The 141,931-nt window shown below is 42.5% G+C and overlaps 10 protein-coding genes across 19 annotated transcripts; 7 read left to right on the forward strand and 3 right to left on the reverse strand.

Moving 5' to 3' along the window:
• The first annotated feature begins 10,838 nt into the window (after positions 1-10,838).
• On the forward strand, positions 10,839-28,671 carry LOC105044376 (actin-related protein 5). 3 transcript variants are annotated; one of them, XM_073257120.1, is made up of 13 exons: positions 10,839-11,137; positions 11,254-11,324; positions 11,879-12,003; positions 13,267-13,311; positions 15,084-15,186; positions 15,342-15,451; positions 17,192-17,301; positions 17,404-17,494; positions 22,316-22,747; positions 22,997-23,124; positions 23,926-24,268; positions 26,708-26,848; positions 27,883-28,671. In XM_073257120.1, exons 1-13 carry the CDS (start codon positions 10,872-10,874, stop codon positions 28,387-28,389), a joined length of 2,472 nt encoding a protein of 823 aa, XP_073113221.1. In that variant the 5' UTR covers positions 10,839-10,871; the 3' UTR covers positions 28,390-28,671. The 3 variants fall into 3 exon arrangements, with proteins under 3 accessions (XP_073113221.1, XP_073113222.1, XP_010920542.2); XM_073257121.1 differs by having other exon boundaries at positions 27,099-28,087; XM_010922240.4 differs by lacking the exon at positions 26,708-26,848.
• Positions 28,672-30,903: 2,232 nt separating this feature from the next.
• LOC105044378 (uncharacterized) lies at positions 30,904-33,765 on the forward strand. The gene is made up of 3 exons (XM_010922242.2): positions 30,904-31,274; positions 31,388-31,531; positions 32,893-33,765. Exons 1-3 carry the CDS (start codon positions 31,012-31,014, stop codon positions 33,464-33,466), a joined length of 981 nt encoding a protein of 326 aa, XP_010920544.1. The 5' UTR covers positions 30,904-31,011; the 3' UTR covers positions 33,467-33,765.
• Positions 33,766-37,735: 3,970 nt separating this feature from the next.
• On the reverse strand, positions 37,736-39,222 carry LOC105044379 (uncharacterized). Its single transcript, XM_010922243.4, has one exon. It carries the CDS (start codon positions 39,046-39,048, stop codon positions 37,876-37,878), a length of 1,173 nt encoding a protein of 390 aa, XP_010920545.1. The 5' UTR covers positions 39,049-39,222; the 3' UTR covers positions 37,736-37,875.
• A 1,628-nt stretch (positions 39,223-40,850) lies between these two features.
• Positions 40,851-45,790, forward strand: LOC105044380 (protein FIZZY-RELATED 3). 2 transcript variants are annotated; one of them, XM_010922245.4, is made up of 10 exons: positions 40,865-41,524; positions 41,829-41,951; positions 42,142-42,246; positions 43,017-43,196; positions 43,589-43,651; positions 43,751-43,945; positions 44,022-44,123; positions 44,937-44,999; positions 45,211-45,279; positions 45,396-45,790. In XM_010922245.4, the coding sequence occupies exons 1-10, from the start codon at positions 41,021-41,023 to the stop codon at positions 45,447-45,449; spliced, it is 1,458 nt and encodes a 485-aa protein (XP_010920547.1). In that variant the 5' UTR covers positions 40,865-41,020; the 3' UTR covers positions 45,450-45,790. The 2 variants fall into 2 exon arrangements, 1 of the variants encoding a protein (XP_010920547.1); XR_002164719.3 differs by lacking the exons at positions 45,211-45,279; positions 45,396-45,790 and having other exon boundaries at positions 40,851-41,524; positions 43,589-43,659.
• A 5,714-nt stretch (positions 45,791-51,504) lies between these two features.
• On the forward strand, positions 51,505-61,968 carry LOC105044381 (ATP-dependent zinc metalloprotease FTSH 8, mitochondrial). Its single transcript, XM_010922246.3, has 8 exons — positions 51,505-51,752; positions 51,843-52,074; positions 52,174-52,248; positions 55,687-55,820; positions 56,080-56,565; positions 56,788-57,555; positions 60,066-60,293; positions 61,299-61,968. The coding sequence occupies exons 1-8, from the start codon at positions 51,693-51,695 to the stop codon at positions 61,773-61,775; spliced, it is 2,460 nt and encodes an 819-aa protein (XP_010920548.1). The 5' UTR covers positions 51,505-51,692; the 3' UTR covers positions 61,776-61,968.
• Positions 61,969-66,708: 4,740 nt separating this feature from the next.
• On the forward strand, positions 66,709-69,164 carry LOC105044382 (uncharacterized protein C24B11.05). 2 transcript variants are annotated; one of them, XM_010922249.3, is made up of 9 exons: positions 66,709-66,842; positions 67,337-67,412; positions 67,502-67,567; positions 67,645-67,742; positions 67,833-67,870; positions 67,969-68,056; positions 68,150-68,431; positions 68,599-68,664; positions 68,789-69,164. In XM_010922249.3, the coding sequence occupies exons 2-9, from the start codon at positions 67,352-67,354 to the stop codon at positions 68,942-68,944; spliced, it is 855 nt and encodes a 284-aa protein (XP_010920551.1). In that variant the 5' UTR covers positions 66,709-66,842; positions 67,337-67,351; the 3' UTR covers positions 68,945-69,164. The 2 variants fall into 2 exon arrangements, with proteins under 2 accessions (XP_010920551.1, XP_029120221.1); XM_029264388.2 differs by lacking the exon at positions 66,709-66,842 and adding an exon at positions 66,996-67,155.
• Positions 69,165-77,035: 7,871 nt separating this feature from the next.
• LOC105044383 (uncharacterized protein At5g02240) lies at positions 77,036-86,273 on the forward strand. The gene is made up of 7 exons (XM_010922250.4): positions 77,036-77,290; positions 82,989-83,260; positions 83,348-83,384; positions 83,580-83,677; positions 84,907-84,968; positions 85,595-85,718; positions 85,966-86,273. Exons 1-7 carry the CDS (start codon positions 77,083-77,085, stop codon positions 86,083-86,085), a joined length of 921 nt encoding a protein of 306 aa, XP_010920552.1. The 5' UTR covers positions 77,036-77,082; the 3' UTR covers positions 86,086-86,273.
• Positions 86,274-90,029: 3,756 nt separating this feature from the next.
• Positions 90,030-94,259, forward strand: LOC105044384 (uncharacterized). The gene is made up of 6 exons (XM_029264389.2): positions 90,030-90,297; positions 90,385-90,482; positions 91,162-91,243; positions 91,346-91,431; positions 93,814-94,070; positions 94,193-94,259. Exons 1-6 carry the CDS (start codon positions 90,256-90,258, stop codon positions 94,219-94,221), a joined length of 594 nt encoding a protein of 197 aa, XP_029120222.1. The 5' UTR covers positions 90,030-90,255; the 3' UTR covers positions 94,222-94,259.
• Positions 94,260-97,101: 2,842 nt separating this feature from the next.
• LOC105044385 (scarecrow-like protein 9) lies at positions 97,102-100,733 on the reverse strand. Of its 6 annotated transcripts, none has more exons than XM_073257123.1 (3): positions 100,587-100,726; positions 100,210-100,324; positions 97,102-100,110 (listed from the first exon to the last, which is right to left on the reverse strand). In XM_073257123.1, exon 3 carries the CDS (start codon positions 99,987-99,989, stop codon positions 97,719-97,721), a length of 2,271 nt encoding a protein of 756 aa, XP_073113224.1. In that variant the 5' UTR covers positions 99,990-100,110; positions 100,210-100,324; positions 100,587-100,726; the 3' UTR covers positions 97,102-97,718. The 6 variants fall into 6 exon arrangements, 5 of the variants coding, with proteins under 5 accessions (XP_073113224.1, XP_073113225.1, XP_073113227.1 ...); XM_073257124.1 differs by having other exon boundaries at positions 100,603-100,699; XR_012141292.1 differs by having other exon boundaries at positions 97,102-97,537; positions 97,614-100,690.
• Positions 100,734-136,685: 35,952 nt separating this feature from the next.
• On the reverse strand, positions 136,686-137,550 carry LOC140857730 (uncharacterized). Its single transcript, XM_073256923.1, has 3 exons — positions 137,462-137,550; positions 137,285-137,368; positions 136,686-137,135 (listed from the first exon to the last, which is right to left on the reverse strand). The coding sequence occupies exons 1-3, from the start codon at positions 137,471-137,473 to the stop codon at positions 136,767-136,769; spliced, it is 465 nt and encodes a 154-aa protein (XP_073113024.1). The 5' UTR covers positions 137,474-137,550; the 3' UTR covers positions 136,686-136,766.
• Between the last annotated feature and the right edge of the window lie 4,381 nt (positions 137,551-141,931).

A 141,931-nucleotide genomic window follows, 5' to 3' on the forward strand; every position in this document is an offset into this window, starting at 1 on the left:
GTTTGATTTGGATCTAATTTGTTTGCAGAATGAAATTCAGGTCTGAAATTAATTTCCATGATCTAAATTTTTTTTATATATATATATGATATGTGATTATTTATTTAGATATGAAATTAATTTCTATGACTTGAATTTATTCATATATGTGATATATGAAGCATGCATAGATCTGAATTATTGTTCATGTGTGATATATGAAAGATAATTAGATCTGTAATTTAGTCTTTATATATGTGATATATTAAATTAAAATATCTTAGTAGTTTAGTACTCAGATTGAGTTAATCACCATGGCCGTTCGATCATAAGAGAAAGCAGGGATTAAAGTCTCTCTTTTATCTATTGGACGGATTTTCTTATGGCGTTTAGGGGTGCCGCTATGATCACATCTCATGAAGAAGAATAGTAAACAGAAAATTATATAAGATACTTGTTATGGATCTGATTATGTATGTGTTTTTATTAGTTTTAAATCAGAAAATGATATATGTGATATATAGTTTTTGCCAAATGATCTGAAATTTAATTTCTGCAAAACTCTAGATCCAAAACTCTAGGATCTGTTTGCATGAAATCCTAAAATTGTGGTCGGCATGCCTGTCGAGTCAACTCGAATTTAGTTCGAGTCAACTCGAGTCCCTAACAAGTCGACTTGAGACCATGATGAGTCAGCTTATTTGCATATGAGTCGACTTAATCCTACAGGCCGAGCACTATAATTTCTGTTTGTCACAAATGAGTTGACTCGAGTTCTAGGATGAGTCGAATTGAGTCTGTAGATAGCAAAATTATATGTGATACAAAATAAAGTAGTTTAGATTAGAAATTGTTTTGACATCTAAACTAAACCCATGTTCATAATGTACTTAATTGAGAATCAAGATTTGAAATTAAAAGATCTAAAATTATGAATTTAAGATTTAAATTTTATTACATAAAATATGAAATTTTGGATATAGATTGAACAATTTAGGTCTAGTGACTTGACTACAATTATGGTCATTGAATAAATCAGACTAGTACCTTTGTCTATTTGAGTAGTTGATCGAACCTGATCAATTGTTGATCAAGATTAGGTCAAAGGGGCTCAAAATCGAATTTAATTAGACTGATCTATTCGATTCTGATTAATCAATTGGTGTCTAAGATAACTTCGACAACTAGATCGATGATTTTTAATTAAGAATATGCTTACCTGGCCATTTTAATGGTGTCTAAGACAAGCATCAGTATATCCTCTCATCAATCTCACTTATTTGATCAACTTGATCGATTATGAATTGAATAAGATTGCTTGGTCATTCATATTCACCCATGCTGACTAGGTTTGTCGGACAAAAGATTGTGTTGACCTGAACTTGATCAGCCAGACATCAGATATGCTGACTTGGAAGAGATCTGAACCTAAATCTCCTCATTAAATATTAAATCTAACGGTCTTCTACCATTGTAGAGTGTGGGTGTCTTTTTGATATTGATCATTCTCAGCTGGTCACAGTAGTTCGATTGCATTAGAAAAGCACAATCACTCTATTAGCATTAGATGCTTTGGGATAAAGATGGGGTTGGACCCAATAACTATCAGGTCAGAGATCCAATGATTGCTTTGTTGGGAATAGTGTTCCAAAGCCAATCGTCAGCCTGTTGACGGTTGTGCTTCTTTTTGTATTAGTACATGAATTATAAATAAATAAAAGTTATTTTGATATTTTTTCATCACAAATATTTCATCTTCTAATGAACTCCTGTGTTGTGGTGAAGTCCTTAGAACTATTTAGACTCGACAAAGGAGGATTTGTCGCTTAGTCCTTAAACATGTTCGCGACCAAATGATACGTTGTTATCAAGGACGACAACGTTTATCGAGCATAGGTCGTTGTGTGCCATATGGGTTGGTTGTCCTCATAATCAAAGAGTGTGGAGACACTGGTATGGCATACAGGTGAGATGTAATGGTACATCTGCACTGAACGTGACCAACTTCGGAGCTATTTCTGCTGTCAAAATTTGCTCCGATGGGATATGGATATAAATGTCCCTCCGATCTGAGACCGCCACGGTGACTTGCAAGTAACTCACTGCACTTAGGCACTGGACTACCTGAATTTTTAATTCAGTGACGGAAGGTTGCTGGGTGTAGTCAAGTACTTGACTTGTCGGTGCGTGTGTCAAGATGGGATTGACCACTCCAGTTTAAGAGCTGTGTACAGTCGTGTTTCAATTTAGCAAAACCTTGGCCAGGGTAGTCCTAGTGAGGAGTCACAGGACTAATTGAGTTGAGCACGATTCGGATGATATCATCAGGGTTGACAGTTTAACCCTGAGTCATCCTAAACACAGGGGTCAAAAGGGATGAATTATACGGTAACCATATTCACGTAGGTTCTGAATATTGCGATTGCGATTATTCGATCTATCCGGTCGTCGGGTACCATTGCTAGATGGTCACTTCGATTAGTACAGAAATTGATTCCTGTGCTGCCGGCTTAGGTTCGAACCTGCGGGGTCACACACATTAGAGGTTCCTTTCGATCTGATGGCTGATTATGAGTTTTATCTATCTGGGACTCTATGATTGAGAATTAAGATTTTCTAATCATGAGTTCCACACATTTTGGGTACCGGGGTCAAAATTTTGAATTTCAAATTTTGAATTTGAAATTTGAACTCTTTGATCAGGGTTTCATATCGATGGTCTCTGATGCCTGATTGCCCATCGGATTTGGACTCAATATTTATGAAAGATTTAATTAGTGATTTAATCACTAATTAACTCAATTTGATTGAGTAATTATTTTTGGATCAAGTCCAATTGAATTGGATTCAGTTTGGATTGACCCGATTAGGTTAAATGTTGACCTAATCGCTAAGGTGGTTTAGTCCCTGATTTGATCAGGGGTTAGGTTTAGTTAATTTCTGATTTGATTAGGATTTTATTGAGCCTAATTAAGCCTAATTATATTGGATTTAATCTGGTCTAATTGTGCTCAACTTATTTTAAACTAGGTTGGCTCAATTTGAATCAAACCATCTTGTTTTAAATTCCCTGCGACATCCAACTTTCTTGCACCCATTTGAATTCACGAGAAGAAACTTCTCGTGAAATTTTTCTCACGCAAAACCTTTTCCCACGTCCTCATTTGTGCGCCATATGGATGGATAAAATAATTAGTTAGCCATTCAAATTCAAAGCATGTTTGAATTTGAATGGATAACTTATCACTTGCCCTTTCATCCTTATCCATTTTTTGCGCCACATTACTTACACGAGAAAAGGTTTCTCGTGAAACTTTTTCTATGCACAAAGAGCCACACCCCTTCTCTTCTCACGCACAAAAGGATAGGGATAAGTTGATTTTCGTTTGAATTCAAATTTGATTTGAATTCAAATATGTAACATCTTGTCTTTATCCTCTCACGCGGATAAGACACGTTCGACGTTGTTTTAAAAAGAGGAGAAAGATGGGACGTGCGTAAAAATTTTAGGAGAGAAACTTTGGGGCTTGAGGAAGGCTTCTGCGTAAGGTGAAGGTCCAAAACCTTCCGAGAGAAAAAGAAAGAAAAGAGAGAAAATTGGGCGCAGGATTTTTGGTGTGTACCCTAGGGTTTCTACCTAGGGTTCAGGAAGTGAGATTGGTGTGCCACGAGTGTCGTGAGTCCACCAAATTTTAGGGAGAGATCCATCAGCCTCTCTAGCAATTGTGCAGATGATTTGGAGCATCCGAGAAGTCAGCACACATCGATCGAAGGAGTTCGATCAACATCTGCCATCAAAAGGGTAAAATCACGAACTAGCATTTGTGAGGAGCTGATCAGACGGGAGCTTCATGTGGATGATCCGCAGAGGACAGATATTTGTTTGGTTGTGACGTGATGATCAGAGCCTCCCGACGGTGATCAGATTGCGGTGATCGACTACCCGCAAAAGGTGATGTGTTCTGAACACAGTACTGTAAAATGTTTAATGATTCAAATTTGAATTTCAAATTTAAATGCATGCTGTTGTATCATATTTAGATCCTAGTGTAGGGTTAATTAGTATTAATTAATGAGATTAATTAATAATTTCACTGTAAAATAGTAATTTTGAAAAAGTTTTAAAATTATCATTTTGCCCCTGCACTAAATTTTCGCTATATGCTTTGCATCCGCTGGTGAATGGTGGGTCGGACTTAACTAAGAAATATAGTCAATAACTGTTAGGTGAGCTCACATAACTTAGAGACCAAATATCTGCAATATGTTTAGAGATGCATCTGGATAAAGAGTTATCCATGCATTGGTGTATGTGTTATCAATAACTATTAGATGAGGTATCGTACATCGATAGGACCGCAACATCTACTAGAAGCAGAATTATCACGTATAGATTTCCGTTTCTCCATCCGAAGAGTGTGAGAGACTCAAAAAATTTGTAGAAGCTTTTATTTATTTTTAAAATCTCTGGAATAAATATTTATAAGTACAAACATCTATAGAATCTTTATTCTCTGTGGTTTATTATTTTAGTTTCTAACTCTCTAGCTCGAATCCTAGATATCAACTGATTAACTGAAAGTAATTATATATTCTGACTCAGAAAGCTAAGAATCGTTCTTAGTTTTTGAAAATTAAACTATGTTCTTGACCAAGTTATCCTTATGTCATCAGCTTGTCCAATCTATAGTCAATGAGCTATACTTGACAAATGACTGGACAATAACAATAAGGTTAGGTGCTGTAAATTGGAGTTCATGCTTGATGAACTTCAATACGTGTATAAGGACACATAGACTGCCAACGACATGTTGACTCATCTGCAACAGTTATGAGATGATCAAAATCGTACAACGCATGAGATGCACGATGGATAGTTTGTCCATGATCACTGTTTGATAAAGATCAAGGACATCGAGGAGCTTGAGAAGCTTGACATGATTATGCACAAGAAATTGCTAGTAGATTTGATCCTGCAATCCCTTTCTGATTCATATAGGTAGTTTATAAAACTATTATATGAATAAATATTATAGCACCTTATTCTGAATTGATCAATATGCTGATAACTAAGGGATCTTGAAAAGTTCAAAGGTACATACCTAAAAAATCTAAAGAAACAAGGATACGCCTTTGGAAGGTATGTTGAATTGCTCAAATCAGATCTTTTGATTTTCTCTTCTTTCAGTTGAATATTAGTCTCTAGTGCATGTTTATGTACTTCAATAAAGGATTTAAGAGAAGGTAGAGGGCTGAGGGAAGGTGAAGTAATCCTTGGAGTCGGTAATGGGGCAAGAGTTGCACTATGGCCGTGAGTACTTAACCTCTACGACTGTTTGGATTTAGTTCTCTATCATTTGTATAGTAATGCATTTGGAAACTTATTTGAGTGAATGCCCTTGGGTCTGAGAGATCCAGAGATCAGACAAACCTGAAGTATATATATATGGTACTTAAAGCTAGGTCATTTAGGAGAAGAAATGATTTATTGACTGAGAAAATATAGGACTTTGGGCTCATTGATTGTTAAGTAATATCTAGTTAGTGAATCATCTCTTTAAGGATGAATGACCAAGCTGTCCTTTGTAGGATAAGGAGATAGGACTGCTGAGATACTTATCCTGATGTACATTTGATGTGTGCGGCCTATTTGATGAGCCAGACAAGGAAGGTTATCTCTACTTTATTATTTTTATCAATAATCAATCATAGTATGGTAAGTGTATGAGATACAAATCTGAATCCTTTAGAAAATTTAAAAGATTCAGATGTGAAGTAGAAAAATTAAAAAAAATTTTAAAGGTATTTCGATCAGATCGATGATGCGATACCAAATAGAAAATTTCTCAATTTTTTCAAAAAAAATGATATAGTTTCACGATGGAACCTTCCTTGTATACCTCAGCTCAATAAGGTATCTGAAAGGAGAAATGACACTATATAAGATATAGTCCAGTCTATTATGAATTTCACTGATTTAATCTTTATTTCTTTAAGGACATGCTTTACTTTCTCAATTAGGTTTCTTCTAAATCTATTCCTACCACACCGTATAAGATATGATATGGTGGATAAGTTAGAGACTAGGTCTATCAGAGCTCGTTACATGGGGTATCCTAAAGAGTTAGGGATACTACTTTCTCTTTTCAATAGTTCACAATGTGATTGTGAGCTATCATGATCTCTTTTTGGAAAATAATTTATCCAAAATAAAGATAGTGGGAGGACAAGCTTGAAGAGAGTCTTTAAAGAGCAACAAGTTATAGGATCTGTAAAACCTATTCATGATGAGTCAGTTCATGTAGTATTTCTTCCACCTCGTAGGTCTTATAGGATCTCTCATCCTTCTGAAAGGTAGTTAGTATTCTTACAGAAGATCCAGAGAAAGTGTTTCTTATGGAAGATAGGGAATATAGAGATGATCCCAAAAATCTATAACGAGGCAACGTTGGATATCGATCCTGAGAATTAGAAGTGTAGATAGTTCTTCTAAATGGATATCTTGTGAAGATATTTATTTGGAGCGGCCTATAAATTTTACTTCTAATGATGGAGATCGCACTGCAAAAATTCGTTTATGGATTTATGTAAGCATTTTGGAGTTGGAATACTCATTTCGATGATGTGATCAAATTATTTAATTTCATCAAAAATGAGAAAGAATCATATGTTTATATGAAAATCAGTGGGAGTATCCCATGCTGACATCGGTTAATATATAGTTGCATATAGAATTTTTATCAAAGATCCAGAACAAGCATCTTGTATTCTGGGAATAATAATTTATAGAGATAGATCTAAAAGAATATTTGGACTTTCATAGAAAAGCACATAGAAGATGTACTAAAAGGGTTCAGCATAGAATGTCTAAGAGGCATCTGCTACCCTCTTGGGTATAAGTGTATGCCATGCTATGTACTCGATTTGATATATCTTTTGCTGTGGAAGTCACGAGCAGATAACAATCGAATCCAGACTGAGAGCAGTGAATTACTGTGAAAACATCCCTAAGTACTTGAGAAACACTGAGAGTTTATCCTTGATCTTTGGTGATGGATCAAAGCAGAAAATTGGAGGATACACTGATACTGATGGTAGAATATTTACATCAGGATATATTCTTGAGTAATATTTGATTCGATATGTTGGAAGGATTCCAAGCAATTGATCAATGAAAGCTAAATATGCTATAGATGTGTAGGATGCATTCTGGTTCTTATGTTAATTACGAAACTGTATGTCACGCCGTCAGATATCATGACACTATATTGTAAAGATAATGGCCCCATAGTCCTAGCTAAGGAGTCTAAGTTTCATAAAAAATTTAAGTACATAGAGTAGCGGTATACGTGATTACCTCGAGTAGAAATATATAGAGGTGCAGAGAGTAGACTCCACATAAGATGTAGTTAGGTTCAAATCACTTAACCAGCCAAAGATCGAAGTCTATCTTGACTCGAAGAGGCTTAGATATATAGCAAATTGACTTTAGTACAAGTAAGAGATTGTTAGATGTATGTCCTAGAAGCTAATCTTGGCTGACACATACCATATCTCTATGATATATTTTTGTACTTGACAGACAATTTTTATTACCAATCATGTTGTATATATCCATGATTTATCTTAAAAATTAACAAAGATAATTTTGTATATTCTCAAAGTATTAAAAATTTGAGATATATATTATTAGTAGTTAATTTCTAAATGCTTTTGATCGTAAGATCATCTGGAGGATAGTGATTGATCTTATTAGATCGATGCATGGATCACCTTTCTTCCGGACAGATGAGTCTCGAGTCTGCAGTATAAGAACACTGGGGTGAGAGTGCAGGTGATTGTTAGAAAATAACTTACACTGAGCGTGACCAATACGAGAAGCCACTTGGATGTCTACTCACTCGTCAGTAATTTTTTTGATGCTGCATTGGTGTGCATGATTTTTTGACCTGCGGTGTGTTAGCTATTCGCAGCGAGACTATTTAGTTTGACTGCATGTTTTCTTGATCTCTAGCCATTTGGATCTTTACTGTGTATGTTGGCTATAGTAGGTTTATGTTCGTTGTTTGAGTATGATACACTTAGATAAAATCTATCGATCTTAATAGAAAAGGAGCAGTCCTATGTGATTTATGAGACTGAGTTCAGAAAGTCTCTGGTCAGAGCAAGTGTGAATATTGAAAAAGAGTTTCTATAGAATTTACAAATAAACTCGAGTCGAGTCAATCTGCCATATGACTAACGATAGGATTTGATGAGTTTTCTATGACCTTTGTCTAGTCGAAACTCACGATAGAAGACTGTATCATACAGTACTGCATTTAGAGATTCATTTTTCTATTTTACTGGATTGCCATTATATACTACTAGATATCACTAGTGGATTGTGAGAACTTATTAGGATCATTTTCGGATCAACGATCCTTGTTGGAATAAGTTAGAATTATTCCAGCCCATCGAAAGAAGTTTCGATAATACTGTGATGGAGATCACGATATGTCTCACTATCAGTCAGAATAGAATCTGAGGACTCACATACGAAAGAAGCTTGACTCGATTAATGATTTAGATTATATTCAAATTATCAATTGGATTGATGGTTTGAATTTGAAAACTGCTAATTTGTAAGTATTACAGATGTAGCAACTGCTAATTATTAGTAGAGGGTCTTCATTGTAAGTATTACAATTTAATTGGAATTGATTAAATTATAGATCAAATCTTAATTAATTTAAATTAAATTAAATTAAATATAATTAAATTTAATAATCTAAATTAGATTTAGATTTCAATCCTGATTGGATCAGGTTTGACAGCTTTTCGAATTTAATTCGATCCGGACTCAAATTGGACTCAATTTGAACCCGCATTGAATCCAATTGAACCTAACCACCTGAGCTTAGGTTCCCTAGGCTTCTCTCTCCAATTTAGCCAAACAAAAGAAGGAAGGGCGATGGAAAACTCATGCAATTCTTTTAGGCATGCGTAGGAGGATGAAAAAATTTATTGCGCCCACTTTCTTGGTTTGTTAAGACTTTAACTTGATAAAATTTTTTCCTAACTGATTTTAAATTTAATTGGTGATTAGTTAGGATTGGTTTTATTTGGTTGTGGCATGAGATAAGAGGGATTTCTGTGATAAAATAAAAAAAAGGGAGTTGGGGCATGTGGTGTTTTTAAGTTCCTTTTCTTTCTTGCCACAAGCCTATGTTCCACGCCCTCTTCCCTCCTTGCTCCCTTCCTGCCACGCTCCATATCTCCCTCTTATAGATCAGATTTGAGAGAAAAAGGAGGTTTTAGAGGGAGAAAAAAAGGTCAAAAAAGATTTTTGTTCTTTTTTGGTGATTAGGATCAATCCTCAGAAATCTGCCAATGACTGCTTCAAGTAATATAAAAAAAATGGCCCAGATCCAAGCCTAGGAACAAAGCTGCAAAGATGCTAGCACATCGGTGACTTCGGAGTTCTGATCGAGATCATCTTTATATGGATACCAACAGAAGTCGGGCATTTGCATGGCTCAGATATGAATTCTGAACATCCATAGGATCCAATTCGAGAAAGAAAAAGAAAAAACATTCAGGTATAATTTTTCTTTCCTATTTTATGATTTCAGATGTATGTCTTAAATTTTTTTATGCATGTTAGATGATCCTAGATGTGATTTAGTTTTTGAATCTACATGCTTAGGTGTAAAAATTATTTTTATATTTGCTTCTGCTGCGATTAGGGTAATCGAAAATTTTTTTGCATGCGAATCATCCTAAAAACCAACATAATTGTGATTGTAAAATCACTAATATATCTCCATATTTCCTTGTCACCAAAACACAACTCTTCTTATAATCCAGTAGATAAGGATATTAATAGAATTTTATGTCTAAATTTATTTTAAGTCACAATTATACGTTCACAGATCGGAGATGAATAGTTGGATTACATTGGAATCAAAATTTAAATTTTATAGTTTAATTAAATAATTTAAAACTTTTGCGATGCAAATATAAGAAATTTTGCTATGGTTCTTCTTTATAATAATTTATTATAAAGAGTATTTAAGATATTACATTTTATATTATAAATTTTATTATTTATTTTAATTTTTTATTATTATTATTTTTTTTCTTCCTCTCTCTGCCAACTGCTTCTCTGCATCCACCCCCACCCTCCGACGCCATCCGCAGTTCCTTTGCACCCCCTACCCCCTCGCTCGTGGCTCTTCCACTCCTATCATCTCTCCTATCGATGCCTGCAGCTCCTTCGCCTTCGTCTGACGCCCATGGCTTCTGTGCCCCCTAGGCGCCCGCGAATTCTCTGTCCTTGGCCTCCCCACCCTTGCCTCGCATGCCACGGTTCCCTCACCACCCCTGGCGTCGATGGCTTCTACGCCTCACCCCACCACCCCTCTCTCCGACACCTTCGGCTTCTACCTACCCTGCCCCACCCCCCTCTTTGATACCTGTGGGTTTTGCCCACCCCCCGAAGCACCCACGGATCCTCCGCCCTTAGCCTCCCCCCTTGGTCACGTATGCTCGTGCTTCCCCCACCACCTCCTGGTGTCGATGGCCTCGGCACCCTCTTCAAACGAAAAAGAAGAATTGTAGGCATTAAATGTGCAAAGTGGTGCACTCCATGTCGGATTTTTTATACCGCCCGTGATGCCCAAAGAATTTCCCTTATTGAGTAACTCTTTCGGCCAAATTGGGCATGGATCTAGCAAATCTAGACCCATCATGGCTAACTCAATCCAAGTCCAAATCCACCATGGATCCAGGGGGAAAACATCCGAGTCCAAGCCCAGCTCTATCCTGGATGAGAAAAACCTAACTCGGACCTAAGAATCAACGGATAAGATCCGGGCTTTCGATTTGCTGTTTGCACGGCAAGCCCCACCATGGGCTCTGTCCTCCTTCCCAGCACCTACGGGTTCCCAAAACAAATACCCAGTCCCTCTCTTTATTCCATCACCAGGCAAGAGGAAAGCATCGTCGTCGTCGGAGAGAAACCCAAAGTCTCGCCTATTTCTCCATCCCGCCCTCCAAAACAGAGGGGACGAGCGATGCCTTCGATTTGGCGGCCCTCGCGGCAGGCTGACTATGATTGCTTTTCTTCTGCTACGCCAATCGTTATCGACAATGGTGGTTCCGCTTTCCGAATAGGGTAATATTCAAAACCCTAAACCCTAACCAACCGTTCTTCGTTCTTGATTTTTTTGTTGTTGTGTTTTTTTTCTTCTTCTTCTGTATCGACGCCCCTTTCTCTTTCTCGTATTCTAGGTGGGCGGGGGAGTTGGATCCTCGCGTCACCTTCCGAAACGTTGTCCAGAGGCCTCGCCACAAGACTACAGGTACGGCATTCCCCTCTCCACTCAACCTCGCACTAACCACAGACACTAGGATTTCGTCTTTGTGCTGTTTTACTGAAATCCAACCTGGACACTCTGAGTTTTTTGAATGGTTTCTTGCAAAAAAAAAAAAAAATCTTTTTTTTTTTCTCCCAATCCTCTGATAACCACCAAGGAATTATATATGCCGACGCTGTTGCATCTGCTGCATCCTAAATTGCATGATTTTTCAATGAGAGAAGTTTTTCTTCTCTCTTTTTTTTTTTTAATTTTTATTTTCCTGAGAGAGAGACAGGGAGGCTCATCCGTGCTATAATTACCCGAGTCTTTTTTTTTTTTTTAATAAATTTCTTTCTTGTTCTTGTTCTTATTTTTAAGATTTCCCGTCGTGAGCAAGGGCTGCTTGTTTTGTTATTATCATTACCGTGAACACTGGGATAGGTTTTGTTGATACGATCTTTCTTCTTGTAAAGAGTACTGTTTTTCCTTTAGAATTTCCAAAGCATTAAACTCTTGATTTCTTATCAATCTAAATCTGGAGATTTTCTATAATGCAGGGGAAACTGTTACTATTGTTGGCGATCATGATCCTGCATTGATGAAGTACTTTGACTACACGCGTACATCCCATCGTTCAGCCTTTGACAGCAACGTTGTCTATCAGTTTGAAATAATGGAATATGTTAGATTACTCACCATGCTAACTAACTTTAGGTGGAAATAGTCATTAGAATTTGATACAAGAATTGATCTCATAGAATGTTACAGCTAGTTGCTTGTTTATTTATTTATTTGTTTACTCAAGGAATCACCAATTAGTGATACTATTTATCTTGTTTTTAAATTGCTTGGTCTGATTTGATACTCTGAACTTGCTCTCATTTTCAGGCATATTTCTCCTCAGCCCCTCTAAACTGCTGGGTGCTTGGGAAACTCAAGACCAAGGGACCAATGCATTTGATGCATGTTGTCTGCATAAAAATATAAATGAAGAAACATGACTATATATATGAGAAGTGAGAACAGCTGACTGTATGATCTAGGAATGTAAATTAATAAGAATTTTCTATTTTGTGATATGCAAACATGCATACTTCCATGAAGATGTGTGATGTGTAAATTTTTTGATGTAACATGGACCATGGTCCATGTAATTATGCACTGGAAATACTTGATATATAGGCCCACCAACGTAAATTGCAGTCTATGAACTGGAGTTTAAACCATAAATATTCTCCTATATATAACCAAAAACTCCCATGTTGGAGAGTGAAATGTTCATAAGTTGCCTACCCTCACTTAATGCCACAAGAGAGAAGGGAATTTATAAGCACGCCCTCTCCTTCCATAGATGTAGTCATGTTCAAGCTCCTACTCTGTCTAGATCATTTCCCGAGACTACACAGAGTGGGAATGGAACAACAGAAAGGAAAATATCTTTGTTTAGATAATATGAAAATATCGTAAGGTTAGTGGTAACAAAACTTATAACATCACCGTAGCTGCCGACCACATTGTGATTGTCTAACATGCTTTTAATCTTCAGTCACATCATAGATTTCACATAACAGCTGCTTATTATATTTTTCCTTGGTAAAAAATCAGGAGCACTCTACAATTGGCCAGAAATCTTTATTAAATTCCTTTCTTTTATACTTCCTTTGCCTGCACAAATCTATATGACTCACACTTCCATCGAAAATGTCCAGTTCTAGTATTTCTAAACCATTTTATATACTATCTATTGTTCTACCCCACAGCATCACTCATGCTTCATTGGAGTCTGCAGACTGACCTTTTGCTGATCCTTCCTCTATGTTTATCTCATGTTCATTCTCATGTTTTCATTTTATTAATTTATCAAAATATTGTCTTCATGCTTTTTTCTTATTTTTTCCCTTTTTTTTTGTGATTTTCTTACATGCATTCCCTTTTTTTGATATAGGTGCTTGATTATGGTTTCGAGCGATTGGGTGCCAATGATTTGCAGGTACATTTGTGTAATATTCATGGTTTGTCATAGGAAATGATTAAAAAGACGATCATGCTCGTGTGTTTTATTATCTGAATTTCCTTGTTATCTGTCAGTCTTCAATGTTGGTACTAGCCAACTTTTCAGTTTTAGAGAGTTATGCATATTTGTTTGGTCTTAGGATACATGATATATGACATGCTATAACCATTGTGATGTATGAAATTACTATTAGCATTAATACCCATATAGTCTTTTTTTCATCCATTGCTATAGTAAAAGCCATAATTATCTTACTACTTTACACCATTGCAAACTCAGATTTTCTCTGATCTTTCCAGACCTCTGAAATAGATGCTCCACCTTTCCCAACACCATACCATCACCACCTCCATTATGACCATTCCTGCAGTTTAGATTGCATGAACAAATCACTTTTTATACTTATTGCTTTATTTTCCAAAGATTCTGCCTCACATTATTCATATAACTTCTTTATGGATTTTTTACTAATTTATTTTGTCAACATCCTTTCTCCTTTGTGGCCACGTTCATCGAGATCCTTCCTACAGAAATATCTGATTCATATTTCTTAAATTTGCTATCTTCTTACTTATGTCCCATCTTCGTCTATCTATATTTTCTTACCTTAGCAAATCCATCTTGCCACCTATAACCCCTCCCAAACCACACAAAAAAAAAAGAAGAAAACATGTATTGTCAGCCTATATCAAAAGCTAGTACAGAGGTTCAAGAACAAATTTAGATACTCTTGGTTTCAGGTTCTAGACGGCAAGCTTTGGTGCAATGGTAAGGTTGCTCCATTGTGACCAGTCTATCAAGGGTTTGAACACAGAAACAACCTCTTCACATGTGAGGGTAAGATTGTATACATCTGATCCTCCCTAGAACCTGCAGTAGGAGGATCCTTGTGCACTTGGCTGCAGTAGGAGGATTCTTTCTCTTGATCTGTGCAGTCAATGAAACATGCAACAGAGGTGGTGTTATTATGTTTGTAAAATTTGAGTTGGCCATTACAGACATATCAATAAGTCTTGTTCTAAACTATTAAACACCGCCCTAGGTGCCGCCCATGCGTCTTTCAATGCCTACACCCATTGGATTCTGTCTCCTCTGGTCCCTCTGTCTCCTTATATCACAATTGCTCCCCTTTGCCCTCCCTACATCCTTTGAAGCCTTTGAACCCTCCCATCGTTGGTCCTTCACTATTTTGGCTGCTTCTCCTCCTCCTCCAATCCCTCTCTCTCTCTCTCTCTCTCTCTCTCTCGTTCCCTATTCTTCCTCAGTTATGATCGCCGAACTTGGGAGGCCTGATTATAGATTGATTCATGCAGGTGACTCCCCCCTTCTCTCTCACCCCCCTTTCCCTCTCCTTCTTCCTCTCCCTTCCTCTCCTTCTTCCTGTGTTGTTAGTCCTTAGAATGGCGCAGTACGGACCTATACCATGCTGAACTGATCGCTGGCTGGTATCCTCTCCAATATTGGTTCGGCATACCTTGGTGCATAATTTTTTAAGATTTTTTGGCCCTCAATATAGATTTTGTATCATTAACTTTTGGGTATTTTATATGCATAATGTCTAAATTCTTCTTTATTGAATATACATCAAAGAATGCTTCATATTCCAAACCAATATTTCAGTAAGATACAAATTTGACAAAAATAGTTTGCTTTTTTTTTTTTTCCTTCAGTGAGATAGAAATTTAACAATAGTACTTCTCTTTTTTTTTTCTGTTATACTCACTTATGTCATCCTTGGGCCAGGGCAGGTGGATCATCCTATTTTGATGACAGAATGTGTATGCAATCCAATCTCCTCTCGCAGTAAAATGGCGGAACTCCTTTTTGAGACTTATGGTGTACCATCTATAGGTAGAAATATCTGCTAGAATTTTCTTAGAGTCTATTCTACTCTCTAAGGATCATTCTATTTTTTAGTCTCTTTATAATGACTTATTATTTCTTGCTTAATGTGATGTTTGCTATGCTCTCATGCCATTGCTTATGTTTGAACCATGGGATTGCAGCCTTTGGTATTGATTCCGCATTCAGCTATAAGTTCAACCAACAGCATGGAATTTGCACTGAAGATGGTCTTGCTGTTTGTGCAGGAGTGACAACAAGCCATGTTATCCCGGTAAGATACTGGCATTGTGAAGTGCTTCTTTGACCCAAAAAAAGCATACTAACTATCGGTTGCATGTTAGCCTGCTTTCACCTATATGCTAATATCAGTGATAATGAGTATTACTATATATGAATAAAATGATTTAGACACCTAAAAAAGATTGGAATTTTTTTGACTCATAAATCAATGGATTTTTTTTTAATTACATTTTGGGTATTTTTTTTAAAATCAAACAATTGGAACCCATCACCTTTTCATTAAGAGCATGATGCAAACAGTGTAAAGACGAAAGATAAAGCAAGAAGATGATGAAAGTTTCTCCCATTATTTCGAAGGACTTGGTTCTCGCTAGTTGAATTTGTTGAAAGGTGATTGATTGGACAACAGATCATGTAGTAAGATTTTCTCCTTGTATATTGGTTTATTAGGGTTTTTATAATATCTTTGTTAGAAACTTCTTGAGCTTTTCCCACCTATGTGCTTTGTTATAGAATATTTATCCTTTTCCATGAGCAAACTTCAGATGATTTCGACTTGATATTAAGTTTTCATTGAATACAACACTTTTATGCGAGCCTAAATGTTGGAGAGAATAACAAAAATAGCTTGGTATATGGTTGTATAAGCTAAAGAACATGCTATCTGAGCAACGGAGCAAATGCTTGCTCAAAAATCTTGTCAGTTAAATTAAGCATCATAGCTGCTGTGGGTATAGGACTCTGAACTTATGCACTATAGCTATTACCATCATTCCTATGGTCATCTATATGGAATTTATTCTTGGATATCGACCATCTTGTTTATGGTCTCTAAGATGTGAATCTTTACTGTAATTTACGTTTCTAAGGACAACACTCACCCCCCCTTCCCCCGGAAAACTCTCTCTCTCTCTCTCTCTCTCTCTCTCTCTCTCACTCACACACACACACACACACACACACACACACACACAGAGAGAGAGAGAGAGAGAGAGAGAGAAAAAGGCAAAAACTGGTAGGCAGAATGAATAATGCGAAGAGTTTACTCTTCATTTTATTGCCTTGTTCTCTTTAACCTTTTCACTTTTTAGGAGTTTGATTTTCCTTTGGAGAAAAATCAACTATTATATGATACTTAATTATATAGTGGTTTTTCCATAACAATTCTTTTTTCACAGAACCAATTAAAATTTATCAAATGAATATATAAATAGAGATCTTATAACTTCACACACTTTTTTAAAAAGGAAAAGTAATAAAAAATATTAAAGTATTGACATCAAAAGAATGAAGCCAAGCAAGACGACTCTAATCTCTGGTTCAAAAAAGAGAAGGGGTTTTATTCAATTTGCTCTATAAGACATTAATCAATTTAATATTGGATGACAATGTATTCTTTAATATATGACTTCAAGGATGACATTAGTTTTGCCCCCTTTTTTTTTTGCAGATAATACGCATTTTTGCTCTACATGGTTGTTTTTTTACTCTTGCTGGTTTTGTTATATTGTATGTAGTATGAGAATAATTGCTCTATACTTTATCTTGGATTTGTCATATGTTAAATTGTTACATCATGCATAAAAAATAATATATGCCTTAAGGTGTTCTCATGTATAATTAATCAGAATGCTTTTAGCATGTAATGGCTCATGCATGAAACAACTTTTTGGATACATGTGTGCATGCATGCATGCATGCGTACATGCGTCTTATACTCAACTGAATTTTCTCTTTATGAGTTGGAGCCTCACCATATATGGTCTTTTAGTTTGTTAAAGGGGAGCCTGTTCTGGAAGCATGCTGCAGAACAAATATTGGTGGGTATCATGTTACTGACTATCTGAAGCAGCTTCTTTCCCTCAAGTACCCCTATCACATGTATGTGTGTATCTTGCTGCACTTTAGATCTAATTTAATTGACAGTGAACTGTTCCTTTCTGGGTTTGCTTGCAATTTTTATGTGTAAATGTGCTACCACAGGTCCAGCATTACATGGGAAAAGGCCGAGGAACTAAAGATGGAACACTGTTATGTAGCTTTGGATTATGCATCAGAACTGCAATTATTTCAGGTCAGAAACTCGCTGTTTTCTTCTTTGCTTTCATGCTTATTTTTCAAAAACCTTTTTTTTTTATTTTGGTAGACTAAATTTAAGCTTAAAGGGAACAGAGTATTCCCTACCGTGCTATGCTGGGAGAATACTATACTCTTGTATGACAGAAGGTCTGGGCATAGCTGGTCCCTTCTCCTGACAGTGCCATCACACTATTATTGTATTCCTCTGATTTGGACTCTCCCTTTTCCTCACTAATCTCCATTATTGCTGGGTGCAAATAGTTATTATACATATAAAGTCTTCTAGGACCTTTAGAAGTAGATAATAGGGCTGAACAAGTTAGCTGATATTTGGAAGACTTAATTTGATGCAATATGCCCATTTGAGCATGCAAGTACTCATTTTGGAGCAAGTTCATGGCTTTTTTTTTTCTTTTTGATTGTTTTATGCTCAAATAGTGTTCTAGAATCTGTACACAAGATTGATATAGAGTTTGGATTGCACTGTGATATTTTCTGATGATTTTTGGTCATTTTTGTATTGTTTTAGGTGGTAAATTTTCTGACATATTGTCCAGATAGCTTGTGTTGCATAATTGTTACATTATAGACTTGATTGGTTTGCGGGAAGAGGAGGGGGGAAGTGTGGTCAATGGAAAAATGGAAAAATACCTTATGTTTGACTGTAGTTTTCAGAGGAGAGAGATGGAAAACTAGTTTTCCTGTGAGAATCACATTTCATGAGTCTAACTCCCACCAGTTGGAATTGGGGTATTTTTTCTTCTGAAAGTGCCCTTAAGCTTTTAGATAGAATGGGGTAAAGTCTTTCCCTTTATTAAGGGCATAACAAGTATTTTACACAAGTTTCCCAAGAACCAAATGTAAGCCATTCTAAAATGTGTCACTTTCCCGTAGTTATCCTAACATACAAGAACCACTTTCTCAAGCATTATATACCTAGGCTCCAGCTTTTCAGGAAAAACATCCCAATGAGGAAAATTCTTTCTGTGAACCAAATGAGTCCTATGTGGAGCGGTGATTATACATCCATGGGGCTATCTTTACATGTAGTAGGTTAAAAGAACCTGGAACGATGCCCATCATTTCATAAATCACATGGGGGGCAGGAAACAAGGGGACTGGTGAGGCATATGGTTGTCTGGTGATTTTCAGCTAAAAGCTCCATACCTCTGTAATTTTTATCAAAATTATATGTTCGTGTGTGCTATTTAGCTCTTTTGCTTTAATGCTTTGAGATGTGCTGTCCTACCTACACCAAAAGTTATTACCTTCGCAGTTCATCCAGAGTCTTTTCACGGTCCAGGAAAATTTTGGAGGGCTGTTCCTAAGTTTCATGACTGCAACAAGTAGATCCTCACCAGCTGACCAACCATATAAAAAGATTCATGGCAAGCACCTTTCTTGCTTAAATCTGTCTTGAATAGGAGTGAATACCAATTTGTAGAGGATTGAGATCATGATAAGGTGCTCATAAAATATGTGATTTTGGATCTGCTTCAATTCATGGATGATCCAAAGAGGTCCTGTTCAAATCACCTGCAGTCCATGTACCGCACAATGACATTGCTTTCAGATCATTACTGGTTCAATCACCTGCTGTTAATCTTTAAAGAAACAATAAGTGGTTAAATTAGATCTTTCTATGAGTAGATAACATCCAAACTTGAAATCTGCTCAGTCCTCTTATGAAGCCTTATTAACTTTTGTGTTGCACTATGTAGTCAACCCCATCTTTGATGAGAGTAGGCTTGGGGGGTGGTGGTGGTGATATGTGTATATTTTATATGTGTTTGTGCGCAAGTGTGTATAATATGAGCCATTGAATGGGTAAGTCACCAATCTTTTAAAAGGATCATGAATGTATTTTATTTGCAAGGTTACGGATTGGTGTGTATTATACAGGAGGTTTCTATTAAACTCAGGTTCTAAAAACACAATGATGAAGGAGTTTAGGGTTTTTATGTGTATACCCTTATAAATATCTGAAGTTGAGTGTATACCCTTGCTTCACTATTTATATGTATATGCTTGTAATATTTCTTTTTGCATCTATACCCTTATAAATATCTAAAATTACATGTCTACCCTCATAAATTCACTATTTACATGTACACCCTTATAAATTATTTCTTTTTGCATGTATGCCCTCACTTATCTGCTAGTATTGTGTATACCCCTATAGGTTATTTTTTTCTACATCTTCACTTAATTAAGTTAAAGGTATGCAAAAAGAAATACTTTATAAAGGTATACATGCAAAAAGAAATAATTTATAGCGGTATATGTGTAAACAGTAAACTTGCAAGGGTACAAATGAAAATTCAGATATTTATAAAAGTACATATGTGAAAAGAAATAATTATAAGAGTATTCATGTAAATAGTAAATCTACAAGAGTATATACATAATTTAAGATCTTTAGAAGGGTATACATACAAAAAAAAAAAAATCCCATAATTTATGAATGATTTTGCTTATCTAAGTACTTGAGCAGCTTGTTGTCATTTGGACATGGTCATTCTACCATATGTTCTCAATGTTCACCAAGTGAAAATTTTGATTCATTCAGTTTGAGAAGAGTATTTAGAGACATTAATCATAAATAGGCTTGTTCTGTTTGCATACATTCACCATTTTGTTGTTTGTTGTATAGACATGCCATGGCTCGCTGTTACTGTTTGGTCAGGAATTTGCATTTTTTTTCTCCCTTTTTTTTTGTGTGTGTGTGTGGGTGGGGGGTGTGCAATTGTTAGCAGTTGACCATTAAGGTGCAACCATACAAAAGATGCCAATATTAAGTGATAACAATAATAGTAATTGTAATGCATGGTTCAATTCAACAATTAACATCTATTATTCATGTTCTAGTTATTAAATTTAGCTTCTAAACTTAGAAGTTTTGAATACCATCTAAAAACTAATGTACCTAAAAGTTGGTCTAGTGTATGTATAGTTAGCATGTACTATTCAAGTTGTTGTCAGTGGACACAGTGACATCATCATTTGAAGCCTGAAATGTTTTTAAGATCCAATAGAAAGCATTTCTTGTAGACTAGGAAAAAGGAAATAGTCACACAGATTACAAAAAGAATGCAAAAAAATCACGTCAATCACATATGTAGGCTCCCTGGGATTGTCAGTTTACCTTGTAACAATTTGGAGTCCTAGATATAACAGAAGATCCACAAAAGGGGATAAAAAAATCTTGGCCAGACAAAGATCGATGGAGGTTGCTATCCTTCTCTTTCTTCTTCAAATATTCATTAGAGGTTTCTTTTGAAAATGTGTGATTGAGATTTAGAGAATCATAGCACCACTTTTTTTCTCGTGAAAAATTGGACAAAATCCGGCTTGAATTGTATCACCAGTGGTTGGGGATTAGAATGTGATATGTGGTGGGGCCTACCTCAATGAGTAAGAAATAACTATGATGTGCTGAGACTAGAGAGAACCATAGGGAGCAAGATTTCAAATATCAATGTTGGACCTTTTAACCGTTTTTTTGCCAGTGATATGGTACAGTACCAGCTGCTGGCACATGGTATGGGACTACTTTCTGTACGGCACATTGTGTATCAACCTTGGAAACCTTTTGGAAAGTCCACGGTACTGTTCGTACCATGCTATTCCAGTTGTATTGGAAACCTTGATGGGCAGTGAGTTTGGATAAAAGAGGCTATACCTAAGAAGAGTTCCAAATGGTGGTTGCATCTAACAAGAACTGTCATCAAAGCCTCAAAGAGAAGTGCGTTCAAGAAGTTTCCATTTCTATTATGATGACTCAAATCCTTCTAATTTCCAGATTTTCAGGGGCAGTTGTCCTTCCCTCCTTCCCCACCCTTCATTTGGTACTGATTCTCACCTAGGAAGCACTGTGCATACATCACATGTACACCACACCTCTTCAATATTTCTTATTGCTTGTGTGTTTTGTTGTGGGCCTACTTGTCCTTAACATGGGAGGAAAATAAATTGGCTGTTTTTAGGTGTTCCTGAGATCATGTCTCATTTCCTATTTGTCGCAGTAATTGCTCATCTTGCTAAGTCAATCACAATGCATCCATTTAGCTACTAGAAAAGGCATCCAATTCTTTATTAACTTCTAATTGTACTTGTACCTAGCAAAATTCGTTCAACTTTCTATGCACTTGCTTCCAAGCATCCACCATCTCTTAACATTATTTTGCATGTGTCTAGTTGTTCCACTAGGGTCTTATTTAGATGGTTTTATGTACAACAAACGTTAGAGATGGTTCCAAACAGGACACTTGCACTTGTGTAAAATACTTAAAATGATAGGAATGCTGATAATGCACTTTAGACACAGTATTGCTTTCAGAAAACTTGTTGCTTGAGAGTTCACTAAGATGGCCATAATGGAATTTGGTACCTACAGAGTTTGAATTCAAGGTGGTTCCTTTGCAATGATAGAATAATGTCAGGTTAGTCAGGAATATGCTACTTGATGATGTCAATGATTTGCTGAGGGTTTGCATAACAAGTGGACGTCATATCTTCCATCAAGAAAAGGTTGGTGACCAGGCTTTTAGTGGGGCCTGCATGATGTATAAACTAAAGTTTGGAGAAGCTACTTCTTGAACTTCTTAGCCTGCCAGAATGGACAGGTCACTTTGCCACTTCTGGTTGGTTAGCCGTTTACATTAAATTGCAGAAATAGAGCGTCCAGAGTATTGAATAGTGGAAAATACTTTCTAGTGCTAGGATAGGTGGGAGAAGGCTTCTGCATACCATTTGATCCATATTGCAGCTAATTGGACTCTTACTATTTATCTGATAAAGTCTACTTCTGGTGCAGAAAGGGAAGAAAGAAGCTGAAGAAAAGACCAGGAGTTGGCAGCTACCATGGGTTCCTCCCCCACAAGAAGAGGCACCATCTGAAGAAGAACTTGCGAGAAAGGCAGCCCTAAAGGAAAAACAAGGCCAAAGATTGCGAGATATGGCTGCAGCAAAGAGATCGATTAGAATATCAGAGATGGAAAATGAATTACATGGTTTGAAAGATCTTCTGCAGCAGCTTGGTCAGGTGGAGGAAACTGAAATTTCATCTATTCTATCCAAAACAGGGTATGACTCCAGGCAAGAAATTGAGTCTGCTATTCAAAAAATAACACAATCCTTAAGGAAAGCAAAGGGTGAGCCCAATGAAACTGAGGAGAGAATAGATGCTTCATTAGCAGAAAAATATCCACTTACCAATGTCCCTGATGACATGTTGACACCAGAGCAGGTGTGGCAAGCTCCATATCCAATACTTTTTTATGAATATCTTTTTAAATAAACTATATCTGGCCCAAAGTACTGCTGTTATAAACTATTTTTTCTAGATTGCGGGCAAAAATTTTTCTGTACTGATAAATTTGGATAGTTATTTGTCATCCCTGATAGCTGTTCTGCTGTTAGCAACTCTTGGAGAATAGATCACTGCTTGCTTTTCAATTTTAATAAAATGCTGACATTGAACCTTTTTATGTGGCAGCTAAAAGAAAAAAGGAAACAGACATTTCTCAAGACCACATCTGAGGGCCGATTGCGTGCTAAACAGAAACGCTTTGAAGAGGAATCAATGCGAGAGAAACAAAACCAACAAGAAGAAGAAAAACGCTTGTATGCTATCTTGTTTCTTAACAATTCTGAAATTTCTGCATGGGGGTCCTTTGATTTTTCTAAGAATCTTTTTTTTTGGGAAGAAAATAAAGTGATCGATCTGTATGTTCGTGTTAAATCTTTTGCAATAAATACATGAATATCCTTTTCCAATTGCTGCTTCTATCTTTTCTGTTATTGTACCTGGCTTGGTTTATCCAGGTGCCCCAATATATTTGAGAATTCAGCGACCATGCCATCGCCAGCTCAAACAAACACAGGAATATATAAACATACAAGGAAAATATATCAAAATACATTGACTTCTAGAGACTTGAGAAATTAGTGATACTTTTTAGAAATCCTGCACCTCTTGTCCTATTCTATGAAAGAAGAAAACAGCATGATATGTTGATGCTTTGTTAGATTGGTCCCTGTATGTAGGTTAGTATTGTTTGGCACTTGAAATATTCAAGTCTTAAATGCCTTTTTTATTTTTAAAACATTTAGGAGTCTTAATTGCCATTTTGCTGACATAACCGTGCTACTCTAACCTTGGGGTACCAAACAGTGTGGTGCTTGTAATGTCATGTCCAATGCTGAAAAATGTTCACGCTTTGGAAATCATGTAGGCTTAAGAGTCCCACTAAAGCCCTTGATATTTTTATTTTTTCTTTTTTCTTTTTATTTTTAAGAAAATAGAGTTTTCTAGCTTAAGTATCATTACAAATATCAACTTATAATTAGTTCAGCTAAACTATGTTTTTTCTTGATTCCTAGTCATGTTTAAGTTTTTTGTAATATACCGTTATTCAAATGCAGAGAGAACCCAGAGCTGTACCTGGAAAAATTACATGCTAGATACAGGGAACTTTCTGAGAAAGTTGAGCAGAGGAAACGCTTGAAGACAAATGGTGCCCGCACGAATGGTAATCAGAATTTGTCAGGTGGTGTTGGCCGTGGCGAGCGTTTAAATGCAGCTCAGAAAGAAAGGATGCGCCTCTTGACAACTGCGGCATTTGATCGGGGAAAAGGTGAAGACACTTTTGGAGCTAGAGATGAAGATTGGCAACTCTATAAACTGATGAGCAAAGACAATGATGATGAAGACAATGGACAAGAGGAGGATGAAGCAGAACTAGCACGTGTTACTGCTAGGCTTCAGGTTAGTTTCCTGCTACTGCTGGTGTTTGTATTGACAACTGGCTAGTATTGTTCTTCTCTCTCTCTTCCCCTCATGAAGAAGACTCGTGTTATGGGTAGCCCTCTGCAACTTGTGCCTTTGACAAGCATTTTGCAGCTATCTTCAACTGGAAATATGCAATATTATGTTGTCAATCGCACAGCTTAAATCAGTGATTCATTTTTTAGTTTTATTTTACTTTATGCTTTTAAGATGGGAGCCAAATTGTTGATTAGTTACCTGGATGACAGACGCTCTTAATTTTTTTAATATTTTAATATTTTTGAGGAAAAATCCTCATGATTGAACCAAATTGTTATACGATTAATTGGTTATCTTTATGACTATGTTAAAACTACTTATCATCTCTGCAACTATGTCTATCTGGAGCTTTTCATTTGCTTGAATTTTGAATATATTTGGAACTGCACAGTCACTTATCTTTTGGGTGATAATGATAATTAAAAGAAAAAAAACAATGTAATTTGTAAACCTTTTATCCAGAATTAGGTAAGTGGAGGCCTCTGATAGCATACTTGGATTCACTTTTTCCCCTTTATTCATGGATTATATACTTATTTTTTTCCTTTCATTGTTTCTTTTTTTTGTTCAACATTTAGTTGAGCGATGAGAAGGGTTTCTCATCATGATGTAGGTACGGTTGTTAAAAATTTGGGCTCAACAACACTAGTACAACTTGAACTCATAAAATGCATATCACAGATTTGCTTTTGCCTCCAAACAGTGCTTAAAATTCAAGCTGGAATTTACTGCAATCAGAGATAGATGCAAAAATGAATTCTCATAGATTTAAGGGTTTTTGTTTTTTTTTTTTTTTTTGAGTTAAATTAAGATGTACTTGGAAGAGCTAGTTTGTGACTTTCCTTAAAAATGGGTTTTACATTAGTTGGCTTTTCGTAAGTTGTAACAAAGGTCAGGTTTCGGCCCTTGTAGAAGATCTAATTGAGCACGATTACTTAGAAAAGCCTTAGTTTAGTTATTGGTTATCTTCCCAGAGTTTTGAAGTGATGTATCATGTATGGTTATTTATGCATAGGCTTTATAAGTCAAGTTTTTTTCATAAGACAGTCCATTTATTGGTTAAATGTGATCTAGTAATCAACCCCCTCCCTCCCTCCCTCCCTCTATTTTCCCCTTCTTGTCCTCCTCTGTACCACCTTATTGATTCCTGTTCATCCTGTTCCCTTTGTAGTTGATTTTTCTTTTAGCATTCTTCACCTTTATCTTTCACCTTTGTCATTCATTCACCCTGTTCCCTTTGTAGTTGATTTTGCTTTTAGCATTCTTCATCTTTATCTTTCACCTTCGTCATTCGTCACCATTATTGGTGTTGTCGGTAAGAATCAGGCATGTTGCTCCATTTCTATTTCTTAAACTTCAATTCCATCATTTCGCAACTGTGAGATATGTGTATGCAAAGCTTCTTAGCATTTGCAACCAAATTTGTGTTAGATATTATCCGCTCAGAATTTAAGTTTGGTATCTGCAAACAGAATGTCAAGGTCAATTTGCCTTCATGATCAACTTAATTATTAATTTACTCAGCTGGGGTAGTAAGTTCTGGCTAATTTACCTGAATGCCACTTTCAAAATGAACATTTTTCTTTAACACACAATGATTAATTTTTTAAAATTTGTCGTTCATGGTCCTTCGTTGTTAGGTTGAGAACCAGACATAAGTTATGTTACTCCATTTTGTCGTTAAAATTTGATAGTGCTAAATGCAGATTTTAAAACTATTTGGGAATGGGTTGAATTTGCAGCCTGCGCCCGATAAGTTCTGGTCAGTGTGGGGGAAGGGGATGTTGCAAAAGAGGAGGCAAAAATAAAGAACCATAGATGGAGGTCCCCAAAACGGATCTCAACAATACATCATTGGAGAATGATGCAGGGCCTATGAAGTGGATTCCAACACACAAGGCTTCCTACCTATCTCTGTATAGCATTTATCAAGGAATTAGGTGCCAATGGTGCAGTGTGCCAGCCGGCATGTGCAATGGTGGGCTAGTACTGGTGCACAGCATAGCACAGCACAGCACAGCACAAGCCTTGCAGGTGTGTGACCAGCTAGCCCACTGGCAACTGCTTTTAGAACCGTCGCCTTCAGTAATGTTGGTCTTTACCTACTAAAAACTGTACAATTGCACTGCAAGGTCTTTCTTCGTAAATATTTATATATTTTCCTATTTAGGGGCACAAAGCTGATCCATGCTGCAAAGCACAAAATCACATTGGTTATCTGCTCACCATGTCTCTGTTCCTCATCATCGATGTCGTTCACACTACTGAATTCTATTGTATGCTTTCTTTTTATTGGTAGTTGAAGACTTGTTAAGGCCTTTTTACATGAAGCACCCTTCTCTGTCTGCACTAACAAACTCAGATATTTCATGTGAGAAGTCAGAGATCCAGAGGACAGTGCCATGCTCGTTTGCAGCCGGCATGGCTAGCCAGTCACTGATTTGGTTAGCCTCACTGTACACGAGAGATCTTACAAGCTTCATGGTTTGGATCATACTCCAACATCCAAAAGATTGGCTGGTAGGATTCATTTGTTTTAAGGCATTGTGTTCGCTGATGATTTCCTTTGAGGGAATCTGTATGCTTTCTTTAGTAATCATTTTTAATGAAGAAACTATGTTGCAAAAAAATTATAAAAAGCTCTTTTTCAAAAAAAAAAAATTCTCAAAAATAATGGTTTCTGTTAGTCTACACACATTGTCTGATTGAGAGGTAGTTCCTCATGGGATTTCTGTTGATCTAGTATATGTTTTGAGTATGGTGGCTGCAGGATATATTCCTATACCTATTGCATAAGTTAGACTTTTTTGAAATATCAGCTTGGATTGAACCTACGGAATGAGGTATGTGTTCTATAATTTGGGTTCTCTAATCTGACTTGATTACATTTCTTGTCTATATAATATCAAGTTATTGGTAAGGTTAATATCAGCGCACTTGTTAGTCTTTTTATTTTTTTCTTTTCAGCTAGACCAGTTCACGTCCAGTTTTGCTAGGCTGGGATCCAACTTGTTAAGATAATGAATTCAGTTTTAGTACTCAGGCTAGTATCTGTTGCACGCTGCGTTACTTGGCTGATATGTAGATCTGGCTAATAGTCAGGTCACCGGACATATGTTATCAAGATGTTTTAGTTGTTACCGTCCACCTACAGTACCATCTCTTGTGGCCTTGCACAAATAATTCTTATATTCTTCTAGATATTGTTACATATGGGTTCCTGTGACATGAATATTTTTCCTGTATGTGAAAAATCTGTTGGGCTATTATTTTGAACCATATACTGATGCACGAACTTAATTATTAATTTATGATATTTGATATCCGGACAAGCTCTTTGGTACAAGTTACAAATCTTGACACATGAACTTAATTATTAATTAATGACATTTGAAATTCAGACAAGCTCTTTGGTACAAATTACAAATCCTAAACAGAAGTTCAGGTTTAGCCGGCATTGCATAAGCAAGGATTCGCTCAAAGTAGTCTGGATTGGTCCTGATGAATGATTGGTATCACCTTTAGATGTGATCTGTTTGTCAATCCTTTTGCAGGATATTGACCCAACTTTTGTTGCTAAATCTGACATGGTGCCGCTTCAAGGGACCCCTGAACTCCCCCGGTTCCGTCCTCTCACTGCAGAAGATTTCCAAATTGTTATTGGTGTTGAACGTTTCCGATGCCCTGAAATCCTATTCCAGCCCAACATGGTCGGAGTCGATCAAGCTGGCCTTGATGAGATGGTTGGAGTCTCACTCCGGAGGCTGTCTACGGTGGATGATGCTGTTAAGGACCGCATCAGTAATTCAATACTTGTTACTGGTGGCAGTTCTCTCTTCCCTGGTTTGGTGCCTCGCTTGGAGGCTGGGATCATGCAAATTCGCCCGTATCTCTCCCCTTTAAAGGTTGTAAGAGCATCAGATCCAATATTAGATGCATGGAGAGGTGCAGCAACCTACGCAGCTTCTTCACACTTTGCAACACAAACGTTCAGCATGCAAGATTATTATGAGAAAGGTGAAGCCTGGCTTCGGCAGTACCACATCCAATACACTCTGTAATGGTCTTAGCGCTAATGCATGAAAGAAATGAGGCTATGATGGATAATTTTCAGGAAGCCCTTGTGCTCCTTAATTGCAGTTATTTGATAACCTGCCTGGCCTTTAGCCCTTCTAGTTGAAGTGGTGGATCTCTCACATGTGTTTCGATGACAAGCATGAGTTGATATATCTCCATTAACTTTCTTAAGATATTGCTGTTAGGTGGTTTCTACATGTCTAACATTAATCATATTCCTTTTTTTTTCTTAATAAAATAAATACTAATATGTATTCACGTGACAATCTGTGGCTATACCCAGGTCAGCATGCTCATGGGTGTTTGTCATTATTAGACTTCTATATTTAATTATATATAAATCCTTCTCCAGGATTTCTTATAACTAATCAGATGTATGGCATGATAATGAATCCAGGATGGACTCGGTGACAGTTTTTATGAACTTTTAAGGGGTCTGTTAGTTTTGAATTTTGCTGTAAAACCTTTGAAGCAGTGATAGCCAAACTTAAACATTCAAAGAATTTGTTTTTTTTTTTTTTGATTTTAGTCGGTCAGCTGGTGGCTGGGTTAGACTGACAAGTTTGGAGAGCAGACTCAGTTCAATTGGGCTGGTAACCCAACTCCAATTGTTGGGCCGACTGGCTGGAACCGGGCCTGTGGTTATTATTTCGGGATCACGAGAGCCTTCAAGAAAATCTCTAGGCGGTAAATAGCTACATTTTATTTTGTAGATAACGTGGCACAAGATAAATACGTTTGATTAGTGAGGCCTCTGGCCAGGGCATCTTACCCACTGCCAACACAAAAGGCCGCGAGTGGTGCACGCGTACGTGGTCCCCGCATGGATTAATTATGGAAGCCCTGCGAGGACGTGGAGTGGAAGCATAGGGGTCCCATCAGGCCCCTTGTGAAGAAGTCAAAGCTCGAGGTTCTGACTTATTTTTACCTCTCGGTTTCAGGTTTGACTAGGAGTAAACATCTTTTTACCACCTCTTAATGGTGCATCCTCTCTCTCTACATCTCGCCAGAAGGGTTAGGTACCGTTCATCCTATGGGGTCCGTCGGGGGAAGACATATCCAACTGCTTCACACGTTGCATGTGACACGAGCGGACAAAATCCAAGCAGCGACCACTTAATGTAATCGTCATGATGGGCCCCACCGGCCGTTGACTTTCCTCTCCCTGTCGTCCCCGTAATCCCATGTTCCGGTTTCACGGTTCCGCAACGTGGGCGCTGACTCCGTGGCTATACGCCCTACACTCCTCGTCCTCTCGCCCAGCACAACGAGCTGGCTCACCCATCCCCACCCTCCCGCTGCCGGTCAACGTCTTGTCTCCTTCTGCCTCGGCTTTAATTTCTTTTGTTCCTTTCACTCAGAACATTCCAACGTCACATCTTCCTCCGCTCTCCAAAGTCAACCCACGTAAAAAAAAAAAAAAAAAAAACTTATGGGACACTCTAATCTTCCCTCGCTCGCATGCAATTGCCCTCATTGGTTGGATATGGTGGATGTCAGAGCGATATTTTATATGATTAGGATGCTTGGTGACCATACTTGGAACATGTGGTGACCAAACTGCCCGTAACTGAGAGCGGGAGAGAGGGCTCGAGAAGGACAAAATTGTGAGCCAGCCAATTTTGACTGAGCTTGGGGTCTGAATAAGGCGATAGGTTCAGGTACATGTGGAAATGCGTTTGAAATTGTAGCCTAAGTTGGAGGGAGTTAATTTCAAGCCCAAATTTTGAATAAGCGTTGATTATTTATGGTTGATTCTACTCGATCGGATTTATATTCTTAATAAAAAGAGGGAGAAAAAAGAAAATCTAACTTGAGTGGGTTCAGAATCAAGGGTTCATGAGCAACTTGGGTCGATTGTTTGCTCCATGGAGAGTCACGGAATTAGAGATGAGCACATGTCGGTCATTTATGGTGCTGTTGATAAGAACTCCTGTCCCCATGCCCTCATATATTTGGGATGCAAGTCTTATGGTTTCTCGTTGGGGGTATTTTAGGGGAATCAATTCTTGCAGTCACAAGGGAAGGAGGCAGGTTAGGTAGGAGGACTTAATTATTTGGGGGCATTTGCTGTGGTGTGGTGGTTGTGGATTGATAGGAAAGCTATAGTGTCTCAACTGCGCGCATATAATCTTGCAATTCTGCCCCCCCCCAACTCTCTCGATCCAATTAACCATTTTCCTTCGCTTCGACAGCCCTGTTTTGTACTTGAGAACAATATTTTGACGAGAGAACATCCATGAACGTTAGTTGGATAGTCCATCCATCATCCTTTAGTGGTTGACCTTTGCATTAATTGAAAAAGGCAATTGCGGTTCAGGTGGTTTTGGTTAACAATAAGATAACGTCTTTAATCTTAACAATAGAGGAAAATAGACGGAAGTATTGTAGCAGCGGTTCGCCACTAACGCATGGGCATTTTGGTCATGGAAGATGGTAAATTCTGTGTGGCTTGATGCTTTAAAAGGCTCAGCATCTGCATGAACGCAATGCACGGTTGAAGCCTCCTAGTTTGTCCCGATCCCTTCTCCAGTCTATTCTTCCTTCCTACATCCTATAATCCTCCTATCCTTTCCTTTAATCAGTCCTGCTACACTTCAAATCCAATGGAAGAAGTAGATGAGTACTCGGAGGCCAATTGGCTTGATGCTTCTTGTGAGGAGCTTGTGAGGGAGCTCCTTGATGATACCACGCCTTTCTTCGTCTCGCCCAAGGTCACAGAACCTGAACCAGACACAAGCCGTGAATCCATGATCAACAATCTTATCTCAACAGTCTACTCGGGTCCAACGATTGGGGACGTCGAGAGTGCACTATCTGTAACCTTTCAGAGTGGTGAATCCGATGGTCACGGCGGTTCCCGACCCATGTATGTTTCATGAAGCCTTTCTTCTTCATTTAAACTCAATTTTGTTTGTCTTGGCAACTCCTAGGCCTTTGGATTGTGTTTAACTGGCCATGCATTTGCTCCTCTTCTTGCAGTATTTCATTACCGGAGAAGGGATTGGGTAAGATGGAGAGTAAGTATACGCTAAGGATCAAGACCTGCGGGAATGGGCTTGCTGACGATGGCTACAAGTGGAGGAAGTATGGGCAGAAATCCATCAAGAACAGTCCTAATCCGAGGTCCAATCTTGAGTCTCATAAGAGCTTACTCTTTAAAATGCTGATAACTTGTTAGTTGTTACCTAAAATTCATATGACTATGCTTGTCTTCAAGGGATGCTATGTTTTACTGCATTCGGCCATACTTTCTTGCTGCCGCCGCCGCCTTCTTCTCTCCCCCTCTTGCCCTGTAATTCTCCTCAAATATTTTTTCCAATCCAATGATGTCACTACGTTGAGGTCCCTGAACATATATAATAACACCTCTTTTTCTTCCTTTTCCCTAGTTGTGCCAATAGAAAGGAGAAAACAAAAAAGAAAAAAGGTAAAACAAAAACATTATATAATTTTTGAAAAACAAGAACGTTATATAGTTACTACTTGCAACGTTGAGCATATGAAGGCTGTGGGATGACCGTTACTCTTTCATGTAATTTCCAGTTTTTTCTAATTTGCATGGAAGTGTAATTATTTATTTATTTATTTTTATTATTATTATTTTTTAAAAATGTAAGCTCACTTGGGTCTCTGGATTTTGAGCTCCCACGTCCACCATTCGAGTCACCGACAAATCCTCCACCAGAGAACAGGATAGACGTGCCCCAACCACCTGAACGTACCAAATTTCTATAACCATAGAATGGCTACCCTTACATTTAACAATTTTCAGCAGTCTGGAGACACCAAAAAGAAAACTATAAGCTTCTGTCGCTTTTTCTGCACCCAGAATTCTCTCTCTCTCTCTCTCCCTCTGTTTTTTTTTTTTTTAAACCAGAATTCCGCACACAGAAATCTCTCTTAGACAAGGAGATCACTTACAGTTTGTACTTAATTTCCATAAATGAGAAAAAATGTGTATCGGAAGGTGCAATATGAGTGGAAACAACCCTTTCCACATTGGATGTTTTATCTCCAGAAATCCTCCTATTTTGGGGGTAAACTCATAAATAAGCCACAGCCCACCTACACCCTGGAATTGGATGCCTGCCTATTCTGAATTCATGCCTTTTGCTTTCCATTCCAAAAGGCATATCTCGCTCTACTTTTGATCCTTCCACACCAGCTTAAGTGGAAATCAAGCGCGTTAGTCTCGCATCTTCTGTTCAGTGGACCTGCTTCCATATGTGACAAATATAAACCTGCATGACAAATATAAACCCGCACGAAGTAAAAACTCACCAGACTTTACTTAAAGCCACCTAATTTAAACCTTTAGCCACACCACATGCTGCCATTTTGTTTCCCTCGTGGAGTTTACATCCACAAGCAAGTCGACATCCAAGCCTTGCAAAAATGTTATCAAAATCCCTGAAATTCTGCATCACTGCCATGATCTGAAAATTTTCTTTTTCTTCGCTTGTTTTCCTCATGTTTGCTGCCAGGAGCTACTACAGGTGCACCAACCCAAGATGCAATGCCAAGAAGCAGGTGGAAAGGTCAACAGATGATCCAGAAACGCTCATTGTCACCTATGAAGGCCTCCACCTCCATTACACTTACTCACATTTCTTCTTATCCCGGCCCCATGATTACTCAACTACCAACCTTCATGTGTCTAAGAAACCGAGGATCCAATCCATGAGCATGCAGACACATGTAGCTGATTACCCACTTACAGAGAGCACAGTGTGGAGCCCATCGGTCATGGAACAGCAGCAGTTGCAGCCTGGGGTCAGCGGAGACCAAAGCCCAGAAGGAGATGTTCTGGAGGTTGTTGTGCAGAGTCCAGTCAGAGAGGACATTTCGCAGCAGGGGTTTCTTGAAGATCTCATGCAGAGCCCACAAGGGCTGTTAGAAGATGTGGTGCCGTTGTTGGTGAGAAAGCCATCCCATTCAACCACCTCTTCATATGACCCACACTCCTTATCACCAGCATCTTCTCCTTCCTATTCTTCCCTTTCTTGGACACCCAGCTTTTCTTATCTTGATGTGGGAATACTCTCAGGCATCATCTGAATGGAAACTGGCACTCAAAAGGACAAAGATAGTAGCATCTGCATGGTAGTTTGGTAGCTAGGACGATAAATGATACACTTTATCCGAAATTGCATGGGTAAAATGAAGTTACTCCACTCCTCTTTTACACCATGTAATACCTGGGTGACTGGATATGAGAGTATGATAAGGGAGTACTGCATATAAAATGTACAATATGTTATCAAGAATAATATGTACAATATAAATATTGGTATTTTGTTGCTGCAGGGATCTCTATTTATATTTCCCTTTTTAATGCATCATAACCTTTTATATTATACCAGAAGGATTTCCTCGGTATAAAATGCTTCAGTAATTGATGATCGGTACCCAAAGTTCTTGGTTGTTTCCTTTTTTCTTCTCAGTTTCCTTCTTGGTGAGCAAGGCCAAGTTCAAGAAACAACAGTGGAGGAAAAAAAAATCAGATAAGTTGCAAAGTTTAGAAGTTTTAGATGATGGAAATCAGAAATTTTAATAAAGATCGAACTCAATATATGGAATTCATGACCCTCTCAACAAGCACATTATTATAAAATGCATGAAGACTGAAAAGGGAGAAAATTTCAGATTATTCAGAGTACATGAACATAACATGTAGACGCTAACCAGACTTAGATCGCTCATGCTTATAACCTGAACCAGGATCGAACTCATCCAGCTGGTTACAGAATCAAACCTTGAAGTCTTACCATTAGGTTATAAGGTGGGTCTACGAAAAATGTTCCAAACCGACAATAAGTGAATATAATGCATCAGATAATGTTGCAAAGAAGACCCAAGTCAAAGGGGGAAAATGAAACACCAAACCAACTTTTATCCACCAATGCAGACATGGAACTGAACCCACCCTAACCTGACAACGTAATGTAAGTTTCATTTCAAAGTTTATACCATGAACCAGTTCAGTCAGTTTGCAACCCAACTTTATGAATGTAAGACTATCACCACAAGGTAGAAATTAAAGAGTTATGGGCAAAGCCAATCATATGATGTCAAAGGCAACAAGATTGCATGATGACTCATGTATGGTAATGCAAAGAAATTTTTTGTTGGCCTTGGTCACAAAGCAGATACCCAATCAAGTTCACTTTTAGCTCAAGAAGAACAAGTCTGACAAATCTCACTAGATCTAATAATAACGATATCAATACCAGACACTTAATTGGAAAATGCATAACTGAGTTGCAAACCCACATACTATTGGTCCCAATTAAAATGAGATGGATAAATGTTGATACAAGGACTTTTCCAGTGTACGCTTGCAAAGAAAAAAGTCTAGGCACACAGTACATAAATCATTGGTTGATCAAAAGTCTTGTGAAGATTTGAAAGCAAATACCGGTACTGTTATCTGTAATCCAATTAGTGGAGCCTCATAGAGCTACATTAAAATGCATACTTTTGTAAAATCACCATTAAATAACCTTAAGCAGGAGATTGAGGATATTAAAGTGGTGCATTCGGTACTAAGTTTTCAAAGTTTCTTTTGCCATGGATGGACTGAACCAAAGAAAGGCATAGCAGGTCCCATAAGAATTTATATTCATGGTTGGTTGTTAGGTGATGCTTTCCATTAGTCAATTTAGGAAGGCGGTTGTTAGATATACCTGTTCTTAAAATGTTTCTCATGTAAATTATCCTATCATTTTTGAACAAAGGTGCTACAGTTAATAGACCACGTCAGGATGGTTATATTGCAAAGAGGTATTGTCAAAAGTGCGCTTCAATGTCCTGAAGGAAACTAGCCAAAAAAGAACATGTATCAGAAGTACCATGTATGAAGATATTCAGTTTTTGACACCTAATCTAATATAGGACTATCAAGCACTACCTGCACTGACACTAGGCCTAGCCTCCGATCCCACTTGCACACATATCTTAACCAGCAAGCCTTGTTTTATCCATATCGGCCTATGGATCATAATATGATCCATCAAAAAAGATTAGTCTTTGTGGTTGACTAGATCTTATGCTAACCCTCTCAGATGGCATGATTCTATGACTTCTACACACTAAATATGAAACATGTATAACAGAGATTCAATGATTCAAACATAAATTAAGACAAAAAGGCCTTACAGAGAAATATGACTGCACTAAATCTTTATCACTGGTAATGGTATCATCAACCCACTAAAACACGCCAAAATAGTTGCTTGCCACATCTACTAACATCTCATGGGGAGTGGATTCCTTGATTAACACTTTCAGACATGCACAAATATGCGTGTGCATGCACCCACGCAGAGAGAGAGAGAGAGAGACTGTTTCATGATTTAGGCTGATATATATTAAATCTAAAGCGACAACAACCAGGCACAAAATACTGATTTCTACTTTGCCAAATTAACTTTCCTTCCTAACAACACACTCCATTGGGATTGAAGACAGGTTAGATAATATTCGTCCTAGGATCCATTTCATTGTCTGAATCTAACAGGATATGGTTACAAATTTCAGCATTTGACTAATATCTTATCGGTATTCATTATCTGTCAAAGAAAAGTGGATACAGATAAGGATAGACAACTGTCTGACCCATATCCAAATGTTCGATTATGTTTGTAATCCTATTTAGCCTTATATGGTTCATATGAACCTGAAAGAGAAATGAATGACAACATTAATAGGTCTTTGACTTACCTTCCATAGAGTGGAATCTTTCATTTGGTCATTCATAAAATTTAACCACTTGATTTATATACATACGTATATCCATACTATCGAATGGACTTGCAAGCATATACATTTATAACAAACATAGGTATGAATTTTAGTGTTTGATTCATACCCATATATTCCAAATATGCCAAATAAAAACAGATACTGATATCTGATCTATATCCAATATGTTTGCAGCCCCACACTCACCTACCATGATAAAAATATCACTATCTATCAGTGGTATCATAAAGCATTAACGTAATACAAATTATGATAACCACTCTAGTTGATTATTGCATATATCAACCTCTTCTATGGAACAAGGACAGACCAATTATAGCACCACCTATCATTTAACCATTTCAGATCATCTTGTCCTGACATGTCCAAATTAGAGCTACCAAATATATCTATAGACATAGATTCCACAAACCAAAATGACTTTTGCTCCCTTTAGAAGAAACCATTTGCACAAAAATGTAGTGATCAAGAAGAGGGTCTCATTGGCAGGCTCATGCAAAAGTTATAGCTTACTTCAAACTTCAAGGTTCTTTTATTACCTTTTGTTTCTGAAGTGGAGAAGAGAAGTTAGCATTTTAGAGCAGAGGAATGGATAGAAACATGGATGAATTTTATTCCATATAATCCAATATTTTTTCTGTTTTATAATGTAAATTGATACATGCACTTCAGCTTATGGTTGGTGTATTTTTCTCTTTCCTTTCTTAAATAGGAAAAAGGAAGAAAGTTGACCCAAGAGGCGATAGCTGTTTTTCCCTGAATACAGTTTCTTTTTTTTTTTATTATTTTTTTATTTTTAATAGAGGCAACTGCCTGATGAGTGTTAAGTTAGTTTTGGAGAGTTTGAATTACGATATAGAAAAGATCTTTGTGTTCATACTCTAGAATATATAATCTCAATATGAGAATGTTAGTGGAAATCTAGAACTTCTTTTTACAATAGTCTCCTTCTCTCTTTATGTTTGCTCGATCAGTCTCCATGCTTAAAGGTTGAAATCATCATTCCTTCCTCCTAAACTAGAATGATAGATTTTGTGCTTCTATCCCATCCACTTATCAAAATGAAGAAAAGGTGCACTTAGGCATATGACAAGATCCCGGGGCACCTTATCTTGCTATCCCAACTGGACTACTTTGACATCGCCCAAATCACTTGATATCAACTTTTCGTGCTACAATTTATTTTCCATGACATTTTCTAGCATCAACATGATAGTAGCTATCTTGACAATATTGAAAAAGGTTCTTTTTTCTAACATTATTATGAAATGTTATTAAATGGAGTTTGCTTGAGGATCTAAAGCAAAATGCTCTTGCTGGGAACCAACAGCGAAGACAAATCATAAAGCCAACTACAACCCACAAATGGATAAAAAAGGTGAGTGGATTATATTTCTTCCTTTGATTGCATTTACCCTTTTTGTTATGTTCAATACATTTAAAAATCATGGAAGTTTCAAAAGGTGGAATGATAGAAGGTAGCATGATCATGAATTCCTGATAAAATTATAACTTGCAGCTATACTATTATAATTCGCCAAAGAAATAAGATGTAGCACACAATGAGCATAAAAACATTATGATGCACATTCTTTGACATCAAACAAACAACCTTACACATGTTTTCAGGTTCATCTTTCTGGGAGCAAGATTTCCCGCTAAGAAGAAAAAGGGTAAACATGCTAAACCCACACACTGGTCAATCAATACAAAAGAGGAATCAGCCTGTATCTGACCTTCTTCATGTACTCCGTGTACGTCTCCCCAAAGGTCTCCACCATCAGAGCCTCCTCCAACTCTGCCTTCTGCCCGTAATATAACAAACACACTGCAACAAGATACGCCAAGCTGAGTGGCGCTCGCAGTGTGATGCAATGCAGAGCAAACAGCAGCATCGTGGAAGCATAGATGGGATGCCGCACCCAGCGGTACGGCCCGAACTGCACCACCGCCGTCGGCACCACCACCTTCTCCGAGTACTTGGCGAGATAAAGAACCGAGTGGTAACGCATAAAGAGCGTCATGGCAACCAAAAGCCATGTCACCGCGTTGGGCCACCCGCCCAAAATCAGGTGCAATTCGGGCCCTTCATACGCTGCCAGCCAGTGCCCGATGAATACGAAGACCGCGAAACCAATCTGAGCGGCACGAGGGAGACCGACATCCCACTTGGAGTCGTGAGGGCGCGGGTAGAGGTCGCCGTAGAGGCGCTTGCGCACAGAGGACTCGAAGAAAAAGAAGTAGTGATAGATGAAGAAGATGGCGATGGGCCAGCCCTCCAGGAAACCGTTGAAGTGGGCCGGCGGGACAAGGGTGAGCCAGGCGACGGTGGAGGTGACGATGGCGACCTGCTCGACGAGGGTGGAGCAGCCAAGGGAGTGGCGGCGGAATGAGTAGAGGCCATAGGCGGCAAGGAGGATGGCGAGGAGCCAAGGCCAGAAGACCCAGGCGATGCTGAAGTAGGTCCAGAAGAAAGGGTCGAGGAGGAGGGAGGCGGTCTTCTTGGCAGCAGCAAGGGCGAGGGCAAGGACGGCAGACCACTTGCAGACGGTAAGAGGGGTGATGCCGGAGAGATCTATAGCACGGAAGCGGAGGAAGAAGAAGGGTTTAGGTAGGGTTCGGGGTTCAGGTGAGGATTGGAACTGGGATTGGGAGGAAGCTGAGATGGAGGTCAGGTGTTTGTGGTTGGGCCTGAGAGAGAGATTGGTGGAATTTTTGATTGGAAAGAAAAGGTGGGTGGAGTTGGGGTGGAGAAGGAGGGCGCGGGAAGGGAGCGCGAAGGAGGAGAATTGGGAGGCAGGAGGTCTGAGTCGAGTTCGTGGGAGAGTTGGAAGGGGCAGCGCCGGTGAGTGGAGGAAGCGGGTGGCGGTTCCCATTTGCTTGTCTTGTATGAGAACCGTTTGAACCGTTGAACGAGTGCCTCCTTTGGCAGCGGATGGCTTATGCGGGCAACGCGTGCAGCACACGTGCGACTGATGAGGTGCCTCCTGGGGTCTACCGATAGTAGATGGTGAGTGATCTCTACGGCTAAGGGACGCTGACACGATATCTGGTTCCAACTAATAAAACTCAGGCAGATGTTAGACACAATGTGATATATTATCGAACTTTAGTTCAGACGGTATGACGTTTGGATGGTACCGTCTCTTATCACTTGGACAATTGATAGGGGTTCCAGTTAGAATTGCCCTCAAAAGATCGAATATGAATAGGATTGAAAAGATGAGATTAGCTCCTTTTAATCTTAAAAAATACAATAATATAAGAGTTGATATCATCTAAATGGATATTTTAGGTTGATCATATTTGATTGGTCAAAGGAAATCAAGTATTAAAGGAGGCGTGGACTGAAAAAAAAAAAAAATACTAAAGCAGCTGACCCGACTTGATAGGACTTGTGAATCCTTCTATTTGTCAACAGAAGTTTAACACATTATTTTACGAGTTTCAAGATATACCCCGCTTGCTTAATGATGTTGGGTAGCAGTATCATGCCAATCACACGAGTCAAACAAGATTACAAAAGAAAAGAGGAAGAACAGGCACATTACCCCTTTTAGGAAGCGAATTATTGTCTCATTGTGACGGTCTCATGATATCATCGTATCACTTAATTGGTTCCTTTGGTAATAGCAAAGAAATCGTAATAATGATTTTACACTAGTTTTTAACCGCATGCATGGGATTATAGCGCTGATGAGGCTTAGGACTTAAAATCCAGGGAAAACAGTGTTCAACAAGAGTATAGGACCTTTCGATTCTCTGCTTGATTTCTACATCATAACACTGCTGAATTCTTTCAAACATGCAATCATAAATTTCAGTTCTATAAGCAATAAATGTTGATGTTATTTGGTGCTTTGTTCAAGCAGAAGCAAAGCATTCAAATTTTCAAACATCATAGAGCGTTTCATAGCAGTATCATATATCTTCACTCTTTCAAAGACCTCATATATTTCTATGTGCAAAGAAAAATAAAAACCATATTAATTACTGGGTTGCTTTGCAATAAGAAACATTTGTTTGCATATTCGAACAGATAAAATCCACTTCTACTTTTAGTATATATCATATATTATAATAAAATTTTATTTGAAATTGCTATTGGTAGTGGAGCTTTGAAGCTTTTAAAAATAAAATTTTTGAGAAATAAAATTTTTCAAAATAGAGTTTTTACAAAAAAAATTATTTACTGTTTGATAACCGTATTAATAAAATATTTTGAAAATTTTTTTTCGATATTAACTAGAAAATATTTTTGAAAAAAACTTCAAAATACAGTTTTTTTTTCAAGTAAATTTTTTCAATTTTTTGATAAAATCAAAATAATTTATCAATATTTTTATCAAACATCATTGTATTATTTTTAAATATTTTTTAAAAAATAAAAAAAATTTTTAGTACCCTAAAAATTTAGTCAAATAGAATCTATCTCTACCTTGAGGAAACCAGCTAGCTCCAACCCCTTTTTTTTTTTTTTTTCTCGAAAAAGGTTAGAGGATCTTGCAACAAAAAAAAAAAAAAAAAAGGTTTTAGAGTATCCTGCTGGTACAGGTAGGAGTGGATTTTAAATAAAACTAAGCGACGATATACACCTTTCCACGATCGGCTATTCAAACCTGCCTGGTCTAACGGCTACTTAGACACGCTGGCAGTGGGTACCGCTGCTCCTCCCTATTCCCAAGTTCTATCACCAAGACTCACCTTCAAAACTTAGGCTGGAGTGACGACCGTTGCAATACTGTGGCCGCCAAAACCTTCCAAAAGGAGGCGAATCTTTTCCTCTCAAACACCAGATTGCTCTGCCTCCCAGGCCATTCCCCTCGAAATCCATCTCTCTTCCTGCCAATGGAGGAATTCCGTGCAGAGATTTGTGAAGTGGGGAAGAGAGAAGCCCCAAAAATGGATTCCAGTAGATCTCGTTTGAATCTTCCAGCCGGTATGGAAACTTCTCTCCATCTCGACCTGATTCCTACCCGATTTCCAGCAAACCCGAAGACGCCATCACCATCGAAGACGACATACAGCGACCGGTTCATACCTTGCAGATCATCCTCGAGGCTCCAGAACTTTGCATTGGCCGAGAAATCGTCGCTGGCGAAGGAAGGAGGGAACGAGGCCTATATAAGGTTGCTGAGGGCTGAGTTCTTCGGGCCTGATTCGGTCCCATCTTCGCCTGGGGGGCAGGGATCACCAATCAGTCCAAATAAGAATCTGTTCCGCTTCAAGACGGATCACTCGGCCTCAAGTTCACCGTTCTCAGGAGTAGCCTCCGGCCAGGATGGGGGCATTCTAGGTGAGGTGTCGACACCCCCAAGAGTACCTAGGAAAGTACCGAAGACCCCCCACAAGGTAACTGCAAACTCCAGACCTTTCTATTTTTCTATCAGAGATGTCGATATTTCATTTTCCTTTATAAAACAAAAGGAATATATCAGGTGCACAAGGAAAGAGATCTCTTACACAGTTGAAGTCCCCAAGAAAGAGAGAAAAAAAAATTAGGAAGCTGAGCTTAGGTCTAAGTCAGATATGTTCAGCAACCAAAACATGTAAAGCTCCAAGGAAACAAAGAACAAGAGACTAGAATCACCCAAGAAGATGCAAAACTTTCGATGCTAGCAAAATGAATGTTTACTGATGGCTTGATGCATTGCAGGTTCTGGATGCTCCATCACTTCAAGATGATTTTTACCTGAATCTAGTCGATTGGTCTTCTCAAAATGTTTTAGCCGTTGGACTGGGAACTTGTGTTTACCTATGGTCTGCATCCACGAGCAAGGTTTTGACTTCCTGCTGTCCTTTCTAAAATCTTATGGTTTTGCTTGATGAACTGGAACCCTTTTTGTCAATCTAAAAAAAAGGAGAATTTTATTCAAATTTAAATGTCAATCTTCTTAAGTTGTGCGTTTATCTTCACTTTTAATTGTCCTCGTCTGAAGCAATCATCTGGCTTGGTCTGCTTGGCTTAGGTAACAAAACTGTGTAACTTGGGTCCTAGGGACAGTGTATGTGCAGTTCAGTGGACTCGTGAAGGCTCCTACCTTGCAGTTGGAACAAGTCTTGGAGATGTCCAGGTATGTTAGATGGTTCTCGTAGGACTATAAGACTAAGAAGATTCAATTACAAGCTTGACATCCTTAATACAACAAGAAAGGTGGGGGGAGAGGGATTATGTAGCAGAAATTACTAATTGGTTCAGTACAAGAGTATAGTAGATACAAGTTTGATGAAAGATAAAGATCCACAGATGCATCAGACCTAGTCGTCGATTCTAAGACTAGCTAAGTTTAGATCTCATTCGAACATATCCATGATACATAACCATCCATGTCCATAGAAAAATGCTCCTGCTTAGTTTTGTAGATGATCTTCTTGTGGAAAAAATTGAGATCATTCGGGAAAAGGAATAAAAATCTCTACGAAAGGAACAAAGAAATTGAAGATAGAAAACTAGCTTCACCAATTTGAGTTAGTAGAAGATCATGAAGTTTCAGTTAGCATTACCTATTCCTAAGCTTTCAAGTGCAAATTTCAGATGCCAAACTTCCATGACTGTCATAAAGAACTTCCTGCAGGTGGATGAGTAGTAGGAGATCCTGTTTGCTGAGGTGACCAACCTTCATTTAGTCTTATCTTCTGGCAAATAGATCAATAATATGTATTTAACTGCAAATGGTGAGCCAGAGCTTCAAATAATGTGCTTGAATGGAAGACATCTGAAATAATGTAGACTGTCTTGAGTAATTCGGGAATTCAATTCCCAAACTATATAATTTAAAACTTAATTGGACATATGTTCTCAATCAAAATTGCACTGGGGTCATGGTTTAAAGATGTATGACAGATTTGGGATGCCACAAGCTGTAAAAGGATCCGGAACATGGGTGGCCATCAGACGAGAACTGGAGTCTTGGCCTGGAGTTCCTGCATTTTATCTTCAGGAAGTCGAGACAAAAATATTCTTCAACATGATCTTCGTGTTGCAAATCATTTCATTAGCAAGCTTGCAGGCCACAGATCTGAGGTAGGTCCTCGAGACGTGTTTGATAATACAGGCAAGCAATTGTGCATGAGTCCATACTTTTCATACATCTTTCTCATAATACAGGCATGCAAGTGCTTGTGCATAAGTCCATACTTTTCATACGTCTTTCTTATAATCTGTATATATACATTTCAGTTGAATTAAGCTACAATTTGTTAACATGTTGGCAGCAGATGCTCAAATCTGTGTAGCAATATAGAATCCAGCTTGCCATCTTTTATTGATCCCTCAATAAGACAAAATATGGCTTGTATACAGTATGAGAACTGCAAGTGGGCACATGGAGAAAGGGAAAAACAAATTTGCATCTCAAATTTTTTAGTCATTTTCCTTTCCCTTCTTCTTAAAGAAACTAACATATGATATGCCAGGTCTGTGGCCTAAAATGGTCCCATGACGACCGCGAACTTGCATCTGGTGGAAACGACAACCAGGTCTGCAAGTTAGTAACATTTCCTTGTTTCATACCAATATTTTTATATTTATTAAATCTATTAGTATTTACCCTGCTTTCTGAAAAAAATGCAAACCAGTTGTTTGTGTGGAACCAGCGATCCCAGCATCCAGTCTTTAAGCTTACAGAGCATACAGCTGCAGTTAAAGCTATTGCTTGGTCACCACATCAGCATGGCCTTCTTGCATCAGGAGGCGGGACAGCTGACCAGTGCATCCGCTTTTGGAACACTAAAAATGGCAATATGCTCAATTGTGTTGATACAGGAAGTCAGGTGCTGATCCAGGTCTAGGTTTTGTTATGCAGAATTTATATATGCCGATACCAGCTCTCACTGTTCGTTTCTGCAGGTCTGCAATCTTTTATGGTGTAAAAATGTAAATGAAATAGTCAGCACTCATGGCTATTCTCAGAACCAAATTATGGTGTGGAAGTATCCATCTATGGGGAAGGTATGATTCACTTCTTGGTAGCAATTTATTTTGTCCATTTCGTATTAATAGCTACTTCTAATTTAATATTTTGTGGATGTAAAGGTCCATAAATTTCTCTTAGATTTCACAACCAAATTATGTGAAGCGAACATCCACCTATGGAGGTTGATGCTTAGATAATAGGAAGTCAATTAGTAAGACTTGCATATGTGCTTTGCTTCTGTTGCCATCAATGACTTAAGCATGATGACTAGGCATACTGACTCTATATCATCGCTCATCAGAAACCTTTGGAGTGAAATACGGTTTAGAAGCAAGCAGATAACCTGAACAAGCTTTTTGATTCTCCATAATGGACAACAGATGGAGTTTCTCTTTGAGATGCTGAAAAACACTTCCACAATTATCTAAGCAGACCAATTTTCATTGACCTATAAACTCTAAGCTCTGACAAGTATTTTCAGCATCTAGTTATGTATATTATGCTTTGTAACATTCCCCAAGATAATTCCATCCTGGAGGATTTGACCCTGAAACAGGAAATATGGTGAAAAAGAGATTCATAAGCATGACTGGGTACATATAAGCCTTGTTATTATGCCGTGACGCATGTTGTGGAAATTGATATTGGCATCGTATGGTCATCTTTTATTGAATGAAAATGTAGTATTTAAATAGATATTCAGAAATCTTTAGTATTTTCCAGAATAGACATAAAATTGGGGAAGGCTTGAGGCTTTTGTCTATTCAACAATTTTATGGAATATTTATGCCGAGTATTTTGGACTTGGCTTTATCAATTTTCTCATTGAACTATTTATGATTAACCAGGTAGCAACTTTAACTGGTCATACTCTTCGAGTACTTTACCTTGCCATTTCACCTGATGGACAGGTACATATTCTTTATACTCTAACTTTGTGTCTGATGATTCCATAGCTAACTGTATCTTCCACCTCCATCTCTTCCCCTCTCCATAAAAATATGGCAAGCTTTGGATAGAAAACCTCAACATCATGTAAATGTTGTGCATGTCCACTAATATATGCCTCATACAGTCATGTTTTAGTGCAAGACACTGAGATTTTAATTATTCTTCTTGCAGACTATAGTGACCGGAGCAGGAGACGAGACATTGAGATTTTGGAATGTCTTTCCTTCCATGAAAACACCAGTATGCATACCTATTACAAATAGCAATATTCGTTTCTCTAAAAAAAAAAAAAAAATCAGTACCTGTTCTTGTCAACATGGTTTCACTTATTCAAATTGTAATTCATCCTTTTGCAGGCTCCTCTTCGTGATGGTGTAGTTTGGTCCTCAGGACGAACTCATATTCGGTGACAAAGTGGCAAGATGATCATCCTTCGTGCAGAATAAACTGATTGCTTCAATTGTTCTGTAAATTTTCTGGCAAGAAATTAGAATGTTGGGCACCTCGTAATAAGCGTATTCTTTTTCTTTTTACGTACATCCTTTTCTGCAAGCCTGCACCTTGTAATAGACACCCAAATCCCTCTGTCAAGTTCGGTCAAGATGGTTGCGTTGTAACACTACCGAAGTCTATCACTATTATTGCTAGGATTTCAGGTTGTTTATCTATCTCTTAAGTGTTTCCAGGTCAGTTTGAGCGCATATTGAAATGTATCTTCCGACACTGTGAAATTCCACTTCATCTTTTGTACCTTTAACCCACGTCTCTCTCTGGCACATGCCGAGAAATACATGCTGTTGCGGCCAATCGTCTCATCGTCCGATCGTCGGGAGACGTGCACCTGCAAAACGAGAAGTCCACACTGATCGGAGGCGGCTCCGGCGGGGACCCTCCGACGGTCAAGTCAGAGAGGTGACTGGGCAACAGTGAAATGAAGACAGAGAACTCGATCGAGGGAGAGAGAGAGAGAGAAGCGAGCCTGTGATTTTGGAGTCGAAAAGTGAGGGGGAGCGGATCCCTTGCACTGTTGCCTTCCCCGATTTATATAGTGGAGCACGGTGTGGCGCCGTCATTAATGGCGCAGACAAGTGAGGAATTGTCAACTCACTGTAGACTGTCAGAGTCGCCGTGAAAGTGTCATGTCGCCGTGGGGCTGTCAAATCATCAGGGTTGACAATGCCCTCCGCGGGACAATGCCCCTAGGCGGCAGTGCCGCATGCGGCTTTCAGGGTTGACAGGCTCCGGCGGCTGTACGGCGATCAGAGGAGTCGACCGACCCTAGGTCGGTGGCCAGCTGAGTGGCGTTGGGCCCCTCCGTTGGTCGGCGAGCCTTACGTGAGTCGGCCAACAGACCTCCGGGTTTAGTCGGTCGGGAAAGGTGCGGCCGACATATCCTCAGTCGGTCGGTGGGTCGGCCAGTCGGTCGGTCGGCCAGTCGGCCGATCGGTCGGCCGGAGTCGTCCGTCGGGGTCGTCCGTCGGAGTCGGCGGTCGGAGTCGATCGGTCGGTCGGCCGGTCGGTCGGAGTCGGTCGGTCGGCCAGTCGGTCGGTCGGTCGGTCGGCCAGTCGGTCGGAGTCGGCGGTCGGGGTCGTCAGTCGGTATATCCCAACAGTTGCCCCCCCCCCACTCCTGAGCCCGATGTCTGTTGGCTCGCGTGAACACGTGGGCGACGGCTTCGGACGAAAGGAGTGGTTTTCCGTCTTTTCTTGCCCCGACTCTGGCGATCACATCAACGAACGATCCAATATCGGTCATCCCGACTGTAGATCGAGCATGCACGTCGGGTCGGAGGTCGGCCAACCTCCGAACGTTGCTCGTCGACATGATCATTCCGCAGAATCTGATAGTCGAGTAGCGTCCGACGTATTCGGATAGGATAATGATGGCAAGTCGAATATCCATTGTCCGGCCCTTGGTCGGACGTATGCGTCGGGATGTATGATAAACGGTGGCAAGCCGAATATCCTTCGATCGGTCGTGACCAGATCAGTATGTCGTGAATACGACAGCGGTCGTCTTGGCGTTTTGCCTTTCTTAGTCGAAGCTAAGTCGGCAAGTTAGCCAGCCGCATTAGTCGAAGCCCTTTGCCTTCAGAGGTGGGGGCCGTCGTAGATATTCCGCTCCTTCGATCTCCGTCGTAGAATCCGATATGTCCTCGACGATCGAGACGTAGATTGTGCAATTGGTTCGACGATTCGTCGATCAGGCCGACGACGGAGTCATAGATTCGGCGATCGGCAATCGAGCCATGTTGGTCGGGGCCTTTCGCCTTCAAAGGCTGAGGCCGTCGATTTCGATGATCGGTGATCGAGCCGTTGATTCGGCGATCGACGATCGGCCATGTTGGTCGGGGCCTTTGGCCTTCAGAGGCCGAGGCCGTCGGTTCGACGATCGGTGATCGAGCCGTTGATTCGACGATCGACGATCGAGCCGTTGATTCGACGATCGATGATCGAGCCGTTTATTCGGCGATCGACGATCGGCCGTGTTGGTCAGGGCCTTTTGCCTTTAGAGGCCGAGGCCGTCGGTTTGACGATCGATGATCGAGTCATGTTGGTCGGTGCCTTTTGCCTTCAAAGGCTGGGGCCGTCGATTTCGGCGATCGGTGATCGAGCCGTTGATTCGGCGATCGATGATCGAGCCGTTTATTCGGCGGTCGACGATCGACCGTGTTGGTCGGGGCCTTTTGCCTTCAGAGGCCGAGGCCGTCGGTTCGGCGATCGGTGATCGAGCCGTTGATTCGGCGATCGACGATCGACCGTGTTGGTCGGGGCCTTTTGCCTTCAGAGGCCGAGACCGTCGGTTCGGCGATCGGTGATCGAGCCGTTGATTCGGCGATCGACGATCGACCGTGTTGGTCGGGGCCTTTTGCCTTCAGAGGCCGAGGCTGTCGGTTTGACGATCGATGATCGAGTCATGTTGGTCGGTGCCTTTTGCCTTCAAAGGCTGAGGCCGTCGATTTCGACGATCGATGATCGAGCCGTTGATTCGGCGATCGATGATCGAGCTGTTTATTCGGCGGTCGATGATCGGCCGTGTTGGTCGGGACCTTTTGCCTTCAGAGGTCGAGGCCGTCGGTTCGACGATCGGTGATCGAGCCGTTGATTCGGCGATCGACGATCGACCGTGTTGGTCGGGACCTTTTGCCTTCAGAGGCCGAGGCCGTCGGTTCAGCGATCGGTGATCGAGCCGTTGATTCGGCGATCGACGATCGATCGTGTTGGTCGGGGCCTTTTGCCTTCAGAGGCCGAGGCCGTCGGTTCGGCGATCGGTGATCGAGTCATGTTGGTCGATGCCTTTTGCCTTCAAAGGCTGGGGCCGTCGATTTCGGCGATCGGTGATCTAGCCGTTGATTCGGCGATCGATGATCGAGCCGTTTATTCGGCGGTCGACGATCGGCCGTGTTGGTCGGAGCCTTTTGCCTTCAGAGGCCGAGGCCGTCGGTTCGGCGATCGGTGATCGAGCCGTTGATTCGGCGATCGACCGTGTTGGTCGGGGCCTTTTGCCTTCAGAGGCCGAGGCCGTCGTAGATTCTCCGCTCCTTCGATCTCTATCAGGATCTGCGCACGAGGAGCAGAGAGAGGGGTGTAGGAGTCATACCTGCGATGCGTCGGTCTTGGACTCCATTGTCGGGGCAAGACCCATCTATCGGTGGAGGGCCTGCTGGGTTCAGCATGGGCCCGACCTTTCTTCCATTTTTTCTTTCGGCCCGTGCCTTAAGTCAGGCGCCGGTCGGAAGCTCCTTCGTCCGCGCGCATGTACTTGTACGCGCGCTCCAGCAGTTCGGCGTATGTTCGGGGGAGGGTTTTGTCCAGGGAGTAGGTGAACCGGGATGTCCTTAGCCCCCATTTCATGGCCGAGATGGCCATGTCTCCATTGAGGTCTCGGACCTCAAGCGTGACCGCGTTGAATCGCGTGACGAAGTGTCGTAGAGTCTCATTTTCTCTCTGCTTGAGGGAGAAAAGACTGTCCGAGGTTCGTGGCGGCTTCCGACTGGTGCTGAAATGGACCACGAAGGAATGCTCGAGCTGTCCGAAGGAGTGGATACTTCCCGATCGAAGACCGGAGTACCAGGCCCTGGCAGCTTTGCGGAGCGTGGCGGGGAAGCCGATGCAAAAGAGAGCGTCGGTTGCCCCCTGAATCGTCATGAGAGCTTTGTAGCTTTTCAGATGGTCGATTGGGTCGGTGGAGCCGTCGTAAGACTCCACGTGCGGCATCTTGAACCGACTGGGGATCGGTTCGTCGAGGATGAGTCGGGAGAGAGGTTGGGCGGTCTGGAAGTCGACGTCGTTTGAAGACTTCCGCCCGTCCACCTGCAGCTGCGCGAGCCGATGGTCGATTTTTTCGAACCTGCGTTCGTAGTCGTCTGTCCGTTGGTGCTGGGAGACCCCAAGAGTGGAGTCTCCGAAAGATTCCGAGAGGGAGGCCGACGACGTGCGCGGTCGCTTCTCCTTCCTTGCCCGCTCCAGCAGGGAAGGAGAGAGCTGCTGGGACCGTCGGTCAGCACGCCAGGGCCGCTCCTCCTCTTCTCCGTGGGAGCGCTGTTGAGGGCGCTCGCGCGGAGGCGACAGAGATCGGCGCGGTCGCCGGCGGCTGCTCCTGGAGGGCATCGGACGGGCCGCCGGTTGTTGCTGGAGGCTCTTGACTGCGTCCGTCAGCACGGTCATCTGCCGTACGATGGCCGCGATCTGCGCCTCCGTGGTCACCGTGGGGTGTGGAGAGCTGGGCTCCGCCGCCGGCAGTGGCGGGGAGGCCTCTTCCCGGCGGGAAGAGCGCCTTGCCGATCCAGTGATCCTCGATCGTTGGGCTCTTGTCTTTGTCATTCTGCCCCCTACCTGGCGCGCCAATCTGTTGCGGCCAATCGCCTCGTCGTCCGATCGTCGGGGGACGTGCACCTGCAAAACGAGAAGTCCACACTGACCGGAGGCGGCTCCGACGGGGACCCTCCGACGGTCAAGTCAGAGAGGTGACTGGGCAATAGTGAAATGAAGACAGAGAGCTCGATCGAGGGAGAGAGGGAGAGAGGAGCGAGCCTGTGGTTTTGGAGTCGAGAAGTGGGGGGGAGCGGATCCCTTGCACTGTTGCCTTCCCCGATTTATATAGTGGAGCACGGTATGGCGCCGTCATTAATGGTGCAGATAAGTGAGGAATTGTCAACTCACTGTAAACTGTCAGAGTCGCCGTGAAAGTGTCATGTCGTCGTGGGGCTGTCAAATCATCAGGGTTGACAATGCCCTCCGTGGGACAATGCCCCTAGGCGGCAGTGCCGCATGCGGCTGTCAGGGCTGACAGGCTCTGGCGGGTGTACGGCGATCAGAGGAGTCGACCGATCCTAGGTCGGTGGCCAGCTGAGTGGCGTCGGGCCCCTCCGTTGGTCGGCGAGCCTTACGTGAGTCGGCCAACAGACCTCCGGGTTTAGTCGGTCGGGAAAGGTGCGGCCGACATATCCTCAGTTGGTCGGTGGGTCGGCCAGTCGGCCGGTCGGTCGGCCAGTCGGCCGGTCGGTCGGCCAGTCGGCCGGTCGGTCGGTCGGAGTCGTCTGTCGGGGTCGTCCGTCGGAGTCGGCGGTCGGAGTCGATCAGTCGGTCGGCCAGTCGGTCGGTCGGTCGGCCGGTCGGCCAGTCGGTCGGAGTCGGTCGGTCGGTCGGCCAGTCGGTCGGTCGGTCAATCGGCCGGTCGGTCGGTCGGTCGGCCGGTCAGTCGGAGTCGGCGGTCGGGGTCGTCGGTCGGTATATCCCAACACATGCCAATATTCTGAGATCCGCAAGGAGCTTTTCAGGGTTCAATGACACTGAAAGCAGATACTTAGTGGAGGAAGATATGGCATGCAGGAGATTTTGGTCTGATGTTATCCTGTGATGGCTTGCAGACATCTCTATGCTGTTATAGACATCTTTTTCCTTCTTAAAAGAAAACATTACCGAGCCTAATGCTACAAAACATGATCAGATACATCAGAAATGGGAGTGTTATCCTGTGAGCATAAAACACGGCAAGTGCAAGAGGTGACAAAGCTTACACCCCGGACAAAGCCGCTAAGCCCACGGAAACTTGGTTCCCCAAGCAAAACCCTTGTTTAAGTTTTAGAAGGTTTAAAACCTTTTCCCCCCGAGTCCTTTTGGTTTGCCAGCCGACGTTGTGGTCGTCGGACCATCTCCCGGCCACCAACGAGCCGTTTCGAAGAATCATAATACAGCCTGCAACGCTCTTCGGACAACTAGTCTCACCATGCCCTTGAGACATCGACACGTAGCAGATTTGGAGATATATTGGTGGGGCCCTCTTTCCCGTACAATAATATCCTTCCGATGCGCATCGAGGGGGCCCGTCCCCTTAAGCAGGACTTAAAAACTTGGTTAGGATCACCGTCGCTAATTATCCAAACGATGAACCCAGCCGTGAATTAGGACCGTGGAGGCGCCTCGTCGAATAGTCCGCTCCAGTTTGGTATCTTCGCTCAGCGGCGTAACCTTGTTGGGCGAAACCCCAAAACTCCCCTCTTCCTTCGATCCCCACCACCTCAATCTTTTGCCCTCTCATTCCCCGCTAATCCGATTGGAAACCCTCGTTCTAGGGTTCTCTGGGAGCCTCTTCTCCGCCAGGCCCCCCTCCCCCGTTCCTCCCTGGTTCATGCTCTAGTTCACGGAAAAGAATGATCTTTTCTAGGCTTGGCCAATCTCTCTCGCGATCCTCGCGTTCCCTATACGAAGCCGTGAGTTTTTCTCTCATACCTCTCTTCCATCTCTCTCTTTCGATCTTCTTTCGTTTTGCGTAGTTTTTATGTTTTCGATTCTATATTTAGGGCGCTTTTTTGGGCGGTTCTGTTGTGAGGTCTGGCTGTTCGAAGGAAGCCGTTCTGCAATCACCGAGTTTTCGTGGTGGCAGTGGAGGTTTAGGGTTTCTGAGGAGTTATTTGACTTCCATCGGAGCGAATAAGGCTATTGGTGCCAAGAAGTACCAGGCAGATTGGAGATTCCTCCTCGCAAATCCTAGTTTTAGACGGCTCTTTTCCAGTGAATCACCGGACAAGAAGAGTAAGCAAGGATTTAAGGTTTCAATCGTTGGAATGATTCACTGTTTTCCCCCTCTGGTAGATTTGTTCACTTCGAATGTTCTGTTTCTTTAATTGCCAGATTATGAGAACTACCACCCGAAGGATAGGAAGGAAATTCCGAAAGGAAATGAGAACAACAAATCGGACTCGAAAGGTATGCGTTATTACTAAAAGAAAAAGAAAGAGTTTTAATCCACAATATGTTTCAAAACCGTTCAAATTTTATAATAGAATGTGGTATTTGACCACGCAAATAATGGAACCGTAAATATATATATATATATATATATATCTTCAGTCTTCTGAGTGTTGTGTGGTTCTTAAATGGTATTTACATCAATTTGAGTCAGATGAGTCGATCTGTGGATAATATTCTTTACAAATGTTTGAATCTTTAGTTTTTTAGATATTTTTGTCAATGTCGAAGATATGTTGGTTGCTCCACTAACAAACTTATTCCTCAGGTATTTAGGCCCTCGCTGTCTTTTGTCTTGCTTGAAAACAATTATTTTAGTCAGTCTCATGAACCAAGTCTTTTGCTGAAGTTGAGCAAAGGGGTGCGCCTGACAGCCCTGGCTTGACAATTCACAAGGCAATGACCAGTCGGGGGGCAAACTGGATCATTATGTATTGTTTTTCCATATTTTACTTTAGTCATTGATGTTAGAGAAGATAAGGATGTATCTTAGTCTTGCTCTACTAAGTATATGGTAATTTGCCTACATTTTAGAGAAGACATAACATTGGTATTGAAAGCTTGGAAAAGAAATACTGAATCGTGGTTTCAGAGTATCATATTTTGTTGCCTCCTTGTTAGAGGGATTGCTTTACCTGAATTCGAAATGAAACCAACCAAAATTGATAAGCTTCAAGCTCAAACTTGGATAGTTAAAGTAAAGTGCCTTTGTGGACTCCTGGCAAGGTTTCAAGTCTTGTGGGATGGGGATGTCTTGGCTTCTCCATAGGATGGGGGTGTCTTGGCTTTCCCATAGGATGGGATACCCCAGTGTCCCGTCCTATCTTGGTCAAGCTTCCCGGCAGGAACCCCCTCTCTCTCTCTCTCTCTCTCTCTCTCTCTCTCCACTTCTTTCTGTTATTGTTTCTTTCTTCTTTCTTTCCTTTCTTCCTTCCTTTCTTTCTTTCTTTTTATTCTTACTTCTTTTCTATCTTCATTCTTTGCCTTCTTCCTTTTTCCTTCATTTCTTTCATTTTCTTCCCCTGCTCTTTCTTTATTTCATTTTCTTCCACCATACTTTTTTTTCTTTTATTTTTCTTCTTCTTTCCTTCTTTGTTTTTCATTTTCTCCTTCTTCCTTTCTTTTTTTTTTACTCTTTTTTCTTTTCCATGTGGATGGACATATGAGTCTCTCCTCTATGTTGGTCTCATTTTCTCACAAGAATAGGATGGGATTGCCATGATGCCCATTGCGCCGAAATGTAAAACATTGGTTCTTAGTGCATTATAATCTTCATTATGTGTTGCCTTATGTTTGAGATATATTTAGGATAAATAGATGATGAATTTGCTATTTGTTTATATATATTAGCTACCAATTGAAAGGACCTATTTGAACGTGAAATGTTATTTGTTGCAATCTAGGACCTCACATAAAGAGGCTAGCCAAAAAGCTTTATTTGGGTTTCTTGACCTTGTGAAAGTACTTAAGATCTACCTAATGCATAGTCGATTTGGGACTAAACATGCAATCATAAGGGCTCTCACATGCTCCTCTCGTTTATTTCATGGCATCTTCGCTAGGCTAATGGTCTAATCCAATTAAATCCAATCACAAATACCACGATCTACCTGTATTCAATTTTAAAAGTATTCATATTGCAGTATCTTTTAGTCCACATGAGCTATAAACTGGGCCACTCTCATACCATTTGTAACAGCCTAAGCTCTTATTCAAACAGATTAGCTGGAAGGTATTATTTAGATTTTTTGGTCCTGTATAGGTACTTAAGATCTACCTAGTGCATAATCAATATGAGACTAAACACACGTCCGTACAAGTTCTCGCATTATCTAATTTAGACAATATGTAAAAATCTATGTGGCTGTGTGTTGAGTCTCATATCAGCTATACAATGGATAGATTTTGGATATTTATACAAGATCAAGAATCCTAAGTAATACATTTTGATGAGTCTTTTGGGTAAGATCCTGGATTGTGACATGGTATTAGAGCAAATGCAGACTATGGTCTATGTAGACTAGGAGACATTGCAACATGGGCCCTTTGAGACTGATAATGGGCTGACGATGGTATCTATGATTGAATTTAATTGGATTTGGACTCTTAGCCTACTGAAAATGCCAAGGCTTAAACAGGGAGAGTATATGAGGACCCATGCAGACATATATTTAGTTCTATATCGGTTATACATTGGATAGATCTTAGGTACTTATACAGGGTCAAAGAATCCAAATAGTACCTTCCAGCTAGCCATTTTTGGTGAGGTCCTATGTTATTACAGTGCTTGCCCAAGAAGGATTTAATCTAAAATTTTAATTAGAACTCTGAATCAAGTAGAGGATGGAAGGCCAAAACACTTTCTACTATGAGTCAGTCTTGCGCTGTGTAGAGATATGCAACTTAGTTCAAAAGAATATAATCAAATGGGTTAGATCAGACTAGCGAAACCTATATTGGATGGAACTTGAAACTGGATCCATATCCATTTTCTAGTTCATTTCCATATGATCAAGTTTGGGCTAAAAACCGGCTAATTATTTGAGTAAAATGTGGATCCTTCTTGACCTCTTATTGACTAAACATATTTTGCATTGTTTAGATCCCCCACCTTTTTGACCTTAGAATTTTTAAGCATATATATGTTGAGAATAAATTCAAACATACAGGAACTTATGGAGCTTCAATTTTATCAAGCTGATGTCTTCACCAAGTATCAAAATAAGCAATTTGTACATTCCAATGTCGAGATGAATGGGGATATTATAGGGAAATGAATAGCATCTATTGGATTGGAAAATTTCTCCTTTGATTTGTGTTCAAATACTATGGTCTATTTAAGAACACCATTAATCTTGATACTACATCTACAGATGTTCTCTTAAGATGATTTCTATTATTTACATGTGGATGGAACTTGATCCACAGAATCCTCATTACTGTGATTTATGTTATGTACAAGAAAAAAACGTGTAATTCTTCCAAAAGTTGGACTTGTCTGCGTATGCGCATGTGCGTGCAAATGTGTTTGTTAGAGATAGAGAGAAAGAGAGATTTTAGTTTGTTGGTGAAATTTCTCAGTAATAGTAAATTTTGATTCCACCATTGATCAGTAAACAGAAGTATTAACATAGTTGTCATCCATTCGTTAGCAGTTCTCCACCTTAATGAAATGCCTGCAATACTTATGCTGAGCTATCGTTGCCATCATTTAGTAACATGATATGTTAAAATACTTGTATAATGCGAAAGGAATTTCAGTTACAGGGTATTTCAATGAGGTTAGATTTATGTGATATTTCATACTTTTTGCACCATTTATGTATTGTGTTTTTGCTTGATGTTCTGAGTGCAATATTTGCTGCCTTTTTTTTTTTTTTTTTTGCTTTTCTTTAGAGAATTCAAATACAGAAGATCAGGCGAATTTTCAGGAGAATTTTATGAAGCAGTTGCAGAGTTACCTTGCTCCTATACTGTTTATGGGACTATTGCTTTCTTCCTTTTCCTTTGGCTCTTTTGACCAAAAAGAGGTTAGTTATGCATTTATAACCAATTAACTGCATTTACATCATATCTGTTTGTTGTCACTTCTAAATCATAAGTTTCCTTGATATTTTTATTGAATCACATGCCACCAGTAGCTTGTTGCTTGTAGACAAATATAGCTCTGCGGATGTCTTCAGAAGACTGAACTTGTGCAGCGATCATAGATTGTGCATTACATATCAATGTAATTTCTTGCAAATCATGTTTTCTAATATCTGATGATTTCATTGTCATTCTTTACAGATTAGTTTCCAGGAATTCAAGAATAAGCTCCTGGAACCTGGTTTAGTGGATCACATTGTTGTGTCCAATAAATCAGTTGCAAAAGTGTATGTCAGGAATTCGCCAAAGACAAGCTATCAAACCGGGGAGAATGAGATACAGGAAACCACAACAAGTTCTCCTCCTAGGCATGCTGGTAGCCAGTATAAGTATTACTTCAATATTGGAAGTGTGGAATCATTTGAAGAAAAATTGGAGGAAGCTCAGGAAGCCTTGGGGATAGATCCTCATGATTATGTCCCTGTTAGATATATTTCTGAAGTAATTTGGTACCAAGAATTGCTCAAATTTGCCCCAACAGCATTTCTTGTGGGGCTGATTTACTTTATGGGGCGGAAAATACAGGGTGGATTTGGCGTTGGTGGTGGTGCGGGTAGGGGTAGTCGTGGGATATTTAACATTGGAAAAGCCCAAGTGACAAAGATGGACAAGAATTCAAAAAATAAGGTCAGCATCTTGCCTGAGTGCTAGCCCTTTCTTTCCACCTATAGTGTTTAACTATTATGGCTTGATTAATGGATAACAACATTGAACTATGAATACTACAGAGAACTGCATTGGAGAGCATAGCTGTCACCAATCAGTTCCATTTTTCAATGCTTTATAGTTACACTATATGGTTTTAGTTAAACAGATAATGATAATTTTTTACCTGTATGCCTGGTGCAGGTATTCTTTAAAGATGTAGCTGGCTGTGATGAGGCCAAACAAGAAATTATGGAATTTGTGCACTTCTTAAAAAATCCCAAGAAGTATGAGGAACTGGGAGCGAAAATTCCCAAAGGTGCTCTTCTTGTAGGCCCTCCTGGCACGGGAAAAACACTTCTTGCAAAAGCAACTGCAGGAGAGTCTGGTGTACCTTTCTTGTCTATTGCTGGTTCAGATTTTATGGAAATGTTTGTCGGTGTTGGACCTTCCAGGGTGAGGAACTTGTTTGTGGAAGCCCGACAGTGTGCACCTAGCATAATTTTTATTGATGAGATTGATGCAATTGGTCGGGCAAGAGGCCGTGGGGGATTCTCAGGTGCCAATGATGAGCGCGAAAGTACACTAAATCAGTTACTTGTGGAGATGGATGGATTTGGAACAACCTCTGGGGTTGTTGTACTTGCTGGGACAAATCGGCCTGACATCTTGGATAAGGCCTTGTTAAGGCCAGGTCGGTTTGATCGTCAAATTACAATTGACAAACCTGACATAAAAGGACGTGATCAGATATTCCGTATATATCTTAAGAAGATCAAGCTGGACAAAGATCCATCATATTACTCTCAAAGGCTAGCTGCCCTTACGCCTGGTTTTGCTGGAGCTGACATTGCCAATGTTTGTAACGAGGCTGCTTTGATAGCTGCAAGAAGTGAGGAAACACAAGTTACAATGCAGCATTTTGAAGCTGCTATTGATCGTATAATTGGTGGTTTGGAGAAGAAGAACAAGGTAACTTTACCGCAATGTTCATTTCATTCCCTATTATAAATGTATGGTTGTTGAGTTGTTATTCATACTATTTTTTTTTCTTAAGCTCTTTTTAATATTGTTATCTTAACTCTCTTGCATTCCCTCTTCATTGGTGCTGCTGTTTTGACCATGAACCTTTTCCTTTTTAGTGTTATCATTGATGCTATTAAGGTGCTCTAGTGGACATTTTTCTCTTCTGTTTTAGAACATTTTCATGTTCATCGATCTATATGTTTCCTGTGAGTGACATTGTGCTCATGCTGTTTTTCTGGCTGCTATGCTAAGTTAATTGATGAAATTTTGTTATTAGACATTCATAAACACTTCCACCTTGCTGGATCTTTCTGCTTTCATCCAACTCTTGTCGCATTCTACCCTCATTTGTCTACATAGTTGGCTACCAAACTACCAATACAGTTTAAGCTCTTCAAGATGCTCAGCTATTGTCTTATGTGATTAATAATTGATGTTCAACAAAATATCTCCTCCATTGTTACATGCATTGGTGGTCATTTTTCCTAGTCTTGCTGGATGTTCATTATACATTCTTCAAATGATATTGTTGATGTTCTGTAGGATAATGAAAATTCAAGATTGTCTTTTTGATTGGGTTTGCAAATGCGGTGTAGATCATTGGAAAGAGAGGAATAGGAAATTTTTGTAAGAAAAATGTCTCGTTCATTAAACTTCTCATATAGACTCATAAGATGGACAAATCTTTTTTTTAGCTTCTAGGGTAAAGATGCTCTATTCAGCTTGGGAAGTGATTAACTGGAGTTTGACTGGAGGACGTAGACTTTCTGTTTTAACATTGATATCAAGTTGACACTTGCAACTGTCTGCATGTGGTGTTCTAGATATAATTATTGATGAATTAATTTTAAAAATAAAGATTATCCCCTCCTACTTTCGTAGTCCAGTGACATTTATGTTATTTATAGAGATATGGAGGCAGAAGCTTCTTGTTCTGTTCTTGAGACAAATAAGCCATAGATTAATGCACCTCTCTGTATTCGCTTGGAAGTAACTGCATGAAAGTGAAGGCATCCACTTTCCCAAATGTTTTTTCTGAAAGTCAAGGCTTAAAATTAGCAGTTTGGTCTTCATTTTTTAGGACTCAAATACATGGATGTGGCAACTTTCAGAATGCCATTTTGGTACTGCCACTCACAACCAAACGCAGACCTAATTGCTGGGCAATGCTATTTCTTTGGCTCACAGTGAAAGGCCCTTATGGGAAGTGGGACATTGGTCAAGATAAGGTATGCCTTTCTTCCATATGCTTCGGGAGTCAATAATCTAGCAAACAAGGTCTGCAATACAGGAACTGGCACTCATGCCGGTAGGCCGGTGGCACAGCACAGTATGGTACTGTGCTGTCCTGTCCTGGTGCATACCAAGAAAGAAAACCAGAGGGGGAGAGGGAGGGAAAGAGAGATGCTGAGAGATGGAGAGAGAAGGGGCTCGGAAGTGATCCTCTCCTCCGGTTGTCTGCACACTGGGTGGAGCTTTGTTTTGTTCGAAACAAGGCTCAACCCATTTTTCTTTTTTTATTTTTGGCTTCTTCAAGTGAAGTTGACACAAGGTTTGTGGACTTCACTTTAAGAAGCCTAAAATAAAAAAGGGCTGAGCCCTGTTTCATTTGTGCGGATGACTAGAGTAGAGGAGGGCTTCTAAGCCCCCCCTCTCTTCCTATCCTAGCATGCATCCCCCCCTCCCCCCTGGCCGCGTGTGGTCATTGGTTCTCATTTCGCTCGCCGGAACCATCCTGGTACGGCTTGACATGCCTTGAACCGGATAATTCGGGATGGTTCTGCTGTCTATGCTGGCAAACTTTCTTTTATATGCTTAGCTGAGGTGACAAGCATATCGGCTTTCTTGGTCTTCCTGGTATTTGTACGGCATGTCCATAACTATTTTAGGGAACTGCTTTCACTTTATTTCAGGTAAGCAAGTTCTCCTGTCTTGTCAATTTGTGGTCTATTTTCAAGAAAGACACATATTCAGAAATCAGGCAATCCTTCTGTTTAAAATTGTTTGTAGCATGCACCAGGTTGTTTGTAGTAAAAGTCCAATGTTACCAAGGTTATATGCTCCATGCATCATGAATAATACCAGTATCTAGTATTTAACAATACTAAACATTCTCTGGCTATCTTTTGGGCATCCTTATGAATAGATAGAGCTGCTACTTAGAATGTCTTGCACTTTGTGAGGCATGCATACATACATATGTAAAACTGACTCAAAAGCATCTGCAAATTTCCTGAAAATTTTAAAGTACAAATGTTGGGAAAAGCATAATTAGCTGCTGCAACTGATAGCCAATTATAAGCTTGTTCTGCGCAGTTTTAGCTATAAATATCAACATTTTTGTAATCAAAGTTCCAGACTGAAGTTGGATCCTTGTTATGAATGAAATTTTCTTGGTAACCCCTCAAAGATTATTATGGTAACCAGGTGTGCTGATGCCATTATCTTCTTGTTAGGTGATCAGCAAGCTGGAACGTCGAACTGTTGCTTACCATGAATCAGGTCATGCTGTTGTTGGATGGTTCTTGGAGCATGCAGAGCCTTTACTTAAAGTTACAATAGTTCCACGTGGAACTGCAGCATTGGGCTTTGCTCAGTATGTGCCAAATGAAAACCTCCTATTGACCAAGGAGCAGCTTTTTGACATGACATGCATGACACTAGGTGGGCGTGCATCTGAAGAGGTAAAAAACTGTCTTCCTTTTATTTGATCTATTAAATAGTTAGTTTTCACACAGGAAGTTACAAAAAAAAAAAAAAAAAAAAAAAAAAAAAAAAAAAAAGAAGTGGAGCTTAGTTTTGTTATAATGAAATTTCTGAAAGTGGATTATACATCTTCTCTTTTCCCTGGTAGGGTGACATTGCACTTGATACCATTAAAAATATTATAACTGAAAGCTGTTTTTGGTAGTTCCTTTCATAATCCATCTATATTGCCTAACCAAGACATCTCAGTTAAGTGGCATCTTTGAATATTATGGTCATACCATGCAGGGATTTTTTTTTCCTTTTAAAATATTCTTTTGCTCTTTAATCAGGTTGTTTTAACATTTGGAGTTTTTGTTAAAAGTTCTTATTAAATATTAGGTGGGAAATGAATATCATTGTGTATGCATGTTATTTCAAATGATGTTTGAACTATATTACAAGTTATCTTCTTGTTTTTTCTTCCCTGTTAATGGAGGCTCCAGCTTAACAAGGTTAAAGAAGGTTTGAGTTGAATGTTCGTCTCATGTTCTGGAATCTGCTGTTTCCTAAAAGCATGATGTTGAGGTGTATCTGCTTCTGCTTTTCCACGTCTTTTTTCAGAACCTTGAAACCCATGCTATTTCACCATGTAGTAACCTGGTTGACAGATCATCTGATTCTTTATGGACATGCCACTTTGTTTGAAGTTCCAATTGTGACCAACATTGTTGCACACCTGTTAAAAGGTTGTTTTGTACCGTGTGTTACCGGTTGATGATGATAAAAACTGAATGATGGATTTCGATGATGATAAAACTGAATATTGGATTTCTTTACAAATGTCATGCCAAGTCTATTAATGAAAATCACAAAGAATATAAGGAAATTGCAAAAATGTGTTAGATTACCTTCATTCGATACATTTGGTTAAATGTATTGCATGATGACTAAGAGATGGTCGAACCATGACAATACCCTTGTCATTTTTAATGGGTCTCTAGGTCTTGTTGGGGAAGATTTCTACTGGAGCTCAAAATGATTTGGAGAAAGTGACCAAGATGACTTACGCTCAAGTTGCAGTATATGGTTTCAGTGACAAGATTGGGCTCCTTTCATTTCCCCAGAGGGATGATGGTTTTGAAATGAGCAAGCCTTACAGCAGCAAGACTGGAGCCATCATTGATGCTGAGGTGAGGGAATGGGTTACAAAGGCCTATCAGAGAACAGTGGAACTGATGAAGGAACACAAGGATCATGTCATCCAGATCGCTGAGCTGCTGCTGGAGAAGGAGGTCCTACACCAAGACGATTTGGTAAGAGTCCTTGGCGAGCGCCCATTCAAATCAAGTGAACCAACAAATTATGATAGGTTTAAGCAAGGGTTCCAAGAGGAAGAGGACGATAAAGGTGGGGAACCTTCAAAGGCTGTGGACGAAGACGATGGATCGTCGTCACTCTGTGGGGTAGTGCCCACGTAGCCAGAGCATTTTTTGGCAATGTATACTTAATCAATTTCCATTTTTCTTTTGTTTTACCTTGTATTTAAGAAATTGTACAATTCAGCATCCGTATCAGAAAGATGCCTTCTTTGGTGTAATGAATGCCTGTCTCTGTTCAGTTCTCTTTAATCATGAGAAATATGACAAAAAATTGAGCTGGGAATTGTCCCTATTATTGTGGTCCTTAACAGGAAATGAGGCATTGTATGTGTGTCTAATTTGAGTCGTTAATTGTGTTGGATGATGGTAGGGTTTGCGTAAAGCTGAAATATCCCCAGTCAATTATTCTGGCTGGCATGGTGGGACAAGGAAAAAGAAAGCCCCTAGCCCCGGGGGAGCTCATCCATTCTGTTTTTTGGAGTGAATGATTGTGGAGATTAGAACAAATGGTAGAGATTAGAAAATTAGTCACCTTCGGAGTGTGAATGATTGGGGCGATCAGAAAACTAATTGATACACTGTACATCGTTGCGTCCTGATCATGAATTTTTCAAGGCCATTGTCTTTCAGTTGTGTGTTGCTCATCCTTAATTTTGTTTTAACTTGTTTTAGCGGAAGTCTATTTGTTCGTTGTCATGCTTTGTTTGCTCTCTTATATTTTTCTCGCCGAATCTATTTTGAGCCACTTCCATTGAGATCTGAAATCCTTCTAATCACATGTTGGGGCTCCATTGTTTAGCGTCATAACATTTAGGTGCAAGTCTTACTATCTTTGAATGATTTGTCGAGGCCAGTTGGCTGCCGGGTTCGGCCGATGGCATCCAAGGCTTCAGTGAGATGATGGGTCCTCGGTTGGGAATTTGTGGAGCCGGTAGCGCTTTGGATAGAATTCTATGGGAAAGGAAAAGGGCCTCCAGACCCAATACCGTGTCAGAGGTGTAAGGTCTCTTATGGATGAGAAAAGAAGATACAAAGAGCGTCCTCTCCACGGTCGTCTACCACCTCCTCCTCCATTGTAATTGTCGAATTGTCTTACCCTGTTCCTTGCCCGCTACGCGACTCCAGGCAACCGACGGTGTCACGTTGCTCACGTGATACTTTTAGTATATAAAAACGATCACTAAGATAAGAGTTGAGTCGTTTGTCACGGGCGACGTCAGGTCGGTCCCTTTCAAATTATTAGTGGGGAGACAGGTCTGTAACCTTACGATATGCGAAAATTATACGCGCATTATATTCGATCACGTAGATAAAAATGATGCTTCGATCCTATCTTTTTTAAATTCTTGTTTGAAAAACACATACTAATAATATAATTTCGTGAGAAAGCTCTAAGATAAGAACAAGAGAATATTTTGAACCTATAACATTCCAAAGGCAGAAATATTCAGTTCCAAAATAGAAAATAAGCACAAAATTGTAAGGTCATGAGTGCAGAACGTACGAATCGACACCTGTTCTGATTAATAATCATTGTAACCTTTGATCCATGGTAGCAAGTGCTCCCCTAAGCTGAAAAATGCCAATTGAGCAACCAATTTCTCCCTTTCATCTCATGTGTCGTTTCATTCACGAAATAATTGTCTTCAAGTCGATACTAATCTTATCAAAAATATAGTCCACACTAGAAGGGAGAAACATAAAAGAATATATGTTCCATCTGATAAACAAAAACTTTGCTTCTTTTGACTTAATCATCGGTTCCCACGGGACTTGAGATCACAAGACAGAAGTAGATCTAAGCTAGATTATGGCCTAATCCTAGGCCTATAAACCAGACAAAACACTAGTTCTTTCCTAACCATTATTTAACGAGTAAAATTATATAAGGTACTTTAATGTTCATAAAAAAATTGAAATATTCTCAATTGTTAATCATTCGTTCAGCAATAACTTATATTCATCAATACATAGATCTTCTTCATATCGCCTTTCAATGTTTGCCAGCAAGTTGAACGCCGCAGGAAGATGTATAGGGTTGTTGAGTAGTCTGCATCATCCATATAGGGCTGTAAATCAAACAAAATCTAGAAAAATAAAATCAAGACACCATACCAGTACCTATAATTGGATCTTATTAATTTTTATATCTTGAAACATACCCACAAGGATACGCATGAATAATTGGTGTCACTTGAAAGAAAAAAATAATAATAATCGAACAACTTGGCCTTATTGCTTTTATACCACCATTTTTTTTTATGTCCCCTTCCGAGCCTCTACTTGATGGCCACTTGTCGATCATGAAATCCACAGAGCGATTTCTATTTATTATTAAGAAACACTAAAATCAAACTCCAGTCGAGCTATACGACCAGTGGGGTCTATGTGATGCATGCAATCATGCATCACAAACGCCGTTGCATCATAATCATACTGCAAAATATAGATGGCTATGATCATATAACTTGGCTCTAAGTTCGTTTTCTAAATGCAGTCAAAGAGCTTTTTTTCTCAAAAGAAAAGTATTGAAATCTAAATCATGCATAGATGATGGTGTACACCTTATCTGTCGTATAATGGCACCCAAATTATTTGGGGCAGAGAAGCATACTTGGCACACAAATGATGACAAATATAACTGCAATTATTGTTTGGAGACGTGAACGTAAGTTTGAGGCTTCCGTTTACGCACTTGTTTCTAATGAAACATCATTTTTTTTTATAAATCAGATAAATTAAATCAAATGAATATAAATATATTCATGAAAAACAACAAACGAAATATTGAATATGAAAAAAAAAAAACTATCCTAAAATTTCATAATATCAATCATGATTGACTCTCTCTTTCTCTCTCTAGAAATCAACAGTAATTCAGAGGAAGAAGGTAAAGTCTGACTTAAGTAGGTAGTAAATCAAAAAAATTATTTAATAATTATCTAAAAATCTTTCTCCAAATAAATATTAATTATCAATAATATTTTGAGTAAAGAACCAGGTAGTCAAGCTAGTATTGTTACTAATAGAATTGTTATAGTTTACAGGCAATGACTTGAATTCAGGGCCATCTTAGAATGGATGTCTCTCATTTACGCGTTTCAAGCACCGGAGATAAACTTACACCAGAGGAGGCTGGAGTCGAAGAAAAATTTAGGGAGAAGGTCATTCTTAGACGCCAGAACAAAGCTGCCGATAGAAAGCTAAAGATTGTCCACAATCATTGCATCAGCGGCTTTATCACATCTCCATTAGGAGATTTCTGCCACGTGTCTTCCTTGTCAAACCATAAGTTCTGTTGGGAACTTGATGCTCATCCAACTGCCACGTGTGTCCAATAATTAGAATGTCAAACTCCACAGCGTCTGTACTACAATAATTGCCCCTAAAAATGACTTCAGCGGCCCTTGAGAGCTTCCACTAAATTGGACGCCATGGTTTTTCTCCGAAAGGGATTTATTTTTCCTTTTTCTGTCCTCCAATCGATCTTACAAAGGGACACGTGGTCCTCAGTGGACGACACACGCGTCTCTCCCAGAGATGAGGTTTTCCCAAACAACACTCTATCATTTGAGGCATCGCATGGGCCCGAGCTAACTTTCCTTTTTTTTTTTTTTTTTTCAAAAAAGTATACGACAGAATTTAAGCATTGGAAAATATTTACCGCAATCACTCCGTATAACACAACTCTTGACGCCCTTCCTGTGATGAATGGGTCCTTCTCCACGTGGTCCCCACATGCCAGTGAAGTTTGAAAAAAAAAAAAAAAAAGGCCCCCATCTACAGCACGTGTTCTACACGTGAGAGGATGCGGATTTGGATTCCCTCAAACGTGGGTAGTACGCTACTCCTTTCTGTTTATAGTAGATGATAACCGCCTACATTGTTTCATTTGTTGCTGATAAATTCTTTCTAGTTTTCCACCAGAGTAAAAAATTATCCATGCATATTCTATCTCTAGAAGCCATCTACAATTGCTCGAACTTCAATAAATTTTCTGACCTCAGCTCTTCATGTATTTCTACTACAGCAATTGCTTAAAATATTCAGGATGAGGCATGATGGTTATTGTTATACTTGCTTGTTTCAGTTTACTTGTTTACAAGTGTCAAACAAATAAAAAAAAATGTAAAATGCTTACGAGAGAATCATACTAGATGGTGCCGCCTAATAATATTTAAAGACTTCTATAGAAACATGGCACAAAGAAAATTGATACAATTAGCAGAAGCAGGCAACATTCAAAAAAATTCGATCATACACCACAACATGCTAGAGAATTGTCATTTTAAACACATTGATTGGTAACTAAATTGCACCACCTTATATTATTAGCCTTTAACAAAAGGTGCAAAGATAATTTACGCCATAGAAATTGCAAAAAATCTACGACCGCCCTGAAGAATTAATTGGTATTGCATCGTCCAAAGCCCCACAAATAGGGGTGTACATCACTTGGACGGTTTCCCAAGGCAATCATGACCTAACAATATTATTCCATCAAGGTTTGCCCAGCCACTCCACCATCGAGCTCATTCCTGCCGACCCACAGACTATGAAATTTAAACCTTGGTCCTTACCTTTGTCACCTAATTATTTTGGCCTCTCATGGGAGACATATGAATAAGGAAGCTACCCGGTGAGTACGCCCTCCTATGCGTCTTCTCGGACACCCCGTACGCCGTCCGATCTCCAAACGGACAGCAGTCCGTTGACCTCCTTCGTTCCACGTTAAAAGTTCTAAATCCACTGAAAAGGCCGGTTCCTAAATAACTCCAAGATAAGAGCCTATTCGAACAGCCAAGCGTGTTCGTTCGGATATAGGAGCTACCGGACAACCAATTAGGTCGCGAGAGCGGGCGGGCCATGTATCGGAAACACCTTGTCCGGCGGTTTCCCTTTTTATGTTCGTAATTAGTTTAAAAATATCTTAAATCTAATTATTTAAAATTAATTCGGAATTTTTTATACTAATCTCGATTAGAGGGGCCAACGGTTTGCCTATTTAAAACCCGGGACCCCGACCTCCCATCCCCCCCTCCCCCCTTCTATTTCCTCATTCCTCTCTGCGAAGAAAAACCTTAGCTTGTGCCCTCTTTTGATCCCGCGCTGTCTCTATTGACCTCTAGTGCATAGCGTCTGGGATCTTTTGGCCGTTTCAATCCGGTACCTTTCTCATCCCTGGCCTCGGATGAAAATATTGCTGTTTTTTCTGAGAAAATTCTGGACGGAGATTAGTTTCGTGAAGAAAGTTTATAACTTTTGTGGATGTATCGCTTTATTTCGCTAGTTAATCAAATGCATTCTGTGTCGAGATAGCAATCTCTGAGGCACTGATGGTGGAGAATTAAAAGATCAATTTTCTTTTCTTTCGAGAAAGATTAGATCTTTTTGGCTGTGAGATAGCCTTCTTTAGGTTGTCAAAAAGTTCTTCGTCACGCACTTTAATGGCCTGGATTTACTTTTCTCTTACCGAAAGGTGAGAGGTTTTTTAATGCAACTACATGTTATTATTAATAATTTTGAGGAAGAAAAACTACATATCGTCCACACTCTTCGATGAGTGGATGTTATATTTTGAGAAAAATAATCATCCTTCCCGTCTCCATTTTGCTGACCTTGTTCGGTATTACTGAGACTCTTTTGTTCTAATTTTGAAGTTCTTACTGATTGAAATGGAATTCGAGGGCCGATATTGCCAGGCTCAGAGGCCTAAATACGAGTGCCTTCTGTTTGGTATGTATTCTGCTTCCAAGTTTTGTTCTGAGACATATTAGTTGGGCCCGCAAGTACTAATTAGCTCTCGATTTCGTTACAACATATAGATCTCGACGATACTCTGTACCCTTATAGTTCTGGCATGGCAACTGCGTGTCGCAAAAACATCGAAGGTATCTCTTCACTTCTCTGTTTTTGATTGATGTTTATAGTGGGTATCTGGACTCATAAGTATTGCTATTATGTTCAGATTATATGGTCGAAAAGCTTGGGATTCAGGAGACCAAGATCCCAGACATGTGTAATTTACTGTACAAGCACTATGGGACAACCATGGCCGGTCTAAGAGTACGCTCAGTAATATTTTCTCTGTTCACCGTCTTAAAAATTATTATGGTGCTTGTCTCCTTATACCATTTTCTTCTATATGTTGCTCAGGCCATTGGCTACAATTTTAATTATGATGATTACCACGGGTAATTCTACATTTTTCCTTCTTGGCGGTCACTATGTTTGATATCAATGATTTTGTGACAATCTGTTTGTATCTAACATCTATTTTGCTATTCAACAGCTTTGTTCATGGAAGATTACCTTATGACAAGCTGAAGCCAGATCCTGTTCTGAGACATCTTCTGCTGGGCCTGCCAATACGCAAAGTGGTGAGTTTCTCAAACACTGTCGCATGGAACGGTAAAAGATTTTCCTAAGATTTATTGTAATCTGATGCATGTGTCTTTGCTTTCATAAAACAGATTTTCACAAATGCTGATAAGATCCATGCTGCCAAAGCACTAAACAAGCTGGGGTTGGAAGATTGTTTCGAAGGAATTATATGCTTTGAGACTCTGAATCCGCCAAGTGATTCATCTTCACCCTGCGACACAACAGCCACAACCAACATCTTCGACATCGTTGAGCATTTCTCTCAGCCCGCTGCTGATTCTGAGCTACCAAAGACACCAATCCAATGCAAACCATCCATAGATGCGATGGAGCATGCCCTCAGAATTGCAAACATTAACCCTCAAAGAACGGTTAGTGGCCTTTTTTTTTTTTTTTCCTTTTCAGTCTGATTGCTGCATGTCAGCTCAAACTGATAGAACCATCATAAAACGCTTAGGAATAGTAGGGATTGTATTGAATTTAGCACATATTCTTGGTTACTTGTACTAATAGTGTATTGGTGCAAATTGTTTTCCAGATTTTCTTTGATGACAGTGTTCGCAATATCCAGTCAGGCAAAGGCGTCGGTCTCCACACGGTACTGGTAAGCCCATTCATTACCATGGCTGCTTGATTCAAGTTTTGGTCTCTGTCCTAGGAATAGTTGGGATTGGATTGATTTTAGGTAGGTTATCTGATCGGTTGCTTCTTTAATCTGTTTGTTTCAGGTCGGCAAGTCACATAGAGTTAAAGGTGCAGATCATGCACTGGAAAGCATCCATAACATCAGGGAAGCACTGCCTGAGCTCTGGGAGGAGGCTGAAAAATCAGAGAATGTTCGATATGAGGGCAAGGTTGCGATCGAGACATCTGTGACTGCTTAATGTTCAATTCTTCCATGTAATTTCTATCGAATGAGAAGATGTTGTATGATTTCATGGAAGGAACTCATCCTCATGACCGAGCTCTTCTTAGTCTATCCATGTAATTTTGGTTGGAGGAGGAGAATTGTATGGAATGGGCAGGAAACCATCATGCTTCCCCCCATTTTATCAATTGATATGCATGTAACTAGTATTCAGAAATAAATATTTTTATTTTCTCCATCATGTGCCAAGGTAGTGCAAGGGATTTTTGACAATGTCCTTAAGTCTTCAGGCCAAATTAGATCATATTCTGGTTGAAGAAATATGAAGTGATAAGGTGGTTTCTTGTCTTTGGAATTAATTTATCCTTCATTCCCTCTCTTGCTGCGCTGTGTGTGTGTGTGTGTGTGAAGTAGCACCCTAAATTGCAAAAAGGAATTTCCTCTACTGCATGTTCTCCTTTGCAATCGAACTGCAATTTGTGAGAATTCAAGTCATTGCTACTCTCTGGTATCCAATTCATATGCACTGCTGCGGTAATTTGTTATCCACTGCAACCATGGAATCATCATTTTCTTCAGGAAAAAAAAAAATCCACTTTAGTTAAATCACAAAATGTTCTACAGGTTTAGTGAGAGAGAAAAGAAAAGAAACATAAAAAAGATTTTCCAAGGAGTTTGAGTAGTTCTTTCTTTCACTTTGGCGATGCAGTAGATTACATATCTTTCAATTTGGTCATGCAGTAGTTTACATACTCCCTAAACACCTGGTCAGTTTGCCCAGTTCCATCTGCTTGGAGTTAAGGAATAAGGTGATCTATGCACTCTGCTCCACAATTGAGCTGTATAGTGGTCCCCATGGCACCATACCTTCAGACCCTTGGCCACTCAAGGCCTAAACCACTCTCACTGGCTTCTCTCCATAGCCAATCCATGAATTGCAATTGAATATGCTTTTCCTTTATAAGTTTTCTCTGGCTTCTCTCTACAGCCAAGATGACTAAGAAGGTGGGACATCAACTTTTTGCAGCCGTCTGCCGGAAGATTTAGAGAGAGAGAAACAACCGCATATTTCTGAACAAGAAAAATTCTCTGTTCTTGGTTTTGCTGAAGTTGCTTCAATCATTTTATTATTAGAGATATCTGGGCTCTTTTAAATTTCAGATTCATTATCAAGAGTTATGGATTAGGCCACAGTCATTGGCTCACCCTCCCAATAGCTAACAGCTCTTTCTTATTGTCTTTGTTTCTGTTTCTCATTTAGCAATGTATTTGTAAGCTGAATTTCCATTGTCAGATTCTGTTAAGAACTCTATTATAGAGCACCTTGTATTCTTTGTCCGTTGAATAAATTGGAGGAAGCTTCCTACTACCTCCTATTCACATCAAAAAAAAGTTTCCTCCGTCAATAGGTGGGAATCATGAGCTGTGTTCCAATGGCTATGCAGGTCCCAAAGGATTGAGGACCATCTGGAGCAACGACAGCAGAAAACACACAGTTCTGACATGGCTGATGGTCCCTATCTATTCACTGAACTCACTGAGCAAACCCAACCAAGCTATAAATCTACAAATATCTTAGGAAGTGTTTTATTCATCTTTGTCGCCCATGATTTTAGTTTTTTTAATCTCTATCTCTTTCAAAAGTTGTACGGCAGAGTATATACGTGAAAAAGTTAGTACTAATCAGCCACGGCCATTCTATTTAACAAGCTTGTTTGGCATATAGTATAAATATCCTCAATATGCATGCCGTAATGCACCCTAAATATAAAGAATCCCAGCTACCAAACAAAGTTTCAAAATTGCATTATCTGAATAAACCATTTGTATGATGGACGTCTGAATTCTATCATGGGTCATGTTTTATTTGTTAAATTAGCACCACCTACTATTTAAAAATAAGAACCACAACAATGACAAGCCATGATCATTAGTGACTTCTGAGTCTCTGACTGTTTTTAACTGGCTAATGGAAACATTACATTACTATACCGTGTAAGCAGACAACAAGGAAAGCCGAATTAGTCATACCTAATCAGTGGTTTTTAGTAATGATGGTCACTTTTCTGCGGTATGCAAGGTAGTGAACCATCGAATCTTTTACGTGCAAGTATTATTTTTCCTCTTCAACAGCATCAATCTCATTCACGAGTTTCATAAACAATGACCTCTGAACAGCATCAATCTAGCATGAACGGTTGTAAATAACTAGGCTGGATTAAAGCGGGGGCAGTGCATGTGATGTTATATTATGTTAAGTAGTAGTGTTGCTTCTTTGAAAAGCTCATAGTGCTTTGGTTGATACCACACGCCTGGATTTAGGTCAACCATGCTCACGCTTGTGATCACTGAATCCTTCTTTTTCTGCACATGTTTGAATGGGATGTCATGTGAATGTGAGTGAGGAGGCTCTCTTTCTTAATAATAGACCCCGCAACCATTCAAAAATCAATAACTTTCTTTCCCATTACTTTCCTGTGGCAACAGCTTCATTTTGAAATTGTTTCACAGCCTTACATGATGGCTTTTTTAATCACACCAGTCTCCTCAGAGGCATCCAACAAAGTTGGACACCGGCCGGAAAGATTTGCATGATCCCTGAAAAATGATAACATGTACAAACTGAGAACCAGTCCAAAATCCAAATTTACCATCATCAAAGAAATAGACTGCTGCACCGATTGGGTAACACACACACACACAAAAAAAAAAAAAAAAAAAAAAAAAAAAAAAACCATAAACAGTAAATCCTAATTTGCTGAAAGTTCATCTCAACCAATGGACTTAAGATTAACTCGCTATCAGAATCTAGACAGCCAAACTAGTGCTTCCAATTGATTCCCCTCTCTTATGAGGCCATGAGCTGTGCTATGTCCAGTTCTATAGCCTAAAGACACATTTAGTGCCAAGAAATCATTTTCATGTCCTCCAAACTTGTTTACTCTTTCCTCTTGGCATTTCTGAATGCTTTCCAGGCACAAAATGTCTGGTTCTACGTTGTGCGTACTCATGCTTGTTTGTGTTAGGCCACTTAATAGTTTTTTAAAAGAAACAAAGGTCAATCACTTTCAGTGGCCTGCTTTCCGACCACGGAAGCACAACCTAGCATCGTCCCCTAGGAAATGGCCATTGCAGTCACCCTAAGCTACCCCCACCCAAAAAAAATAGGTCCACTCAACTAATAATACACGTTGATGTGAACCTCTAGGTCTTTACTATAAGTTAATTCAGATGATATTGCAAGCTTTTGATTAGTTTAACCACATCCTTCTATACCATTCTTGAGTTCGTAATATTAATGTGTTCGGTCTCTTGCCGGTAAGCCTAGAAGTGGTCATCAAATTTGCATATAACACTAGATATGTGGCAACAAAGATCTAGTATACATAATTTGGTGCTTACAAGAGCTGAAACTGGTTATTAAACTCACTGTGTGGTTCTCTTGCATAAGAATGCTGTGAATGGGTGATTTGTCATCATTGATGACTGCATTAGCATGTCATGGGCAGCTGGCCACTAAACACCTTGAACACTAGATTGAAGCATGTGATGGCAAAATGAGGTCATTTGTACGTTTTTTTATGTATGTCTCCAATTATCTGATCCCTAATTTATATCATGTTATTAATTAACGAACCAAAGCAAAAATGTTAACAACATCCCACTATATGAATTTAGTATTCAGTATTTTGCTACTGAAATCTAGGTAGATGAAATTGTCCATAGTTTCATAACACTCTCACGCTATTGATTTTTACAGATGCATCATATAGGTTGCGGAATTGAAGAGGAATTACCCATCAAAATAACTGGTTGGAGGTATTGATTCAATATCATAATTTTTAAGATCTGTAAACTTCAAGAAAGAAAAAATAAATATAAAGCAAGTGAAATGTTAAGGACCACAAAACATCCACATCAGGCGCCAAAGTACCTATTTCAGAAGATCGCTCCATGTGCTGTTGACTGTAGAGGATTTGAACAAGTCTTCACCATTCAAAGTGGAAGGCAGACATAACCCATTGTTGGAAGGAATGCATCATGGAAAAGCGCAGAGCTGAATCACAAGCGTCGAAAAGTCCTGTCAGACCAACATAGATGTGTAGGTATGCAGTATCCACACTCATCTATTTGACAGAGTTGAGGCAATTCTTTCCTCAGCAGCAACCTATGGCCATCACTTTTTTGCATCTATTAGGTCAAATTCCAAAAGTTGGTTTGGATGGCCTATTGTGAAGATTTCCTTTTATCTAGTGTGCTTGTGGCCACCATTCTGTTGTTGTCTTGTGGAAACCACTTGAATGGGACATGAAAGGCATTTGGCTTAAGAGATCTCCTTCCTTTTCCAGCAAGCCTATATTCCCTCTGAAATAATCCTTGACATAATCAAATCAATACATAAGAGGATTGGGGAGGGGAAGAGAAACATCTGGTCTCATGTAAAGAGGTGATTGTAGAGATCGGCACTTGAAAGTTACTCTTTTATAACAATGTTGATCCAACAATGCATTTGAACTGCAAAAACAGCAAATGGCAGCAAACATGTCCAAGGCTAAGAGCAACATGCCTCCTCCTCAAGGCGCACTGAGTTATGAACGTTATGTACAGTGAGCATATAAGTTAATAGAGAAAAACACTAAGAGCTAGTTTGGATAATCTATTGCAATCCAATTGGATTATAAGATCATAGGCTAGGGAAGGCCCATTTCATAATATTCATAGAAATTTTTAAAAATGGGCCAGCCCGAATCCCAAAGGGAAAAAGAATGATCTCATCAGATCTTCTTTTCCATCCTATTAAATTACTTGAAGAGGTACAGTTGATATAGGCTGGATTAGGCCTCCTGTTCTATAATATTAGACATAATAATATGTGCACATAGCTTAGAATGTATGTGTTGAACAGTCCAGGCCCGACTCCTGTAGGATTTTCAGCTCAATCTTGTAGGAATATTCAGATGGTATTTAGGGGAGGAATACATTCCCTAGCTTTCAACAATGAGTTTTAGTCAAATAAAAAAAGAGTTTCTTCACATTGAAATTCTAAAAGCATGGAGGTGAGAATGCCTCGGGAAAATGAGATATATAGATGATGGCAAACTGCTGGAACTTTTTGGTCATCCTTTTAATGAATATTTCCTCCCAGTGAATGCCCTGGACTTGTGTTCTTCATCCTTGTGCGGCAGCATAGTTGCAGAGGCCTGTGGAGAAAAGATGGCAAATATGACATTACACAGCCAATATTCCAGAGCTGCCATGAATTATTATGTAGTTGGAAGATGGTGTGAACCACATTTGGCTGGCTGTTGAATATCTATGAACAAGAAACTAAAGAATCAGACGGCCACATAGAAATCACAGGCTAAACATCATTTGTAAGATCTCATATTCATATTCGTCGATGAACTTTAATTTTAAAAAAACAAACTTTTCTGTCTCCTTCGAATTTGAAGCCTCTGTTTGAGGCAAACACAAGTTTTCTTGAAGACTGAGATGATGAAGTGCTAGACAAAGTAGAGCTTATCCATAATCCCATTGGCATCCAGCAGTTGGGGTTCTCTTGCAGCAGATGAAGCAGATGCTAGTTAATTAGAATTTACGTCGCTGGAAATTTATGATTACATGGTAATCGTGATGCATCATCATTGTAGATGATATATGCATCTATTGTGGTACAAAACTATTAATATGGAAAATCCGAAATATGTGATATAAGTATCTTCATGTGGAATAGAAGGTGAGAAGTATCGAGTATAGTAGTCTTACCAAGGCAGTCAAGAGCAGATTGTGGCATTATGACTGGAAATATTCAAGTCATCAAACACAAATATGAGTAAAGACAACATAAAAACAACAAATAGAATGATTAATAACATGGCTAGTTTAAGATATACAAGATATACAATCACATACTTCTATCGCCGTTCTCCAGATGTGCCTGCACAACAGCAAAGAAACCGGAATTAATAGAATAGATTAATCAAATCATGACAGAGTATACTGACTGAGATCCTGGATCTATGAAAAAATGATGTTTTGGCTTTCAAAGCCTTCTCTTTCTGGTAAATATCACTTCCTATGGAAAAAAATAAAATGAGATATAATAACTAAGACAATGGTAAGTTCATTTGAGGACCCGAATTGTGAGCCACAAGGATTTGCAGTTTTAGTTCAGTAGCAGGTTGCTCATTGATGAAGATACTAACTGGATAAGGTCAGTGCAAGAATTTTTTTGATGAAATAGAAGTGCATGTTATCATACAACAATAACGTATAATCAGAAGACTTGTCTCGTCTATCTTTTCGAATTCCATATACCACTGAGAGTCCTTATATGCTGTGTTATCTTGTATTTACGCATAGTGGATGATGAGGACTTTCCTCATGCTTCCACAAATATATCAGATATCTTATTTTCCCATCAGAGAAGGATGAGTTTCATATAATAAGTGAGAAAGATACTATTAAAAAGATAAAATATCCACAAATACAGGAAATCAAATAGTTTCAATGAATTCTAGGAGTGTAAAGCATCAAATCCTAAGGAAGATCCTATTACGGACACAAACAAAAGAAGTCTGCAATTATATTCTGTTGACTATGAAATTGAACTAGACCATCTTAATGATTTGTAAGTCTAATCCTATAAACTTTCACAAGCACTGGGCCAAAGGCTTTAATTTCAATGACAGTTCCTTAATTTTCTGCCAACAGTCTCGGATGTAGCATAAAATTAAAATGATGGGAAGTTCATCCATCATATCTTAGAAATTTATCTAAACATGCTAATCTGTTAGTAAGAGTGAAAAGCAAGAGGAAAGTGCTTAGTTAATTCCATGTCGTAGATGAGCTGAAGTTTAAAAAATCCAGATAAGCCATGAGATATAGAAGAACAGATTATACCTTGTTGATAGAAGAAAGTGGGAAGCATCTATATATCTGCACATATGATCTTTGAGCATATCCATAATCTTTGGAATACTGCAATCATCAACAACAAAGAGATGTAACAGCCGCATTAGTTGGGCTTTTTGACATTTGGGAAGCTAGAGAAACGTAGATTTTGTCAATCAAAAAATGTAAGTATGGTGGATGATGTGTTAATTAATTATGACTAAAAGCTACACTGGAGCATGAAAACATTTTGCAAGTTATGGCACCCACCCGATACCATGAAACTTTTGAGGAAGTGAGAATATGTTACATAGCAATGAATAACTAACAAACTTATGTTATCAAAAAGAAGGAATTATAAGAAAGTTGTGCAAAGGAAGAGGCATGCTTCTTATGGGGTATTATGAAAATAGTGTCATTCCAATATGTTAAAAACTCTCATATAGTTCACTATGCATTGCACTGACAAATGGCTCAAAAAATGGAACTGAAGAATGAAAAGTTTGTAGCAATAAGAGAAAGACTAGAAAATCCCCACCAGATCCTTATTTGGACAACAATCTCATTCCATAGTTATTAAAAGGACGATACTCAATAATTAATTAGAATTATATTTCTCAATACGTGGCACATATAGAAAAACATGCAGCTTCTCCAGATCTCCTCGGCCCTTAAAATGCTAGAGTAGGTGGTGCAATCATCTATATGTATAATTATATTGATTTGTGTTCAATGGATTCTTTGGTTTTTCTTGTGATGATATAGTTTGTTGCATAATTGCTGGAATAAATATGTAAGTATACATTTCTTTTATATATATATATATATATCGATTTTTTTGGTTACATAGAATATGATACCAATTGCATGATTATCGATATAAAAATTTATATTTTGATCGTATCATGTATCATATTTTTTTGATCGTATATAGATATTTCATACGGATGACTTTGGTACATGAAATATAATACTAATTAATGTAAAATTTGGCAACGAATATATCATTGTATTATAATTTTATTTGGCTCATACGGTACAGCTAGTTTTCTTGCGTTCAAAGCAGAGGCTTGGAGTCACGTGAACGTGGACGACACCTCTGGTTGGGTCCCCGCATTAAAGACTGGGTGTGCAAGTGGGTGTCGATTAAGTCTGGTTTTCAAGGCTTTTCCTCTCCAGCGCGCGCCGAGACCCCCAGAAGATAAGGTGTTACTAGTAGTACTCCCTCTCTCATGGAAGCGGGTTCTCCCCTTGTCCCTGATGGCGATGCGCGTCTCTTTCTTCTTCGGCCCTCCTAAGCTCTTCCCCTTCTTCGATTCTCGCGATCTTTCCGCGAAATCCGCTGCCTTCTTATCTCCTCCACCTTGCTCCTCCCCATCCAAGAAGCCACGACGGAATTTAGGAGCTCGCGCCATGGCGGGTGGTCCTCCGAGCACCGTCCTCGTCACCGGCGCTGGTGGTAGAACAGGTAACTGCCCGCTTCTCCGTCTTCTTCTTTCAATTCGAGTGGAATGTTACCTAGGCATCGGAACTTGTTCTTGTTTTTTCTAATAACAATTTTGTAGTTTCTTCTCGGCCGTGGTTGCTTCGTTATTGAGTTTGGTGATGAGTTATTGGCCTCTTATTGTTCACAGAGAAGAATCAAGGATTTCTTCTTTCTACGACAAGGGATAATAAATAATTCGATCCGGAGAAAAATCAATTATAAGGTTCTGTAACCATTACATTAACTGAAATGGACATACATTGTGTAACAAGATGGCAATCATAATCATAGGCTATATATCCATAATTCTTGGTCGTCCAATCGGGAAAACGATGATCTACCACCAAGATAGAGCATGTATGAGATGCGATTGTCTATAATAAACTCTTAATAGAAGGCTTTCTGTTTCCTATCATGTTTATCTTAGTACTGGAATCTTAAGTACTGCTTTCTGTGAAGAGAAAGAAAGCAGAACCTCTAATTATTGCCTATTCTTTGTTGAATAAAAAAATAATCGTGATCAAGGCATCAATTAGCAGTTCCAATAATCATAACCAAGCAAGTGTGATGACAGATTAAGGGCTGTTGCCTTTTTTTTTTTTTTTTTTTGGAGTAAAAAGGAGACTATTGTGGGTGAGTCACAGTAGTCACATGTCTTTATTATGGAGAGGAAAGTTATACATATATACAAGAAGAGGGTGAATGCTGTTGCTTTTGATACGGACAAATGCAGACACACACAATCCGATGGTCCTTTTGCTGCACTACGAGTACGTTTGGTATTTGCTGTAGCCGGTGAGAGGAGGTGAAAGCTGTTGCTGACCTGCTTTACAGAACTTGGAGGGAACAATCATATACTCATACCTCTGAATTCAAATAAGAAGGGATTGAAAGAGTTAAAGGTTATAGGTGTACTAGCTTGGTTTGCAGCTTTGCAGAACTTTCACCAGAATCTTGGCAACCAGGCTTAGAGGAGCCACAGATGCATGTTGTGCAGACAAATTCTAGTACGTGAGACAAGGAATATATCAGCAACATACCAAAGAGGGGCAGCTGCAAGGATCCCTCCTTGAAGATGGCGGCTAGGGTTTAGGTGTGCAAAACACGAGAGAAGGAGAGAGAGATTGAGGGAGAAAAGCTATTGTATTAGTTTCACGCAAAAAATATTATAATACATGGTTTATATACCCTAGAGTTTATACACAAACTCTAATAAACCCCAGCTAAAAAATTTTCCTGGCTAAACCCAATACATGAAAGCACTCACCGAGCCCATGTCTCGCATGCTCTCATCTCTTAGACTTGTTCTCAGTTCAAACTCTTGAGTTAGCCACCTTAGGACCTCACAAATCAAGGCTCTAAGTCCTAGGATCAAAACCTAATCCTAGATTAAAACAAACTCCCGGACTCAGTCCCAGTTGAGCCGATCCAGTTCTCAACAACCTGTAGAAAACCTGAACGATGTACTTTCAGTTCTGTTCTCAGTTAGTCGACTCAGTTGGGACTGAGTCAACCCATTTGGACTGAGTCGGCTTAGTCTGGCACTGAGTCGACCCACTTTTTGTGCCATGCCAAAATATCGAGACTTCTCTCTCTCTGGCATGCCTTGCGACTTGGTCGATCCATTTTCAGACTGAGTCAACCCAATGCCCTGAAACTGCTCTTCCACCATAGTCTTCAGTCCTTCCTTGGTATCTCGCTTCACCTTATGTCTCCAGATTCTGGAGCTCCAACCAAGTCTTTCGAAGTCCTCATTGTCTGAACCTCGTGCCTGTGGAAGCTATGCTCCGCCTCCACTTTAGGACCAGTCCTATCCTAGTGAATCAGGAGCCTATCAATCCAGCTCTGCCTGTGGTCACCTCCAAGGCTATGGGGGCACCACAGAATCCCTACAATCTCCATTTTGATCCCCCCAAAGTCTTGACGATCTCCGCTCTTCATCGAACTCCGATCCTCTGCACGATCTGACCAATGAGGAGTGAAACCAACTATGCAGACTTCCTCGCCACCGCAGTATACCTCAGCCTTAGAGCTATTCGAAAGACTGTCACCGCCTTCTTTATGGCTGAAAATCTTGTCCTACGTCTGGGCACCTCTCTTGGAGGTCCTTCCATCGGTGGTTAAGTCTACCATTGATCCAGCAGCTGCATCCGCTGTTGCCATCGTGACTCCATCTATCATAACACCCAGTGACTCCATCCATCGCTATTCCAGTGGCTCTGACCATCGCTGCTCCATCTGCAACTCCAACAGCCGCAGTTTCAGCGACGTAGCCCATAGCTGCCCATTGCTCCGTCAGTGGCTCCGATCACCACTGTCTCAGCGGCTGTGACCGCCGTTACCCCTGTGACATGCACTGCCGCAGCATCGGAAACTCCTGAAGTGACTACAGCTCTACTCTCCTGCCTCCGACCCTCCTATGGTCCAAGTTGGTGGAAGCCTCCTCATAGGTCTCTGGGTCCTCCGTCGCTGCTGTAGCATCAACCTCCGATGCATAGACCTTTAGACCAACTCTTGGTGCCCGCTCACCACTACCTGAGCAACTAAGAAACTCCACCTCCATCTACACCTACCTGCCTAGAGCCCATGCCATTGCAATAGACTTTCTCATCATCCATGAAGGAACCTCTCTCCGGTGCTCCTCCACATGTAGACACACTAATCCTCTTTGCTCCACCTCTCTATGATCTGGCGACCCAACTGGCAGATCCAATAAGCATATCATCAACTGTCCAATCTGCACCGACTGGATCTCCGGCTGATCCTCCATAGCTGAAGCAATCACCTCAATCTCTCTGGATACAACAGATCCCTCCAACTGGTACAAACAACTCCTCAGCCTCCTCCCTCTCATCACAATCCTATCACCTTTGGAGACATTCAGAACTCCTGAATTGCTTCTAAAAGTGCAGTCCTTTTCTTTCAAGTACCGAAGTGATATTATGCTCCTCCTGAGATCTGAGACATGATGCACATCTATCAATGTCCGCATCCTCCCATCAAACATCCTCAGCTTGATGGAACCCACTTCTGCAATACTATAAGAGCTTCCATCTCCAAGTATCACTCGTTGCCCCTCACCCAACTGTGTAAGAAATAAATCACGTCCGGTGAGGTGTACAGTGATAAGAGTTAGCCGAGTTCAGTACCCAATGATCTGCATCCTCCCTGTGTCCAGCCCATAACATCAGTAAGTCATCTGATATATCGTTTTTAGCCACTGCATTGGATGACTTTGGTCTGAAACTTTTTTTCTTTTTTCTTTCTCTGTAGACAATCTCTCCTCAGGTGCCCTAACTTCTTGCACCTATAGCATCGTACCTCTCTATTACTCTTTGAAGATTTCTGCCTCCCCGCTGTTTCGCGTCTATCCTTCCCCTCCTAGGCCTTTAACTGGCAGCCATGGCATTTAGGAAAATCCTCATGCTACTTCTCACCATCCGCTCCCTCTGCTCGTTCGTTCGAAGGACCGACACTATCTTCTTATAAACCAGTGTCTCCTTCCTGTACAACAGAGTTATCACCAGCGGATCAAAGCTTCCGGATAGCGAGCACAGCAACATCAGGGACTTGTTCTCCTCCTCTAGAGTCACACCCAAATTGAGTAAATCGGTACTCAACTGGTCAAACCGCTGAACATGCTCTAGTATATCTCCACCTTCTTCCATCCGAAGGCTATAGAACTGTTTCTTCAATATGAATTTGTCGCACATGTTCCTCCCCATGTACAGAGTGTGCAACCTTGACCATAATCCCTTGGGCGTCTTCTCTTCCAGCACACCGTACAACACTAAATCAGCCAAACATCATCAAATCAGCGAACAGGTCCTCTTCTCCAGAGAACTCCAAGCACGATCTGTCATCCCTTCTGACTTTTCCTCCAAAGTCAGATCTAGTTCCTACTGAACCAACAGATCTTTTACTCTAGTTCTCCACATCGAAAAGTTTTTCTTTCCGTCAAACTTCTCAAAATCGATCTTCATTCCACTGCTCATTATGTCTCAAACCACGATCACAAACAACGTAGATCTGATTGAAGAAAAAATATCTTGACCAAAAACCTGACAAAGAACCTCGCTGAGCTCTTCAATAGCTCTTGGCATCTTCTTCCTTCTCCAAGCTCCACCTGGCTCTAATACCAGTTATTATACAGACGAACTCCAGTACGTGGGATAAGAAATACACCAGCAACACACCAAAGAGGGGCGGCTGCAAGGATCCCTCCTTAAAGATGGTGACTAGGGTTTAGGCGTGCAAAACATGAGAGAAGGAGAGAAAGATTGAGGGAGAAAAGTTGTTGTATTAGTTCCATGCAAAAAATGTTATCATACATGGTTTATATACCCCCGGGTTTACATACAAATCCTAATAAACCTCAACTGAAAAACTTTTCTGGCTAAACCCAATACATGAAAGCACTCACCGAGCCTATGTCTCATATGCTCTCATCCCTTGGACTTGTTCTCAGTCTAAACCTTTGAGTTAGCCACCTTAGGACCTCACAAAGCAAGGTCCTAATTCCTAAGATCAAAATCTGATCTCAGACCAAAACAGACTCCCATACATCTTCAGCCTGTATGAACTGGGTCGGCTCAACTAGAACTGAGTCGATCCAGTTTTTAGCAACCTGCAGAAAATCTGAACGATGCACTTTCAGTTCTGTTCCCAGTTAGTTGACTTAGTTGGGACTGAGTCGACCCACCTGGACTGAGTTGGCTCGGTTTGGCACTGAGTCGATCCACTTTCCGTGCCATGCCAAAACACCGAGACTTCTCTCTTTCTGGCACGTCCTGTGACTTGGTCGACTCATTCCCAGATTGAGTCGATCCAATGCCCTGAAACTGCTCTTCTACCGCAGTCTTCAGCCTTTCCTTAGTATCTCACTCCATCTTGTGTCTTCAGGTATTTGGATCTCCAACCAAGCCTTTCGAAATCCTCGTCGCCTGAACCTCAAGCCTGTGGAAGCTATGCTCCGCCTCCACCCTAGGACCAGTCCCATCCTAGTGAACCAGGAGCCTATCAATCCAGCTCCACCTGTGGTCACCTCCAAGGCTATGGGGGCACCACAAAATCCCTACAATGCATAGGTATGATAAATTTGTTGGGTAGAATGAACTTACATGATTTCATAATGAGCTCTCACCGAGCTAGGTACAAATTGGCAGACAAGAAAGGAGAAAGGTTGGCACTAAATTAAACTTCAAAAGGTTAGAGCTTTCTTTAGGGAGAAGGTGGATTATGTTTAGTCTCTCTTTATATTTTGTTGGCTCTAATTTCTATATTTACTAAAGATGCTTCCTGCATGATTGGCTGCGAGCAGAAAAACACTAAGGCAAGGTGATGCAGTATCTCCCAACTGTTTGTGCTGGTGCAATGGTGCCAATTGTTTGGCCTTTTGGGCTAGATGAAAGTTGTGTTGAAAGGAATAGATGTAAAAAAGACAATAACTTAAATTTCCATCCTGTAATACAAGGCTAGACCTTAATCCTTTAATGAGCTAGTGGCAGCTGATCATGGGGAATGTCAAAAACTCTCTGCATGCTGAAGTATTTTTTGTAAGGCTGAAGAATTCCAAAGAATGAACTATTGGCAACAATTTATAAGCATGATTTGACATAATCTATATGCAATCCTTACTGCATTATAAGTTGTTTTTGTGTCTAACCTGGAATTTTATCAGGCCAGATTGTTTACAAGAAACTGAAAGAGAGGACGGACCAGTTCATTGCAAGAGGCTTAGTCAGGACAGAAGACAGCAAAAATAAAATAGGGGGTGCCAATGATGTATTTGTAGGTGATATAAGAGATGCTGAAAGTATTGTTCCTGCTGTCCAAGGAATTGATGCACTCATAATCCTGACAAGTGCTGTGCCAAAGATGAAACCAGGGTTTGATCCAAGCAAAGGTGAAAGGCCTGAATTCTATTTTGAGGATGGATCATACCCCGAGCAGGTGAATTGCACATTTGATTTCTAGTGAACCATCACTTCTGCTTCTTTTTTCCCCTTAATTTATTGGTTAAGTTCCTGGCATGCTAAGGTTGATTGGATTGGTCAGAAGAACCAGATAGATGCTGGTAAGGCTTCTCTCCCTCCCTTCCCCACCGTTCTCACTTTATTTTTATAAGAGGTGCTTCTCTGTACCTGTTTGTGGTAACTAAGAACCATTGCTCTAGGAAATTCCTTGTCGAACTGCCTAGCAGCCACATGGGCATTTCAGCTTGATTATTAAATTCTTTGCTAGGCTCTCTGACTTTCTTCTTTTTGTGCAGCCAAAGCTGTTGGTGTGAAACAGATTGTTTTGGTCGGGTCTATGGGTGGAACAGATGTCAATAATCCATTGAACAACATTGGGAATGGGAATATACTTGTAAGTAGTTAGGTTTGCTGTCCATGTTCATATCTGATATTTCCTCTTGAGTGTCATTTGTTAAGTTGATCCTATCCCCTTTCCTCCCACTTATTTTATTTAAGTTTTGTTTTCTTCGTAATTTTCTTGATATTATTGAGGAAGGAAACCCCCTCCATCTTTGTATCTAATTTGCATACTTTCTTTAGGAGTTCTGATGTTTGACACAGACTCCTGCACTATCATCGTGTATACAATTAGTGAATTCATTATAAAAGTTTTAGCTGATTGATAATAAAAACAGAAGCACGTATTTTAATTAATATACACAATTGAGAAGGCATTGTTCTTCTAGCTAGTCATTCCGTGTCTTAATTGGCTTATGAGGCTCCATCTCACACCTGTAGAACTTTTCATCTCTAGAACCAGCTTAGGGGCCTGCGAATTTCAGATAATATATAATGCTTATAATGGGCCAGTTAAGAGAGGCAAGGATTGATTGTGCTAAGAACTTCTGAGTGAGGGTGAAGCAAAACAATTGAAAACCATGTGCAGTGCTTTCTTCGTAACACTTGCAATGCCCCATATGACATTGATGGAACACCAATTGCTGACAATTTTTCAGTCCCTTTGGTCCTCCCTATCTCATTAGTAAGTTAACGGCCATAGTTGATTCAGGGCCTACATGTTCCATCAATTAGATTAACTGGTTCTCTAAAGAACAATATAAGCATGCATCCTGGTTAATATTTCTTAATAATTATAAATTATTGAAGATTTATGTGCTCTCTATACTGTGGATTGCCTGTTGAAGTTCAGCTGCTTCACATCTCTTTGCAACCACTTTCAGCATTTGCTTTTCAGTGCACTCCTTTGAGGGGTTTATTTCAATAACCATTTGCACATTACGTAACAAGAATATTAGGGCATATGGGAGAGAACCTACAAGAAGCTTTCCAGCTTCCATTTTATCAATACAAATTTCTGATTTTTATCATTTTTATTGTTCAAATAATTTTGTGGATATAAATGTTAGGCCCAAATCTTGTCACTGCCATTGTAGTACAACCATGACGCATGTGAGCAGAAGTTGAGAAGGCAACAAGCATGATTTCCTTTCACTAGTTCGCATCCACGATACTCTTCTGAACTTTTTGTGTTTTCAAAAAAGGTTATGAGGATTACCAGAAATGAGACATCAACTAGATCCATCAAAGCAGAATGCTGATGATGTTGCCACATTTTTGCAGGTGTGGAAACGGAAGGCAGAACAATATTTAGCAGAATCTGGAACACCATACACAATTATAAGGTAAAGCTTTTTACAGCATGGATTAACAAACTATGACTGCTTTGGATTCCTGCAGTTATACGTTCAAGTCAGTCAATATGTCCATCTGGAGATGCCTTTCTACAGTTCCATATATGCATGTCCTTTGAACAGTTCGTGTATTCAGCGACAATTAATTCAACTTCAAATGGCACTTGGTGTTATAGTAGGAATTACCAATCTAATTAATTGCTTACAAATCATTTCCTATTGAAACATGTAACTTTTTTTCATACTGGAATTATGCTTGCTGGCTATGGTCATGGTTGGTTAAAGAAGAGTATTTCATGAATAACACTGTGATGGTGTTAATATTCTACTAGGTGGTTAGAATATGAGATAAAAATTCTTCGCTTCCTAAACTTACGCATGAAGTCTCTTGCAATTGTTGGTAAAACATATTCCTAGTCCCAAGTAAAAAGACTGTTCGTTATGGAAGTAATAAACTAGCGACACTTTCAAAGGAAAAACATATTTCTGTTTTGCCTGAATTTAGAAGGATCAAACTTCAACGATAACACAACTGAAATCTTACATGAATATTCTAAACATGATTGACAACCAGTTATCCAACAGTTGATGACCCCATGTCTTGGTGTTTGTACCAGGGCCGGAGGATTACAGGATAAAGATGGGGGCCTGCGGGAATTGCTAGTGGGCAAGGACGATGAACTACTCAAGACAGAGACTAGAACAATTGCTCGGGCTGATGTTGCAGAAGTCTGCATTCAGGTATGGAAGCTGAGCTACTGGCACATACAATTTTCTATAGCTGTTATCATATGGGACCTGCGACCGCTCATTGCTTTTTCAGAGTTCCTAATGTTCCATTTTTCCACTAGATGAAGAATACACGTGATCCACTGGAATAACTAACCACATTTAGAGATTACGTAGTAACATATATGCATGCAATATGTGACATTGTTTGTGCTTCAGCTGCGTCTAAGGGGAATCCAAATATTTTCTCTGTGGACAGGCGCTGCTGTTTGAAGAAGCTAAGTTTAAGGCATTTGATCTAGCATCCAAGCCAGAGGGCACAGGAACACCAACGACAGATTTCAAGGCACTTTTCTCCCAGATTACTGCTCGTTTCTGAGTCTGTTGGCAGCCTAGAGTGTTTAATCGTCAGTCGTGAAGGAAGATTTAGAAATGGATGTTTATTTGCTTTTGCTGAAAAAACGTGATGCCATCAGTTCATATGAGTTTGTTCCCATATTCACAAAATTTTGTATTACCATTTTTGAGAAATAAATTTTGTACTACTGTGTGCTTGTGCTAAGAGAATTGTTCTTTTATATACTTTTTATGGGAAAACTTGCAAGCAGTTTAGAAGACAAAATGCATTTAGGCTTAGTAACGAGCCACTCAAAATGATTTCCTGTTAAGCTCTCTAAAATAACGCATTGACTAAAATTCACACGAGCACTGGGTTAATGACTTAGATGATTGTTTGCCTTTGTTTTTTTTGGTTAATTTCTGGTTTGTTGGGATAATCGGATTTGCTCCTCCTGATTCTACGTCAATTTCTATATTCGAGATCAGCTCTTTATTCCATATCTATATAACAAGAGTCAAGAGATCCCAAAAGGGGAGATTCTGGAAGGAAAGAAATTTTCAGAATTCAGTTATAATTAGAGTCATCTGGTTGAAACAAAGTCATTATGGTCAAACCAGAGTCATCTGGCCAAATCAGAGTCATCATGGTTAAACTTGAGTTATCATGGTTGAAGCAACATCTTCATGGCTAATGACCATCTTCATGTCATGACCGATTGACCATCTTCATGACCAAACCAGCATCATAACGGTCGACTGTCAAACAATCGACTGTCGACTGTCAGACAGCCGACTGCCAAATATATAATCATGGTACTACAATCGTGGATAATAACTATATGCCACGATCATTAGTGGGCATAAGTTGCTTACTAACTCCATGATTATGGTCTAATAATCGGGATAACTACCTCTTAGTGCCATAAAAAGCAGAACCACGTGCTCGACGATTACACCTGAGTCACCTATAAAGGAGAAATAAAGGAACAGGCAAGGGATAAGACACTTCTGGGTAAGCACTCTGCCACTTTTTATACTCAACTTACTGTTCACTTACTCATTACTGACTTAGGTATTGGAGGGTCTCCGTCAGACACAATTTCAATTAGTAGACTTTTTTTTACAGGTAGCTCTTCATCGGCGTCAGGCGCTTCAGGGGATTGGTCGTAATAGATTGGTGCGCCAACTAGGAGGGCAAACAAACTCTGAAAGAGCAATGATAAGAGAAAAAGCCTAGAAAACATCCATCAACAATGGCTGGCGATCTTTTCGTGGGAAGAGGTTGTCTAAGCCAGAACGTAGAGCCCCATACTCCACAGCAACAATTAAGGGAGCCCCACCATCCTCGATCGTTCTTTCAAATCGATGCCGTCGTCAATCATTGGCTGTCTCATTTTGACATAACCAACAATCGATGGTGGCATAATTTCTAAGACAGTCTCATTGGCGGGATTGGCCACACCACTCAGCCCATCAATCTCAACGTGTCGATCACCACCTATTCCACTCCCATAAAGCTGATAAGGGAAAATGACGATGTACATTTAGAAAGCTTCTCCAAATGATGGATCGATCGTGATCGATGATTCGGAAAGCTTCTCTAAATGAAAAATTGATCATGATTGATAATTCAAAAAGCTTCTATAAATGATGAATCGATCGTGATTGACAATACAAAAAGCTCCCTCTAAATGACGAATCGATCCTAATCGATGATTCAGAAAGTTCCTTCAAATAATAACTATGCTCCTCTATAATGGAATGACTTACGATCATGTTCCAGATCAACGGGACAATCTACAATAATATTCCTCTATAGTGGAATGATTGTCCTTCAGATATGAAATGTGAACAATTTACGATTATATCTTCAATAAAGTTGTCCTTACGACATAATATATTCGAACGACATATTTGATTTTCAACAACTGAAATATGATACACTAAGCTCCGGCTCAAGATGATTCGACGATAAATAAGAGCTCCAGCTCAAAGATGATTCGACGATAAATACCAGCTCCGACTCAAGCCCCGAAGGGCCAAAACAGAAAAATATCGATCTCTGGATCGAAATGAATCTCAATAGGACCAACATACTGACTCGACTACGATCGAACGAAATAACATACCGACTCGGCTACGGTCGGACTGAATGACATGCTAACTCGACTCTGATCGAATAGAACAACAAGCCGACTCAGCTCCGATCGAATGGAACAACATGCCGACTTGGCTGTGGTCGGACGGAATAATATGCTAACTCGACTACGGTCGAATGGAATAATATACCGACTCAACTACGATCGATCGAAAGAATATAATAATATACCGATTCGACTCCGATCAGTCAGAAAATATTCAATAGTTATCTATGATGGATGATGATCATATTCAAAGAGATAATACAAAAAAAAATTCTTTCATTACGAATTGAAGGATACAAAGTTGGATTAAGATCTGGTAACAAAAGAAAAATTTCTTTCATTATCAACTAAAATGACTATGGAATCGGGACTCGAAGTTATGACAGAAGATACGCTGACTCCCATCGTCCAACACGTCAAGCCATCTTGAACTTGAGAGTGGGGGGCAACTATTGGGACAATCAGATTTGCTCTTCCTGATTCTATGTCAGCTCCCATATTTGAGATCGACCCTTTGTTCCATACTTATATAAGAAGAGTTAAGAGATCCCAAGAGAGGAGGCTCTGGAAGAAAAAAAATTTTCAGAATTCAGCTCTCATGAGAGCCATCTGACTGAAGCAAAGTTATTATGGCCGAACCAAAATCATCTGACCCAAGCAAAGTCATCATGGCCGACTGTCAAACAACCGACTGTCGACTGTCAAACGGCCGACTATCAAATGGCCGACTACCAAATATATAATCACGATACTATAATCGTGGGTAATAACCACATGCCACGATCGTTAGTTGATTAAATGGCCCTCTAACTCCATGATTATGGTCCGATAATTAGGATAACTATCCCTTAGTGCCATAAAAAATAGGAGCACATGCTCGACAGTTACATCCGAGTCATCTATAAAGAGGAGGTAAAGAAACAGACAAGGAATAAGATATTTTTGAGCAAACACTGTCACTTTCTATATTTAACTTATTGTTCGTTCACTCTTCATTGATTTAGGCATCGGAGAGTTCTCACCGGACATAATTTCGATCAGTGGACTTTCTTTTGCAGATAATTTTTCACTGATGTCAGATGCTCAAGGGATTGGCCGCAGTAGAATTTTTAAATGTTCCTCCAAACTTGCAATGCCATCGCAACGCATCATGCTCTTGAAAGTTTTGTGATGTACAGATAGCATTGATCTCAAGTGTGTATGGAGAAAATGGATGGAACACTAAACAGAATGGCAAGGTGGACCGTCTGATATACATTGTGAATTGGCACTTATGTTGGTATGTAAGTCTGTAAGAAGTAAAAAACATTTCATAATTTTTTTCCTTCCCAAAGAGTTTAGGTTATGTGGTGTTTGGTTATACATGCCATGCTTACGATGGATGATTCAATCCATATTTTATTGGATTTGCAATCGAGAGCTGATTATGGGTTGGGCCCCCACCTAAATTATATTTATTTTTAGTTAAAATTTAGGTGGGAACTATTTAAACTTTGATATTTTGTGTCAAGTCTGGATCTGATCAGCGCTAAAAAGATGCTTGGTTGCAAAAAGTGGAGATCTAAAATCGAAATCGAAATCGAAATCGGAATAGATAACTTCCATTCCAATCATTTCGATTACAATTTTGTACATCAATTGTAAATTTTAAATTATAATTTTTATTTTTTTTTATGGATTCAAATTTTCATTTCAATTTTAATTTTGATCATAGATTAAATATTTTAAAAAATTTAATTATTTTAATTTTAATTTTAAATTATTTTGATTTTCATTCTAAATTCGATTCTGAATCCGACCGAACCAAGCGCCCCTCAATTCCAACCCAATTGTACAGGAACGGGTTTCTGCATAGCTCGTGGGATCAGGAAGAAAACCTAGCCGTCGCTTCGGAACGGTGGAAAGGGAGAAACCCCGCGTCCCTCTCTAAAGACGGAGCTTCTCTCGCTCTCACGGTGGAGCCGAGAGTGGGTTTTATTTCTTGGGGTTTCCCCTGACTTCCCTCGTAACTCTAGATCCTTGTTTCTTGTTCTCGCTAGCGAAACCCTAGAAATCGATAGATAATAATGGCGAAGCGCGAGCTCTCCAACACGCTCAAGAACTTGAAGGCGAGATTCGACAGTCCTCCCCCTTCCCATCTTTCTCTTTTCCCAGATGGGATGTAATCTGAGCTTCTGTTTTTGGATCATTTGCAGTTCATGCAAAGGGCGGCTCAGAGAGAAGCGAAGCCAAAGGAGGAAAGTGTAAAGGCCGATGGGAGGTTCGGTGGTTCAGCCGTCCCTACCAGAAGATGGTAACTGTTGTCCCTTCTAGCTTTTGCCCTATCTTGGTTCGAACGGAACTGTTTGTGTGTCGTGCGTGTTTCGATGCCTGGTAGTAGATGGCAAAGGGTTGAAACGCCTTTCGATTAATTTGAAAACTGTTTTAGATCGATTTTTAATTTTGTTTTTCCTTCCGGGTGCTGATTATTGGAAATTCTATCAGAAGATGTGATGCCTTTCTGTAAATTGTATATTGCTCACAACGTGTTTGTTTTCTTGATCAGTAGCTTATTGGAATTTAGTTTTGTGGAATTATGCATTAAGGATGGGAAAAAAGGACTCTGGATTGTACCTTGAGGACAAGGTGTTGAGTCTATTTAATTTATTGACGAGGCATTATAGTAGATTACCAATATTAAGAGGAGACTCATTTTAATTGTAAGGGGGCTTAACCATGAACAAATTGAACCACCTTGAATTTAAAACATAAAATAAGTTCTTTGGTCTCCCTAGACTTGACAACATTCTATGTAGGCTTTGAAAATGGTTTTCCTTCACGCAAAACACTCAGAAACATAATCACATTATAACTGGAACCAGTGCATTGAGAATTTTATTTATATTGCATGTGAATGTGATTTTCTTCTGTTGGAGACTTCCCCCCTTCACTTTGGGACGGGACAAGTTTTACTTCTGTTTGGTTTCTTGCAGCATAGTTATAATGGAGGGGAATCCTCATCCAGGAGCATTAAAAGGTCGGATGTCATTTCAGAGTTTCAATCCTTCTATTGAAGTGAGTTCTGAGAATTGGTCATTTGGTTATTTTAACTGAAACAAAAATTTTATTTCTTCTTCCTTTTTAATGTTGCTCTTCTTTCATATGCTTGTCTTGTAGAAATTAAATGAGGAGGCAACAAACATCCATCAAATGCAAACAAGTTCATCTAATAATGATCATCAAAATGGTGGAATTTATAACAGGTGTACTGTTTGTTGTAAATATCTGAATTTTATTGAACTTCTGCAGTTTCTTATCTGTAGTGAGTTAAGTTGATGTATTAATTAGCTCCAGTGTTATGGACTATGATATTCCCAGTAAATCAATATGTACTGGAGAAACAGGGTGCTTCCTTTATAATTGTTTGATCTTTAATGAGCTGTTGGATTCAATTACCAGGAATTATCTAGAGCTCTTACTGTCCCCATGAATATACAATTTAATTGAAGCCCTATGACAAATTTGTAGATGCATTTTGCTACAGGTACTTTAATGCTCTGTTGCCAAATATATATAGCATAAACCAAACTTATTATGTGCTTAAGTGATCTTTACATGCCTAGATGGCATTTCTAGTAAGCTAGATGCTTTCTACAAAATCCTGTGGATCAAGATTTACATGAATTGGAAATTGATGCCTGAAACTTGTCTAGCTGATTTTAGACTGACTTTGCATCATCTAAGGCTAACAACAAATACATTATCACGCTTTCAGTTTGGCTTAATGAGCATAATATTTTTCCATATGGAAACTGTTTTGTACCATAAAATTGCTTTACCACAGTCATTAACTAAAAAATTTTTTTAGGAAGTCATCTATTAGAAACAAAAATATATATGCCTTGATCCAGTTGCAGTGGATTTTTCATCACAGAATCTCAACAATTAACCCATATTGTGTTGAACTATGCTGCTTTTGCTGCAAAAAGTAGAAGGAGACCTAGTTTCTGGAAATATAGAGTGACTACACAACATATTGGCTTAGACACAGCCTTTCCAAGTTTCAAACAGTGCCTTGTGTCAAATGTATCCATTATTTTTGATGAGTCTAATGCCAGTTTGACCAATGAGGAATTTAGAGGATGAGGGATGGTGGGGTAAAGATTGGTGCTGGGTGGAATATATGGTTTGAGGGGAGACCCGTGTTTTTAGGGCTAGTACCCCTGGTTTTCTGACAAATGGATAGTTTATATATGGAACCACTTCGGACTGTACAAGTGGAAGATATTTGATGCTACTTCAGCAATTTAGTGTAAAGCTTACAGTGTATTATACAACAAACTTATATGATTTTGAGTTAAGTTTGTTGCTATTTATCCATTAAAAACATAAAGCAAGCTATGGGTTGAAGTTACATGTCTAAACTTTTCAAATGAGGCTAATATTTGTTTACAATAACCCAAAATTCTTTCTTTCATCCTCTTGTAATTAGCTTGCTTAGTAGTTTCCTTCTCAACATAGTTGCTGTTGACAACACTATAGAAGTTATATGCATTAGAGGGGGAAAAATCTAGAGGTTATAAGCATATACATGAAGGGAAAAAGAGAGGAAGAACTCAAATCTTTAGTTGGGCATTGAGGTATTTGGGTTGGTCAGTATTTAGCATATTTATATGATTCATCCTCGAGAACTTGATTATGTTTTCAATGAGAATGCTCTTTAATCATCTTTTCTCACCGCTTCTGTAATTGAAAGCAAACTAGAATGAAAAGTCTAAGGGCTCCAATCACTTATCAAAGAGGATGGAGGGCTGGGGGTGGGAGGGTGGGGGAAGAATCATATAGAGATTCTCTGTCTCCCTGAATTGCAATATTACCTGCATGTTGCACTTAACAGGAAGCCTGTTCAAGCAATACATATTGATGTTGTACCTGCCATTTTTTCATGACAGATTAATGGGTGATACAAACTTGAGAGCGGGCCAAGCAAAGATGGTATGGATGGGTTTTTTTTTTTTAAGCAGGCCAAGCAAAGATGGTATGGATGGGTTTTTTTTTTAAAAAAAAAACCCGAAAATTTTAATATTAAGAAGATATTCTCTCACTATGATTAAGACTTCTTTAGAGATTAGAACCAGGGATAAATCTAGCTATATAACATTTGCCAGGGAATCCATCTTTAGTTTCCTGGCACATCCTAGTCTAAGAGGGGAAAAAGATCTAATGCGGAAAATAAAACATGTATTTACTCTGTCAAGATTATGCTAGTTATTCTAGATTTCACTGGAGTTCAAACCAGACTGGTTGTCAAATCTTTTTCATTCATCTGATATATTCACCTTACCCATCATGTCCAGGATTTTAGATTTGTGACTCGGCATAGCTTTAATAAGTGTATAATCACAATTCATAAGCAAATGAATGTCCACTATAAGTTAGGTCTCGTTTGATGTGCTTCATATTTTGTTATACAAAACATGTTTTCCCTTCACAAGTTTGCATTTGAAACTTGAAGACAAGCAGATAATCAATAAATCATGAACTCCTAGATTCATTGGGTTACATATGGTTGTGTTTCTAAATTGTAGCTCACTTTGTGGAGATAACTTGCTAAGACTCCTCTTTTTCTCTTTTACGACAAGCAGAGTAGATGGAAGTTCTGCAGTCAGATCTGAGGACTCAACTATAGCTAGCCAAGAAAACATTTCTGACGTAGACCTCAAAAGGAAGAAGCCAGAAATGGAAATGGAAACATCATCACCTCATAAGGTGCTGAAAAGTGTAAGTGGGGATGGTGATGGACAATCATCCTCCAAGATTAATAGGAAAGGTTCTTATAAGCAGCACAAGCGTGAAAAGCTGGACTGGAATGTTCTCAGACCACCAAAATCAACAAATAAGGGTTAGCACCATTAGGATGCTGCTTGTATTTCAGTAGCGTGCTTTATAACTGATGTTGCTTCTCTCCCATTTGTTGCTTGTTTTTAGATAAAATTAGTGCTTATTAGGCATCTGCTTTGACAGTGTTTTATCATGGATGTGAACTCTGTTAACAATTTGCATGGTCTAAAGGGTTGAATCCTTCTCTCCAGTTTAAAGGTATTCTCTACACTGGATGGTTCCCAATACGGTGGCTTAGTCAGATTTAGGTCTTCACTCCATCTACAAGATGTATTTTTCATCTGTGTGTGTGTGTGTGTGTGTGTGTGTGTGTGTGTGTGTGTGAGTGAGTGATTTGTTGTGGTTGGAAGGGTTGCCAGTTATGAAATGGATGTATATTAGATAAAGCTAATTAGAATGCTTAAGAGCAGCATTTGTGATAATTTAAAAATGTGGTTACATGGTAGATTACTACTTGTGGTTTTGGCTTCTCGGTCTAGATTGGAATACATGCCACTTGGATACTAGACCTACCTGGCTGCTTAGGGATTAGAGAACTGCAGCCAAGTGGTGGAACATGATGCTGAAAACTGATGCTGGAGTAAAGCAGGAGGCATGAACACACTGAGATTCGAGAGTTCTGTAGACAGCAGAAACTCCGTGGCTTCTCCTCTTTTTCTTCGTTTGCAGGGTGGTTATGCAGAGAAAGGTATGGATTTAGTTGACTCTCTCTCCCTCACTGCTCCCCACCAGGCCACCACCCACACCCCCCTTCCTCCCTCCCACCTTCGCTCTTGGGTTGGTATGCGTCTTTTGATATTTCATATGATGGTATAACCATGTTGTTTCTACTGGAGACCTGTATTACAGTTATGCTCATCGATCCCTGCTACCACTGGGAGGCCAAAGGTCAATGTGTCCTACATTTAACTCTTCTTTGAAATGAATTTTCCCTGTTATTTTCCCTCGGAAAAAATGAAAAAAGAATTTTCCCTCTTATACTGTTTTGCTGTTATTCACATATTCTTTCTTTTTATTCTTTTACTAGAAAAGACCGAGCAGTCTAATTTTTCGCTGAAGACCTTTCCAGGTATATCCAGTTATTAAGCATTTTTTGAAACGAGGTGAGGAATTTGAAGGTTAGAGCTACATATCTGTCTGCTGAAATCCTTCAGAACTGTTAGATTTCCTTTCTTTATTCTTTTAATTTTCCTAGAAGAGGGTGAGCTATAATATCTTTTCTTTTCTTATCACTGCATTCATGCTTTATCCCCATTATCATGTTACTGTTTACTGCATTAATTAGTGGGTACATGGCAATGTGGAATGAAAATCAATGGAGTCATGCAAATAATACGGCACAACGGACGGTAGTGCAATCTTGATATTTTGGTGTGCATCATGATGCAGTCCTGCTGGTAATCTCCTTACTTTTCTAGTTTGCCTGCATGCCTGAAACATAAACATAACGGACCACCCGTGTATTGAATATTACTCATTGGCAATTGCATGCTCGAAAATATAATTAAATTTTCTTTCAAGCTTATATTTTATTGAAAACAAAAAGTGAAAGAAAAATAAAAGGAAGGTGCATACTAAGCCGGAGTGTTTTCCTTTCGCTCTAATCTTTTTTTTCATTTTTCACAAATGTAACTCAGCATAGCCATTTAGAAGCTTCTTATCAGCATGCTGCTAACATGTGATTAGTTCTCTATCTTGTGCTGGCAAGAACACGTTGTGGAGGTGTGTGGTGGGGAAGTCAAAGCCTGATTTCTTTGTTTATCACCAAAAAAGCGTTTTTTTCCGACTTTTAAAATATTTGACCATGATTTTTTCTGTTAGAGGGTTGGTCGAGGAATGCTACTTCAGTATTGTCCTTGCTCACATGACTAGATGAAGAAAGTGCGAGTATGACATCTGAAAGTTTAATAATCCTAGTGCTTGTTTCACTGTCGCGATGTCTGTATTTTTGTTTTGCTTTCTCTTTACTTTTGCTTGCATTGTCATAATGTGTATGTCGCCTACTTGAAAAATTGCCAAAATGAGATTGCTTTTTGCATTGTAATATGAAAACAAGCCGTGAACTGCGAGAATGCCCTTCCCGCTTTATTTTGCTCAGTGATGGGCTTCGGATGTGGCGCTTGAGTGATGACCTTGGTGAGGTTATGAGAACACTTTTAGGATTGCCACGAACATTATAATGCGTTATCCGTTTTGTGTTGTGGAGGACAGGATGATTCTTTAACCTTTTAGGAGTGGATGATGAACTTATTCGGAAAATGCCCCTCCCATCGGTATTCATCTTTTGGTATGTTTGGAACTCCGCACTTTCTGCTTGATTCTAGAAGGCACGAGCATATTAATCCAATAGACGAGATGTGGGACAGTTTTCTGATGCGACAAATTGCTCTACAAGGAGGCTAATTGTTGCCACTGTAGATTGTCGGAAGGATCAGGGGGCTGTACGGTTGGGGCATTAACGAATCAGAGGGTGTGGACCCCAACAGCCTCCATTCAGAAAAAACCCAACATCTTTCCTACCCATTCCTCTGCTAGTCCCCGTAGCACTTGAGGCTGCAGACCTCGGCCAATTATTATTTAAGCACACTGAGTTTGGCACCCAACCTTCTCGCAAGGAGAGTATACTTGCAAGCTTCATGGTAAATAAAATCGTAAATCCAGCGTGTACCAGGATCACAAATTTTTTTTAAGACAAATATTAGCTAAACCGCTCTACACTTGTAGAAGTGATTCGAATCGAATCCCGACCTCCTACCTAGATGGCAGGAGGAAATATCATTCGAGCAAGCTCGGTGGTAGGGCCACGAAATTTTCTAAACTACACAGTTCATCGTCTTAAAGATCTCGACAGACTACATCAAGAAATCAATCTCAAGGTTCAAACTGAAATGTCGAGGACAATAATCACTGTACCATCCCTTTAAATAATCACATGAACCGGAACTCGCTGGAGTTTGCCGCGAACATGTCAACATCACACGGGTCAAACATTACGATTAAATCCATAAAAGAATAATGCAGAATGGTGGAACTTACACATCAACAGTAGTAGCTGATATAGACAGGCTGGCATACATGTGCACACATGACTCAAATGAGGTTACACAAGCTAGAAAAGTAGAAAAGCAAAAGAGGCATATAAAGTACTCGATAGAGGATTAGCCGCTGACAAAAGCCCGATAAAAAAGAAACAGCGATCCTTGGGCACTTATGTTTCTACCATAATTTGTCCAAGATTTTAACATAATTTCTTGCAAACCCAACCTACTACAGGATAAGCATATCCTAGACTGATTACATTTTCATTTGCTGTTTGCTCTCTAATTTCCCTCCAGCTCCTACTTTCCGTCCTTCACAGGACCTTGGTCACCCTTGCTGGTCCACAGTTTAATGAGCTTCAGCAGCCATAGCCACCGACCAAGAGCGAACCATGTACGCCTGCCTTTGAAATAATCAGGTCCAAGACGTCTGCACCACCACAGGTCATTCATCATAGAATCAGTCAATATCCACGTTTAAAATAGACGACATGAAAGTCACGAACCTTGAATTAAGTAATGTGGCTGATCACCGGTAGAGACAAATCAAGGTCCAAAGGTAGGAGAAAGCGAGGCTTTTTTTTTTTCCTCGGAACATACGGGGAAATAGACTAGGTTTCGTAAGGCTTCCATGTGGACAGTGTATAGATGATTCTCCCCTTCCAGCCCTGCAGCAGCCACCGACTGTCTTCATCTATAACGAAGTCCTTGTGATAACGGGTTTTCACTTTGTCCTTGGCTTTCTTCATGATATCCGGGTCCAGAGGAAGCTGCGTGAACCCAGCCCTGAGATTCCTCACCTGCCACTGCTTGTAAGTCTCGGGTCTCTCTACCCTTTCCGAGCCCTCGCATGCTATCACGTTAAGAGCATCCCGTCCAAAAAGATCCCTTTCAATCAGCAACCTCTGCTCATCCTCCCGTGGCACATTAGTTTCAAGCATGTCAAACAATGCAGAGTAGTGAAACAGGGCCTCCCGGAAGCGTGTCACGAAGAAGGGAGCGCTGTACGATCCATTCACAACTCCATGGATGAAGATATCAGGGTTCATCTTCCTTATAGTGTTGAGAACTTTATTCCTCGGGCTGTCTACAATGACGGTCTCATCCACGAGATTCCTGAAGCGGTACAAGCAGTTGACGATAACCACCTCATCTTTGTCGATTTTGAGATCCTCCACACGAATGGTCTCCCATTTCGATGCAATGCCTTGATACTCGAAAGGAACTTGGAAACTTTTGGCGTAATCTGCTAGCCGACGCCCCGTCTCTTCTATCCGCTCCGTCGGACGGAAACCGGGCTGGGGTACATCAATGCCCGTAATCCGAAGCTTTGGAGGCCCTTCAGCCCTGCCAGCAAGACGTTGGATGAGGCATGGCCACTGGAAGCCGAAATAAATGCCAAAATCTATGATATGCACCCTTGATGCCTTCTCTGCAACCTTGAGGATGGTGTGGTTGGCAAAGAAGTGTGAAACCTTCTTGAAAGGGCATGCTGCCAGATAGAGATGGTATGCTTTCAATATATCGGTGGCCGTCGTCCTCTTTGCCACAAGGGTGTGATAGATCTGTCTGCCCGTGCCAGCCAAGCGGGCCTCAAGTCCATCAGCAAAGCAGCATGCCAATCTCTGAGTTCCATCTCCAGTTGGCGAAGAGTGCTGTCTGATCTGCTTTAGTAGTTCGCCGGCAGTCCGACGGTCATCAGCCGCCACCGCTTGAGCACAATGTATGAGCAAAGTTCTAAGATCCACCACCTCTCTCTTGGTTTGCTTCTTCCCTCGCGCCTTCCCACCACTCGATCCTTTAGCATGCTCATTCTGTGTGTTTCTGTTTGCTTCATTCTGCATTGCCTCCCGTAGATCAGACATCTTCTGCGAACACTTGTCTCCCTGACAGAGCAAAACCAAATCAAACATTTCAGACCGGATAGTGCCCTCAGAGTAAATAGCTGACTGTTTATTGCTCCTCCCCTCCTCCAGATCCAAGTCTTCGCGGTGCAGATTCTTTCGACCTCTGGACCCATAAACAGGATATTCTGGCTCCTCCTCCGCCTTGACCCCCACAAGACCACCAGCAGCTTTTGGCTCCTGAGGTAATGATGACACCCCATTGGCCTCCAAATCAATTGTCAGCTTATCATTGCTCGGAAGGAACCTGCGTGCTTCTTCAACTCCTCTCCTGAACTGCCAAGCAGGCAGGCTTTCGATCAGCAGATCAGGAAGCCTACCAGTGCTGATTAGGGACTCTTGATCTAATCCTGCTTCAGCCACATTACCGACACTGTTAGAGGAGCTCAATGAAGACCGGTAAGGGTGCTCAAAAGAGGCAGGGAAAGCTTGTGATTGCTGGTATTCACTAAAATCATGCGCCCAGCTATTATCCGTCACCCCGCTGATATTGCTACCACTGTTGGAGTTTCCATAGTTACTGTGGCTGCTCTCATCAGGGCTCTCCAGACCGTGCTGCGAATAGAGCGGCGGCCGATCAGGTGAAGGCGGATACTTCTGACCAAGGATCTCATAGAAGGGTTTCTCTGCAGCTCGAAGGGCTGACTCCTCCTGATAGTTACTGACCTTCTCATCTATGTCCTCTTCCATGAGCATCCTGCTTATGTAGTTGAGGGATATATCTGAGAAGATCTCAAAATCTTCTGGGCTATCCCTTCCGGGACTTGATCGATGAGCAGATGAAGGATTGCCCTCTGGATTTATAGGGTTGGTACCAGGAAACATTTGGGTCAAGTTCATACGGCTACGGCTACCGTGATTCAAGGAGGGCTGAGATGGTCCGAATCTAAGACCATTCACGTTGTTCTGACCAGAGTAAATATCATCATACCTCAACCCATTCATCAAACCAGACAGCTCCCTGACACCACGATCCATAACTAACGACTTCTAAGAACTTCACACTAACCTACTTTAGAGATCACCACCAGCAGTCTAGTTAATCCAACTCGGTGATATGCCCATTTTTTCCACCAAAAAATCCTCCTCATATGCACATCTAAATCACCCCAAAAGTTGAAAACCGATATTATGGTCCACTCAAAACCGATAACCTCGGAAAAAACTATCAAAATAGCAAGAAAAGTTCTAGCTTTACCAATATAGACATGCACACGGTTCAGTATTGGAAGAGCAGAACCCAAAAATCTCTGCAAACAAGATACTTTACTAAATCTTGAAACACCAAGATAAAGTTGACCGGAGATAAGAACCTAAACAGATCATAAACATGACAAAGCTAGTAAATTTCCTTCGATTAAGTAAAAGAGAGCATCACGAAATACTTCAAAAGAACCAACCCAAAGAACATGCAACTGAATCCCAACACTTCCCTACCCCTGGAAACACGATTTAATCGGGAAAATTTTGGTAAAAAAAAAAAAAGCCTTTTGAGGCCGGGAACCCTAGAAATCGAAGAAAATCGCGGGCCAGATCGATGAAGAGAACAACAGAAAGGGAAAGAGCGAAGCGTACCTTATCGAAATCTTACCTAAGATAGCGAGGAGATGAACGGAGAGAGAGCTAGGAAAAAAGGGCTAATGAAGGGACTCTGAAAGAGTGGTGATCTGACCCCGCTTCCCGTATTAGTACGGAATATTAAAACTTAGGAAAAGGGGGAAAAAAAGAAGGGAGTGCGAAAATTATTAAAAAAAGATAAAATCCCGAGGCTCCTTCTTGGAACCCGAGCGTGCTACGTGGGCGCGTTCTGACCCTATGATCTACGGCAACCGTCTATAGCCGGCGGGGTTCCATGGATTCTCCGGTGCTCGTGATCGGAAGCACGTGGAGGACGGGTCCACAGCTTCAGAGCTGAGGTGGTCCCCCGGCGGAACACGTGTCGACGTGCCTTCAGGGGGGGAGCACAACGTGGCGCGTGTGGCCAATCCGTCATGCGGGGGCCGCATACACGTGCGCTCTCGCTCGTGTGACCTTGGGTCATATGGTCTACGACGGAAAGGGAAAAAAAAAAAAAAAGGGAATCCGTGGGTGCTGACGGCGGGCACGGTTGGGTTACGTTAAGCACGGTAAAATGGGAGTAGTAATGTTGAGGGCCAGAACCATTGGTGGCTTATGGTGTCACAAATTAAGTGAACCGCTTATTAGTTGATGGCAATGATAAAATATTTTTTTAAAGATAAAAAGGAATGATAAGGGTTAGGGTAACATCGTAATATTCAATCTGAAAATATGTAGAGATTTTGACCATACGAAGCCATCGCCGACCTACACTCTGAACTGCCGATCCACACGAAGAAAGCGAGAAGTCTGCAAAGATCCCCTCCATCTCCAGTCGAAGGTTAAGAGATCAGCAAGGAGTCCTTCCAAGATCTCCTCTAACCAAAAGAAATCTCTCTGTCTCTGGTTAAAGGTCAAGAAGCCGATGAGAAGCTTCTCCAAAACCATCTAGACAAGAGGCGCTTTGCGGACGATAATAATAGTCACCGAATCCGATGCCAATCACCGAACCTCCCATCAGCCGCTAATTTTAATGTCAGCCGCCGATCTCAACTCCTGGCCGACTCCAAATACAGCTGCCAATTTAGGCCTCACTCACTGATCTTAATCTCGATCGTATATATGGAACACCTGCCAAAATGAATCTAGGGATCCCGTCTTTTTTCAAATTCAAAACAGTCCAACTAACTCCGAAAGTGGATAAGGCAAGTATAATCACCACATCTCGAAAATTTTGATCCCAAATCCCATCATTGTGCATCCGAATCGATCGGAATGAACCTAAAATATCGTCCCTCAATGGTTTCCACCTCTCTCTATAAAAAAGAAGATCCCAAAAAGATCCTACAGGTACATATACTATTCTCTTATGCACGCTTTTTCTTTCTGTTTCCTAAAATCTGATTTGGACATCAAAAAATTCTTATTGAAGCCATCTCCGATCAGAATTTATTTTGTAGATCATTTTTTAGGAGGACAAATCGCTGCTCCAACCAATCCAAACAAAAGTCAGATTTCAATGACAACAATAAAATATTATTTTCTTCTTGTGCACCAATAACTATTATTCTTATATGATCATATGGAACATTTTAATTGTGCTTATGGTTTCTAAAATTTTTGTTGTATTGGTTTTAGTACCGTTTAAATTTTGTGAGTGACCTTGCAGGTTCCAGATTAATCCTATAATAATGTTTCTCTACAAAAAAAAAATTATATAATAATATTAAGCAGCGTCTGTTTATGGCTGCCGAATAATGTTGTCTTTATGGCAATTATCATGTTGAATCCAATTCTGTATCTTTGTAGCATGGTGGCTTTTGGTGCATTGAACTTGTTGCTATCAATCCCCTCATCGCCTGGTCGCCGGGAATGAGCGCCTGCAAAAAAGGAAGTTCACACAGACCGGTGGTGACTCCGACGGGGACCCTCCGACGGTCAAGTCAGGGAGGTGACTGGACAACAATGAAATGAAGACAGAGAGCTCAATCGAGAGAGAGAAAGAGAGAGTTAGAGGGAGCAAGCCTGTTGTTTTCCAGACCCCCTGCATTGTTGCCTTCCCCGATATATATATAGTGGAGCGTGGTATGGCGCCGTCATTAATGGCGCAGACAATTGAGGAATTGTCAACTCACTGTAGACTGTCAGAGTCGCCGTGAAAGTGTCACACCGCCGTGGGACTGTCAAATCACTAGGGTTGACAATGCCCTAGGCGGGATAATGCCCTTAGGTGGCAGTGTCGCATGTCGCTGTCAGGGCTGACAGTCTCTGGCAGCTGTACGGCGATCGGAGGAGTCGACCGACCCTAGGTCGGTGGTCATTTGTGTGGCGTCGGGCGAAGATTCGGGCCCCTCTGATAATCAGCCGGGCATGTTGCGAGAGTCGGCCATCGGACTCCCCGGTTCTGTCGGTCGGGAGAGTGAGAAAGGTCTGTCCGACCGACATATCCTCAGTCGGTAAAGGGCCGTTAATCGGTCGGTGATGGCGTCCGGTCGGTCGGTCCGTCGGTCGATCGATCGGTCGAACGGTCGGTCGATCGGTCGGTCGGTCGGTCGATCAAACGGTCGGTCGGTCGGTCGGTCGATCGGTCGGTCGGGTATGTTCGACCATGAGCCGTCGTGAGCGGGAACAGTTGGTATCCCCCAACAGTTGCCCCCCTCCACTCCTGAGTCGGACGGTATGCTGGCCAATGCCTCCGTTTGGGCAGCAACGCCGGGCGAAAAGGAATGGATTCGTCGTATGCCACAACCCGACCATACCGCGAGTCGATACGATGTCAGGTGTCTCATGAATGCCGAGCGATTCGCTGACATCAGACGTTACGTCGGTGTCAGGAGTCCCGTCTTGTCGGCGTCAGATGTTACGTCGGGCGGTCGAGTGCCGGACGATTTGGTGTCAGGCGATCAGGTGCCGGACGATTTGCGTCAGGCGATCGAGTGCCCGGCACCTTTTGGGGAACGCAAATCGCCGCCCAACGCCGATTCTGGGAGTGCGGGGCGCTGTCAAGCATCCCATCGGGAACGCGAATCGCCGCGGGCGATTAAATTCGGAACCGCGGTCCTCTTGCCACGTGTCGGAGGTGGTTGGGACCAGCATCCTCCGTATTAAATGAGGGCGGTGCAGCTTTCTCGGGATGGGCGCGCCGGACCATCGGGTTAAATGGAGGGCCCGGACGTCGCCACGTGTCGCCCATCCGGGGGACCTCGATCGGCGCGGGGTCATCTTGGCCATTGAACGGCCCTATATATATAGGGCCGCCTGCGCTCGAAGCCCCACCCTGAACAATTTGCTGCAGAGACTCTGTCCGAGTGGTTCCTCCGTCGGCGCCGGCAGTTGCCTCTCCTTCCGGTCTCCTGGGGTTCGTGATCCTTCCCTTCCTTCTTCTTCTTCTTCTCCTTCTTCCTCTTCTTCTTCTTCTCCGGCCTCGCCTTTCCCTCGATTCTGGTGCGATGGCCGAAAATCCATCTCGGGGGGCTCGATCGGGAAATCCGACCGATGACCCTCGGTTGACTCCGGAAGTTGAGGTTTCCTCGCTTTCGGGGCCGAACGTTGATCGGCTTCGGGATCAGTATCGCATCCCGGAGCAGTTTCAACTTTCCGCCACAGGGGTCGGCGGTCGGGTTAACAACCCTCCGTCGGGCCAATTGGCATTGTACGTCGAAGATCTCTGCGCGGGTCTTCGGCTTCCGATTCTGGAGTTCGTCCGGAATCTGCTGGATTATTACGGACTTTGTCCGGCGCAACTGGCGCCGAACTCCGTCCGACTAATAATCAGCTTCGCTTTGTTGTGTCAGCTTCTGCCGACCAACCCTCGCATCTCGCTCTTCCGGGTATTTTTTGTGCTCCGACCCCACCCTAAGGCCCGAGGGTGGTGGCTCTTCAACCCCCGGAAGTGTCTTTCCTTCATCACTGGTCTTCCATCGTCCATCCACAGGTGGAAGAACCAGTTTTTCTTCGTCTCATCTTCTTCTCCCTGGGGCTTCCCTTCTCGCTAGAGCATGCCCCGAACCGAAGCAAACGAGAACAGTCGGGTGGAGACGGACGACCGGAAGGACTTCCACTGACTCAAGGACATATCGGTCCCGAAGCAGAGGGAGCTTGTTACCGAACAAGCTCTCTATGACGCTGGCCTGAGCTTGGTCCCCCGACTAGGTATCGCCCGATCCCTCGGTTCTCTTTTTATTCGGCCCTTATTCCGGTTCTTAGATTAATATTTCTGTCGGTATCGCAGGGACACCTCCGAGGATGTGGCCGACCGACGTCGAGATCCGGCAGTACGCAGCGAGGAAGAGGCCGGCATCGGGGGCAGGACCTTCGCATCCGCCGAAGAAGCCCACCCCAGCGGTGCCGATCGTCGAGGCGTCGGCGATCGACCAGTCGGAGCCGGTGATAGCACTCGCGGCTCCGGCAGCGCAACCGGAGGAGAGGCCGGCGGAGGAAGCGGCGGAAGGAACATCGACGGTTTCGCCGGTAGGTGTGGCGCCGGATGATGATCGGGAACCCGAACATCAACCGACGGCATCTGCAGCCGCAACGGGGGGTGCCGCGTCAAACTCGAGCATCCCCTCCCTGCCGGTTCCGCCGGTCGGGGTGGCTGATCGGGGGAAAGCCCCGATGGACCCTGCGGACGACACGAGGTCGGGGAGTCGCACTGTGCCACCCAGCGCTCAGTTCCCCGAAGGTGCGTCGGCACTGGCCGACCACAACCTTGCCAGGAGGCTGTGCCAGGGGATCCTCCTCCCAACCGACGTGGAGGCGCTGAGGTCTCGGCAAGTGACCGAGATGTTATCCTCGTTTTATCCGACCATGGTCGAGGTAAGTTCCGCTTCGCCTCCTCCTTCCTTAATATTTTCTTTGCTTTCCTGACGAAACGCTTACGTCGGCAGCTGATCTACACTATGTCCGAACTCGAAGCCGGGTACCGGAGGTTCGGAAACGTCCGGGCGGCTTGGAAAGACAGGGCGGCGGCGGTCGAAGCCGACCGGACAATGCTGGTCGACCACCTGAAGCAGTCGACCGATCGAGAGGCGAAACTGGTGGACGAGGTCTCTCATCTCGAGTCCGAGCTCAAGTCGGCCCGGAAAGAAGCCAAACGCAAGGGTCGGACCGTGCACCGTCTGCGGCGCGAGCGTGACGGCGTCGCCGCCGAACTCGAGGGCGAGCGCGAGCAGCTCCGGGTCAGCCTGGAGAAACTCGCCAAGGCTGAGGAGGACCTGTCGATCGCCCAAGCCGATGCTGACATATCGAAGGCAGAGGCAGAGTCAGCAAGGGACTCTCTCGACCGGGCGGAAGAGGAAGCAAGGTCGGCGAAGGAGTTGGCAAGTCGGGCGGTGGACGACTTCCGTGCCACCGACCAGTACCGAGAGGAAATGTTGGAGTCTGGCTTCACGTCGTACCGGGTGGGGTACGAGGATGGTTGGGATGCGGTCCAAGCACTGTACCCAGAGCTGGACCTCAGTAGTATCGTCCCGCTAGGAGCCGAGGACCAAGTCACGGAAGAGATGGCCGACCCATCGTCGGGAGGCATCGCTGTGGCGGGAGAGGCCATCCAGAAACAAGCTGCCGAAGGAGAGACGGCTGCGACTCGTGACCCGGCGTCGACTGCCAGTCCCTTGCCGACTGACGATCCTGCTTCGGCTGTCGACCCAGTGCCGATCGCGGTGGACACGTCGGTCATCCCCGACCTTCCATCGGTCGAGGAGATTGACTCGGAAGGATGACCGCGGCCCCGTCGTCTTTTATCCTTTTTGTTTTTTCTTCTTAGAACACTTGTAACTGGGCTTCGGCCTGGCTTTGTAAGCTTCTTTTGATCTTGAATGAAATCAGTCTTAAACTTTTCCCCCTGCCTGTTTTTCTTCCTTTCATGTGTTGTAGAATGCACCCGAACTCGTAGGTTGCCAACTCATATAGTTCGATTAGGACGTTCGGCAACTCACCCCGCCACGAAGGTAGGACAAGTCCCGACTTTGGATCGGCCTTTGACGATCGAGGTCGTAAGTCGGGCATCCTTCCTCCGGTCGTAAGTCGGTAGTCGGGTCTCTTCCGACGCATTCAGTCGAATGTCGTCCGGCGCATTTAATCAAGGGAGTACCGATAAGTCGGATCCCGATACCCTTGTGACGGGTATCCATACTGTGCCACATGATATACGGTGGTAAACTGAATATCTCCCGGTCGGTCGTAGCTCGGTCGGTGAGTCATGGACGCGACTGAGGTCGCATCGTGCGATAGACGGTGGCAAGCCGAATATCCTTCGACCGACCGTAGCTAGGTCGGTAGGTCGCGAGGGCGGTCGCGTAGGCATTCCGCCTTTCTTTGGTCGGGGCTCAGTCGGTAGGTTAGCCGATTGTCTGGCTCGAAAGTATGATCGTAGAAGGAGTGTCAACTCCCGTCAATATAGATATATCGATCCCTGTAAGGGTTCGATGTTTCATCGATCGTCGTGGGAGTGTGACTCCCGTCCATCAATCTTTGTAAGAGTCCGATGTTTCATCGACGATGGTGCCGTCAGTCTCAGGCAGATACCAAGTCCGAGTCGGCACGTCGGTGCTCGACCTTGATGAGCGTCGATCGTCAGTCGAAGAGTTAAAACTCCGAAATTTCAAACTGGATTTGTATTCCGAATGAATGAGTCCAAAGTTCATTGGTGATACAACTTCAGGTTGTCGGCGTTCCATGTTCGGGGAATGGGTTTCCCTTCCAAAGTCTCTAGTCGGTAAGCCCTTGGCCCATAGGTGTCTGCTACCACGTAGGGCCCTTCCCAGTTCGGAGCTAGCTTCTCTTGGTCCAGGGGCTTCGAGACCTCTGCCTTTCTCAGGACTAAGTCACCAGGCCTGAAAAGCTTTGGTCTGACCTTGACGTTGTAGTACCGGGCTACCCTCTGTCGGTAAGAAGCCATGCGAAGTTGAGCCTCGTTTCACAGTTCGGGGAGGAGGTCTAGGTCGGCCCTCCGACAATCGAAGTTGTCCGGCTCTTGGTACCGCTCGACCCGCGTAGATGGCAGTCCAATCTCAAGTGGGATCATCGCCTCCGTCCCATAGGCCAAACCGAAAGGCGACTCCCCTGTCGGTACGCGGGGGGTCGTTCGATAAGCCCACAGAACGGAGCCTAGCTCGTCGACCCAGAGGCCTTTGGCTTCGTTTAATCGGGTTTTGAGCCCATGTAGTATGGTCCGGTTGGTCACCTCGACTTCGCCATTGGACTGTGGGTGCCCGACCGAAGTCAGTCGGTGCGTGATGTGAAACCTTGCACAGAAATTCCTGAAGTCTGGGTTGTCGATTTGCCGCCCATTGTCGGTGATGATAGTATGCGGCAACCCGAATCTGAAGATGATGGATTTTTGGACAAAGTCCTCCATCTTTCGTTCGGTAATCTGCGCCAGGGGTTCGGCCTCCACCCACTTGGTGAAGTAGTCGATGGTGACAACTATGAATTTTCTTTGACCCGTTGCTGGAGGGAAAGGACCGAGAATGTCGACCCCCCACTGAGCAAAAGGCCATGGAGCGACAATGGGAGCGATTTGGCTGGCCGGTCTGTGTTGCATGTTAGCGTACTTCTGGCAAGGTTCGCACCTCCGGACCAACTCAGCCGCGTCCTTCCTCATGGTGGGCCAGTAGTAACCCTGTCGCAAGACTTTGTAGGCTAGAGACTTGCCCCCCAAGTGATTTCCGCAGATCCCTTCGTGCACTTCTCGGAGAGCATAGTCTGCGTCGGTCAGTCCCAAGCACCTAAACAAGGGAAGGGAGAACGACCTTTTGTAGAATCGATCATCCATGATCACATATTGGGAGGCCGACTATCGAAGCCGCTTGGCCTCCGTGGGATCTTCAGGACTGATTCCGTCAGTTAGGAACCGAACAATCGGATCCATCCAGCTTGGTTCAGCTGCCAGCTGCAGTATTTCTTCGACCCGATCGATACTCGACTGCTCGAGGTTCTCCACGAACGTCCGACCTAAAGAGTCAAAAGTCGAAGTCGCCAGTCTGGAGAGTGCGTCGGCACGGGCGTTCTCCGACCTGGGGATGTGGAAAATTTTAAAATACCTGAGGCGCGCTACGAGGTCCTTCACTTTCTGGAGATATTTGGCCATGGTCGGATCTCGCACCTCGAATTCACCTTTGACCTGCCCCACGATCAGCTGAGAATCGGAGAACGCCCGGAGGCTGTCGACGCCCAGTTTCCTCGCCATCCTCAAGCCGGCGAGGAGCGCTTCGTACTCGGCTTGGTTATTGGAGGTTTTGAAGTCGAATCGGAGGGCGTACTCGATGACCACCCCATCCGAGTTGGTGAGCAGGAACCCAGCCCCGCTCCCCTGAGCGTTTGAAGCTCCGTCGATGTGCAGTACCCAGGTGGAGACCGGGTCTAGCTCGGGGACCACATCTCCTCCCGGGTTCGCAGATCCCAACCCTTGGTCGTTGGTCGGGCACTCGGCGATGAAGTCGGCCAGGACTTGAGCCTTCAAGGCAGGCCGCGGTCGGTACTGTATGTCAAACTCGCTGAGCTTCATCGCCTACTTCGCCAGTCATCCCGATGTGTCCGGTCGGTGTAAGATCGTCCTCAGGGACTGGTTGGTGAGAACCACTATGGCATGAGCCTGGAAGTATGGGCGGAGTCGTTGTGCGGAGACGGTCAAGGCGAAAATCATCTTTTCCGTCTCCGAATATCGGGCTTCAGCACCGCGGAGTACTTTGCTGGTATAGTAGATGGGCTGATGGGTTCGGCTCTCATTTTCTCGGACGAGCACCGAACTGACCGCCTCAGAGGAGGTGGCCAAATAGAGATACAAGGTCTCCCCGACCTGCGGCTTCACGAGCAGCGGTGGGGAAGCCAAGTACTTCTTCAGATCTTCGAAGGCCCGTTGGCACTCATCCGACCAAGAAAAACCCTTCGCCTACCGCAAAGTTTTGAAAAACGGGAGGCACCTCTCAGCTGATCGAGAAATGAACCGGCTGAGAGCGACGATTTTTTCGTTCAGCTGCTGGACCTCCCTCTTGGTGTTCGGATGACGCATGTCGATGATCGCCTTTATTTTCTCAGGGTTGGCCTCGATCCCTCTCTGAGAAACGAAGAATCCGAAGAACTTCTCCGAGGTTACCCCGAAAGCGCACTTAGTCGGATTCAGCTTCATTCGATGTTGACATAGAGTGCGGAAGGCCGCTTCGAGGTCCTGAATGTGATCTGAAATCTGTGCACTTTTCACCAGCATGTCGTCCACATATACCTCCATGTTGCACCCGATCTGGTCTTTAAAGATCTTATTGACAAGTCGTTGGTAGGTGGCGCCGGCGTTCTTCAGCCCGAAGGGCATCACTCGATAACAGTAGAGGCCCTTGGGGGTCACGAAGGCAGTGTGCTCCTCGTCTTCAGGCGCCATTTGGATCTGGTTGTACCCGATAAAGGCGTCCATGAAGCTGAGCAGTCGAAATCCGGACGTCGCATCCACCAGCTGATCGATCTTTGAAAGTGAAAAACTATCTTTCGGACAGGCCCGATTCAGGTTGGTATAGTCGATGCAAATCCTCCACTTCCCGTTGGCTTTCTTAACCATGACAACATTGGCGAGCCAATCGGGATACGTGGTTTCTCTGATGAAGCCCGCCTCGAGCAGCTTGTCCACTTCCTCGTCGATGGTCCTCTGTCTTTCGGGAGCGAAGGACCTTTTCTTCTGCCTCACCGGCCTCATCGTCGGGTCGATGTTGAGTCGGTGGGTTATTGTCTCTGGGGGATGCCCAACATATCTGCTGCCGACCAAGCAAATATGTCGGCGTTGGCCGTTAGTAGCCTTGTCAATTGTCGCCGTTCTGGGTCGGGTAATTGAGACCCGACCCATACCTTTCGGTCGGGGTCTCCCGCAATCGGGATTGACACGAGTTGCTCGGCCGGCGAGCCCCGTTCTTCCTCCTCCCGCTGGTCCAGTTTGTCGATCGTCAGGGAACCCCTCAACTCGTCGTTCTGAGCGGAGATCTGGAAGCATCGACGAGTGAGCTGTTGGTCCCCGTGCATCTCTCCGACCCCGTTCCTTGTCGAAAACCGAACGAGAAGATGGTACGTCGAGATGATTACCTTGAGGGCGTTAAGTCCGGATCGTCCAAGTATGGCGTTGTAGGCTGAAGGCACCTGGACATTGGCGAAAATCAAATGAACCGTGCTTTGCCGTGGTTCGGTGCCGGCCGTCAGAGGCAGGGTAATTTCTCTTTCCGTCGCGACGGCGTCCCCGGCAAAGCCTATCAAGGGCGTGGAGACCCTCTTGAGTCGGTCGGTTGATAGTTGCATCCGGGAGAAGGTCGAGTAAAACAAAATATTTGTCGAACTTCCATTATCTACAAAAATTCTTTTTACATCAGAGTTTGCTATCGTTGCCGAAACAACAACAGCGTCGTCATGGGGAGTTTGGATGCCCCGAGCGTCTTCTTCTTTAAAAGTAATCACGTCGTCCGGGCGCGGCTTCTTCGTGGGCTCCCCCTTAGCAGACGTCCCCGGGCCAAGTCATTTGGAAATCATATTGATGACCCCGACCGTCGGCTGATTGGTGGTCGCTTCCTCAATCGGCTGGGGTCGTCGGTCGGCCACAGGTTGAGTCGGCGGGTTCCTCCGAAATTTACCGAGATACCCTCGGCGGATGAGAGCTTCGATCTCATCCTTAAGCTGGATGCATTGCTCGGTATTGTGGCCGTGGCCCCGGTGGAATCGGCAGTACTTCCGTCGGTCGAGGCCCTTTGCCTTCAGAGGTGGAGGCCGTCGCAGGTATTCTTTCCCCTCGATCTCCATCAAAATCTGCGCACGGGGGGCGGAGAGAGGAGTGTAGGAATCATACCTGGGGCGTGTCGGCCTTGGAGTCTGCCGCCGGGGCGACTTTTGGTTCCGTCGTGGTGTCGAGACCCGACCATCGGTCGGGGGCCTGCTGGGCTCAGCGGGGTCCCGACCCTTCCTTCATTTTTCCTTCGGACCCTTGAACTCGGTTGAGCGTCGGTCGGAGGCTCCTTCGTCTACGCGCATATACTTGTAGCGCGCTCCAGCAATTCGGCATATGTACGGGGGAGGGTCTTGTCCAGGGAGTAGGTGAATCGGGACGCCCTCAGCCCCCGTTTCATGGCTGAGATAGCCATGTCTTCGTTGAGGTCCCGGACCTCAAGCGTGGCCGTATTGAATCGTGCCACGAAGTGTCGGAGTGTCTCGTTTTCTCCCTGTTTGAGGGAGAAAAGGCTATCCGACGTTCGCGGCGGCTTCCGGCTGGTGCTGAAGTGAGCCACGAAAGAGTGCTCGAGCTGCCCGAAGGAGTGGATACTTTTCGATCGAAGATCGGAGTACCAGGCCCTGGCAGCCTTGCGCAGTGTGGCGGGGAAGCCGATGCAAAAGAGAGCGTCGGTTGCCTCCTGAATCGTCATGAGAGCTTTATAGCTCTCCAGGTGGTCGATTGGGTCGGTGGAGCCATCGTAGGGCTCCACATGCGGCATCTTGAACCGACCGGGGATCGGTTCGTCGAGAATGAGTTGGGAGAGAGGTTGGGCGGTCTGAAAGTCGACGTCGTTCGAAGACTTCTGCCCGTCCACCTGCAACTACGCAAGCCGACGGTCGATTTCCTCAAACCTGCATTCGTAGTCGTCCGTCCGTCGGTGCTGGGAGACCCCAGGAGTGGAGTCTCCGGAAGATTCCGAGAGGGAGGCGGACGGCGTCCGCGGTCGCTTCTCCTTCCTCGCCCGTTCCAGCAGGGAAGGAGAGAGCTGCTGGGACTGACGGGCATCGCACCGTGGCCGCCCCTCCTCCTCTCCGTGGGAGCGCTGCGGCAGGCGCTCGCACGGAGACGATGGAGATCGGCGCGGGCGGCGGCGGCTGCTCCTGGAGGGCACCGGATGCACCGCCGGTTGTTGCTGGAGGCTCTTGACCGCGTCCGTCAGCACGGTCATCTGCCGTACGATTGCCGCGATCTGCGCCTCCGTGGTCACCGCGGGGTGCGGAGAGCTGGACTCCACCGTGGAGGGTGACGGAGAGGCCTCTTCCCGGCGGGAAGAGCGCCTCGCCGACCCTGTGACCCTCGATCTTTGGGCTCTTATCTTTGTCATTAGTATCTACTAGGCCTGTCCCCTACCTGGCGTGCCAATCTGTTGCTACCAATCCCCTCGTCGCCTGGTCACCGGAAACGAGCGCCTGCAAAAAAGGAAGTCCACACAGACCGGTGGTGACTCCGGCAGGGACCCTCCGACGGTCAAGTCAGGGAGGTGACTGGGCAACAGTGAAATAAAGACAGAGAGCTCAATCGAGAGAGAGAAAGAGAGAGTTAGAGGGAGCAAGCCTGTTGTTTTTCAGACCCCCTGCACTGTTGCCTTCCCCGATATATATATAGTGGAGCGTGGTATGGCGCCATCATTAATGGCGCGGACAATTGAGGAATTGTCAACTCACTGTAGACTGTCAGAGTCGCCGTGAAAGTGTCACACCGCCGTGGGGCTGTCAAATCACTAGGGTTGACAATGCCCTAGGCGGGATAATGCCCTTAGGTGGCAGTGCCGCATGTCGCTGTCAGGGCTGACAGTCTCTGGCAGCTGTACGACGATCGGAGGAGTCGACCGACCCTAGGTCGGTGGCCATTTGTGTGGCATCGGGCGAAGATTCGGGCCCCTCTGATAATCAGCCGGGCATGTTGCGAGAGTCGGCCATCGGACTCCCCGGTTCTGTTGGTCGGGAGAGTGGGAAAGGTCTGCCTGACCGACATATCCTCAGTCGGTAAAGGGCCGTTAATCGGTCGGTGACGGCGTCCGGTCGGTCGGTCGGTCGGTCGATCGGTCGGTCGAACGGTCGGTCGATCGGTCGGTTGGTCGGTCGATCGAACGGTCGGTCGATCGATCGGTCGGTCGGTCGGTCGGTCGGTCGATCGATCGGTCGGTCGGGTATGTTTGACCATGAGCCGTCGTGAGCGGGAACGGTCGGTATCTCCCAACAGAACCTTTTTTGGGTATGTTGAATACAGGTTGTGTTTAGAATATATGTCAATTGTCTTTTTTTTTTTGATTGCATGCTTGGTGTTATTACTAAAGATCTAGTTGAAGTTGGTTGGACTGAAGTAAGCTGAGGATGGAGTAGTCACCGAAATTCTTAAGTAAACCGTTAAACCTGCAAAGGAGTTCACCAATCGAATTTTTTCCTACGAAGGATACTCCGATATTCGGAAGAATAATACAGAATGGGAGAATGAGAGTTCTCGAGAGAGTTCGAGAGACTTACTTGAGGGTTCTATCTCTCTCTATTTACATAGGGAAGTTAGTAGCTATTTCCACGATATATGCGATGTGTTGCGGCCAATCCCTTCGTCGTCTGGTCATCGAGAACAAGCGCCTGCAAAAGAAAATCCGCACTAACCGGAGATGGCTCCGGCGGGGATCCTCCGATGGTCAAGTCAGAGAGGAGACTAGGCAACAGTGAAAAGAAAACAAGGAGCTCAACGAGAGAGGGATAGAGAGAGAGGGAGCAAACCCAAGAGTTTTCCAAGAGGTCTCTAGCACTGTTGCCTTCCCTGATATATATAGTGGAGCGTGGTATGGCGTTGTCATTAATGGCGCGGACAATTGAAGAATTGTCAATTCACTGTAGACTGTCAGAGTCGCCGTAAAGATGTCAAATCGCCGTGGGGCTGTCAAATCACTAGGATTGACAATGTCCTAGGCAGGATAATGCCCTTAGGCGACAGTGCCGCATGCCGTTGCCAGGACTGGCAGTCCCTGATAGTGGTACGGCGGTTGGAGGAGTCGACCGACCTTAGGCCGGTGGCCAGCTGAGGGGCGTCGGGTGGAAATTCGGACCCCTCCGACGGTCAGTCGGGCACGTCGCGGGAGTCGGACATCGGACTCCCTGGTGCAGTCGGTCGGGAGGACGGAAAAGGTCTGTCCGACCGATATATCCTCGATCGGTAGACAGCCGTCGATCGATCGGCACACGGCGGTCGGTCGGTCGGTCGGTGGTGTGCGCCCGATTATAAGTCGGCATAAGCGGAGCCGGTCGGTATTCCCCAACATGATGCATGTGCATAACAGCCAGATATTAGCTTAAACGGTCCGGAGCGGCTAACCACATCGTCCGATAGCTTTGAGAACTTTATTCATGTGATAGTGAATATGTGCGTAATTATGGGCCATTGTGATTGTGGTTTCAGGTTGTTAAATCGTATCGAGATCAGCAGAAATACTGCCTATATTATTTGGCATCCGAGATATGTATACGGCTGGCATTGGAGGAAAGTGTACATGATGAGAATTAACATATTTGCTCTGACCATCTATTTATGAAGAATAAATCTCTAGCGCTATATTTATATATTTCTGTTGTTTATACTCGTGGGTGGAGGAAAGCATCAAGAGAGAATGAAGTATGTTATTTTCACAGTACTTAAATATTGTTGATTTATGACAGAAATCTAGAAACCTTGTAGGAGTATGGGTCCGCAATATGTATGGTTGGCTGGCGTGATATATTAATTACAAGACAGACAAGCATCTTTATTGCATATCAGCGTCCAAGTTGCATTTTTTGTGCCCCCCATTTGTTTTTATTCTTATGGGCGGCAGATATGTCTCACGCCTAGCTGACCAATCGTGCAAAAGTGCAGAGCCCGGTGAAAGCAAAGAAAGAAAATCAAAAGGAAAAAAACATATAGCAAAAATATCATATTCTAGGCTACCCAAAGATTCAATAAAAAAAAAAAAAAAAAAAAGAAAAAAAGAAAATTACATGGAAGGGCATATAATATACTTAGATATTTTGAAGATCTCTCATATTTATTTATAAAAAAAATTAATCACTAAATAATTTTTAAATTCATCATATGTATACATACATACATACATACATACAGATGATGATTTTATAGGAGCCAAGCGAATTAAGTAGACATTGGTGCATGAGACAGTAACACAAAATTTTTCACTGACAAATTTTCAAATCTAATATATATATATATATAAATAAAAATTTAAAAAAAAATAGAATAGCCTATACAGTTATCTACGTAAGCAATAAATTTTTTTATATGAATATCACGTGGATCAAAATTAATTTTTAACATGTTACGTATCTGTTCTTTTCGATCTAATAATTTTTTTTAATATTAAATAGAATTATTATATTATTAATAGATGAAATTAAAATTTATTTATGCATATTAAATTATATTATTAAAATCTGCTGTTATTGTTATTAAAAATATGAATACATATGCTGTTATGATTTATAAAATATATTTTTTTACTAAATGATCAGTTCTATCACGCAGGATCCGTGTCCAATGCGGGCTCGTAATTAATTTAATATATAAGCGGTTTCTATATATTTGTATAAAAGTACCTGAGGGCACCTCATGGTCGGTGTTGGGGCCTACCCTGGCCGATTCAACCTTGGAGGGTGACACCGGCATGTAGGGCCGAATAATAGGGTGGAGGGCGCGGGAATCCTTGTCTCGCGACCTTGGGCTGATGCATTGCATCTGGGAGTTAACAGTCACTTTCACCCTGGATCGAGAAACGTGAAGCGAGGACTATGTTAACTTTTGGTGAGGTCTGGGACTCTCGGGAAAAGTGGAGGAAACCAGCAAAGCCCATAGATTATTTACCTTTTTGTGGTCTCGGACTCTCCGGGAAACCAGAGGAAAACGGCCAAAGCTGATGCGAGCGTTTCAGCCAATTTTCCCGAGTTGGTCTTCGGTCTTCCCCGCGCCCATGGACGTAGGATGGGGTGTCCCATGTCATGCACTGCCGCAACGGTGGGCTCCATTTGGGCACTGATTGGTCTACGGTTGGCGAGTGAAAATTTCAACATGCAGAAACTTCACGTGGCTCCATTTGGGCACTTCTACTGGGTCGAGCGCCGTTTCTTTGTTTGCTTTCTCTTCGCAGATGTCATTGTAGCCTGCTTATAAATCAATGCCAGGATTATAACGACAAAATAACAAAAAGCAACAAATGAACTACCCACAAAGAGAAGGTAAAAAACAGGCAATCAGTGTGCGCACCTTAACTGTAATTTGAAAATAATTGAAATCTTATCCCCGGCACTTAAACTATTTAGTAACATATTAGCAGGCTAGATGCTGATAGATATAGTCAAGAACTAATTGAGTTGTGAAAGTAAGGGAAGTCGGGGATTACCCAAGGTTTTTGATTGATTCTTTTTTTCCAAGAGAATAGTCAAATTGGCACATGGCTAGCATCATATCCAATACGAAAAATCTACATGTTTAGGTTTGTTCGAACAATTGAATCTCCGTCACAAAAATCGATCAAGTCCTCACTTTAAAAATAAAAATAGAAATAGAAATTGAGTTCTCTAATGTGCATGCCACCTAAGCTATCGCCTCCGGGTTGGTAATTCGGTATAAAGCTTTTATTTTTTAAACCTTGATGCATTGGGCCATGGTAGGTGGCATGTGTGTCCAGTGAGCCCGTACCGTGTCGGCAACGTGCTGGCTCGCGCCTGATTGGCACGCAGCGAATCGTACTCGTCTAGATCCAAACTAGGCAAAAGAAAGGTCAAATGATCGTGGCAAAGCCTCCCCAGGCGGGTTCCTACAAAAGTACCATCATAAGTAATCTTAATTACGTTCAAAGGATTTTTTTTAGATATTATTTTTTAATATTTATTTTTTAACCTATCTAATTTTAATTTATTTATCATAATATAATAATTTGGATGAGACGGCACGTAAGTAGTAAAATCGCATATTCGACGTGTGATTCCTACTTGAAATCACGTATTGAAATGACGTAGATAAAAATTTTAATTTTAATTTTAATTTTAATTTTAAATTTAAAAATAAAATTATATTTTTAAGATGCAGTTTTTTTTTTGCGTTCCTCTGCTCATTTTTTTTTTCATTTTCGGAAGCATGGGTGGGGGCTTTGTCGAGATCGAACAGGGAGGGGAGGGGGGCCGCCGGTCGGTTGGGGGGCAATGGCCGGGCGACAGAGGTGGTGGGGTGCAGCGCAAGGGGGCATGGGTGTAGCGACTGGGAGAGGGCCGAGGGGGTTGCGAGGTGGGGGTTGTGCTTTTGCATTAGCACGGACGGCAGCCGGGGCTCAGGGGGGAGGGGATGGGGGGTGGTGGTTGCACAGAGATGGAGGTGAACTGCGGGTGCGGTGCGGACGGCGGTAGGGAGGGATCATGGCAGGTGTTGTCACGCCCTCGATCCGAGATTGTGAATCGAGGGTCATGGCAACCGCCGCATACTTACGAAGAACTTTCTCCATAAGCATGCAAGGCATCTCATCACGATATCAATGCATGACAGCGGAATAAATTCAAATAATTATTATTCAACTTTGATTCAAGTAATTTAAATCAAATGTCTTACATCCAATAAAATTTTAGTAAAAATAAAATAATAGATCTAAATTTAATGAAGTTGACAATGCTAAATCTCGCCGCTAAAAGCTCTGTCCCAATATTTCTTTTCACGCTCGAAATTAATTATCTGAATCTGAAAAATAGAAAGAAAGGTAATGAGCTAGACAGCCCAGTAAGTAACAAATATCTCAACTAGATAATTCAGATATTATCAAATTTTTAAGAACAATATTGTAATTAAACATAAAAATATATTTCATACCGATTTAATGCAAATCCAATATTTTCAAATATTCACATATAATATAATCATAAATCCGATTCGATTCAAAAATACTCGTAACTCAACAGCCTTGACTATGACCAACGTTTAACCCTCATTGGCGGGGTCCACAGAATACCAACGCACAACCCCCACTGGCAGGGTCCACAAATACCAGCGCACAACCCCCACTGGCAGGGTCCACAAACACCAGCGCACAACCCCCACTGGCAGGGTCCACTGAGTACCAACGTATAATCTCCATTGGTGGGGCCCACTGAAACATAGTTAGGCTGAGAGCATAAATCCGATCTGTATCAAAATACTTTGTATCATAATATGTCATAATTTTTCACTGAACATGCGCATAATCGACGTACCATAATATTTCAAAAGTACTTTTCTTTCAAAACATAATTCATAATTCATGCATAATTTCAGAGAATAATTATTTATTTTCAGAATAAATATGAAATATCTCGAGAAGATGATTCATTACTTACTTTTCACGGAGCACTGAATGAACAGATCGACTAACTTCTAGGAGATTCTTCCGTGCCTATTATCCAAAATTATATTTTTTTATATTAATTTTAATTCAAAATTTAATCTAAACAAATCCTAATCAAAACCTCACTTAAAATCAGACTCTTCCCTAAACTCGATCAAAATCATCAAATGAAGCCTTCCACTATACTAATCCTAGAGGAATAACTTTAGAGAGAGAAAATCCATCAAGAGAGAGAAACAATCTAGAGAGAGAAAATTTTAGAGAGAGAAAGTAGAGAGAGAAAGTCCAATTTCAGAGAGAGAAAGTCAGAGTTCAGACTGAAAGAAGAGAGAGAAACTCTCTCTCTCTCTCATCATTTTTTTATTATTTATTTATTTATTTATTTATTCATTTATTTATATATATATATAAGTATATATATATATATATATTTTGTTATTATTATTATTATTATTATATTTATTTTTTTCTTTTCTTTTCTTTTCTTTTTCTCTTTTTTCTTCTTTTTCTTCTTTTTCTTTCCTTTTTCTTTTCTTTTCTTTTCTTTTTCTTTTTTTCTTTTTCTTCGGGCTCCTTCCAGGCCGAACAAGGGACCGGCGGTCCCCTCCTTGTGCCGGGCCATTCAGGCCACGACCGCCGCGGCGGAGGCCGACGGCAGAGGGGGGCCACTCCCCCGGTCATGGAGGAGTATGGCGATCGCCGGCGCCGAAAAATTCACGGGAAAAAGGGACCAAAACAGAGGTCCCTTTTTCCGACCGAAAATCGACGACTCTCGTCGCCGGCAGCCGCGCACAAGAGCACGGGAGGAAGGGGAAGGAAGAGAGGAAGAAAAAGGAAACTCACCTTGGCCTCCGGTGACCCTACCGGCGAGCAATCACGGTGAGAACGAAGCAAGGATCCGCGGCTCTAATTCGAAAAAATCGGAAAGGAAAAGAGAGGAAAAGGGCCGATGATCGGCTCCAAGGGAAAGGGAAGGTCTTTTTATAGAGGACCCTAGGACTCCGAGAGGTCCTAGGATTCCCGATCTCGTCCGGATCTCGTCGGAGAAGAAGACTCCTATCGGGAGTCTTCTTCCCGATTTTGATTCCTCTGTTTTTTTTTTTTTTTTTTTTTGGGCTTGGGTTTGCTGGATTGGGCTTGGTTGGGCTAGGTTTTAGGCTATGACATTCTTCACCCCTAAAAAAAAATTTCATCCTCGAAATTTTTCATACCTGTCACCATTGTATTGGAAGCCTGTGGATTCTGTTGAGTAAGCGCATAAACTCTTCCCTGGATTTTAGAAATCTGTCCACCACCCTTATGTTGTCCTTCATGAGTTCTTTGGCCAACTTGACTTTCAGTATTTAGCGGACAGCTAGCAATTTTATGATCCATCTGACCACATTTGAAACAAGCATCTGTATTCCAATAGCAATCCTTGTCTGCATTGATTTTTTCCACATCTGGAGCACGGCTCACCATCAATCTGTTGAGTCTTATTGTCTACTGCTCCCTTAGCTGATCTTTTGATGTTTTTATTATTCTGCCCTTATGTATCATTTGATTTTGCTCTCTTTCTTTGCTTTCTTTTCCTTTCCATACGTTCTTCATTGACTTCTCTTTCAATTATCAGTGCTTTGTTTACCACATCTGCATAAGTTGTTAATTCATATGGAACCACTTATTTTCGAATCTCAGTTCTCAGTCCCATCTCAAACTTGTGAACACGTTCTTGCTCACCATCCACTAATCTCGGAGCAAATTTTGGTAACTCTGTAAATTTTGCTTCATATTCAGTCACACTCATACCCTTTTGCTTCAAATAAATAAACTCTTACTCTTTCTGGATCCTTATACTCCGAAGAAAATATTGATCGTAGAATGCAACCCGAAATCTTTCCCAGGTAAGTATTTCGCCGTCTTGTTCATGCTTGCGCTGTAGTCGCTGACACCAGTTGTATGCTTATCCTTGTAGTAAATAAGCTGCATATCGAATCTTTTCTTCATCAAGATACTCTTGGACAGCGAAGGCCTTCTCCATCTTCATTATCCAGTTATCAGCCTCCGAAGGTTCAGTAGTCCCCTTGAAAGCTAGAGGAGCAAGCTTTTTAAATTCTGAAATATTGTTCCGTTGTACTGGTTGCTCTCCATGTTGTGGTGGTGGATGCTGATGTTGTTGTGTATCTTGTTGTATCTGCTGTTGTTCAAGCATTTGCTGCTGTATTTGTTGTTGCGCTTGTACCATCCTGATTAGGGTCTGCATTAACTGAGCCATATCTGGTTCCTGACGTGCTCTCGAAGTACTCCCATTAGGATCTACGACTCCCTCCTCCTGAGGGGTGCCACTGATCAGATGGGGAGTGCTACCATCCCGTGGTTGTGATGTCTCTCTTGCAATTCCTTTAGTAGTTCTTGTCATTCTACGGGGAGGCATGGTAACCTTATAGTAGTTGTTGGGTATAAAATACCCACAGCTGAAGTTCTCAGCGGGATTGACCCTTGCAGGCTCCGCCCACGACTTCAACCGCGAGGAGGACTCCGCCCGAACTCCTACGGGAGCCGGGCTCCGTCGCCAACTTCAACTGCTGGTAAGCTCCGTCCGGACTTCTACGGGAGCCGGACTTCGCACCTGACTTTAATTGCAGGAAGACTCCACTCGGACTCCTACGGGAGCCGGGCTCCGTCCATGACTCCAACCGCAAGGAAGACTCCGCCCGGACTCCTACGGGAGCCGGGCTCCGTTCACGACTCCAACCGCAAGGACTCCTCCCGAACTCCTACGGGAGCCGGGCTCCGCCCACGACTTCAACCGCAAGGAGGACTCCGCCCGGACTCCTACGGGAGCCGGGCTCCGTCACCAACTTCAACCGCTGGAGCCGGACTTCGCACCTGACTATAATTGCAGGAAGACTCCGCCCGGACTCCTACGGGAGCTGGGCTCCATCCATGACTCCAACCGCAAGGAAGACTCCGGCCGGACTCCTACGGGAGCCGGGCTCCATCCACGACTCCAACCGCAAGGAAGACTCCGCCCGGACTCCTACGGGAGCCGGGCTCCGTCCACGACTCCAATCGCAAGGAGGACTCCGCCCGGACTCCTACGGGAGCCGGGCTCCGTCGCCAACTTCAACTGCTGGTAAGCTCCGTCCGGACTCCTACGGGAGCCGGACTTCGCACCGGACTTTAATTGCAGGAAGACTCCGCCCGGACTCCTACGGGAGCCGGGCTCTGTCGCCAACTTCAACTGCTGGTAAGCTCCGTCCGGACTCCTACGGGAGCCGGACTTCGCACCTGACTTTAATTGCAGGAAGACTCTGCCCGGACTCCTACGGGAGCCGGGCTCCGTCCACGACTCCAACCGCAAGGAAGACTCCGCCCGGACTCCTACGGGAGCCGGGCTCTGTTCACGACTCCAACCGCAAGGAAGACTCCACCCGGACTCCTACGAGAGCCGGGCTCCGTCCACGACTCCAACCGCAAGGAAGACTCCGCCCAGACTCCTACGGGAGCCGGGCTCCGCCTACGACTTCAACCGCAAAGAGGACTCCGCCCGGACTCCTACGGGAGCCGGGCTCCGTCACCAACTTCAACCACTGGTAAGCTCCGCCCGGACTCCTACGGGAGTCGGGCTTCGTCACCAACTTCAACTGCTGATAAACTCCGTCCGGACTCCTACGGGAGCTGGACTTCGCACCTGACTATAATTGCAGGAAGACTTCGCCCGGACTCCTACGGGAGCCGGGCTCCCGGGCCCCGCCCCTGGCTGTGACTGAAGGAAGACTTCATCCGAACTCCTGCGAAAGCTGGATTCCGAGCTTCTCTTGGACAGATGGCTAACCACCTCTCTCCGCCAGACACTCCAGCCGCACTTCAGCCGGCAGACCTTCGCCCCCTGGCGCGCTGTAGTAACAGCCACGATTCTGCTCCATTCCCTGCGGCAGATTTCACACGGCTCCATCACTCCACGACCCTGCTCCACCTCCTGCGATGGATTTCACGCGACTCCATCACTCCTTGGCAGGCCGTAATAATGACCACGGTCCTGCTCCACTTCCTGCGACGGATACCGCGCGATTCTCCTATCCTCTGGCAAGTCACGACAACGGACGCCGCTCCGCTTCTCGTGGCAGATTCCACGTGGCACGCCCCGATAATAGCCACGGGTTCACCCCACTACTAGCCGCAACAAACTTTTTCTGACCATGGGCGGCCCACTATCAGACGGTTACAGGCGTCACCATTAGTTTGTTGCCCCCTCCGCCTATAAAAGGGGAAACCCCAGATACGTTATTCCATAAGCTCTCATTTTACCTAGAAACTCTGCTAAAATTTTTGTTCGAGCACTCCATTCTTGTTGAGGCAGAGAACTAACTTGAGCGTCGGAGGATCTTGTCGGAGCAACCCCACCTCTGGTTTAGACTTCTTTTGCAGGTCCCGACGGCGACCGCGACTCCCTCGACTCCAGCTTCTCCGGCGCAAGCAGATTTTTGCACCAACAGGATTGGCGCTAGAGGAAAGACTGTGTCTTCGCAGTATCCTTGTTCTTAAAGGAGCGCTCAACGGGACTGCCCCCGGGCATCTCTTCCGGCATCCCCTCCCCCCTCCTTTCTCCATTTGGTCCTTGCTCGATGCCTCCCCGCAAGGCATCCACGTGACGATCCACGACCTCCACGGTCAGATCTCAGGCTCCGGCCTCCCCTCCTGTTTCTCAACCTCCTCCCCCTCCTCCAGTGATGGCGGTCGGCGCGGAGCAGTTTGATCTGCTAGCACAGCAGGTCAGAGGCCTCACAGAAGCTGTGCAGGCTATGCAGCAGCAGCAGCAGCAGCCACAGGCATCAGTGCGCCTGGAAAGGGTGTCGTCGGAACACCAGAATCCGGTGGTGGGGCGGGCCACTTGGGCCAGCCACCCCGTCCTTCCTGGGAAAGCGAACCCGAGGGTGGAGAGCCCTCAATCGGACCACGACTCCACCCCTGGAAGATCCCTGCCCCCATTCTGTCAGAGGACCCTCGAGACTCGAAGTCGAGAGGATTTCCTAGATCGGAGACTCCAAGAGATGAACCGACGGATCGAAGAACTCCGCCATGCTCCCCCCGCTTATGGTGAGGATATTTGCACTGACCCACCCTTCTCTCAAATGATCATGCAGGAACCGATCCCGCCAAACTTCAAGCTCCCCCAGTTCGAAAGCTACGACGGGACTTCGGACCCGGTTGATCATCTGGAAGCCTTCCGGACGATGATGCTGCTTCACGGCACTTCCGACGCCATTCTATGCCGAGCCTTCCCATCCACCTTGAAGGAAGCGACGAAAAATTGATACTCGACTCTGAAGCCAGGTACCATCTTTTTCTTCGATCAAATGAGCCACCAATTCGTGGCCCATTTTGTCAGCAGCCGGTGCCCCCGAAAGGGTTTGGAGTCCCTCATCAATATCAAGCAGAGGAAAGGGGAGTCCATTCGGGCCTACATCAACCGTTTCAACGTCGCGGTGCTGGAGGTCCGGAACTTGGACCAATCAGTCGCAATGGCCGCTCTGAAGGGCGGTCTTCAGAAGAATGACCTTTTGTTCTTCTTGGAGAAGAAGTATCCCAGAGATTTTGCTGATTTGTTGGCTCAGGCTGAAGGATACGCCCGAGCGGAAGAAGCCTTCAAAATGAAGGATGAGGAGACCGCGAGAGAGCGGCAGGAGGGAGACTCGAGTAAGCCCGCAGTCGAAAAAAGGTCGAGAGAAGCTCGGCCGCGTTCTCGATCCCCTCCTGGGCACAAGCATGCCCATACTCCACCCCGGGTGCGCAGGCAGAGGAGTCTGGATCGTGGGGTTCGGCGGGGTTCTCCACCGGAAAGGTTCTGCAACTACGCCCCCCTCAATGCCCCGAAGACCCAGGTACTGATGGAGGTCAGGGAGCAGCTCCCTAGGCCGGAGAGGATGCGCACACACCCCGGGAAGCGCAACCCCAACAAGTTCTGTCTCTACCACCGCGACCACGGCCATGACACGGAGGAATGCATCCAGCTCCGAGATGAGATCGAGGAGCTCATCCGACGAGGTCGAGTCGACAGATTCATCCGACGTCGATCCGAGGGTAGAGGAGATCGGCCAAGGGCCCTGCCGCAACCTGAACCGCCAAGACGGGAGGAGCAACCCGGAGATCGGCCTCCCATCGGGACCATCGACTCCATCACCGGAGGACCTCAAGGAGGAGCAGACCTTCCACAACCATGGGACTCAGGAAACCTGTAAATGTATCGCTTACGATTTCGCCTTGAATCTAAATTCCTTTTGACTTGACATACTCTTCCCATTTGGCATGGATTTATCATGACTGGGTATAATCCCTTCAAACGCTTAAAACAAAGCCATGTCAGGAACAGGAGGAGAACCTCGTCCTGACATGAGCAAAGTCAAAGGCCCGATTCTTTTAGACCGGATGGGGGGAGAGGCCTTACAACGCCCTAATGCACCCCCACAGCCATGTCAGGAACAGGAGGAGAACCTCATCCTAGCATGAGCAAAGTCAAAGGCCCGATTCTTTTAGACCGGATGGAGAGCGAGGCCTTACAACATCCTAATGTGCCCCCACAGCCATGTCGGGAACAGGAGGAGAACCTCGTCCTGACTTGAGCGAAGTCGAAGGCCCGGTTCTTTTAGACCGGATGGGGGGAGAGGCCTTACAATACCCTAATGTACCCCCACAGCCATGTCAGGAATAGGAGGAGAACCTCGTCCTGACATTAGCAAAGTCGAAGGTCCGGTTCTTTTAGACCGGATGGGGGGAGAGACCCTTGCGATGGCCCTTATGTGCCCCCGCGGTCTCGTTGGGAACGGGAGAAGAACCTCGTCCAGACGGTGATGAAATCCGGCTATCCGACAAGATCGGATGAAGGAAAAAGGCCCCTCAGCAGCACCTTCACACTCCTACGCAACCCCGCAAAAAGCGAGGGGAGGGCCCTCACTCTGAAAAGAGGAGAGAAATTAAAGAGGAAGAGCGACGAGCTACGTCGGAAATAGATGAAGAACAAACCACACCAAAGACCTAAGGAACCTCGTCTAAATAAAGACAGGGAGTTCCTACCAAACATCCCCGGCCTCTAAGAAGGCTCTCGACACAGGTCAAGAAGACGGCGACGTCTCCGAAGTAATGCGGAGTTCGGACCACCAAGCTCGGGCCTGCGGCCATGAACGATGGGGAAAGCAAACCAGTGCATCGACGACTGGGCACCTCCCAACGACGTCAACATCAGACAAGTCGAACGACAAGAGAAGTTCGGCAGACGATAATTTAATATAACGTACGGACGAGGTAACACAAAATTCTTTTTTCATTCCATTTGCGAAATGTACGCTATAAAGCCCGAAAGGCCAAAGAAAGAAAAACAAAACGACAAAAGCGGGACGAAACAACAAAAGGAAAAATGTATACATGAAAAGACAGAAGGACAAAAAGAGCCCTAGGGAAGCTCTGCTCCTTCCGACCTAGAATTATTCGCTCCACCCCTCATCCAGGACTGCCTTAGATTCTCAATCTCTTCTTCTAGCTCTCTCCTTTTCAGCAGCGCGTCCTGGAGCGCCCGACGAAGTCGCTGGCTCTCGATCTCCGCCTCTCGATGCCTCTTTCTCAGGACCTCAGATTTTGCCTCCACGTCCGTGACGGCCTGCTGCTCGTATGCCAGCTGGATTTTCAATTGCAGCAGCTCAGCCGTCCTTTCCCCAAGGGCGACAGAAAGCCCTTCGACGGTTTCTCTCAGGGACTGGAGTTCATTGGAATCCCGGGCAGAAGTCAGCTGAGCCCTGTCAGCCAGCTGCCTCTGAAGACGGGCGACTTCGTCGGTCGCCGCCCTGAGTCTCCCTTTATATTCCTCTACCTGCCTGCGCCAACCGGCCCGATGCACGTCGTAGCTCACCTCGACGTCCTGAAGCTGCTGCTGAAGGTCGGAGATCCTCTTCGACCACTCCCGGTCGCCGTCGGCCCGAGCCAAGAGCCGGGACGAACTTTCTCCCAGCTGGCCGATCTTCTCCATCGCAGCCGACAGTTCCACCCTGAGAGCGCTAATCTTGGCAGCTTGAGCCCAAATTCGGCTGCTGGCGCTCTTCTTGCATTCCTCAAGCTCCTTCGCGAAGTTCGCCTTCCTCCGACTGTACTACATGATCCCCTTCACATGGAGATTTCGAAAGTGGGTGGCCTCCGCGGTGGCTTCAGAATGACCCTCTCTCAATCTGCGAAGCTCGCCTTCCATCTTCCTTGTCTTTTTCGTCAAGTGAAGGACTTCCTTCTCTAGCCGGCTGGATCGTCGACTTCAGCGGAATCCCCAGGGGCAGGGGAAGTGCTTCTGCAGGACACTGCCATCGGACGGCAAAAGTGTCAAAACACGACCCATCACAGAAAGAAAAACAGAGAGAAGAAAGGGAGGAGGGAGAAACCACCCACGACAAGAAATTCAACTTTATTGATTGGATGATTCTTGAAGACAAAAAGGAAAAGAAAAATTACGGTAAAATGAAAATACAAGGTCGGAGGTCTCAGACCTCGGGGGCAGGGGTTGGAGAGCTTGGCGTCCCTGGAGGGGGGGCTGCGGCAGCAGTGGCAGCGGGCGAGGGACCGACCTCATCTTCGGACTCCTCACCTAGAAAGCTGAGGTCGAGCTCTGAAAATTTCTTGGTCACCTTCTCCTGGCAGAGCTCAAATCCCTTGATGAACGCCTCCTGACCGAATTGGACATCCAAGTCCCTCATCTCCGTGGAGGTCTTGAATTCCTCTACCGCAAGGATCCTGACCTCTGAGACCAGGACTGGAATCTGCTCAGCCAAGTTGGCGACCTCGGCCTCCGCCTTTCTCACCGTCTCCTCCAAGGTCTGCTTCTCCTCCTCCCGGGCTTGTTTCTCTATTTTCAGGGCCTCTTGGAGGGCGACTACTTCGGCTGCCTTTTCTTTAAGGCGAGCGACCTCGGCCCGACAGTGCTCCTCCACCTCGATGTTGGCAAGGAGCTGGTGCCCAATCTGCGAGGGCGACAAGGGGATCAGAACAAGGGTCGAATAACCGGTTAAATAAAAATTTATTTACCTCGAGGAAGGACCCTAGGGAGTCCCAGACCCGCTGCTCAGGATCGGTGCGGTCGATCCTCTCGACGACTTCGGGCAGGATGCAGCCGTCGATCAACCGCCTGATCAAGTCCCTGTCATTGAAGGGATTCTCCGGCTCCTCTTTGGAACAGAGGGACTCGTCAGCGGTGGCTCGGTGACTACTCATCCTATGGGCCACCGACTTCCTTCTCTTCCCCCTCTCCACTACTGGCGCCTCCATGGGGCAGACCCCCGAAACAGGAGTCCCAGTCGGTGGACTCCTCGAAGAGGCCCGAGGGACCGTAGGTTCGGCGTCCGAGGGAATGTCAATCGCTGGAGCCGCCTGGACGGGCGCGGCCAAGCTCGACTCCTCCGCCCTGGCCCTCTTTGCCGATCCGGAGGCCGCGGCACCCTTTCTTTTGTGGGCCTTGAGGCCCCTAGCAAGCATTCGTGCTGCTTCGGCGTCCATCCCTAAAAAAAAGAAAAGAAAAGAGATAAAGAGAAAGAAGAGAGAGATCAGAAATCAATAATGGGATAAAAAAGGAGTGGCAAAAAAAAAAAAGGGGGAAAAGAGAAAGAAGAAGGACAGAAGAAAAAGAAGAGAAAGGAAAAGGTGAAGTACTCGTAGGATCCTGGGGGCTCAGGCCAATGTTGAACAAAAATTGCTCTCTCAGAAGGTTGGGAAGGGAAGGAGCGGAATAGGCGAGAAGCTTCCGGGCAGCCTGGAGGTCATCCTCCCCCAAGCTGGGGGCCCGACGGACAGAATCCCTCAGGGAGCCCCAAGGGGGCAGGCCCAGCCTCAGGGTCGGGCAGTGGACGAAGAGGTATTTCCCCTTTCAGTTATGGATTGAAGAAGGGGCACCTTTCAGCAACCCCTTCTTGCCGAACTGAGGGGAGAAATACCACCAGTCCTTTGCCGAAGGATGACGTTTGAAGGTATAGAAGTGCCTAAACAGAGAGAGGGACGGTTGGACCTCGACTACGTGGCAAAGGGAGAGAAATCCTATCAAAAACCTAAAAGAATTTGGAGCAACAGAAGCCAAGGAGATGTCTAGGAAGCGGAAGAGGGTGACAACAAAGGACGAAAGTGGAAGCCGGAGTCCGGCACGGAACGCCTCCTGATACAAGCAAAAACGATCAGGTGGGGGAGTGCTAGCCCGGTCGGAGGGGCCAGGCAGCTCCAGGTCGTACTCCGGAGGAACTCCATACTGAACCCTTATCAGAAGGAGTTCATTCGGAGTCAAGGAGCATGGAATGGCGCCCGGCGCAAAAATTGGATGGAGCCCAGCCCCAGGTGCGGGTTCATCTACAGAACGAGGGACCTGGGGGTTGAGGCGGAAGAACTCCCGGAACCGCTGGGAGCAGAAAAGCCGGAAGACATTTCGAATAACTCCGAATGAAGACTCTAAAGATCCCAAAGAAGACGGACAGGACAAAGGACGGGAGGCCAGAGGAGACTAACTCAAAGGAATACAACAGAAAAAAAAATGGCAAAGAAAAGGCCCCTAAGTGGCGGAAAGAAAGATGAAGGTTCTGGGACTAACCTAGATCGCTCAGAGGGATGCAGAGGGGCGAGGACAGGGACGACTCGAAGGGCGCCTATGGCCCGAGAAGACGCCAACAGAAACAGGACTCTCGAAGGAAGGGCAGACACTGGTAGAACTCTGGAGCGGAATAGGGCCCCAAAAGGGGGATGGACGGGTTTAAATAGACCCTGGGATCCGATGCCATAATGATCGCGAATCCTCCCAGGCCGGCCCGCGCCCGACATGTGTCCCACTCGCCCCGGCAGGCGGCTAAAAGGGGCTGACGGTTGGCAGGGCCATTATTGCGCCATACCTGGGCCAGTGTACCAGCAAGAATTTTGAAGGGTCCCTTCGTATCACCCCAATTCGAAAAGACTCCAGCACGCGCACATTTAATGCCAAAATATCTGGGAGCGGCTGTGTGCAAGATTCGAGGGGAGAACTTCGGCTATGCCGATCTCTCTGTACTTCCTTCATTCGAAATTCAAACTCGAAAGTAGGGGGACTGGTGTTGGGTATCAAATACCCACAGCCGAAGTTCTCAGCGGGATTGACCCTTGCAGGCTCCGCCCACGACTTCAACCGCGAGGAGGACTCCGCCCGGACTCCTACGGGAGCCGGGCTCTGTCGCCAACTTCAACTGCTGGTAAGCTCCGTCCGGACTCCTACGGGAGCCGGACTTCACACCTGACTTTAATTGCAGGAAGACTCCGCCCGGACTCTTACGAGAGCCGGGCTCCGTCCACGACTCCAACCGCAAGGAAGGCTCCGCCCGGACTCCTACAGGAGCCGGGCTCCGTTCACGACTCCAACCGCAAGGAGCACTCCGCCCGGACTCCTACGGGAGCCGGGCTCCGCCCACGACTTCAACCGCAAGGAGGACTCCGCCCGGACTCCTACGGGAGTCGGGCTTCGTCACCAACTTCAACCGCTGGAGCCGGACTTCACACCTGACTGTAATTGCAGGAAGACTCCGTCCAGACTCCTACTGCAAGGAAGACTCCGTCCACGACTCCAACTGCAAGGAAGACTCCGCCCGGACTCCTACGGGAGCTGGACTCCGTCCCCGACTCCAACCGCAAGGAAGACTCCGCCCGGACTCCTACGGGAGCCGGGCTCCGTCCACGACTCCAACCGCAAGGAGGACTCCGCCCGAACTCCTACGGAAGCCGGGCTCCGTCGCCAACTTCAACTGCTGGTAAGCTCCGTCCGGACTCCTATGGGAGCCGGACTCCGCACCTGACTTTAATTGCAGGAAGACTCCGCCTGGACTCCTACGGGAGCCAGGCTCCGTCCATGACTCAACTGCAAGGAGGACTCCACCCGGACTCCTACGGGAGCCGGGCTCCGTCGCCAACTTCAACTGCTGGTAAGCTTCGTCCGGACTCCTACGAGAGCCGGGCTCCGTCCACGACTCCAACCGCAAGGAAGACTCCGCCCGGACTCCTACGGGAGCCGGACTTCGTCCATGACTCCAACCGCAAGGAAGACTCCGCCCGGACTCCTACGGGAGCCGGGCTCCGCCCATGACTTCAACCGCAAGGAGGACTCCACCCGGACTCCTACGGGAGCCGGGCTCCGTCACCAACTTCAACCGCTGGTAAGCTCCGCCCGGACTCCTATGGGAGCCGGGCTTTGTCGCCAACTTCAACTGCTGATAAACCCCGTCCGGACTCCTACGGGAGCCGGACTTCGCACCTGACTATAATTGCAGGAAGACTCCGCTCGGACTCCTATGGGAACCGGGCTCCGTCCACGACTCCAACCGCAAGGAAGACTCCGTCCGGACTCCTACGGAAGCCGGGCTCCGTCCACGACTCCAATCGCAAGGAAGACTCCGCTCGGACTCCTACAGGAGCCGGGCTCCGTCCACGACTCCAACCGCAAGAAGGACTCCGCCCGGACTCCTACGAGAGCCGGGCTCCGTCGCCAACTTCAACTGCTGGTAAGCTCCGTCTGGACTCCTACGGGAGCCGGACTTCGCACATGACTTTAATTGCAGGAAGACTCCGCCCGAACTCCTACGGGAGCCGGGCTCCATCCACGACTCCAATCACAAGGAGGACTCCGCCCGGACTCCTATGGGAGCCGGGCTCCGTCGCCAACTTCAACTGCTGGTAAGCTCCGTCCGGACTCCTACGGGAGCCGGGCCCCACCCCCGACTGTGACTGAAGGAAGACTTCATCCGAACTCCTGCGAAAGCTGGATTCCGAGCTTCTCTTGGACAGATGGCTAACCACCTCTCTCCGCCAGACACTCCAACCGGACTTCAGCCGGCAGACCTTCGCCCCCTGGCACGCTGCAGTAACAGCCGCAATTCTGCTCCATTCCCTGCGGCAGATTCTATGCGGCTCCATCACTCCACGATCCTGCTCCACCTCCTGCGATGGATTTCACGCGGCTCCATCACTCCTTGGCAGGCCGTAATAATGGCTACGGTCTTGCTCCACTTCCTGCGACGGATACCGCGCGATTCTCCTATCCTTTGGCAAGTCGCGACAACGGACGCCGCTCCGCTTCTCGTGGCAGATTCCACGTGGCACGCCCCGGTAATAGCCACGGGTCCACCCCACTACTAGCCACAACAAACTTTTTCTGACCATGGGCGGCCCACTATCAGACGGTTACAGGCGTCACCATCAGTTTGTTGCCTCCTCCGCCTATAAAAGGGGAAACCCCAGATACGTTATTCCATAAGCTCTCGTTTTACCTAGAAACTCTGCTAAAATTTTCGTTCGAGCACTTCATTCTTGTTGAGGTAGAGAACTGACTTGAGCGTCGGAGGGTCTTACCGGAGCAACCCCACCTCCGGTTTAGACTTCTTTTGCAGGTTCCGGCGGCGACCGCGACTCCCTCGACTCCAGCTTCTCCGGCGCAAGCAGATTTTTGCACCAACAGTAGTAAAACCTTATTAGATTCATTTATCTATTTGTTAGGATAGATTTATTATGATGCTCATACTTTAACGTCCCAATATTCCTAATGTTTACCCACCTACACTCATACTATGTCAAATTCTATGTGTCATAATTTATCTACTTATGCTCTGATACCATATTAATTGTCACGCCTCCGATCCGAGATTGTGAATCGAGGGTCATGGCAACCGCCGCATACTTATGAAGAACTCTCTCCATAAGCATGCAAGGCATCTCATCACGATATCAATGCATGACAGCAGAATAAATTCAAATAATTATTATTCAACTTTGATTCAAGTAATTTAAATCAAATGTCTTACATCCAATAAAATTTTATTAAAAATAAAATAATAGATCTAAATTCAATGAAGTTGACAATGCTAAATCTCGCCGCTAAAAGCTCTGTCCCAATATTTCTTCCCACGCTCGAAATTAATTATCTGAATCTGAAAAATAGAAAGAAAGGTAATGAGCTAGACAGCCCAGTAAGTAACAAATATCTCAACTAGATAATTCAGATATTATCAAATTTTCAAGAACAATATTACAATTAAACATAAAAATATATTTCATACCGATTTAATGCAAATCCAATATTACTAAATATTCACATATAATATAATCATAAATCTGATTCGATTCAAAAACACTCGTAACTCAACAGTCTTGACTATGACCAACGTTTAACCCCCATTGGCGGGGTCCACAGAATACCAGCGCACAACCCCCACTGGCAGAGTCCACAAATACCAGCGCACAACCTCCACTGGCAGGGTCCACAAACACCAGCGCACAACCCCCACTGGCAGGGTCCACTGAGTACCAATGTATAATCCCCATTGGCGGGGTCCACTGAAACATAGTTAGGCTGAGAGCATAAATTCGATCTGTATCAAAATACTTTGTATCATAATATGTCATAATTTTTTACTGAACATGTGCATAATCGACGTACCATAATATTTCAAAAGTACTTTTCTTTCAAAACATAATTCATAATTCATGCATAATTTCAGAGAATAATTATTTATTTTCAGAATAAATATGAAATATTTCGAGAAGATGATTCATTACTTACTTTTCACGGAGTACTGAATGAACAGATCGACTAACTTCTAAAAGATTCTTTCGTGCGTATTATCTAAAATTATATTTTTTTTATATTAATTTTAATTCAAAATTCAATCTAAACAAATCTCAATCAAAATCTCACTTAAAATCAGACTCTTCCCTAAACTCGATCAAAATCATCAAATTAAGCCTTCCACTATACTAATCCTAGAGGAATAACTTTAGAGAGAGAAAATTCATTAAGAGAGAGAAACAACTTAGAGAGAGAAAATTCTAGAGAGAGAAAGTAGAGAGAGAAAGTCCAATTTCAGAGATAGAAAGTAGAGTTCAGACTGAAAGAAGAGAGAGAAGAGAGAGAAACTCTCTCTCATCATTTTATTTATTTATTTATTCATTTATTTATATATATATATATAAGTATATATATATATTGTTGTTGTTATTATTATTATTATTATATTTATTTTTTATTCTTTTCTTTTCCTCTTTTTTCTTCTTTTTCTTCTTTTTCTTTCCTTTTTCTTTTCTTTTCTTTTCTTTTTCTTTTTTTCTTTTTCTTCGGGCTCCTTCCAGGCCGAACAGGGGACCGGCGGTCCCCTCCTTGTGGCGGGCCATTCAGGCCACGGCCATCGCGGCGGAGGCCGGCGGCAGAAGGGGGCCACTCCTCCGATCATGGAGGAGTATGGCCGGCGATCGATTGCGATCGCCGGCGTCGGAAAATTCACGGGAAAAAGGGACCAAAACAGAGGTCCCTTTTTCCGACCGGAAATCGGCGACTCTCGTCGCCGGCAGCCGCGCACAAGAGCACGGGAGGAAGGGGAAGGAAGAGAGGAAGAAAAAGGAAACTCACCTCGGCCTCCGGTGACCCTACCAGTGAGCAATCATGGTGAGAACGAAGCAAGGATCCGCGGCTCTAATTCGAAAAAATCGGAAAGAAAAAGAGAGGAAAAGGGCCGATGATCGGCTCCAAGGGAAAGGGAAGGTCTTTTTATAGAGGACCCTAGGACTCCGAGAGGTCCTAGGATTTTCGATCTCGCCCGGATCTCGTCGGAGAAGAAGACTCCTATCGGGAGTCTTCTTCCCGGTTTTGATTCCTCTATTTTTTTTTTTTTGGGGCTTGGGTCTGCTGGATTGGGCTTGGTTGGGCTAGGTTTTGGGCTATGACAGGTGTGGTGCGGATGGCCACGACGGATGCCTCACGAGGGGAAAGCAGGACGGAATGGACATGAGGTCCACAGTGGACAGTGTGGAGGCAGCGAAGCAATGCGACTGACGTACCGGGGGGTGGGTGCCGATCAGCCACGGACAGAGGAAGATGGAGGATCTGCCGGGTGGGAGGAAGGGAAGAGAAAACAAGGAAAAAAAATAAAAAAAAGAAAAAAAAAGATAGTAATAAAATATTTTTATTTTATTAATAATAAATATTATTATTTGATAAAAAATAAAGTATTATTATTTGATAAATAATAAAATATTATTATTTGATAAATAATAAAATATTATTATTTGATTAATAATAAAATATTATTATTATTATTTGGTTAATAAAGTCTGATCTCAAATATCAGATTGAATTATCTCAGTTAGGAGCAGTAGTCACAGTGTCACTAGATTGAAACGGGGCAAATACAATAAGTTCACTAATTAGTAAGATTGATAAAGTTACAATTAATATAAAAACAGCTAATTATCAATTTTCTTTTTGCCTGCTGATTGGATTAAGCCTTTGTGCCTGGAATGAACTACACAATCATTGAATTCGGATCCGCCAATTATGTACGGAGGTGAATCTAGTCAAAAAGCTAATCGTCAGATATTCACAAGCAAAAAAATTAGATTATTACAAAATATATTTATCATTAAAAAATCAATAAATATATTTATCATTAAAATAAAAATTTATATAATAATAAAATATATATTATTTTAAAATATTATGTAATAATAAAATAATTATTTCAAAGAGCGATCCATGAATTATTTCAGAGGACAATCTATATGTCATCTTCTTTTGAAAAAAAAAAAATATGCTCCTATACCAGGGGACCACCTTTTTGGGTGGTTTTGCATTCACATGGAGTGGTGGGGGGCATCGCCAGGGTCGGAGGTGGGGGCAACAGGGATGCAAGGGGTAGTGAGATCTTCTTAAATAATAATATTTTATTATTAATCAAATAATAATAATTAATTATTAATAAAATAATAATATTTATTACTAAACAAAAATTAATATTTTTACTAATCAAACAGTAATATTTTTTATTAATAAAATAATAATATTTATTATTAATAAAATAAAAATAATTTATTATCTATTTTTTTTTCTTTTTTTTGTTTTTTACCCTCGTTTCTCCATTCTCTTCCTCCCACCCTCTAGTCGATCCTCCGTCTTCCTCTGCCAGCCACTACAAGAAATTTGATTTTTTGCGATGAAATTTTTTCGTCGCTAAAAATCATATTTTCATCGCTAAACGTATTTGCGATGAAATATATCGTCGCTAAAAATTTATAGAGAAAGCCTCGTAGCAAAAGACCTTAGCGACGAAAATATTTTATTTCGTCGCAAAAAATAGTAAACCCAGACGACGAAGTTATGTACTGTATTAGCGACGAAAATATTTTGTCGCAAGAGCTTAAATTTTTATCGCTAAAATTGCAACGAAAAAAAATTTCGTTGCTAAATATTTTGATTAAAAAAATTTTTTTTCTTATTTTTTGCGATGAAAATGAAATTCGTCGCAAAACTTAGCGACGGATTTCGTCGCAAAATAATTTGTCGCAAAAATTTCGTCGCAAAAATTACGACGAAAAAAATGTTCGTCGCTATAATTGCGACGAAAAAAAAATTTCGTCGCTATAATAGCAACGAAATAAAAATTTCGTCGCTAGAAGGGCGACGAAATAAAAAAATTCGTCGCCATAATTGCGACGAAATAAAAAATACGTCGCCATAATTGCGAGGAAATAAAAATTTCGTCGCAAAAAGTTTAAATTTTTAGCGACGAAACTATTTTTTCGTCGCAAAAATAGCAACGAAATAATTTCGTCACAATAATTACGACGAAAAAAAAATTTCGTCGCTATAATGGCGATGAAATAATAATTTCGTCGCTATAAGGGCGACGAAATAAAAATATTCGTCGCCATAATTGCGACGAAATAAAAATTTCGTCGCAAAAAGTTATAATTTTTAGCGACGAAACTATTTTTTCGTCGCAAAAATAGCAACGAAATAAAAAATTTCGTCGCAATGAATAATAAAAGTTTTACTTTTTTGGGTTCACAAATTTTTTTGCGACGAAATTAATATTTCATCGCTAAAATAAATTTTGGATAAAAAATAAAATTTTTATTAATTTTCCAAAAAAACCTGCTCAAATATAAATTATCTGATTAAACATATTTTAAATAAACAGTATGTTAACACAATAAAAATATTCTAAGTCAAAAGACCAATTTCAAGTATCAAAAAGTTTCATAACCATCTTTGTCATATACAAAAATATAAGTCCATACACCATTTTAAATTTAAAATAAGTACAAACTAAGTATGATCTGACTCATTGGCCTCGTTCCCTCCTCCAGGCGTCGATCCCTGACCCGATATGTGTCGCGATGGTGGTGCAGAGGCGGCATCATGTGACTGTAGAGGTGCTAACTCAGAAGCATCAATACCGAGCCGTCCCGCCACCGCAGCTACGATCCTCTCGAGCGTCTGACTACGATTCATCCAGTAACTAATCTGATCTTGCATCATGCTCATGGATGTCCTAACTGCCTCTGGCACCGATGCATCATCAGACCGGCCGGATGACGAACTGCGTGATTTTTTGGACCGCATGCTATGACCAGATCCTAGCTGCCGCCCGAGGACGGTATCCAAAATCGTATCATCTGTCATCAAACAAACCTGCTGCGATTCAGTATCACCATCAGATCCCACCTCCCTCGTCGCCTGCTCTCTCAATTCTAACATTTTTTCCTTCACAATAAACCAAATAAAATCATAAATTTTTTTCAAACTCTTTAAAAGTATTCAAAATGTAAAGTAATGATACTTACATGATGCTGCCTCGCCTCCTCGGTCACGAACTCGCCACTCTTGTTTTGATAGAATTTAGCATAGGCATCGACTCCGGATAGTCCCTGTTCAAACAAAAAAAAAGAAAAAAAAATATCAAAATAATATAAATATTTAATAAAAAATTACAAAGTATGATTGCAAATGTAGTTACGTACCATCCTCTTCATTCCCTGTGCAAAAGAGGCACTTCCTTGCGTGTGAATAGAATCAATCTTGCTCCTATTCACCTTATTCGCCTCCGATCGTCGCTACAAAATACATATAATTATAACCAATAAAGGACATAACATAATTAAAAAAACTTGGAACACTAGACATACCTGAAATGCCTCACTTCCAAAATACTCACATAACCACCGCCAATCGTCACTAGACCCAACCCAATTTCTGTATGGCTGGGTCACAGGATCAATCCCCTTCGCCTGCAGCTCATTGCAGTATTTATGAAGCCTACATCGCCGATCTCTGTATCTATTTGCAGCCATTTTGAGAATACATACCGTCACTTCTTCGTCAGTGCAATCCTCGAAGTCAATATTATCCTACACAATAATCATACCAAAAAGCAAATACATGAAATTATTCATATAATAAAAAATTTATTTATATAACCAAAAATAATATGGATCATGTAATGATATGCAAGACATCCAAATTTAATTTTTACCCCGATGTGAGAGAGTAGAGCATCACGATATCGAGGAGCTACATGCTTGAAACTTTCAGCAGCCCACGGAAAATGATTCCACATATACAAACTGATCTCATTTGCGACGATACTAGCCTCTGTGCCAACCGGATGATCTCGAAAAATATGTACCTTCGGTTTTTCATTGTGTGTATGCACATATTTTTCCAAAACAAGACCCCTACTAGGACCACGCACTGCACGTCGATGCTGTGTTCCTACATGTAAAAATTGATGAAATGAACATATATCATGTATCACTAAATGCATATAACAAAAAAATATATATGGTTTATAAATTGATAGAGATGTACCTGTAAGGAGATGATGCTGCGGTACCATGGCCTCCGGTTGGGCAAGCTCTGGCTGAGCACTAGGCGGCTCTGTGGACTCGGGCAACTGAGTCTCATCTAAATCCTCTGACTCATCATGCAAAATGCTAAAGTGAGGATGTGTATCATCAAGCGGAGCCTACTGCCTACCCCGTGAATGTCTACGTCCAGGACCAGTCATGATATTGCAATGATTAAAATAATTTAAATCAGTAAGTAATCAAAAAAACTCAAGTATTACATGATATAATAAAAAAAAATAAATTGAATTACTTATTCATATTAATTATTGTTCTCAGATTCTGAACTCGTGTCCATATAGTCATCTTCGACGGGAGTCATAGAAGACTTCGACCCTGAAGTGCTATCATCATTGTCGTTAACGAAGTCATTAGTGGATCGTGCTCGTGTCCGTGCCCTTATCGACGATCCAACAACAGAAACATCCTCAGGTTCATAGTCGTCTCTTTGTAATTGTCCTATGTCAATCGTATCATCTGACACTAATATGTTATCTGGTGCTTGCATTTGATATGCTTCATTTTCAATAATTGCACAGACTTCATTCTCAAGATGTTCATCGTTCGGGCATGTGAAAAGTGCAGGATCAAACAAATGCCTATGCTGAGCCCTTATTGCAACTCGCCAAGGCTCTTTCATTTTGTTATCATCAATATACCACACTAGTCTTGCTTGCTTTGCAAAAATATAAGGATCACTTTCATACCATACATGACCAGTGTGGACACTGACGAGTTGAGGATCTATAACAATTGGCTTGTGTCGTCCTAAGTCATACCATCGACACTTGAATAACACAATCCGTCGAAGACCACTATATCTCAACTCTATAACCTCATGCAGAACACCAAAAAAATCTATTATTTCACCCTTGTGCTCGCCCTCCATGCTTATTCCACAATTCTGTGTGGTTCGATCACGATCGCGATCTTCCGTTAAGAATCGCACACCATTGACTATGCATGCTGAATATACTGATACACGTCTGTCAGGTTTTCGTGCAAGTGCAGCAAAGTCATTACTGATACAGTTAAGATTGTCTATACGTAGCTGAGCTATCTACAATTAAAAGAACAATAAGCAGGTTAAATTTGACAAAATAAATACTATATAAACAAACTTTTAATCATGGATGAACATGAACATAACTTACCCGTTCGTCAAACCATGATGCGAATTGATTCCTATGTCGTGCCGCTGCTAATGTAGGATTACTTCTTCTGAGCTCACTTTCGTGTTCTCTGAAGTGATACAGTAATACCATGTATATTTTAATTTAGAGTCCACGTGCATTCATTGATATATCAACAAATAAAAATTAAATGTATATACTCACATCATGTAGGCTTCTACCTCCTCGCAATTGTTTAGCACATACCAATGCATGTCATCCGTTTCTTGTGGTGTCAACATTCGAAAATCTTTTTTACCATATGGTCGGGCAACATTGGAGAACACGGACAATCCATCGGTCAGAATCTCGTCAACATCAATATTCCGCTGTGGCTTTGTAAATTTGGTCTCCACTCGTCGAAGGTACATAGAGCAGAACGTCAGACATTCATTCATAACATGTGCCTCTGCTATTGAACCTTCAGGCCGTGCTTTGTTAGTGACGGCACTCTTGTATTCACGCATCTCCCTATTCAATAAATTATCAATTGATATCACATATAATAAGAATACAATAATGAATAATAAATATTACAATATCATGCAATTACCTTTCAATTGGGTACATCCATCTTGTATGTACTGGCCCACCCAATCTAGCCTCATGTGGAAGATGAACAGAAAGATGCACCATGATATCAAAGAAGGCGGGAGGGAATATCATCTCGAGCTTACAGAGAGTAATGATAATCTTCTTCTCCAATATGTCGATCTGACTTCGTCTCAATGTCTTCGCACATAAGTCTCGAAAATAAGTTTCCAGATCAAGTAACGCATCACACACATTATCCGGCAACAATCCGCGCAAACCAACTGGGAGCACATGCTGTAGAAGTACATGACAATCATGACTTTTCATCCCGACGATCTTTCCATCTTTCGACTTGATGCACCGTTTCAAGTTTGAGGCGTATCCATCAGGAAACCTCACTTCCATGGTGGTAAATTATAAGAAAATACCATAACAGGCCACATACTATAAGCAGTACTAAGATTACCATATGGATTAAATCTGTCTGTTGCCAACCCTAGCCTGACATTTCGTGAATCAGCTGCAAACCATGGATGTTCACGATCAAAATGTTTCCATGCATCTCCATCTGATGGATGTCTCATGACATCATCGTCCATATTATTTACCTCCTTATGCCACCGCATGTCACAAGCAGTATGCCTCGACATGAACAATCGACGCAATCGTGGTGTAATTGGAAAGTACCACAGAATCTTGCATGGTATTTTCTTTTTCTTCTTATCCTTACCACGACTTTCTTTCCATCTGCTTGAATGACAAATTGGACATGCTTGTAGATCTTGTTTATCCTTCCGAAATAGAACACAATCATTCGGACATGCATGTATCTTTTCACAGCGTAGGCCCAAGTCATCGACTCCCAAACCGAGTCCTTTCAATAATTTTTTGGCTTCATAATGACTTGACGGAAGTAACTCTCCCTCTGGCAGTAAGTCCTTCAAAAATTTGAGCAACCAATTAAACGAGTTGTTTGACCACTTACCAAGTGTCTTCATGTGTAATAACTTTATTACGGCGGACAACAGAGAGTACTTCTTACAACCAGGATAAACATCACTTTGTGCATCTCTTAATAGACGCTCGAATCTATCATTTATAGATATATTAATGTCCTCTTCAGCTTCTTGTCTCGGAATGGAATGCTGATGTTCTGCTCTCGCTTCTACATTTACTTTAAATAATTCCGGATGAAGATCCTCTAAAATTTCTCTATCTTCTTCACCAAGTGTTTGTCTTTCACGACTGCATGATCCACCGACTGACGATGGATTTATGGGACTCCTGGACAACATGTTCGAGCTAGTCGGCAAATCTTCACCATGACAAGTCCATCTCTTGTAAGTCACATCTATACCGTGTTCGTATAAATGATTCTGAATGTCCGATAAGGTACACCAAAATAAATTTCTACATCGACGACATGGACAACGAGCTTTCCCATCTTCTCTAGTATGATTGGACGCCACATTCATAAAAGTCGTCACACCCGTAATATACTCGGGACAGAACTTATCACGCAAAGACATCCAACCATGATCCATACCTACATATTTATGATGCAAACTATACAATCAATTTTATGTAATAATAGTTGACTAACGCCTTATATCTCCTACCTATAGGGTGATGGTCCTATTCCATTCAGGAACGTAAGAATTTAATATTGCAATACATGTCTTGTATACCAAAAAAATTTCGGCAGCATTTCGATGCAGTTCTCCAGATACACAAGCATTAAAATTGTGCTATGTATCCAGAGAACATGATCGAAAATACCGACAAAACTCTGCGATATAGAAGTACATGTGTTGCAATATTAAATTCATTCACGTGCCCAAACTGTTCACGAGAACAATTCGAGAATAGTGTGTAAAGC

The sequence above is a fragment of the Elaeis guineensis genome, chromosome 5 (genome assembly GCF_000442705.2).
Source record: "Elaeis guineensis isolate ETL-2024a chromosome 5, EG11, whole genome shotgun sequence".
NCBI lineage: Eukaryota > Viridiplantae > Streptophyta > Magnoliopsida > Arecales > Arecaceae > Elaeis > Elaeis guineensis.

Coding starts and splice junctions, on each gene's coding strand:
- LOC105044376 (XM_073257120.1), top strand. CDS start 10,872: ATGGGCTCTGTCCTCCTTCCCAGCACCTACGGGTTCCCAAAACAAATA. Junction 15,187..15,341: donor TTATGGTGTACCATCTATAG/GTAGAAATATCT, acceptor ATGGGATTGCAG/CCTTTGGTATTGATTCCGCA. Junction 15,452..17,191: donor CAACAAGCCATGTTATCCCG/GTAAGATACTGG, acceptor ATGGTCTTTTAG/TTTGTTAAAGGGGAGCCTGT.
- LOC105044378 (XM_010922242.2), top strand. CDS start 31,012: ATGGAAGAAGTAGATGAGTACTCGGAGGCCAATTGGCTTGATGCTTCT. Junction 31,275..31,387: donor CACGGCGGTTCCCGACCCAT/GTATGTTTCATG, acceptor CTCTTCTTGCAG/TATTTCATTACCGGAGAAGG. Junction 31,532..32,892: donor AAGAACAGTCCTAATCCGAG/GTCCAATCTTGA, acceptor GTTTGCTGCCAG/GAGCTACTACAGGTGCACCA.
- LOC105044379 (XM_010922243.4), bottom strand. CDS start 39,048: ATGGGAACCGCCACCCGCTTCCTCCACTCACCGGCGCTGCCCCTTCCA.
- LOC105044380 (XM_010922245.4), top strand. CDS start 41,021: ATGGAGGAATTCCGTGCAGAGATTTGTGAAGTGGGGAAGAGAGAAGCC. Junction 43,946..44,021: donor GTGTTGATACAGGAAGTCAG/GTGCTGATCCAG, acceptor TCGTTTCTGCAG/GTCTGCAATCTTTTATGGTG. Junction 45,000..45,210: donor CCATTTCACCTGATGGACAG/GTACATATTCTT, acceptor TTCTTCTTGCAG/ACTATAGTGACCGGAGCAGG.
- LOC105044381 (XM_010922246.3), top strand. CDS start 51,693: ATGATCTTTTCTAGGCTTGGCCAATCTCTCTCGCGATCCTCGCGTTCC. Junction 56,566..56,787: donor ACAAGAATTCAAAAAATAAG/GTCAGCATCTTG, acceptor TGCCTGGTGCAG/GTATTCTTTAAAGATGTAGC. Junction 57,556..60,065: donor GTTTGGAGAAGAAGAACAAG/GTAACTTTACCG, acceptor TCTTCTTGTTAG/GTGATCAGCAAGCTGGAACG.
- LOC105044382 (XM_010922249.3), top strand. CDS start 67,352: ATGGAATTCGAGGGCCGATATTGCCAGGCTCAGAGGCCTAAATACGAG. Junction 67,413..67,501: donor ATACGAGTGCCTTCTGTTTG/GTATGTATTCTG, acceptor TACAACATATAG/ATCTCGACGATACTCTGTAC. Junction 67,568..67,644: donor GTGTCGCAAAAACATCGAAG/GTATCTCTTCAC, acceptor TATTATGTTCAG/ATTATATGGTCGAAAAGCTT.
- LOC105044383 (XM_010922250.4), top strand. CDS start 77,083: ATGGCGATGCGCGTCTCTTTCTTCTTCGGCCCTCCTAAGCTCTTCCCC. Junction 77,291..82,988: donor CGGCGCTGGTGGTAGAACAG/GTAACTGCCCGC, acceptor GAATTTTATCAG/GCCAGATTGTTTACAAGAAA. Junction 84,969..85,594: donor ACACCATACACAATTATAAG/GTAAAGCTTTTT, acceptor TGTTTGTACCAG/GGCCGGAGGATTACAGGATA.
- LOC105044384 (XM_029264389.2), top strand. CDS start 90,256: ATGGCGAAGCGCGAGCTCTCCAACACGCTCAAGAACTTGAAG. Junction 90,298..90,384: donor ACACGCTCAAGAACTTGAAG/GCGAGATTCGAC, acceptor GATCATTTGCAG/TTCATGCAAAGGGCGGCTCA. Junction 91,432..93,813: donor AATGGTGGAATTTATAACAG/GTGTACTGTTTG, acceptor TACGACAAGCAG/AGTAGATGGAAGTTCTGCAG.
- LOC105044385 (XM_073257126.1), bottom strand. CDS start 99,989: ATGGATCGTGGTGTCAGGGAGCTGTCTGGTTTGATGAATGGGTTGAGG.
- LOC140857730 (XM_073256923.1), bottom strand. Junction 137,136..137,284: donor AGGAGGCGAGGCAGCATCAT/GTAAGTATCATT, acceptor ACTGAATCGCAG/CAGGTTTGTTTGATGACAGA.